General features: G+C 43.0%; 3 protein-coding genes across 3 annotated transcripts; 2 read left to right on the forward strand and 1 right to left on the reverse strand.

Annotated features, from left to right (window-relative positions):
• Positions 1-2,906: 2,906 nt before the first annotated feature.
• Positions 2,907-42,000, forward strand: CMTM8 (CKLF like MARVEL transmembrane domain containing 8). The gene is made up of 4 exons (XM_066631289.1): positions 2,907-3,086; positions 34,296-34,469; positions 37,981-38,097; positions 41,917-42,000. The coding sequence occupies exons 1-4, from the start codon at positions 2,907-2,909 to the stop codon at positions 41,998-42,000; spliced, it is 555 nt and encodes a 184-aa protein (XP_066487386.1).
• A 5,412-nt stretch (positions 42,001-47,412) lies between these two features.
• Positions 47,413-62,353, forward strand: CMTM7 (CKLF like MARVEL transmembrane domain containing 7). Its single transcript, XM_066628999.1, has 5 exons — positions 47,413-47,726; positions 53,846-54,019; positions 56,289-56,387; positions 58,730-58,811; positions 61,299-62,353. The coding sequence occupies exons 1-5, from the start codon at positions 47,589-47,591 to the stop codon at positions 61,310-61,312; spliced, it is 507 nt and encodes a 168-aa protein (XP_066485096.1). The 5' UTR covers positions 47,413-47,588; the 3' UTR covers positions 61,313-62,353.
• A 5,634-nt stretch (positions 62,354-67,987) lies between these two features.
• Positions 67,988-97,800, reverse strand: CMTM6 (CKLF like MARVEL transmembrane domain containing 6). The gene is made up of 4 exons (XM_066631147.1): positions 97,621-97,800; positions 76,477-76,653; positions 74,852-74,950; positions 67,988-72,916 (listed from the first exon to the last, which is right to left on the reverse strand). Exons 1-4 carry the CDS (start codon positions 97,753-97,755, stop codon positions 72,767-72,769), a joined length of 561 nt encoding a protein of 186 aa, XP_066487244.1. The 5' UTR covers positions 97,756-97,800; the 3' UTR covers positions 67,988-72,766.
• Positions 97,801-109,565: the final 11,765 nt, after the last annotated feature.

A 109,565-nucleotide genomic window follows, 5' to 3' on the forward strand; every position in this document is an offset into this window, starting at 1 on the left:
CAACAGAAGACAGAGTGCCTATATAGTACCTTTAACCATTGTATAGAAGAGATAACTTTGGCAGCAGCAGCTTTTGAAACCCTTCAATGTTAAGCTGCACCTCACAAAATGTTCTCCTCTATGCATTGGTCACTGGTATATGTACTCTGTCCTCCATTTTATCTGGTCATCCTGAATACTCTACATTTTCTGGAAGCACACACCCCTTCACATATATGATTTGATGTAAATTTTACAAAAATCCTGTAAGGAAGTATTATTATCCCCACAGTACAGATGAGGCTGAGAGGCTTATGTAAGGCCACTTATGACCCAATCCTATTGGCTGTTTATGTTGGCAGTATGCGCATTCCACCAGCATAAACAGCTATATGACTGTTGCAGATGTGACAGCACCACTATGTGCGGCCTAGCTGCTGCCACAAATGGAGACCTTATGCTAACTTAATGCAAATATGCTTAGCAAATGTTCCCTTATGCTAGCAGTTCCCAAACGCCTTGGGAGTTTGGAAACCAGGATAAGTCTTTGTTGGGGAAGTGGGTCAAATGGAACATAAGAAACGACACTGTATCAAGGCCGTTTTGTCCTTGCACCTTCCACAGGATAAAGTGATGAAGTTAATAATTATTTCTCTATACGCCTAGTACTCCCCACTATAAATATGTGCAGAGTCACCCCAAAACTTATGGTGCCTAATGTGGCATGTCATATACTGCCCCCCAATTACCTGGTGATGTGCCTCCCATTCTCTGGTTTGGAAAAGAGGGACAGAGCAGAAGAGGAAGTGTGCAGGAGAGGAGAATGGTGGGCTTTTGCTCCACTCCCCTCTTCCTTTTCTAATCCAGGGAATGGGAGGAGGACAAAGAGCACTGAAGGCAAGTGGATGGATGGAACTGGGCACCCCCACCAATCTGCTACTTGTGGCAAGTGTCTCAGTAGTCTTCTAGGTGGGCTGCATACATGCATATAAAAAAAAGTAAAATGCCTGCTATACAGAAATAGTAACTAATAGAGAAAAGTTTGAAGTAACAAGGCAGTGAAAAGCAGCTGCATGTTATTTTAAGCCAGTTACTAGAAACAGGTGCTTTTTGTCAATGCACTAAGATGGGGGTGATGTGACTAACCTTTAAACTTTAGGGCTCCTGGACCTTTAACAATTGTGTAGAGGAGACAATTTCAGCAGGTGCAACTTATCATCTGTGACAAGCTGCACCTGCTGAAATTCCCCCCTCTATATCAGTGGTTCTCACGCATTTAGCACCAGGACCCACTTTTTAGAATGACCCACCAGAAGTGATGTCATCAAGCAGGAAAAGTTTTAATAATCCTAGAGTAGCTTCTTAAAAATACAGGTCTGTAACATTTCCCCAAATGCAGTCACATAGCACGGTAGCATCAAGTCTAATATACTAAAAATAAAATATTGCTATGAATGGGGACCCACCTAAAATGGGCTCATGACCCACCAAGTGGGTCCCAACCCACAGTTTGAGAAACACTGATCTACACTATTGTTGAAGATTCAGAAGCCCTAAAGTTGAAAGGTTAGCCACCCCTGCACTAAGACATGTAGAGCTGCCCACTGTGCATACTGAACCCCACAAACTCCTGTGTGGTACTTGCACATCTGAAAATGCCTACAGGCTACCTAAATTTAAAAAGAAAGATTTAATGTTTTGGAAATTTAAATACTTGACATAAAACCTGGATAGTTCAGTCCAGGGGTGGGCAAACTTTCAACTTTAGGAATCTTGGACCTTTAACAATCTGTGAGGTGACAAGCTACACCTGCTGAAATTCCCTCTTCTATACAACTGTTAAAGGTCCAGGATCCCTAAAGTTGAAAGTTTGCCCACCCCTGGTCCAGTCTTATCCACGTCTACTAAGGGCCAAATCCTATCACATTTTCCAGTGTTGGTGCTGCTGTGCCTATGGGGTATGTGCTGCTTCCTGTGATGGGGCGGCAGTCACAGTGAACTCCTCAAGGTATGAGAACATTTGCACCCTACCTCAGGACTGTGTTGCAGCTGCACTGGTGCTGGAAAGTTGGATAGGATAGGATAGGGCCCTAAGGCTACACTCCTATGCACACTTAACTGGAAGTGAGCCTCAACTATAATGGGACTTACTTCTAAGTAGACATGGGTAGGATGTGGGCTGTGAGTCCCATAAATTTCAGCATACATTGGATTGTAGCCTCCCAGCACTATGTGTGTGTGTTTACTCAGAAGCAAGCCCCCTTGTGTTCAAGGGGACATAGGATCCAATCCTATCCAACTTTTCAACATTGGTGCAGCTGCAATGCAGCCCTGAGGTAAGGGAACAAATATTCCCTTACCTTGAGGAGGCCTCTGTGACTGCCTCTCCATCACAGGATGCAGTGCATGCCCCATTGCCACAGCTGCACCTGCACTGGAAAATTGGATAGGATTGGGCCCTTACTACCTACTAAATGCGTGGAGGATTCTAGTCTTACAGCCCAATCCTGTGCATGTCTCCTCAGAAGTCAGTCCCATTAGAGCCAATGGGGCTTACTCCCAGGAAAGTGTGGCTAGGATTGGACTGTGGGTCATTGAGCAAATGTGAGGACTTGGATCGCTTCCACTCAGCTCCAGACGTTGCGAACTGAGGCACAGAGGAGCAAATATGCTCCAGGCAAGGGGGGGGGCACAACAAACTACTGCCACGTGCGTTGAGAAGAAGGCAGCTCCTCCTCCTCCCCACACACTCCGTGCAGGGGGGTGTTTCATCGCAGCTGCCCCCGCCCCCTGACTAGCTCTGCCCCCTGGAGCCGCGCCAAGCTCCTCCGAGGGCAGCCACACAAAGCAGCCTCTTCCCCCGGGGCGTCTCGTGCGTGGGCAGCCCTGCGCCCAGCCAGCCTGCCTGCCTGCTGGGCGAGCTGAAGATGGAGCAGCCCCCGCCGCACGAGCCCCACCAGCCGCCCCCGGATCGCCCGCGTTCCCACACCGTCACCACCACCACCAGCAGCTCCTTCACGGGTCGCTTCTCGTCCGCCTCCAGCACCCTCGCCTACGACCGGGAGTTCCTGAGGACTCTTCCCGGACTCCTGATGGTGGCGGAGATCGTGAGTACCGCAGGCTGCGGTGCCTGTGCGCGCTTCTCGGGGAGGCGGGACCCACTGAACTCCTCGCAGCCGCGCTACGGTCCTCTCCACCCTTACCTGGGAGTAAGCCCCACTGACTATAATGAGACTTACTCCTGAGTAGACAGGCCCAGCACTGGACTCTCAGAGTGCTGATTTACTTCTGAGTGAATCTAAGACTTACTCCTGAGTAGACGTGCACAGCACTGGCCTCAGAATGCTGACCGCTGGTTTACTTTCGAGTAGACATGCACAGCATTGGGCTCTCAGAACGCTGATTTACTTCTGAGTAAATCTGAGATTTCTGAATAGACAGACGCAGCAGGGGCTCTCAGAACACTGAGTTGCTTTTGAGTAACTCACTCTCCTTCCCACACATGCTTACTCGGAAGTAAGTCCCAGTGTGTTCAGTGGGGCTTACCCTCAGGTAAATGTGTGTGGGGTTGCAGCCACAATGTGTTTTCTCTCCACTTTAGTGAGGATCATATTTTTTTAAAGGTATCTAGAATCTCTCTTCTCTTACACAAAACTTACTCACTCAAGGAGAGGGGGTCACAACTTGAACGAAATAGGGCTGCAGTCCCACTACATTCAAGAGGGGGGGGTCACAGCCATAACAAATTAGGGCTGCAATCCTACTACACACACACTTTCCTGGGAGTAAGCCCCATTGACTACAGTGGAACTTACTCCTGAGTAGACATTCATAGGATTGTGCTGTAATACTAATAGATACAGCATTGTGCATGTCTTGAAAGGAACAGATGTACCTGTTCTCTCATTTAGAACTAATGTTCAGTACTTGAAAGGAAGAGTTTTGTCCACCAGGAAGGCTGAACCCTACCTGCTCTCCTCTCTGGCTAGGAACTTGCATTCAGCATATGATGGTTACAAAGTGGTGTAGCAAAGGCACTCTGGCTATGCTCAGATGCACTCTCTTCTTTCATCTTGCTTCATTTGCACCAGGTCTGTGCCTTAGCACTGTAAATTATAAGACTATTTATATACTGCTTTTCAGTTTAAAAAAAGTTTGCAAAGCAGTTTATTCGCAGAATAAATGAAAAATAAAATGGTTCACAAAGGGACTTGCAATATAAACAAAGTGATGCACTAGGAAATGGCCTCTGGAAAAGGTGCTATGCTGGAATGAATAGTTCCAGCATAGCTCTCCCCCTTGCGAAACAAGAGAACCACCACTTAAAAGGTCTCTCTTCACTCAGTTCTGAAAGGTGTGGTCCAAACCCTTGCATGGGTTACATATGTATTTGTAATTGGGCTATGAACTGAACCATGGCCTGAATGATGTATGGATTTATAATGATATATAATGCAACACTTGTGTGGGGATGCCCTACCTGAAAAGGAAGTAGGATACCTTTCCCTGTTGCTGCCCATTTCAGTATCTCCATGTTGTAATTAAAAGATGTAAATCTGTCCTGAGTTTCCAAAGAAAGATAAGAGGCAGACTCATAATCCTAGTAGTTGTTCAAGGAATTGGAATTTCCTTGTCTGTCAGATTTGAAAATACAAGTGTGATCCAGTCTTCATCCCAAGAAAGCTTCTTCAGTCTTTCCTGCTTTTAGAAGTGCTGTTCCTCTTTCTCATCCTGTGTTTTGCTTTGTGTTTGTTCCCCACTGACATCCTTATGGTCTTGCTGTCCCCAATTTGTTGTAAATTCATTCAAGCCCCACTGACTTCTTTGTGTAAAATCTCTGCTGCTCAAGAAGGCACCCTGGACGCTGGAATGTGGGTTCGTTTTTCCCAGCTGTTAGAATGAAAACTTTTAAGAAACATCTTTGGGCTTCTCTTCTGTAGTTTTGTTGAAACAGAGGGGCTAAAGTAACTGGTTCTGTGGGGTGAACGAACTATTGTGAATAATGGAGCACTGAAGGCTATATCTGAATCTGGGTGTCAGTTGAATCCTGAGGAACCTCGAGTGAGTCCATACGTTCAAATCAGATTTTACACACACCACACACCTTAATAACTAGTCAGAAGCCCATCCTCTTAAGCCTTTGATGGTGAAGAAAGCTGCCCAGGAATGCAGTTATCAGCCCAGACATCCATTCCAAGAATGTGTGTTAGAGGCGAACAGTTGGGAGGGAGGTGGGAGTGTAGGGATGTCATGAGTAATTCGTCATCGGGGTGTGTGGTATAGTGTGCAATTCAGGAGTAAGGGACTTGTACTGTAACAGGTGATTATGTAATCTATAACTTTTTCTTTATTTTTAAAAAAATCATACCTTTTCATCATGTGCATCAGATGTCCAAGTTGACTTCAAAACAGTATAATTTAAAATATTCTTTTATTCTTTTTTTAAATTTTAAGGGTTTCCATATGCAGGAATGGGGGATGTGTATTAGCTTGATTGTAGTGTACACATTTATAAAATAAAGTTATTTTAAAAAGCAAAAGTAATAAAATAGCCCAGTTTTCGGCAGGAGGGCCACATCATCTCTCTGACACTGTGTTGGGGGGGCAGGAAAAAGAATTAATTTACATTTAAAATTTGAATAAATTTACATAAGTTTACATAAATTAATATACTAGTGGTGGAACTTATATGAATGAATGAAGGTCTTGCAACAGCTCAAGGCCTATAAAAGGCCTTGCACAAAGCAAGGCTGGCCTTTTCTTTGCTGCCGCTACTGCATCACAGATGTGAAACAGCAAGCAGTGTAGGGAGCCCGCATCCCACAGCTAACTCGAGAGGTCAAATAGTTGCCCTCACGCTGAGAGTAGTTGCATCAGGCCAGTGCAGGCTCCAACAAGTTTCCAGAGGGACAGAAGCTCATTGAAGGCTGGGGTCTCCCTGAGGGCCGCATTGGGAGTCCTCGAGGGCCGCAAGTGGCCCCAGGGCTGGGGTTTGGGCACCCCTGAAATAGCCAATCAGCAGAGAAAAATTTCAAAAGGGAGCACAGAAACCATGTATAGAAATGCCAAAATGGAATTGTCTTTGCTTGGAGTCTGAATGCCAACAGAGGGAGCCATCTGGCAGCCCAATCCTGAGCTGCCCGGGGTGCCCAGGCTTGGTGGCACCGAGAAGGGCTGCCGCCAGATCCTGCATCTCCCAGGTAAGGTAAGCAGCTCCACAATGGGGCTACTCACTTTTCCGCCGACCAGAAGGTCGGCAGTAAAGGCGCTCATGTAGGGCGAAGAACCCTCTATGAACGCCTTGGATCCTGCGGAGCAAAGCTCCGGACCCGCCTCCGTCTCTCTTTTTGGCACGCCTCCCTCCCTTCCCCTGGCATACCTCCCCCCGCCTTCTCTCTGTTCCCTGCCGGCCTCCTCCCTGCCCCTGCTTAACGTACTGCAGCTCCGCGGTCCGGGAGATTGCTGAGCCGCAGAAGCCGGGCAACCGCCCTGTGCTAGCCGTGCTAGAGTTTGGCACTTGGAATGCTAGAGACAAACAAGGAGCAAGCAGTAATAAAATCACACACTTTAATTCAGTGCAATCAAACTGCTACTCTTATTTTAAACAAGCAATAACTCAGGGCCCATTTCTAAACAGGGCATGCCAGCTGGTATCACAGCTGGCGCGCACTGTTGCAAGCGTGCTGTAAAGCATGTTTGCGCGTCCTTGCCAGCCAAGCATCAGAGCTAAACCAGTGCCAGCAGTGCTGGGCTAAAACCAGTGGCTAGCTGGTGCTCCACCACTCAGTGGTCACCTGAACCCTGGGGCGGCACAGAGGTAGGTAGGGTTGTGTGTGTGTGGGGGGGGGAGGCATTCCAGGGCAGGGAGAGGTGGGGAGAGGAGGGCAAGATGGATGCAGCTCCGCTCGCTACACAGCCTGACAGAGAACTCTGATTCTGCAGCAGCTACAGAGCTGCCACGGAATTGAGTAGTCCCATTGCAGGGCTACTTTCCTTATCTGGGGGAGGGGGACAAATGTCCCTTTTCCCCAAGGAGCTACTGGCAGCTGCCTGGTTGTACTTGGGATGCTACAGCAGACCCAGGTCTAGGCAGCTCAGGATTTGCCCAGTGGTCCTATACCAAGAACACTCAGAAGGCAAATAGGGATCTGCAACAGATCAGGAAGGTTTCCAATTCCCATCTTGTCAGTAATACAAGCCTCAAAAAGTGCTTTCCTGCTTATTAGGGATAGTATTGGGGGGGGGGGAAATTCCTTGGCTGAGCATGTGCTTAGACTAGAGGTGCCTTGATACTCAATTCTGTATCAGTTTCCGAGCCAATGTTTTGCAACTAACTCCATAATTTTTGGACCTCTGGATTCCAATATAAAACAGCGTAGATCCCACAAGCCAGAAGCTTGCCTTCCATGGACTCAGCTCTTTACACCAGTCTTTATTACAGGTTGTGCCTCATTATCTACTGATTTGGCATCCACTGATACCAGGGTCCACCTCTGAATGCCTTGTATCAAGGAAAAGAGCTCTGAAATCCTATTTCCTACTTTTGTGCTGTTAAACAGCACTGGTTGCAAGCTTCTCAGGGTTAAAGATAACTTTAAAGACCCACTTATGGGTTTCCTGCTCCTCCACTGTCACCCCAGAATGCACTGGTATAGACGCCATACCACATTCAGCCATAATTTCATTCCATTAGTTTCCATTATTCACCCTATCTAGTAGCTGAATGCGGTATAGCGTCTATACCAGCCATTTTCAACCATTGTGCCATGGCACACTGGTGTGCCGCGGGAGTTTGAGGAAGGGTAATTAGTAGGGCCATTGGGTGATGTAAGCGCCCCATCAATAGCATGGTGTGCCTTGCCACTTGTCAAAAGACTGATGGTGTGCCTTGAAAATTTTAGCACCATGTCAGGGTGTGCTGTGAGTAGAAAAAGGTTGAAAAATCACTGGTCTATATACAGTGCATTCTGGGGCAACATTGGAAGAGCAAGAAACCTGAATGTGGGTCTTTAAAGCTATTTTTCCATTGATTTGGCTTCCACTGTTTTTTTTATCCGCTGATGGTTCCAGAATGGAACCCCAGTGGATAATGAGACATGACCTGAAATCAAGGACTTTTTATAAGATGGTGTTTCATTCCATCTCTATTCAAAACAAGTACAATGTTAGCCAATTAGGGTGAAAACATAGCAGCTTTTATTTCAAAAAGGGGAGACATTGGCAATGAAGGCAGGCAGTGCTCAGCGGAAATCAACGTGAAAATAAACTTTCAGACCTGATCTTCTAGCACTGATAGACTGTATGTGAGTAAACAGCTGAAGCTTCATGCAGACAAGCAGAAGCGTTTTAGGACAGCTGATCCTGGGATAAAGATATCCCCAATGAGGATATTGCTGCATTTCCAACTCCCACAGAAGAATGAGGTTTGGGAATATTCCTGCCAAGTGTCTGTAGAACCATGTGGCAGTGGTGGCCAGGAGTGGTTTTGCTAAGCTTGGACTATTGTGCAAACTAAGCCCATTTCTACAGAAGGAAAGAGGACATGGTCAGGACAGGACTGGCCCAGCCATAAGGGTACTCAAGTGGCTGCTTTGAGCAAAGGGCTGGAGGGGGTGGCAAACTGATGATGGGTGTCCAACATTTCACATCTGTCCATTGGCCAACTGCCCACCAAGCCACTTCAAGTGGTGTTCCACTTCTCGCTTGCTCAGAGCAATTGAAGATTAGGGCAGCAGCAACCCACCTTTTCCTCCAGTGCTGTTGCTGTGAGCAATCATAGTGGTGGTGCTGCCGGAAGACGAGGAAAGGCAAAGATTTTACTATTCTGATCACTTGCTTTCACAAGCAGTGAAATCAGAATTGGTCTACCTTCTTCTTCTCCTCCTTGCTTGCAAAGCATGGAGGCAGAGCTCCACTACTCCTTTTTAGGTCCATGCGCCACCTCCTTCTGCTCAGGTGCATTCAAACAAATTGGCTGGGTGGAGCATGGGAGAAGTACTGCTACTCCCAGTATACTCCACCCACCTTGTTTGTTGAATACAGCCAAGTGGAAGCAAGTCGATGGCAGGGGTGGCAGATCTGCACCAGTTCAGGTAGCAATCTGTGTGGACTGCCCTTGTATTGGCTGGCTTTTGAACAGTCTATGAAATTTGTTCCAAATAGGACATGTTAACAGTAATGTGACCTTGATTCCATGGGTGAGGGTAACAAATGTAATCTGGGTCACATTACTATTAACATGTCCTATATGGAACTAATTTCATAGTGTTCAAAAGCTAGCCAATTCAGAATGAGGCTGCTAGAGCTTTGACTTGAGTCAGTTTTTCAGATTGCTTAACACCATTATTACACCAGTTTCACTGCCTCTGATCTATTGCCAAGCATTTCTGATTACTTAAAAGTTCTAAATCAGGGGTGCCCAAACCCTGGCCCTGGGGCCACTTGCGGCCCTTGAGGACTCCCAATCCAGCCTTCAGGGAGCCCCCAGTCTCCAATTTGGCCCTCTGGACACTTGCTGGAGCCCGCACTGGCCTGATGCAACTGCTCTCAGCAGGACAGCCAACTGTTCAAACTCTCATGTGAGCTGTTGGATGAGGGCTCTTTCCACTGCTTGCTGTTTCACATCTGTGATGCAGCAGTGGCAGCAAAGGAAAGGCTGGCCTTGCTTTGTGCAAGGCCTTTTATAGGCCTTGAGCTATTGCAAGACCTTCATTCATTCATATAAGTTCCATCTCTAATATATTCATTTGTGTAAATTTATCCAAATTTGAAATGTAAATTCATTCTGGCCCCCTGACACAGAGAGATGATGTGGCTCTCCTGCCAAAAAGTTTGGACATCCCTGTTCTAAATGATTAGAACCAGGATATTTAAAGAACCATCTCCTCCCACAAGACCCTGGCCCATCCAAGTCATCAGCAGAGGCCCAGTTCAGCCTACCACCGAATCTCCCACCACTGACAGAAATTCAGCTGGTGGCTATACCAGAAATGGTCTTCTCTTTTGTAGCCCCCAAGCTTTATACCTCCTTGCCCGAGGAAACCCAGAGCCCAATCCTGTGCTCGATGGCACGGCTCCATGCTGCTGAGCACTGTTGCAAACTTGCCGTAAGGCACGTTTACGAGCCTCACCTCCTACTCTGAGAGGCAGGGCTCTTAGAAACTGTGCCTTTATTTGATATTAAAATAGTTGATTCAAAAGCCTGGACAGCATAGCGTCTTTTTTTGAGAGTTGCGTTAAAGGCAGAACACTTGATTTGGTTTTAACATGCCTGAGCCACCGCTCATAAGGAGTAATTGTTGAAAGTGTTGTGTTTTTTCCAGTGAGGTCAAGTGCCTCTTCATGTGAACTCTGTAATGGTAACATTTTTTCTCTTGGGTCTTTCAGCAAGTTACAATATTTACTTATCCAGTCATCTTTATAAATGCTGCTTCACAAATACTATTTTATGGAAAAAAACAGGAGGCAACCCTTTCCTGCCATGTTAATTGGCCATTGCACCTTCAGTGTGGTGTTCTGCCTGAGTTCTTGCAGGTTTTTTTAGGCTGTGGAATGTCGCTGTTACTGTGTAAATGCTTTAATATAGGTTCAGACAGTTCAGAATATTATGCTACATTATTTTCAATGACAAAAGATACTTGCGTTTTCAATCCATAAACTCCTTAAGTTGGAGTACAGTCAGGCTGCCACAAAGATTGTGAATGTCCTTGCCTACATTGCTGCAGAGAGTGTCACTGTGTCTTTTCCCCTGCAAATTAATTTTAAGGTGTTAATGATTAGGAGATCCAAGACAGTTTGTTCTACTTCTTTAGAAGTGTTTCACCCTTGGTTTGTATGAATTGTTCTGCTTGAGTGTTTGGCTTTGAAATAAAGGCATTTGCTTGATCCTGCCTATACTCTGATGTTTTGAGGGTGTAAAGTGACTTTGTTTTTGCAGATAAATTAGGGCAGTGGTGGAGTGGTAATTCCTTTCTCCATTGTTTCAAAACAAAAGCAGCCAGGTGGTATGGGTTTTTCTATAAGAAAAACTTCACAGCAGAGGAATGCTGTAACAAAATGCTAGCTAACATGGGTTGTGAGTAGCAGAGAAATATTCACTGCAAGGGGCTGGTCTGCTTGTATTGTTAAAGTTCTCAGAGTGCTTTCTATGTGTACCTCTAATAGCAATTACAGCTTACATTGAGATGAAACTTTTAAAAGCACTTGCAATGTTAGCGTATTAGCTGATGTTTGCAAATATTGTGATTCTTCTGAAATAGTGTTTTGTCAAATATTTAAAATATCAAGTTTTGTATTTCCCTTCTCCCCAAATATTCTCTTGCACATTACCCTTCCACATCCAGCTCACAGCATGATGCTCAAACTTTCTTTGGTTTGAAAAGATTGACTTGGATTTAAGTCGCTTTTTTCAGGCAGTTCAGTGAAACAGGTTATCTGTACCGTATAAAGGCTACAAAGAACAAAGGTGACAGGGGTGACTGCAACAACTACCGCGGCATCTCTCTCCTTAGCGTTGTAGGAAAGCTGTTTGCCCGAGTTGTACTAAAGAGGCTCCAGGTACTTGCAGAGAGCGTCTATCCAGAATCGCAGTGTGGATTCCGAGCCAACAGGTCCACCACTGATATGGTATTCTCCCTTAGACAACTGCAGGAGAAATGCAGGGAACAACGACAGCCACTCTTTATAGCCTTCATAGATCTCACAAAGGCTTTCGACCTGGTCAGCAGAGACGGCCTCTTCAAGATTCTCCCCAAGATTGGATGTCCACCCAGGCTCCTCAGCATCATCAGATCTTTCCACAAGGACATGAAGGGCACTGTTGTCTTCGATGGCTCCACATCAGACCCTTTTGACATCCGAAGCGGAGTGAAGCAGGGCTGTGTTCTTGCACCAACCTTGTTTGGGATTTTCTTCGCTGTCCTGCTGAAGCAGGCCTTTGGAACTGCAACAGAAGGCATCTATCTCCGGACCAGATCAGACGGAAAGCTCTTCAACCTCTCCAGACTGAGAGCAAAATCCAAAGTCCAGCTGAAATGTCTGCGTGACTTCCTCTTTGCCGACGATGCAGCTGTCACTACCCACTCTGCCAAAGATCTCCAGCAGCTCATGGATCGTTTTAGCAAGGCCTGCCAAGATTTTGGACTGACAATCAGCCTGAAGAAAACACAGGTCATGGTTCAGGATGTGGACTCACCTCCCTGCATTACAATCTCTGAGCATGAACTGGAGGTTGTCCATGACTTTGTGTACCTTGGCTCAACGATCTCCGACACTCATTCTCTCGATACCGAGCTAAACAAGCGCATCGGTAAAGCAGCTACCACGTTTTCCAGACTCACAAAGAGAGTCTGGTCCAACAAGAAGCTGACGGAACATACCAAGATCCAGGTCTACAGAGCTTGCGTCCTGAGTACACTTCTGTACTGCAGCGAGTCATGGACTCTTCGCTCACAACAGGAGAGGAAACTGAGCGCGTTCCACATGCGCTGCCTCCGACGCATCCTCGGCATCACCTGGCAGGACAAAGTTCCAAACAACACAGTCCTGGAACGTGCTGGAATCCCTAGCATGTATTCACTGCTGAAACAGAGACGCCTGCGTTGGCTTGGTCATGTCGTGAGAATGGATGATGGCTGGATCCCAAAGGATCTCCTCTATGGAGAACTCGTGCAAGGAAAGCGCCCTACAGGTAGACCACAGCTGCGATACAAGGACATCTGCAAGAGGGATCTGAAGGCCTTAGGGATGGACCTCAACAAGTGGGAAACCCTGGCCTCTGAGCGGCCCGCTTGGAGGCAGGCTGTGCAGCATGGCCTTTCCCAGTTTGAAGAGACACTTGGCCAACAGTCTGAGGCTAAGAGGCAAAGAAGGAAGGCCCATGGCCAGGGAGACAGACCAGGGACAGACTGCACTTGCTCCCGGTGTGGAAGGGATTGTCACTCCCGGATTGGCCTTTTCAGCCACACTAGACGCTGTGCCAGAACCACCTTTCAGAGCGCGATACCATAGTCTTTCGAGACTGAAGGTTGCCAATACAATAAAGGCTACAATCCATTGAGATATGGATATCTTTGATGAAGGCATCTCTCCTATTCACATTTGTCTGGAGGGTAAACTTGATTGGACACAGTGGTATTTATTTCTGAATAAGCATGTGTCAGATCATGCTATAAGGCTCTGAGACTCATTCCTGCTCATTCTGGAGCAGGAGTTCCTTTTTTAACTGCATGAATATTTTCCATTGTGCTAACAGGCAGCTTGAATAAAATCATTTTAAATTGATTCTTGCTGTTTCTCCATTCTGAACACAGTGAGTTGTACAATAAGAAAAATCTACTTTATTCTTTGAAAGCATCTGATTACTTTTTAAAAGTGGAAAACATTCATAGGCAGTTAAGAAGTAAAATTTCATATCCCATCCCAGTTTGTGGTTATATTCATGATGCCCATTCTTGTCATTGATGGCTGCTTACACACTATAGGAGATACAGGGTTTCTGCAGAGAATGGCATTCCCATGTTGAGTTCTCCCCCACACTTCTGTAACATGTAATATTGCTTACCCCAGGATGCGATGTCTTAGTACTAGCTGTTTCCATGCCTTTGATCAGCATAATTGGCTGACACTCTTGGAGATGGAGAAAATGTACAGCTTGGGGTAAGTGATGCTGCATGTTATGGAATGGGAGAGAGAGGACTTGGTATGAATTGGGATGCCACTTTGGGTGTGAAACCTGTGTGTTTTGTAACATTCAGTTCCACCCCAAACATCTGATGGTTAAGTGCCCAATCCTATCCAACTTTCCAGTGCTGATGCAGTAAATGCCCTGTTGGCAAGAGTGCAGTAATGCTGAAAGTGGGTTAGAATTGGGCCCTAGAAGTATGAACAGAATTTATCGACTTATGGGTGTTAGAATAGAAAACTGTGTACTGGTAGGCCCCAGTATCCCTGGATCTGGTATCCATTTCAATTATCTGTGGATCTGGGGTCCCTAGCGCCCACTAACATTATTTAAATGCATACCAAGCAAAAATGTTCTTGCTTTACAGCAGTGGTTCCCATTGGTGCGTTGTGACCCACCAGCCTGGGATACACTAGGCAATGCCTCTTTAAAGGACAGGGAGGAGGGAAAGCGGCAACTAGATCCCCAGGATTGTGCTGCTGTTGGGGTTGGGAGGAGGTTTTTCTACTTACCTGCAGCCAGCACTGCAGTCCTGTGGGGTCTGGGAGGTGCGGGGAGCCCAACACAGTGTTTCCTGTGCCTGCTAAAGTGTAAAAAAAGAAAGAAAAGGCACTTCTGGTTTCATTGCGAAAACGTCACACCCCCTGGACCCCCCCAGGACTCCAGCGCTGGGTGCAGGTAAGTAGAAAACACCCCAGCCTGGCCCCAGTGCAATCCTGGGGATTGCATTGCTGCCTTCCCCTCCCCCACAACAATTTACAGTGCTCCAATTCCCTTGTAGGAGTTTGGGAAGCACTACCTTACATGATCACTATAAGCATACACACTTATGTATGCTTATAGTGACCATGTAAGGTAGTGCTTCCCAAACTCCTACAAGGGAGTTGAACGCACAGGCTGCCTTCTAGGTTAACCCATTTCTGCCCAGCCCACAGGTGTACACATTTGATCCCTGTTGCATATATGCAATGTTGGGCAGAAATGGCTTAACAGGAAGTTAGCCACTTCCTGTTGCCCTGGATCTAGTTTTTTCAAGTGTTCAAGCTGCTGGGAGGCAGTGTGCTAGTTGCTATGAGCTTGTGTGCTAATAGTGACTCTTTAAAGCAAGAACATTTTTGTTTGATAAGCATTTAAATAACATTAATGTGTGCATGGAGGACCATGGGGGGGGGGGGTTCACTATATCTGCATGTCCATATCTGTGGGAGGGGGATCCCTGGAATGGATCATTTAGCTATAGGGTGTGACTATTTCTTTGAAGAGTAGCTACTGCTTAGAAAGGACAGAATACCCAGTGGAGGAAACTGGGGTGGTTTTGAGTTACTGTTCTTCATAGAAGGTAACACACTGCTCAGAATTGACATGCTGTTGCACCTTCTTGTGTCAAGTATGTTTTGGGGGTATAACCATACAAAAGCAACTAATACAGTGAACTGGTGCCACTTTTTGGTATGAAGGTTCTGTGTTTTTTTTAACAGCTGCATGATGAGCAGGAATCCAGATACAAAGCTTTCCCCATTATGGTGTCTCTTCTCATGCTGGGAAAAGCCTCACTTGTTGTTTTCCCTATTGTGTAGGCAGCAGCCTTAATAATGCATATATTTATCTTTCCAGTAATGTCATTAGTAAATGCTAACAGGCTACCAAGCTGTCACAGATCTGTCTGCAGACTTATCAGGTCACTAAGGACATTATTATCAAAGTGTTTACTTCCTCAACAAGACCTTAGAGAGGATTATTTTAAGTTAGCTGAATTTCCAGACAATACTGAATTCTTAACTACTTGACCCAAGTCTACATTATTATTCCAGAGAAAGCAATGAACAAATGTTCAATTGCTACATTTCCAATGCTGAATTTAAAAGGATCTCTCTTTTTAAAAAATTTAATGACTTGGGATGGGAGTGCATGTCTTTGTAAACCCTGGCCTACCTTATTCCTGATGTGTAAAGCTGCAGGAATTATGGGAGGTGCATATACTTCGTGTCTTGCATAGATGCATGTGGGCAGTTTAGTTGTGTTTGGTTTAATCAGCATTACTTGGCTCAGAAAGGCCAAGAGCTCTCCCACAAGTGAGATCAGCTCTGAGCTACAGTACCATACCAAAGGCATGCATGTGTGTGTTTGTACACACGCCTTTCCTATGTTCAAGGCATTGTACAACTAAATAAAAATACAATAATAAAACATAGGAATAAGAAACATTAAAAATACAGCATTAAACAGTGCCATCAGCATCACAGGGTCAATTTTTTTTCAAATGCTAAACTATAAGCATAAGATCAGTTAAGATCTGTCATGACTATTGATGGAGCCAGTTGTACTATTGGCATTCGCATCAAACTCAGTTTTAACTGGTGAAATCCAACTGGTGAAATCTTCCCAAGTACATTTAACCTTGACATGTTGGAATTAGTAGTCTCTTGATGAGATCTGGCATTTATTCTTCATACAGAAAATTTAGAAATCATTGTTTTATGTACTCTTCAAATAAAAATGTGCTATAGGAATCCTAGATTCATTTATGCTCTTTCCTTCCCGTTGTTCAAAGCTTCAGTTGTAGTCAAAATGCAAGAGTTGGTATATTTCCTAAGGATTTTTTTCTTTTAAAAATGGAATGGTATTTTCAAAGCAATTAATATTTATTTTAAAACATGGATAATCATAAATCTGTATACTATGTGCACATATGTACATGTGCAGAAACATTTTAAGTTGTCTTCAAAGTATAGAATTTTCTAAAACCATTCCGTGTCATTCCTACAGTTCCCTAGACAACAACTGTGTTTCCTTAAGAAAAGCTGTTGTGCTGTGTGTGTATTAAAGGGTGAGGACTGGACATCGAGAATAATGAAAGATGGGATATGGAATGTGCCCTGAGCACAAAAGAATTGGAAAGATTGACAAGGCGTTTACTAACTGTTCACAATCAACTTGAGGGGCCTCAAAAAGCCAAACCGAAAAAGTCATGCACTTTTTTTTACACAGAAGAAATTGAGTCAAAACTCACAGTGAAGCTGCTTGAATCGTGCACTAATGAGGCTATGACATGAAAGTAGACATGACAGGGCAAAACTGATGCCATTTGGAATTGGTAGCCTTAATTCATATAAAACAACCATAAACTTTGAAAAGTTTTTCTGACTCTCAATTTCGCAATCTTGTGTAATTTTCATAATGCTAGAGTTTGGGGTTGCTTTATTGTGTGTTAATGTTGTATGTTCTGTGAATTGAGTAAATTATTCAGACTGTTTATACTTGGCAAGTGACTTGATAGGATTGTATTTCAGGAAACATTACTGAGGAGTCAAATGTTTTCAGATAGTGGTTCTCACACTTTTAGCACAGGGACCCACTTTGTAGAATGAGAATCTGTCAGAACCCACCAGAAGTGATGTCATGGCAGGAAGTGACATCATCAAGCAGGAAATTTTTAACAATCCTAGGCTGCAGTCCTACCCAGGATTAAGTCCCATTGATTATCATTCTTAAAAGAATATGCATAGTAGCTTATTAAAAGTACAGGTCTGTAACAGTTCCCCAAAGGCAGTCACATACCACGGTAGCATCAAGTCTGGTTTTTTGATTTTTTTAAGATTAAAAATAAAATACTGAAATGAATGGGGACCCACCTGAAATTGGTTCGTGACCCACCTAGTGGTCCCAAGCCACAGTTTGAGAAACACTGTTTTAAGAAACAAGATTTGAATTCTCAGGTGCAGTTAAGACTGAACAGTTGCAGTCTGGTTGGTGGCACTTACTCTTGTCCTTAGCCCAGGCACCTAGTTCCGCTTTTCTGTTCTTATTGCCAAACAATCAGAACCACATACCTCAGTGGGAAAAAGCTAATACTTGCATAACTGTTCCATCCTTTGTCTTCTAAAAATGTTTTCCAAGTTAGTTTTAAGTTTGGATCTTGTAGTTTTTAAAGGTGACTGAAACAGTCTCTTCCAGTAATTTGTTGGAGTCAGAGAGAATCTGTACTTAGGTATGCATGATTGATACCATAGAAATAGAAAACAGAAACAAATGGAACTGTCCTATTACACTTTGAATTAAGCTGTGAATCAGCAGCTGTGTTTATTTTTCTTCAATTGAATAGACGTCATATCAGTGTGAATGAATAGTTAAGAAGTAAAGAGCCACAAAGTATGTTACATAGGTCTGTATTGCTTGGTCAAGAGAATCTTACAGTTCCTGCATTACTAAGGGAGACGATGTGCAAGCGTTCAACAAAATATGTTGTGTGGTCACTTTGTGATCTGCAGTTTTTCTCACAGCCTGTATGATAAGTAATATGCACATATTATTTGATAAGAACCTGATTTCAAGTCTTTACAAAAAATGAATTTTTATAAGCTCACAGTGGTGAGTTTTCAAGAATTGTCACTAAATAAGTTTCAGTTTTATATAGGCATCTCTGGTAAACATGCAAGTGAAAAATGTGTTTGGGGGTTCTGTGTGATCAAAAAACCAGAACAAAATATTGATTGCTATGCCCTTTTCACTTGCATATATTGTGACAGTGCTGAAATTTCAACAGCACATGAGGACAATTAACACTGAGAAATCCTTTTGGATCCTGTTAGGCCAGTTGTCTCTACTTGAGCATAAGTACATTTTTAGCATGAGTACATATTTTTAAACTTGAGCGTAAGTACAAATTCTTTCCATCACTGTTTTTCTAAATTGCTAACCTTTAACTCTCTTATCTTTCACACTGAGAAGTTACTTTAGCTCAGGGGTGCCCAAACCCCGGCCCTGGGGCCACTTGTGGCCCTCGAGGCCTCCCAATGTGGCCCTCAGGGAGCCCCCAGTCTCCAATGAGCCTCTGGCCCTCTGGAGATTTGTTGGAGCCTGCACTGGCCTGATGAGGGTTCCCTCCACTGCTTGCTGTTTCACATCTGTGATGCAGCAGCGGCAGCAAAGGAAAGGCCAGTCTTGCTTTGTGCAAGGCCTTTTATAGGCCTTGAGCTATTGCAAGACCTTCATTCTTTCATTTAAGTTCATCTTTAATGTATTCATTTATGTAAACTTATACAAATTTATTCAAATTTTAAATGTAAATTAATTCTCCTGCCCTGCCCCTGACACAGTTTCAGAGGGAAGATGTGGCCCTCCTGCCAAAAACTTTGGACACCCCTGCTTTAGCTGATTATATCAATCCATGTGTGTTTGAGATTTCTCTTTATTTTGACAAAAGCAGAAATGCATAATAAGTCATTGATTCACTATCTATTGGATTAATCCAATTTAACAATTTTAATTGGCATGCATAATACTTTAATGAGTGCTTTTCTTTTCCAGAGTCTGGTTATCAGATGTAACCAGATGCTTTGTGCTAAGCTAACTGGACTGGCTGTTCATTCAACAGAAGAGGTTTTGAGGGGCAAATATTTGCAGAGCAAGATAATCTTTGACAGGTGATGGGCCTGCTTAGAAAGTGTCATTCTTGGAGCCAGTTAGACTTCACTTCACTGCACACAAGCAATGAATTAAATTGAATTCTTTAAGCTAGTTACATATTAGGTGTTTGCATTCTCCAGAGAAACTGTGAAGAAATAAGCATCGTGGAATTTACTTGACTGCGTGTTAGCTTTTATTCCAATACCTGGCAACTTAATAGTCAGAAGAATTGCTTGGTATTGCCAGTAGAAATTTTAGGAGGGCAAGCGCTTCAGCATACATGTGTAAACAGTAACTATATTTCTTTACTGGTCACAGTGGGAACATGAAGGCTTTCTGCATGCTTGCCCTTGGATAGGTAATTTTTGCATACTGTATTTTGTGCCAGTGATGCAAAACTACTTTTTAAAAAAATCTGTGACTGAAGAAATTTGGTTGACTCTCAGGATAGTTGTATCTTTGCTGATCATAGCAATCACAATTGATTTTGTAAAAGTTGTGATTATATCTAGAGCAATGATTCTCAAACTTAAAAAAAAAAAGTCCTAGAGGCTGCTGCTATTTTATTAATGCAGAGAAGTATGACTAATGGTAATAGGGCAGCAGTGCTTCCCTTCCCCAAGTAGCAGCTTGTTTAACCCTTGATGCACATAACCTAATCTGGTCTGTCAGTTTTGTGAACCACCAAGAAAGAATTGGGTCATGACCTACTGGTGGTTCCCAAACCCACAGTTTGAGAACCATCTGATCTGGAGAATTCAAGGTAATTGTTGTTTAAAAAGACTAATTTGAAGGGTGAGTGCATTCACAAATGGTGGTATTGCCCAAAATAAAACAAAGTGAAGAAAGGTGTTATTACTTGAAAGAGATTCTTGGGATTCAGTTATCAAAATTGCTGTTTGGTTATAGGATTGGGCTATTTGTACAAAGTAGTACCAAAGGCTTATCAAGAATCGTCAGCAAAAATTGACACTAGCATTTTTAGAGCAAATAGCAATGCCAAAATTGATAAATGACTACAAACATTTTGTGAAACAGTCAAAACTATGATACAAGCATACCCCGGTTTCTGTGGGGGGATAGGTTCTTTCCCCCCCCCCCCCATGAACACCAGAAACCGTGGATATGTACAGGGTATTGCCACAGGATGTGGTGATGGCATCTGGCCTAGATGCCTTTAAAAGGGGATTGGACAAATTTCTGGAGACAAAATCTGCTATGGGTTACAAGATGTGATGTGTATGTGCAACCTCCTGATTTTAGAAATGGGCTATATCAGATGCAAGGGAGGGCACTAGGATGCAGGTCTCTTGTTATCTGGTGTGCTCCCTGGGGCATTTGGTGGGGCTGCTGTGAGATACAGGAAGCTGGACTAGATGGGCCTATGGCCTGATCCAGTGGGGCTGTTCTTATGTTCTTATGCCGCCTGTCTCAGCAACCCCCCCATGAGCCCATTAGTGTGGTTGCTAGACTTACCCCAGGCAACAATTCTTCCTTAAACGAGGTTGCTATAAGCTTAGAAGCTCATACCATAGTCTTCCGAGACTGAAGGATGCCAACAGGTATATTAAACAACTTCTTAAACCAAAAGAGGCAATATTAAGGCTTTCTCCAGAGTGCCTGTTCAAGGTGGTTGTATGTCTTTAAGGTGGTGAAGGCTCTTTATTAGTTTATCCTAATACATTCAAAACTAGGCAAGACTTGTTCCTGTCTGTTGGTGCCAAGTTCCTGTAGAACATTATTACTGTATTGTTCCAGTACATTTTCTACCCATGTAAGAATATTTGTTTCCTTTGATGGTGCACAATGCAATAAGCTCTCTCAAGTCCATGGTTTGTCTTGTTCAGCCCCCTGTCTCCCTCCAATGTGCTCTTGGCAGAATATCATAAATCCAACTCTTGTTCTGATATTTATTTTGGCATTTTTAATGCCTGTTGCTTTTATTAATGTGAATGTTTTAAACTGTGCCTTATGGATTCAATTGTTTGCCTCCTTGTGGGCTTATTAGAGTGGCAGCATATAAACTGGAAAACTAAATCAGTAAGTAAAAATAAGCTGTATTCATTATGATTTTAAAATAAACATTTTAATATTTGTGTGATGGAATTAATAGTAAACGACAATCTCACTTCCATATTATGTTCTTATCAGCTTTAACTGGTTGTTAAAATACATTGGTGTTGAACTGTTCTCCTTTTCTCAATGGATTCAAATAGGACTGCAAATAATATATTGGACATCAACCAGCTGGAGGGTCTTTTAACTATACATGTCAAAACAGAAGTATATTTTCAAAATGTGTTTTGATTTTATTGCTTTCAATGTGACATCAAAATTACTAACTTTCAATGGATTCTACTCATTATGTTTACCTCATCCTTCACAGAAATGTTTGTCTTGGCAATTGTTTCTCAATATGCATTATTTATCTAAATAAAAGCGATGTTGCTGAGAAGAAAACTTGAAGTAGCTAATAAAAAATAACCAAATACAATAATCTGTGCATACATAATAAACATGAGAGAACATATATTAAAAATTGGGAATTTTTAAATCCATACAGCCCAGTCCTATGCATATCTATTCAGGAACAAGTCCAATTCTGTTTAGGGAGACTTACTCCCAGGAAAGCATGAATAGGATTGCAGCCAATGCAAACCAGAGAATGAAATGTCTAATGTGGAGTGGGGAAACTTTCTTATCTGTCTCCTGATGATCTGGTTGTTGCTTAGTTCAGATGTCACATTCCAAGTCCAACTAACTGGGGCTTATTGGATCAGGAGTGGGTGATATACTTGAGTGCCTCCCTCCCCTTGTTCACATAAATGAGGGAGTCTTCTCTTAAGCCACAGTTAAAACACCCAAACTAGGAAATCGTGGTTTGAGTACTCCCCACAAACCTGGATAACATCATGGTTTGCAGTCCTAATTTATAGGGGTCTACTTGTTGTGAATTCCCAAGAATTCATCTCCTTGGGAGCTTGCATCCAAGCATACATGCTTGGCAACCAAGTTTCACACCTATTCGTGGGACTTACTTCCAAAGTTATAAGACTTGTTGAACATTTCATCTAAACATGAAGAAAAATACTGTAAAATTATAGGGCTGATTGTTTTATTGCTTCAGCTCCAAGGTTTGTCCCTGAATTGAAAAGTTCTTAAAGTAGTCATGTGTAAGCAACACTAATATTCTAGGAACAACTCTAAATAGTATAATTAACAGTAGCTATGCATTTTTTTGAAAGACAGCAAATGTCTCCCATGGTATTTCTGGTTCTGCTTTTGTTTATGCCTAAATAAGGCTTATGTGACCTTTGTTAAGGAATTTCTGGCCGTCACTGTTAATGACTCCTGTCCAGAGGTTTATTTATATAGGCTGGTCTGTTTTGGTGGGTTTTTGTCTGCTGCAAAGGAACAATGCTGTATGCATCTGCTTCATTAATAATGTTGGTCTTTGTTGCTTTTTTAAAATCTCTGCTTTCCTGTTACACCACCTATATATAGCTGGCACCAGTATTGTTTTGTGAATCTTTTTTTAAACATAGGAAAAGCTTTACAAACACGTTAGACAAGAAATGTGCAATCAAAGGAACTTAAGAACCCAAGTCAAAATATTTTCTCACTAAAAAAGGCAATGGGGGGAGGAATCTGTCTGTTGCAATCCAATTCTGTGGGACCATTCACGATTTTTATCAAAGGACTGGGCTTTCTGCATTTAGGCTTCTACAGTACTTTCAGACACTATGTGAAAAGGAGAGCCAGTATGATGTAATATTTGGACTACAATAAAGGAGACCCAGGTTCAAATCTTCACTTAAGTTAGGAAGCTCACTAGGTCATAATCTTCATTCTACTTCACAGTGTTATTGTGAAGGGAGAACCATGTGTGCTGTTCAGAGTTCCTTGGAAGAAGGGTAGAATATAAATGAATCATACAAAAGATAGCTGTGCAACTATCTTTCTTGACATTTTCCAGCATAATACATTCCAGGTGAAACCAGCATCTCCCATAAACTCTTTCTCTAGCTTTATGGTAAATGATGCAGAGACAATGTCCAAGTCTACTGACTGAAATGGATTTTTTTTTTAAAGCCCCAGTTACTGAGAGTCTGAATTTGGAGACAACTAACTGAAATTATTTGCTTTTGGAGAAGATGGGTATGCATTTGAGTTGTAGCTGGCACAGGAAGACATTGATCTGTATTCAGCTCTTACATTTTTCAGGTATTCCTCATAAGCCACATGATTAATGATACTGCTTAACATTTGTGTTGGGAAGCACATGGCACACTCAGAAAGCATATACATTGTGATTGGATCCTTGGAGCATCTTTGTAAGAGAAATAGTATCATCCCCATATTGCAGATGGGAAGACTAAGGTGGAATAGATTGCCTAAGGATCCAATCCAATTTTCCAGTGCTGGTGCAGCTATGCCAGTGCGGAGTGTGCTGCATCTTGTGGTGAGAAGGCAGTCACAAAGGTCTCCTCAAGGGAAGGGAAAATTCTCCAGTGGGATCTCCATGTCCATCTTAGTCCTCCAAGTGGGTAGCTCCTCCCTCTCAGGTAGGCAGGCCAGAGATTTTTGAACTTCCTGAGGGGGAGGGGCTGCCTGGACCTCCCCAGTCTGGCCTAGCCTTTTGGGAAAGCAGGACAGAGTTGTGTTCAGAAGAGCTGAACCCACTGGAGAAAGCAGGGAGGGGAATTTGGATAGGATTGGACCCTAGAGCAGTGTTACCCAAACTGTAGGTTAGAACCCACCAGTGCGTGAGGAGCTAATTTTTGGTGGGTCATGAAACGTTTCTGAAATATTTTTAAAAACTTGGAACCACCTTTGCCCAGTTTGCAGAAAAAAAATGGCAGCAGTGGGCAGTCTGGATGGAGAGACCACTGTTGTGGCTGGAATGCTAATTTGTGGTGTGAGGTAATCTTCATACTCCCAAATTGTCACATTTTCTGATTTTTCTCTAGTAATTGCCTGCCGTACATCAAGTGTGAACCCAGTTTCAGCCTTTGGTCTGACCTGAAAGCCCCTAACTGCACATCTTGCTCTCCAGGTCAGCCTATAAATATTGTTATTGTTATTCTGGTTACCCTGGACCAAGATTTGTGGGAATTGTCTTTGAACTCCCATTTCTAGGGAGAGTCTAGCCAAATGACTACACTCCCATGCTGTATGTAAGGTCTCTAGCAGCTTTGGGAGCACAGGACCCTGCTTATTAATACATAAAATTTCTTTCTCAATCTTTTTTGTCTAGTAAAGCTATGTAGGTCCTGGTGCTAAAAAGTTTGGGAAGCACCAGCCTAAAGTCATCTGGTGAGTTCATGGCAGAGGTGAGGCTGCAACCCGATCCTCCTTTATCTGGGAGTAAGCCCTGTTGACTATTATGGGGCTTACTTCTGAGTAGACACACATAGGATTGGGTATCTTGTCTGCCCTGTCTGCTGACTGGGCAACCAAAAAAGCCTGGAGGAGGTCTCGGCAGAGTGAGAAGGAGGAAGCTAGGGGCAGGCAAGCAGGTAGCCAGCAAGTCTGCTGAGGCTGCCAGCCTAAGAATGGGCTGGCTGAAGTCCCTTTTCCTTGCCACAGTTGCCTGCAGCTCCCCAAATTGACCCTCCCTGCCTCACCTTTGCCTTTCAGAGGAGGGGCGTTAGGCCACAATCCTATCCACACTTTCCTGGGAGTAAGTCCCATTGACTATAATGGGACCTACTTCTGAGTAGACATGCCTGAACTGGGCTGGGCTCTCAAGTTCCTCTCCTAGCCCCACTTTCCTGGGAGTAAGCCCCATTGACTATAATGGATTTACTTCTGAGTAGACATTGGACTTTTTCTGAAATACAGGGGCAGGCAATGGGGGGGGGGAGAATGTGAGGCAAATGATTCTGGACCTTTGGAAGGTGTGGATCAGTGAGGGGAGGGACAGTGGGAGAGGTGCTAATTGCAATTATGAGATAGGGGAAATGTGCCTGTGGGAGGGGGTGGTGTGAGGAGAAGAGAAGTGCCAGTTGCCTGCTCCTGTATTTGAGAAAAAAGAGTGCAACCAAAAGCCCAATCCTAGGCATGTCTACTCAGAAGTAAGTCCCACAGGTACATCCCCCCCATGTCTTTGGCTGCAATCCTGACCACACTTTCCTGAGAGTAAGCCCCATTGAACAAAATAGGACTTACTTCTGAGTAGACCTGGTTAGGATTGTGCCCTTTGTCACATAATGATTTAATTGTATTAATTATATTCATTAAAAATTAATTGTAATGTGGTAATTAAATGTAAGTAAAAAACTGGGAGTGTGCCTTGACAATTTTAGTGCCTTGACAGTGTGCTGTGAGCTAAAAAAGGTTGAAAATGGCTGTTGTATAGTAACTTTCCTGGGAAATTCCAGCCAAGGTTAACCTTTTATTCTCCTCTGTTCCCTTTTGCTGCTGCAACCTGGTTCCTTTTTGCAAATGCATTTGGCAGAAGTCTTTTTTTCAACACCAGGACGGGAGCCTCCTCTCCATCAGAAATTCAATTCAGGCTACAATTCAGTGCACTGTTACTTAAGAATAACACCCATGGAAAGCAGAGGGTCTACTTCTGAGTAAAAAGGGTTGCGAATATATGCAGCTGCATCTCTGCTATGAATTGAATTGCACGTTCTCAGTTATGTGTTATGGGTTGTATGTTATATGCAGAGCTTCTGGCTTAACACACCTGACACCTTAAAGGTAGATTTGATTCCTGGTTCTCCTGCAGTGGTTCCCAACCTCTTTCACTTGCATATCGCTTGGCAGCCTATTTCCATAAATTGTACCCTTCATATTAGCAAAATGTTTGTAATAATACAAGCCCTCATCTCCTCCCAGACTATGAAAGCCCAGACTTCATGTATTTATCACAGTGTTTTCTCTTTTTATCTGTTTGAAGAACAGAAGACTCTGCCTTTGCACTGTTTTGCACCAGAAGTGTGCTGAGAAATTCTGGGTGGTTGATCACTTTCCATATTATGTTTCAGCTTTTTTACTGTGCTGGTTTTCAATCACTGGTTCATACATGAATTGATGACCAAAAACTAGCTATTGGTGGGGCTTTCACAGCCAACTAGCTACCTCCCTTGCTGCCTTGCTGGTCCTTGCAAGGCATTCTGGAGCACAACCTGCCTTTTTCTGCCATTATTCCATTCTTTTTCAAGCACCCCTAAAGGTCCTGTTGAGTGTCCCTGGAGTACATGACTGCCAGGTTGGGAACCACTGTTCTACTGGTATGTTGTTTACAGTGCACTTACTCTGATAGTGTTTACAAAAAGGTGGTGAAAATCAGAATTTAAAAAGAATAAAAATGTATCTTATGATCTTTTACTATGTTTTTAATAAACTATAGACTACAGTTCTTAGGTAACAATTAGTGGTAGGCTATTTTTCAGGATCTGGCCTCAGATAAAATCAGACAAAACTATAGTCAGACACCCCCCTAAGTTTAACCCCCGACGTATCTGAGGGTCATAGAAAATTCCATGATTTTTGGCTCAAAACTTGTCCTCAACTTACCTGTGGGGTTGACCTGTAGGCGAGTATCTGCGGTAGTCGTGACTGGCTTTCTCCAAATGCAATCCATGTTTCTTCATCCAACCCAGTGGTTCCCAAACTTTTTAGCATCAGAACCCACTTAAAAAAAAAATGTTTCACTTTACCAGCCCCTCAAGCCTCTGTGGCTATAGTGGTGGTTGGGCATCAGTGCTCCCCCCAAGTAGTAGGTTGTTTAACCTACTCTGCCTTGTCAAGTTTCACACCTTACCAAAAATTGGCCATGGACCCACAGTCTGGGAACTGCTGATCTAACCCATGCTGGATGCTCCTTTGCTCTACAAAAACTAGTTTTTGCCACTATGAGTACAAATACTATTCAGTTGCCACTTCGAGTTTACAGATATGCCCTGAGCATTTTAGTAGTGGTATAGAATACTTTTCCACCTGCAGCATATTTTAATTGATGTTCTCTTTCATGTTCAACATGACTTGGGGCATATAACAGGTTCCCACATGAAAAGTAAAACATTAACTACTATTAGGTGCACAGTAATAGATAAAATATAAAACACCCACTATTCAGTTGAGGAAAGAGTTTAGTGCATACATGGTTAATGGGGGCGGGGAGGAACCTTTTAGAATCAACCTGTCTGTTTCTATCATCTCATATTTTCTCTTTTTAAAGTGTTTGGGGGAAAAAATGACCCTCTGCTTTCCATGTCAAAAACATGGGATGTATTGTTACAGCCCTCTCTTAAAGCATACCCTAGCCTTTTGTTTCTAATTGCAAAGAATGTGCATGAATGAGAAGAAAAATAGCAGAAAATTTTAAAAAATACAAGTGTACTAAGTCAGCTTAGCATCAGGTAGCAAGGGGCACGGTGGCAAAGTCCTGTGCTGCTCCCCCCCCAGTACATGGTACACTTCCCCTCAACCAAGCACTGCCGTGGGCATGTTCTCTGAAGAATTTGTTGCCGTCATTCCTTTTGCCATACTTGACTAAGAATGGTGAAAGGGAAGGCAGATGGTCACTTTTTAGTTCTCTTCCATTCCCCCTCGTCATGTCCTCCCATTCTCTGCAGCTACCTGTGAATTGTTTTTCTAGAAAACACGCTTGTAGTTTGGAGGGCAGGAGAAGGCAGTAGGCGTGTTAAATGGTGCTCATTATTCCACCACTACCCCACATAAAGATGAGTACTGGGGGACTTTCAAGTTTGGCCTGGTGGGCCCACAGGGCAATCAGCCACCACCTGACTTGGCTGATCTTTGATAATGCCCTAAGGTGTTTTTTTTTTTAACTTTCCTCAACTATGCTAGTTTCCTAGCTATGTTTACAAAGGTGTACTCTAACTTCCGCACTCTGAGTGACCTTCATGTGCACAGTTAGTTTTCTTGAAGTAGGGTGATCCTAAGGGAAAATTCTTCTCCGCATAAATACTGTATTGCACTATTTCATTTGCCGGCATTAGAAGCCATGTGTCTGATGTGCTACATTTCACATTCCACTTTTTACCTGGAAGCCTACCCTACAATCAGTAGCATAACGGGGGGGGGGAGTACTGCAGGTACCACAACATGTCATGTATGTGGCCTCTCACAATCTCCATTTGAGCATTCCAGGCAGCATCAGCAACATGCAGGAGGCACGGTTTGGTCTGGAGAGCACCTGCACATTGCCATTGGTGCCCAGAATGGCTCGGGATTACAAAGGAGAGTGGCTGCTTTCACGGCATGTTTCAGTGTCTGAAGTACTTACCATTTTGCCCCCCTCTAGCTATGCTGTTGGCTACAGTAGTACTTTTCAATATCTTTTCTGCAACCTTGTTCCATAAGACTGAATATTACCTGCTTTGTGATGCCCTTTACTAAAAAGAAAAAAGTTTTTTAAAATCTCCTGCAGCATGATCCTGTACATGTTTATTTGGAAGCAGGTCCCACTATATTCATTGAGACGAATGCCTAGGTAAGTGTGCATAAGTTTGCAGCCCTGGTATATGTTGATTTTTATAGTAAGTATAAAAGCACACATTAAAACCCAGATTTTGAATTCTTCCGTTGGGATAAGATAATTTGCATTCACCTGCTACTTTTTGTTTTTGTTGCATAATATTTTTGCCTGTTTCTAGAATGTTGATTTTGTGTGTGTGTGTGAAAAGAGTCAGAATGCTTAGGAACATTGTGGGAGAGAGGAATAGAAGGAGTGTCTTGGAGCAGTGGGAAAGATAGTGACAGGTAGGCTGAGTTTAGTAGTTCTGTATTGAGTAGTAGAATTCTGACTGTTATTCTCTCTGAATCCACTCGCAGGGTCTAAGCACTGATAACACAGGCCTACAAAACTGAGGGTCAGAAAAGTTTTTCCCAAACTTTATGGCGGTTTGATATGAATTTGGGGTGCCAGTTCAAAAACTGGCATCCGTTTTTGCCCTATCACATCTAGTTTTGGAGATATAGTATAGCCTTATTACTGAATGGTTCAAGCAGCTTCCTCATGAGGAAACCATGGTGTAGGCTTCCTCATGAGAAAGCTGCTTGAAACATTCACTAAAGAGGTTATGCTGTGTTTTCAAAAATAGACATGATAGGGAAAAATGGGTGCCAGTTTTGGAATCGGCACCCCAGATATACCCAGGAACTGGTGTAACGTTTAAGGAAGCAAAATGTGTGTTGGCCTATGTAATTACATAACCAGCAAAACCATGCACTTTAAAGTTCATTGACATTCAGGTTGGGTTGACCAGGTAAAATATAGAGGACAGAATTCTTCCATCTTTAATAGCTGAAGGAGCCATCCAGTGCTGCAGAGGATAAATAAATTGTACCTACCAAATTATCCATTTACACTTATTAAAGATACAGGAGCTCTGTCCTTCTTTGCACCTGGCCACCCCAGTTTAGATTCCCAGGCTTCTGTGAGAGCTACCAGCTGGTGTATTACTTGCCATCTCCATTCTGTGGCTCAGATGGTTGTGGCTTTATGGATTCCTAGTGCTTTCTAGATGTGTGTGTGACTTCTTTGCTAGGAAATTGGTAGGTATGATTACAAAGACAAGAAAGCATGTGGATTCTAAGTACTGAAGGAAAAAATGCTTTTAACAAAAAGGACAATCGGGATATTATGAGACAGTCTTACATAACTTGTGGTTAGTCAACTTCTCAGCATGCCACACTGCATGAGAAAACTAGCTAATAATGCATAGATTGTTCTGTTGTGTGTCCTAGATGTCAACGGTATGGCCTCATATATTTTGTTGCTGGCTGGGTCTGTGAGTATTTAATCATTCTGGAAGAGACATTTAAATCTGTTTGCTGCATTACTTACCTATCTGCAGATATAGATTCATTATCAGTCAAGAGCTGAACTGACCTTTTTAAATGCTAATCAAGAAATGTGTAATATTATTTTGGAGTTTGTCAGGCTTGATAAAATACAGTGTTTGATTTCCCTGAACCGTCTCAGAATGTCAAACACTCCTCAATCCATTATCTCAAACATACAAAGAAAATAAATGGAATGTGCCTCAGAACACACAAAGAGGCTTGTGGCCCAATCCTATTGGCTTGTTGGATGGCCATATGAAAAGGCAGTGCACCATAGAGTATAGTGGTTGCCATCACAAGTGATGGGTGGCCTCACAACAGCAGCCAATGCAAGAGCCTTATTGTCAGTAAATTGGTGGGTGAGGACAGGATATAGACAAGGGTAGGGAGGGGTGTGTGTTGAGGCTGGAAAGGGGTAGTATCTGCAGCAGTAGCACTATCTATAGCCTAACCCTTTTCTGGCCTGTATGCACCTACCTGGATCTGCTCAGATTTGTGCCAAGTAGCTAGTGCAGGTCCAAGTAGGCCCATTGGGAAGTGGAGGCTTGCTCCAGGACAAGGGAGCAAGCATTCTGTTAACTTCAGGGAGGCTTCTGGGACCTAAAACTTGCCTGTAGGGTGCAACACACACCCCACTGGCATGGCTACATCTGCACAGGGGGATTAGGCATTGGGCTTATAGAAAAGCATCAATTGAGCACCTTTCTTAGAAAAAATTGTGTTTTGCAGCTAAATCTCAACAGAGGGTGCTTGGAAAATGAAATGAAATTGCATCAAAGTCATAATAGCCCACAGTATGCAACTTGGTAAAAATAGTGGATTTTAATATTGCTAAAGTAATGCTTCCCAAATTTACTTGGATTGCAATGCCCTTCATGCTGCACCGCTTCCACCCAAAACCTCAAAGTAACAGTGACGCAAAACATGCCATGCAATGACATCTGCCGGTTATGTCCAAATTCATTGGTTGACCATGACCCTGCAAACAGTAAGAGGCACCGTGGTGGGCAGGAGGGCCTTCCTAAGCACATGAAAACCACATGCAGCAGTTATGCCGCTGTGCCAAGCCCCCTGCTGCAGCTTTCAGGGTCTTGCTGCCAGGCAGTGGGCACCCCATGACACCCCAGTGAGTGCCTCATGATCCCCAGGGCATCACAACACACACTTTAAGAATTTCAGTATTAAAGGTTAACACTTGTTGACAGTCAACAAAAAACTAGTTCTGTGTTTGACCAGTTTTCCATACCAAACAAGGAAGAAATTTAGGAGTAAATTTGATTAATGTAACTGATGTTTACAGAAAGCATTTTTTAAAATGATGCACAAGGGCTTCAGCTTTTCCTGCACTGCTTAAATCATTGTTCAGGCAAATAAAGGAGGGAAGAGGAGAATTTGTGCAAGAGAAGCCCCTGAAGTGCCAGTGTTGCATCTTCATTGAACGAATAGAAACAAAGCTACCATATGCAATGACAGAACTCTAGGTAGCTGAGCCCATACATACATTTAATGCATAGACGCTGAAACCTGACTTGATTGTTAGAACTGCCATTATTACAGGTGAATTGGAGGTTATGAAAAGCATTTACTGTAAGTCTGATTAGATGTGATCAACTTGGAATGTGTGAAGTATTAGACAAATTGCTGTCGCTTGTATTTCTCAGAGCTGTAGGCTTGACCAGGCCTAAAACTACTGCCTGATTTCACCAAATGCTGTTTTAAAAACTGCCTTGTTAAGAGTGCTGCTGAAATTTTTTCTGTGGAACAAGGGTGACCTCCAGTGGCAAGAGCCAAATTTGTATTTTGCTTATTGTTGAAGTTATAGTTGGCAACTTGATATCTCATGAAAATAATGATGAATGGTTGGCATCCTTCAGTTTTGGAAGACTATGGTATCACGCTCTGAATAGTGGTTCTGGAACAGAGAGTCCTCTCCAGTGTGTGAAGCCTGGGTAAAGTAGATATGGAGGATAGACTGTTACCCATGCAGCAAATCCCCCCTCTCCACGTGGCTGGAATGGTCCAATGGAAAGGCAGAAGCCAATACGGTTGGTTCCAGCAGCGTTGCAGGAGTTGCCAGAATGTGACTGTGTTCAGCCATGAACTGCTTCAGGGACTCTGGCTCCGGATTTTGCCTCGAGGTTGACTCCTGAAGCCTTTTCCACAACTGGATGTAGCCACAAGGCAGTGGAGTTTGGGATCAGAGTTTTCCTTCTCTCAGATGAGCTGCCTTCCCAGGTTAACGAGTCCCATCTACCCGGTGGCTGTTTAGTTGCCTTTTACGACAAGTACAGCCAAACTGAGGGCTTCTTCTTATCCCCAGCCCCCAGGGGAATGAATGATGAATATGATGAATATGTCTACTCTTATTAATCAAATTATGCACATAGAAATTTGTCATGTGTGCTTGCAGTTATGTAAAACACTGGGTGCTAGCCAGACCTTTGGAACAGCAGTGTGCCATAAGCTCCTTCCATTACTGGAGGGAGCTTCTAGTGAAGGCTGGTGCAACACCAGTGGTATGGGCACTGCCATATTTGTATAAATGGTTGGTTTTATTCGCATAACAAATGAAGATTATATTTGGATATGTGTGTCAGAAAATGATTCTTCCTGGTTCTTTTTCTTTAGAATTGCATGGAACTAAGAAAAGATAAAATATACTGTATACACTCTGGGTTTTGGAATCCACATTTTGCATAGGTTAGCATTTGGTTGAAATTTAGATAATCTAAAATGTTGATTTGGATATTTAAAATGTGGAATGTGCTCTGAAAAATGTTCAGAACATTTCAAAGCACTCTGGTAAATGATATTCTGGTAATATAGTTAATAACATTTTGGTTAAAACGGTTGCATTCTTCATCTTGCAGTATTTTGAAGGTGTATGTAAATAGTTTTGTAGGCCTGTGGTTGAAACTAAGCTAAGTGTAGTGGTTCAGAGGAAAGCTAGTCAGACTTTAATTTTATCCAGGATTGTACCAGAGAGGGAGTTTGCCTCCCTTGTTCTCTCATTATGGGAATGAGTGAACAACTGTACCACTCATGTTTGACCACAGAGTCTCATGTTTGACCACAGAGTGTCCCCTGATCTCATGGAACTAAACTCTAGACTCTAAAGACTTTCCTCCCCCCTGCTAAAGAGCTGTTTATCTGGTGTATCTTTTTTGCCTAGCTCTATTTTCAGCATTCTGTTGAATTACCCACTTCTTTAACTCTTTCAGACCCCAAGTTCCAAAGTTATTCTTCCCTCTTATTTAGTAATATCTCACATCTCATATCATGCCCATCATAAAAAACACATTAAAACCAAATTTCTTGGACTGGCATTAACGCACAACCTGTTCTCATTGAAATATCACTTGATTCACCTTTTAGATGGGGTTATATCCTGATTCCAGTGAAGTCAGAGCTAGTTCTGATTGACTTTAAGAGTTGTATCTTAATGCTTCAACAAAGTTTAATACTTTTTGTGGTATAAATTTTGAGTGAAAGGGAAGTATGAATGGATTTTCTGTTTTGGTAACCCAGTTTTATAAAACAGGATGATATTCTAGGGATTAGGTCTGGGAACACATGTTGTGTTATAGTTACATGTCACATAGCCTTCATGTGGCAGAATGGCTCTCTCAAGGCCCACCCATCCATCTGAGCTGATTACCTGAGAGATCCAAATAAACAAGAACACTCAGCTATTTAATATCAAGTCAAACCATTGGTCTATCTCAGTATTGTCTATGTTGCAGATCTTCAGGGCTTTAGATAGCAATTTGTTCCAGCCCTGCCTGGAAATACCAGGGACTGAACCTGAGACCTTGTGCATACAAAGCAGGTGCTGTACCACTAAGCTGTATCTCCTAAAAAGAAGTGGGATCATGGAGAAGTCACTGCCAATCTTTCTGTTCCGATGAGCCCATGCATTAAATTTCTTCCTTCCCTCTGCCCCCTGCAATGGCACTGTGTAATCGCTGTCCTCTCCCTTAGCACTTTAAATTGCTACCGTCTTCGGCATGCAGCATTTGGAAGGGCTTCTACTTAACACTGCCTCCATGAGGCAAGATATCCTCACCAGTTGTAGCTGTAACATTTGCACATACTTCCCACTGACTCTTCTCTCCCCCAACCCCCAGCCCTATCACATCTTCATTAGGGATCTCTTAAATGACTACCATTGTTGGCTGCATCTCCACAGTATCCATGCTCCAGTATGTGCACAGATCTTGTGGTGTACTGCAGGCCAGTGCAATAGCATAGATATTTAGAATCAGATTTCTTATTTAAAAACAAACATGAAGATAATTCACATTATAGTAGTAGACTTCTTCTTTGTGCTTGTTTCTGTGCTACCTTCAGTCTGCATAACAATATCTTCTTTCCTTTCCTCTTTTTTTTTTTTTTTTGCTTGCAGGTGTTTGGATTGCTGGTATGGACGTTGATTGCTGGAACAGAATATTTCCTATATCCTGTCTTTGGCTGGGTGATGTTTGTGGCTGTATTTTACTGGGTTCTTACACTCTTCTTTTTAATTATCTACATGACGATGACATATACAAGGATTTCCCAAGTTCCATGGACCACAGTTGTGAGTATACCAGCTTTTCTCCATTCTTGAGTGTGTATGTGATTTTGTCCTGTATTTCATGTGCTTACAGAACTGCCCCTGTTCAAAAAAGCTTCCTCATTCCCATCAATGAAAGCCTGGGGTCAGGCATGGTCCTCCCCCTTCCCCATCACTAGTTTTCCCGAGCAGTAGAAATTTTTGTCACCAGTATGACCTCTGCTCTTAGTGTTGCATACATTTCCAAGCAAGACTTATGAGAAACAACAGCTAGTTTTATCTGTAAAATCTCTATTATGCTCCAGTCCTACCCTTCCCTAGCTCACAGTGTGCACTGCTGCCCTTGCAGCATCTGCTGCATGCTGTGGGCCAGCTGGAGACCAGGCCAATAAATACTTTTTCATGCCTCCTGTGTTACTCCAAGGTCCCCAATGGGTCTACTCATATCTACACCAGCTATTTTGCTGGCATCAATCTCTTGAGCCTGGGGATGGGGGAATAGGATCATTTGGAGCCACCCCTGGCCCAGCCTGATCCCACCGCTACCTTACCTGCACTGACAGCTGGTCTGCAGCATGCTGCTGCTAGCATGGATCTAACTGGGCTGTTAAACTCCTGAACTGGCCTGATAGGTAGAGGGGATAGTTCTGGGGGTTGGTTCAATTGGTATTGGATGTGGTTATCACGGCCAGCCTTAGGAGCTGCAGGACCCAGTGCAAAACATTTTTGTGGGGGCCCCCAATCACCAGAATGAGTGGTAGTTGAGAGGCATCCAGCATCTGCATCACTGCCAGCTTCTTCTGGGAGTTAGGCCAATCTGACTTGGGGGCAGGCGGGAGGGAGGGCTGTCCAGCAGCAATGCTCCACTCACCACACTTTCTTCACTACACTTCAGCATGGAAGATCCCATGCCGGAGCTGGAATCAGCCACAGAGCGAGGTGCCAGCTGCAGGTGCTCTGCTTGCTGCTCTAGTGCAGGGCCCCTCCGGGCAGGGGGTCCTAAGTCCGGCCCTGGTGCTCAAGCAATGCCAAGCCTCTAAGAACCAATTGGAGAAGCTGGCTTCACTTAGGTCTTTGTTCCTCAAAGAAAGTTTGTAAAGAAAAGGAGATGTGAACAAAGGACTCTCCATTTTTGAGTTAGACACAAGAAAACTATAAAGTGATGCTTCACAACCCAGTGTTTACAGGAATTGGGAAACTTTTCTAAAGCATAGGACACTGAAAGCTGATTTGGTGGACTTTGGCTAACAGAATGAAACGAAGTAGAGCAGAAAGAGATCCTGAAGCTGATATAAGACAGAAAAACTGAAGACATACACATCAGACAGACTGCTTGAGAATTGTGATGGTAGGCCCTGGAAAATACGTAGTCAGTTAGGTGAAGTTGACCAAGCTGTAAAAATCTGTAGGGCACCTCCATCACAGAGATCTTGGTGCATGCAAATGGGTGTGCATGGAAAGCTGGCCCCTCCATCAAAATGAATGGGGAAACTAACTTGCAAAAATACTGTTTGTGCATATACATTGTCCCCTACCTTCCGTAGATACTCACATATAGTAATGAAATTTTTGCCAAGTAATCAAGTTCCAATTATCACTTCACCTTATAAATAATAATAATAATAATAACAGGAATTTATATACTGCCTTTCTTGGTCTTTATTCAAGACTTTATTCAAGGCGGTTTACATAGGCAGGCTGATTAAATCCCCGTAGGGATTTTTACAATTGAAAGAAGGTTCTGTCTTTCAAGAACCACAACAGTCCAGGTGTTTCACTCTGATCTGGTTTCACATTCTGGCCTCCATCCTCCCACGCTCAGAGCAGATGGAATCGCTCGGCTTCAGCTTGTCAGCTGCTTCAAGGTCGCACGGTGCTGGTGGCCTTGAACTGGCGACCTTGTGGATGTTATCTTCAGGCAGACGGAGGCTCTACCCTCTAGACCAGACCTCCTGCCCTTATCTCCCGGTCAGTCAGAGGGCAGAGCCTTTCAACTCTGAACAGTTTCCTTTCTCAGCTCTGAAAAGTTTAGTTTCTCCTCTAACCTCAGGCAGGCACCTCCTAAGTTGCTATAGGAATTTTCCTGGGACATTCCAGCCAAAGTTAACCTTTTATTCTCCTTCCTTCTGCTGCAGCCTGGTTCTCCTTTGCAAATGCTTGCAAAGCAGGTCTGTTTTTTGAAACACCAGGATGGGAGCCTCCTTCCCAGGTTACAGTTCAATGCACCATGACTTAAGAATAACACCCATGGAAAGCAGTGGGTCTACTTCGGAGTAAAAAGGGCTGCAAATATATGTAGCTGCATCTGTCTGCTGTGAATTGAATTGCACATTCCCAATTATGTGTTATGGGTTGTATGTTGTATGTAGAGCTTCTGGCTTAACACACCAGACACCTTAAAGGTGGATTTGATTCATGGTTCAATCTTTTTCACTTGCATATCCCTTGGCAGCCCATTTCTATAAATTGTACCCTTCATATTAGCAAAATGTTTGTAATTAATAATACAAGCCCTCATCTCCTCCATATGAAAGCCCAGACTTCATGTATTCATCAAAATGTATCTTATGATCTTTTATTATGTTTTTAATAAATTAGAGACTACAGTTCTTAGGTAACAATTAGTGGTAGGTTATTTTTCAGGATCTGGCCTCAGGTACAATCAGACAAAACTATAGTCAGACACCTCCCCCCCCCCCCAAGTTTAACCCTGACTTATCCGAGGGTCATAGAAAATTCCATGATTGCTGGCTCAAAACCTGCCCTTGACTTATCTGTGGGGTCAACTTATAGGCGAGTGTCTGCGGTATATGCCAATTGGGATCCAGGCATGCCCCCTGCTGCTGGAATGGCTCCATTTGGGAAGCAAAGAAAAGTGGATTGGGCTAATTTGTGGTGCTTAACTGCTTGCAGTGACAACTACCCTGTGCTTGTCCAACCGCACCCCCCCATCCCCACAATGAGCCCAGGAAACACCTGGAGCCCCACAGAGGGGGAGTGCATTGCCCCAGTTGCCCCCTGCACACTACCACCTATTTTTATTCTAAAAATAAGATAAATTTAGACCGCTGTTAGCCTGAGTAGATCCAAATGCCTTGTGAATTTTTTAAAAAAGCCTTAATCTTCTAAAATAGTTAAGAAGGGGGCATCATTGGGTGCCACCACTGGAAAAGGCTCAGTCTCTGGTACCCACCAATCAAAATCAAGCCTCTGTCAGTGGTGGCCCAGAGAGCAGGAAATGGAGCATTAATCAGTTGCTTTACTGTGGGTTGGGTGTGAACTGCAGCTGCAGTTCCTGGGGCCAAATCTTAAGACGAAGTTGGTTTGCCAACAGTAGCTTCAGCTGATTGTGAACAAAACAAGAAACTTTTCCAGCAGCAGGGGGGCTGTATGAATGACAGCAGGTTCTGTAGCCACAGGAGTAAGTCCTCTTACTTAAAACCTGTATTGTACAAATGGTTTCCAGTCGAGTGAGAAGTGTGCATGAAGAAATGTCCATGGAAAAATTACCATCTTATTTTTCTTTACCCTACAGGGTCTATGTTTCAATGGGAGTGCCTTTCTTTTGTACCTCATTGCTGCCATTGTAGATGCATGTGCAGTCACCAAAGAACTGAACAGCCACAATTACAACAGCTGGGCAGCTTCTTCAGTAAGTTGCTTTTAATTAAGATCAGTGGTAGCATTTAGGATATGTTTCTGGGAGGGCATGGGGATTGTTGGCTTTTGTTTCAACAAAAGCCATACCCAGGGCCAAGCTACATGTATCAGTTGCATGAGTTGACCCTTTAGCTTTTAGCTAAAGGTTAGCTTTTCTCAAAAAATAGCATGCAGGGGGTGCTGAAATGCAGAGTGAAACCATGGTGGAAGGGGCTAGAGCAGGGGTGTCAAACTTGTTTCATACAGAGGACCGAATAGCATTCATGATACCTGCTAAGGGCAGGAAGTGATGTCATTAAACAGGTTGTAACCAAAAATAAGCACTTTTTCCTCACTTAGGAACACATTAGCTGCAAATGACAGAAGAGAAAAATATGCAAATCTTGATCATATTTCAAGATATTGGAGAGTCCAATTTTCATGTGGGCTGCCCTTTCAGCAGTAACACCTTAGTGCTACTCAGCAGCTGAGGGCCGGATGAAAAGCTTCCACGGGCTGCATCCGGCCCCCAGGGCTTATGTTTGACACCCCTGGGCTAGCGGGCTTTAACATTTTGCCCTGCTGCAGTTTTGATTTGGATTACACTTACACACACAAGTACGTTAGTTTCAATTGAAGCTTTTTTGTATGTTGGCAAACTTCAGTCTCGAAAGACTATGGTATAGCGCTCTGAAAGGTGGATCTGGAACAGCATCTAGTGTGGCTGAAAAGGCCGATTCGGGAGTGACAATCCCTTCCACACTGGGAGCAAGTGCAGTCTGTCCCTGGTCTGTCTCCCTGGCTATGGGCCTTCCTTCTTTGCCTCTTTGCCTCAGTCTGTTGGCCAAATGTCTCTTCAAACTGGGATAGGCCATGCTGCACAGCCTGCCTCCAAGCGGGCCGCTCAGAGTCCAGGGTTTCCCACTTGTTGAGGTCCACTCCTAAGGCCTTCAGATCCCTCTTGCAGATGTCCTTGTATCGCAGCTGTGGTCTACCTGTAGGGCACTTTCCTTGCACGAGTTCTCCATAGAGGAGATCCTTTGGGATCCGGCCATCATCCATTCTCCCGACATGACCGAGCCAACGCAGGCTTTTTTACTACTATCAATAGTGTGGGAAGGGGGCATTTCTTTACCACTACCACAGCATATATTGGATTAGATGGATGAATAGTCTTACTCAGTATAAGGTAGCTTCCTATGTTTGATATGCTAAATATGCATGTCTTTGGAATTAAGATGGATACTTTAATCTTAATTCCATCATGTCTTGATGGGAGGTGTTCACATGATATTAAAATAGCAAGTATATTATGTATGAGTCTTCATTGCTCTGGGGGAGTCTTGCATACATGTAATTAAAAGCTATTATCACATTGGTGTGACTGATATTGGTGACTTCTCTTATCTGATGTTGCCATTCCAGCCCAAAAAAACTCTATTATTTCAGTCAAGGATTGCCAACTAGAATACTGCCAAGACCAGATATGTATTCTGTGATTCCATGTAGGCACCATACCAGTAGACAATCTGGTACTGAGTGGGGAATTCAGCACCTCAAGAATCTTAAGGGCCTAATCCTTTTGAGCCACTGTCCTGCTGGAACATGCATTCTGGCAGTGCAATGTGTTTTATAGGGTTGCAGAATGTGACCCACTAGTCTGTGCAGCCGGGCTCTCACTGTAAGGGGTGAATAGCCATGCACCAACAGCCTCTGGAGGAGCCCTGGTACCAGTAAGTTGGCACAGGGGGTGGGAGGAATGGACTGGAGATCAGAGTGGGAATTATTATTATTATTATTATTATTAACAGTATTTATATACCGCTTTTCAACTAAAAGTTCACAAAGCGGTTACAGAGAAAAATCAAATAACTAATGGCTCCCTGTCCCAAAAGGGCTCACAATCTAAAAAGATGCAAAAAGAACACCAGCAGGCAGCCACTAGAAAAGACACTGCTGGGGTGAGGAGGGCGAATTACTCTCCCCCTGCTAAAAAGAGGAGCACCCACTTGAAAAAGTGGGAAGGGGAGTTTATTTGAGTCTGGGAAAGGGGTGGTATTGACAGTGGCAGGTCTGCCTATATCCTATCTCCTTCCTTAGCCTTGATCCACCTACCTTGGTCCATTTGGACTTTCACCAGCAGAATCACTGCTACAGGTCCAAGTAGACCCATCAGGGCAGTGGAGGCTTATCCCAGGGCAAAGGAGCAAATGTTCCCTTACCTGGAGGAGATCTCCAGGACACCCCCCCCCCCCCGAGGATGTACCATGTGATCCTGTGCACAGCTATTTCAGTTGGGGGGGGTTCAATAGGATTGGGATGTACATCCCATATTTAAACAAAAGCATGTTTCCCTGGGCAAGGAAGCATTGGCATTGTTCACTCCTGGGATGGCCCTTCCCCTCAGGAGGTAGAGTTGGTCTTAAGGCAAAGGCTCTGTCCCTACTGGTCATAAGGCAAATGAGGTGTCCCTACTTCTCTCAGACCACCTTCCCCTTCCGAGGAGAAGGGTCATTCCCCTGGTCGCACCAGAGCATAACCCCTAAAAAGAGAGGGGGAAGGGGGTCACTCTCTTCCCTCTCTGCACTGTCTTCAGCAGCCGGTGGCAGCAGCAGCTCCGCTCCGTCAAGCCCAACCAGATAAAATGGGTTTGTAAGAAGGGAACACTGTTTTACATAAGCATCCTGTTTTCATTGTGGCTAATGCTCATAGAAACAGTTTCTTTTCACATCTTCAGACATGGAAACTTCATTCTTGAATGATGTTGAGCTAGACTTAACTATTTTTGTAGACAGATGTAAACAGCTAATCTTATAATGACTTGATCCAGCGTATCATACACACACTTCCCTGAATTAGCGTTAATGCTTAGATTGTCACAGACACCTCAGAGCATGGAAAGAGAATTTGTCCATTGGACAAGAAGAGTAATAGCGTTCAAGATTTAAAAATGTACTGCCTTTGTAAATTTTGTGTGTTTCTCTAAAGCGCTAACTCCTGCTAAAATTACCTTATTTCATGGAAGTTGGAATAAAAGGTTTCATTGTGATGAATTAGGCATTGTGGGTGCTAGCTTGCAGATATCTGAATACCCCGATGCAGCATTAAATGCAAAATGCAATTATTATTGTTCAGAATAATTATACACTACTTTAAAAAAAACTCACCAAATGGTTATTTTATTTATAAAACCCAAACAAGAAAACAGATGGTGATAATGTAGCAGCCTTGAGTGCCCTTTGTTGGGATAGAAAGGCAGGGTGTAAATTCTTTACATAAATAATACCAAAACTAAGACAAACCCTGAAAACAGAACTTCACACCAGTTCAGATGGGTTCAAGAAGCATCATTCAAGGTTCAAAGGTTTTGCAAAAAAAGTCTCAAAGATGTGGTGAAGAGCAAGCAAGGAGAGGAGCCAACCTTATTCTGCAGGCCAGGAATTGCATATGGCAGAATGAGAATATTGGTTTCCTATCTCAGAGTGCATAGGTACAAATAACAGTCTCTCTGCCAATCATAGTGAGTCCCCCATCTTCTCTTTGCCCCAGTTAGTAGGGGGTCAAATCAGATTAACAGGACTCACACACCATTGTTTATTTTCACTTAGGTTAATGGGGCTGTGCTTTTTCTGCATAGAAGCAAGATTACTGATATAGCTAGTTGAACAGTTTGAAACTTGGCAGTGGGGCTGATGTACTTCAGGTCCTATGAGAGGTGAAGGAGGATTTTGCAGTTTTGTTTTATTGCGTTGATTCTTTGAATGCAAATAAAACTACGATAAATTACTTCTACTGTTCACTAATAGATTTTTTTTTCCTCTTTCCTCTACAGTTTTTTGCTTTTGTTGTCACTTGCTGCTATGGTGGAAATGCCTATTTCAGTTTTGTATCTTGGAGATCACGGACCTTGCAATAAATGTTCCCAAAATAAAATGTGTTTGTATAAGGGTGGACAAAAGATTTCTACTTAAGAGAAGTGCTTGCAGTGCATCCTGATGCTATGTGTTTAAATATCAGAAATGAATCTCAGTGATTGAATTCAGGCATCATAGCTGAACTACTGGGTTTGCCTAAGGATGGCTTTTAGTAATATGTTGTGGGCTCCTAGAAAGGAATATGCTTTCTCCTTTCTTGTACTTATTGATTGCCTCCTCCATTGTGGTAGTAATAGTTTGTTGTCACAACCAGATTGTGTACACTATGATTAACATGAACCAGAAAGTGGAGGACAGAATTCATATTTTAGAAGGGGCAGAGAAGGAAGTCTGTATGTGCCCCAACCCACAGCATATTTCTGATGGTTCAGAGGTTTGGCCATAACCTCTGAATTGAGTCAGTGATGTCAATGGGGACAAGGCATTATTCATAGGATTGCTACTTTAGTTAAATTTGATGGACAGTATTTTGGAAATGTGATTGAAACATGGATTTATTTAAAGTATGATTTTTTTGTAGCAGGGATTAGTTGTCTCAGTCTGAAAGTATTATGAGTAGATTTTTATACTATGTATCTGTGACAACAAACATGTTTCAATAGGCAGTATGTATGTCATTGTAACGGAATTGTTGATATGCCTTGTGTTTTTTGTACTTTGTAACTATTAAAACTTCTGAAAAGTGCCACAGAAATCAGGATAACTGGTTACATACAAACAAAAATAATTTATAATATTTTTATACCTATTAGAAAACATTCTGTATTTGAGAACATGTTCCTGCTTAAGAGTCTCTGTACACAATTCTGAAGATTTAGAGATCTGCACGAGATTTCTGCAGAGCACTTTAATGTATTTTGTAAATCATCATCAATAAATGTGTTCCACCCTGATTATCAAAACAGAAAACAATCCCACAAATCTTCACAGAACTGATCTACCTAAATTTGCCCAAAAGTCAACATAAGCTCTTCTAATGCTGCTACAGAAGAAGCTTATCATGATTGGGGAAGTCTAAATCGAAAATATTGCAGAATGAAAGAGAATAAATTTTCAAGATCTTACTTAATGTGAATCTTCCCCCCTTCCCCAATATAACATGAGTAGCTTCATGAGGGATTTTTCATGAATTATAAATATGAATGTGGTTATGCCTAAACAGGGGAACAAAGTTGGTTTAAAAAATATTCTAAGTGACTGTTTCATGTTAGTAAAGTAGCTCTCTGGAAGAAATGGGGGATATCCTCAAAATATAGTATTTTTGCACATTTATTTCCAACATGTTGGGTTTCTTCTTTACGCTTGCTAATAAGCAAATTTTTCCTTTGAAAAGAATGTGACTGTGATATTGGTGCTATGATATTTAACAGAATGCATGTTACAAAGAGGTTCTTAAAATCCATGTATTGTCCTAAAATCAGCATGCCAAACTTAAAAGGGGAGAGGGGGTATTGGCTTCTATGTAAAACTTGGTACCCTCTTCTCCACTAGATAAGTACATTCCCTGTAACTCTTCTATGTATATGAAAATGAAAACATTTGTATTATAATTCCATCATAGCAGTGGTGCTCTTTATTAGACTTGCTAATTTTGAAGTGGTGAAGTGCTATTTGAAGGAGTTTTCACCCATCTAGCAACCCAATCCTAAACTGCACTGGTGCAGCCGAGCTGCATGGCCTATATTGCATTCCAGCGCAGCTCAGAAGGTGGTTGGAGGCTTCCTCAGGGGTAAAGGGATATTTCCCCACACCCTAAATAAAGCCCTAGCCACCCCTATGGGGCTTTTTGGATCTGCACCAGCTATATAGCTGGCGCAAATCTGGAAAACCCTGTGTAGGGTTGCTCAGCTGGGAGGTTTAGGATGTGTTATATGCCACTGCCACGGATCCCAGCCTCTCCCTGGCCCAATCCCTCCCTGTTCCACCCTCCCCCATCCAGAAATGCCCCCTACCCACCTGCAATATGCCCTCCTGCCACCCTCTCCCACCCCTGTACTGTCTGGTACACACTTACCTGTGCCAGCTCAGGGCTGGGATGCTGAGCTGGTGCGGGCCTCCACACCGGCCCAATTGGCATTCAAGTAGGTGCAAATGTGCCTTATGGCATGTTTGCAACTCTCTCAGCTGGCATGGAGACCATCATGCCAGCTTAACTTCAAGTTAGGATTGCATTGTTAGATGCACTACAGTTCGTAAGTACATACAGCATATGCAGAGACCTTAACAAATGGGGGGGGGGAAACTCTGCAGAAACTGAACATGCAGCAAAAGATCTCTAAAGCATGTGCAGCTGAGTCTTAGGCTGCCCCTCTCCCTCCCCAGAAATTTATATACGTGCACACTGAACTGAAAAGGGGGCCTATCAGCTAAAAAAAAAATTGTGTCCCAGAAAAGCAATATATATGCTAGTAGTGCATAGGAAGGTCATTCATTCACTGTTAATAAGATGCCAGGCAGTGCCACGATCTTTTGTATAATTAAAAAGTGGAGGAAAGGAATTGAAATTATGCATCATGTGGGGCAGGGGCGCAAATTATAGTTGCTGGTAATTTTATTTGCTATGGTCCTTAACTTTTATGTTGAAAAGTTTTCAAACATTTAAAGGAAACCATATTGAGGAAGTGTTACTTCCTGCCTTCTGGGGTTTCATTTGAGCCATGGTCTCCAGACTTGCAACTTGTGTTAAATGTCAAGACTTGACCCTATAATATATGAAGTCACAGTAAGGAACAAAGTGCCTCAATAATCCTTTTGGTATGGCTTGCTGGATTAATGACTAGATCTGCCTACCAGTAAACTTATTTGATGAAATGCAACTTCTGTTCTGAATATGTATGTTGTAAACCAACCTTCTGTTAATGTTTCTCATCATTATCTTATGTACTGCTGAGTTTTTTCAATAAAATATTTAAAAAGGATGGGGCTTCCATATGAAACACTCTGCTGAATCAGACCAAGTGTCCATCTATCCCACAATCCTGTTTCCATTAGTCACTAAGGCAGATGATTATGGAAACTCACAAGCAGGGCCTAAACAAAAACCATCACTCAAAAGCGAATGCCCAGCAAATAATCTTTAGTATCACACTGCTTTATCATGGTTTATTGTTGCTGTTAGACCTGTCTGCTATGAATTTGTCTAATCCCTATTTCAGGTCGCCTAAGCCTGTGCTCATCATGGAGTCTTATGGCAGCAAATTCCATAAATTAATCATGCATTCTCTGGAGAAGTACTTCCTTTTGAAGAGACTGAATCCACCTTCAGTCAATTTCATGGAGGGAACCCCTCACTACATACAAAAGCAATTTAGTGCAGAATTCTCTGTACCTAGCAGTATTGTATCTGCAAAGTTAATATAAAGTGAACCTGACCTGGGAATAAAAGTTATGAATAAGACAACTTAATGTAGCATGGGCAAGATTCTTGGAAAGAATCTTCAGGGAGATTCTGGGCTGTACTAGTATTCCAAATTTAGAAGGCCAATTTGCTATAAAAAGATCTCACACAGTGAAATAGTCTGCTTTGACTACTATGGTGAGAGTAAAATTGCTGTTAGAACACAAACACACTCGTCTGCCAATGGCCCATCTAGTCTAGCACCCAGTTTCTCACAGTGGCCTGGTAGCTCCCTCTGGGAAGCCCACAAGCAGAAGAGAAAGATTGTTACTGCTTCTGTACAATGGGGTGCATTGCACAGGAGCATAAAAGCTCAGATATTTGCATGGTTTTTTAAAAATAATGTTCCAATTCTACTTTCAGTATTTAACTTGCATTTTGTTGCATAGAAAAAATAAAATCTATATGGGGCAGTTTATGAACACTTTTAAAACATTTATGACGGGGAAGTTAGTATCTTTAAGTGTGTTTATACACTACATGACCTTTAAATGAGGCTCATGGTAATATTCAAGCCAGAGATGGTCCATTTGTGAGGTTGTCTGAACAGTTGCCTTAGGCAGAAATTTGCCCAAGAACGTCAGCGCTCTTCCACCCTCTGAATTGAAAAAGGAAAGCGGATGGAGCAGAAGTATGGAGGAGAGAGCAGTGCAGGCTAGACTAGAGCATCTCTCTTCACCCAGCGTGCGTAAGAGGCTGGTTCATCACCAGGTAGGAGGGACAGTATTTGGCACAAGACCTCAGCTACCTGCAGGTATTGAGCTGGCCCTGATCTGAGACATTTTACATTGTCAACCCAACCTTTATCAATCAACATTGCCTTTAAAAATTCGCACGTGTGATGTGCATTAAAACTTTCTCGTGTTGGTGCTGCTGCACTAGAAGCTCTAGTCTAAAATATCTAGTCTAGATCTCTAAACAGATCTAAATTTTTTTTTCTTTTCAAAAACCGCATCAAAGCGATCAAATCTGGCGCAAAAACAGCAGCACAATCCAGTGCGTGTCTACTCAGAAGTAAATCCCATTGTGTCCAATAGGGCTTACTCCCAGGAAAACGTGCATGGGGATTGCAGCCCCAATGAGGAAGATAATCCAAAAGGCTGATCGCCAAAATCTGCCAGGTATCCACTGCAAAACAACCCGGAACCTTTTAAGGTCACCATTCAAAGGGGAAATGGAAAAAGAAGCGCTTACTTGGACACCCTCCTCCGGATGGGCTGGAGGAGAACACGCGGTTTTGCAAGGGCTCCGAAGCGTCGCCTTTCCTGAACTGCTGAAGGGACTGGCTCTCGTTTGTCTTTGGAAGGGAGAGGAGGGCTGTGTGTGCTTCTAGGCAGTGGCGTAGCCAGAGGGGGTGCAAAGCACTACGTTTTACAGGGAGCCTCAGGCTGCAATCCTATCCACACTTACCTGGGAGTAAGCCCAACTGATTATAACGGGACTGACTTCTGAGTAGACCTGCATAGGATTGGGCTCTGTGGCTGCAATCCTATTCACTGTCCTGGGAGTAAGCCCCACTGATTATAACGGAACTGACTTCTGAGTAGACGTGCATACGATTGGACTCTGGCTGCAATCCTATCCACACTTTCCTGGGAGTAAGCCCCATTGGCTCTAATGGGACTGACTTCTGAGTAGGCAGGCATGGGCTCGGGCTCTCCCCCCAGCGTGCCAGGGGCCCCTCCCCTTGGTGGCCCTTCCGTTTTGCTCCCCCCGCCCAGAATGGCTCCGAAAGTGAGGGGGGGCCCTGGCACACTGGGGTGAGGCTCCCTGCGTGACTTAGTGCATTGCACCCGCTCTGGCCACGCCGCTGCTTCCAGGCGGGGAGCGTGTCCAGCTCTGAGGCCGCTCGCACGTCGCCCGAAGCTCTCGTGGAGGAAGCGCGCGCCTTCCGTCCCCTCCCCAAACTTTGTGGGGCGGCGGCTGCAGCGGCCACTCTGGAGGCGCAGCCCCTTGGGCGGGCGGGCAGGCTGCTGGCTCCCTGGCTTCCAGGACAGGCTGCCTGGGAAGGGGGCAGCGCGCCGGAGCCTTCCCCGCCCCGCTCCAGCTGTGCATAGCGGCGCTGCAGCCGGGCCCGCCCCGCCCCACCGCAGCCCGCCTCCGGAGCTGCCAGCGCTGGCCGCGCGGAGGAAGGAAGGGTCCACGCAGCCAGCTGCCCGAAAGGCGCGCGCCATGTCCCACGGGGTGCGGGTGGTCCGCACCGACGTCAGCAGCGCGGGGGTCTCCGCCGCCACCTCGGGGCCCAGCGCGGGGCCGGTGGACAGAGGCTACGCGGGCTCCTGCCCGGCCGTGCTGAAGGTGGCCCAGATGGTAAGGCGGGTCGCGGGGAGGGGCCGCTGCAGCACCTGGACCCACCAGGTGGCGCCTGCCAGGGGGGGCTTCGCTCACCAGCCCAGGGCTGCATCTGCTGGGACCCCAGAGAAACCTCCGGGCCCCACAAGCCGCTCTGGCCCACACTGCTTACAAATTGGGGCTCCGCTGTGTGAGAAGGGTTAACACATATCTACGGTAGAGTGGGATAGTCTCGCCACTCACATTGATTCATGTCTTGTTGTGTTCAACACGTTTCAACAATCCCAAAGCTGCTTGCAAAGGAGCCCCCATAACAGTTTGTTAGTCTGCGGAACTCCTCGCCACAGGAAGTGATGATGGCACCTGGCCTAGATGCCTTTAAGAAAGGCTTGGACAAATTTCTGGAGGAAAAGTCCATCATGGGTCACAAGTCATTATAGGTATGTGTAAGCTCCTGGTTTTAGAGGTGGGTCACCTCTGATGCAGGGGAGGGCACCAGGGCACAGTTTGTGTCTTGCTGTCTCTTGTGCTCCCTGAAGCATTTGGCAGGTGCCTGTGAGGTACAGGAAGCTGGACTAGATGGGCCTTTGGCCTGATCCAGTGGCGATGTTCTTGTGTTTGTGTTCAGCTCAAGCTTCAGTGCCCCAAAAATGTATGTCCACCGCTGCATCAGGGCCCCCCGCATTGGCACAGAAAAAAAAACAGAGGCTGTGATAACTCTGGACAGTTTCTCTGCAGGTGGGGGGGGGGGGTTCATATCTTTTGAACCCTTCCCTGGGCAAAAAAGGCAACACAAAAATTAGTCCTGGTTTCATTCAACCCCATCAAACAGGTTGGGGGAGGGGAACTTGTTCTTGAGGTAAATCCAGGAAGAGAGATTTGCTGATCTCATCTCTATACAGTGAGGTTGGTTTGTTTCTTCCATGTTTGTTTTTCTGCAAGGGAGAACGTTGTAAAACAGCAATTTTCCACCTTTTCCATCTCACTACACACTGACAAGGTGCTTGTTTTGCCAGATTCCCAGTCCAAGCTCTGCCTGGAGAACCAATGCCCACTTTTAGCTAATTAGCTCCCCTTTTTTTCACTCAACCATGACTCTGTTTCTGCCTTGCAGTCCTGCTGGACCCCACCAGCTCGTCTGTTCAATCTACAGAGATCCTCTCTCCTACCAGCAGCCTCCCATCACTACAGCACCCCCTTGGTCCTCAGCAGGTCTTGGGCATGGCAGCCACACACCAAGCTCCAGTGTCTCCAGCAGTCTCCAAAGTCCATCAGCAGTTCCATTAATCCAGTCTGTCCTTCCTCAAACTTTTCTCCTTCTGCTACCCACACCAAAATCTCCCTTCATCAGGTGCTTTTATGCCTGAGGGCCCTATTGCCTTCAAGAGACTGCAGATGTGCAGCACACCCTCTGCTGAATGCCCAGGCCCTAACCCTTAAAGGGGCCACTGCTGACACCACATCCTACCTCCTCGCCAGATCTTCCTCAATTCCAGTACAGCCTAAAAGTTGTCAAGGTGCACCATCAGTTATTTGACCATTGACAAGGCACATCATACTGCTGGGATTGGGCTAATATCCCCCATACTAATAAATGACCCTCCTCAAAGTCTTGTGGCACACCTGCAGACCATCCATGGAACACCAGTGTGCCATGGCACAGTGATGGCTGTCCTAAAATATTTCTCTTCACCTGCAGTACGAAATGGAACACCCTGAACCCTACCACCTCAGTTTTTACCACATCTGCTTAAAGTGTAGATTGGGGGCCCAATCCTATCCAACTTTCCAGTACTGATGTACCTGCAATGCAGCTCCAAGGTAGTGGAACAAGCATTCGATTACCTTGAGGAGGCCTCATAACTAGCCTTCCAAGGATGCAGCCCACACCCTGTTGGACCAGCCGCATTACTGCTAGGAAGTTGGATAGGATTGGGCCCTGAGTCTCTGCCTTCTAGCAGACAAACTGCTGTTGTGTTACTGCGACCACCAGTCTTCTCCCTCCAGGAATGAATGCGTTGATGCCCAGGTCCATGGAGGACCAAAGGATTTCTTGACACACACACTCCTTGCAATCTCTTGACAATCCATTCTTCAGCTAAAATACTTTCAGGGAATTGGAAACACTTTAATATTATTCCAGCTTTTGGGTGACCACGGGGCTGTAGCCACAGTGCTGCCACTTGGCACCCTGACCCATCTAGGATTTGAAGGGTAAATTAACTTTTAAATTTGTGATGTGATCGTGCCCATATAAAGAATAAGATCCGGTTTTACAAACAAGAACAACTGTCTTTTAAATTTTTTTAAAAATTGTTGTTGCCCCTGAAAGTTCAGTAGTGTTTCAAACGCCTGCCTGCCCAGCTCAGCTCTTCTTACTTAAGATTTCCCTACGTAAGAGTGTCTTTTTCATGATGATAACCACTCATATTCTTCCTTAAGTGATCCTGCAAACACCTGGAAAAAATGTTAGCCATTATGATAGTGAGTAGTCCAGTGATTGCTGTGGCCAAGAGCTTCTGCCAGTTCATCAGCAACAGCCTACCTATGGGATAATTCCCTGACTTTCATTAGTCATGCATTCATTATGCTGACTTTCATTAGCCATGCATTACATCTAGATAGGACTATTGCCGTTAATCTTTGCAGGGGTGCTCCTGAAGGTGGTTTGAAACCTTTTGTTGATGCAGGTTGTCCTGGCTAGAGCTGCACACAGCACATTTCACCAATTCTTTGTCTGCTCCGTTGACTGCCAAAATGCTTCCAGGTCTGATTCAGAGTGATAGCTTTGGCTTTTAAAGTCCTAAAGGCCTGGGACCTGATTACCATAAAGATCATCTACTCTCATTCATCATCAGGAAAGGTACTTCTCTCTGACCTGCCACTGTAGAAATCAGGCAGACCTCAAAAGGAGAGAAGTCCTTCTTAGTGGTGGCACCTCATCTGTTCAGTGCCTTCCCAACAGATATTGGACAGGCTCCCTCCATGCTGGTTTTTTTATTTTTCTAAAAATCCTGGCTAAAAGATTTCTGTTCCATTAAGCTTTCAGTTCACTCCTGGCTTGTTATATTTTAAGGTTGTTGGTTTTCTAAGAAATTTAGGCTGTAGTCCTGTGCATGCTTACCTGGGATTAAGCCCCACTGACTGTAATGGAGCTTACTTTTGAGGAAACATGCCTAGGATTGGGCTTGTTAATTATTTTATTTTAGATTTTGTATTGTGTCATTTGTGAGCTGTTATATTTAATGAAATTAAATAAATAAATGAGGTAAATAAATACCCACACATGGGGCAAGGAGAAGAATAGGAACACAGTGAACATTTTGATTAGCTGGGCAACCAGGCCTTATTCATATGACGGTTTCAAGCATCCCAGAGTTGCACTGCTGGACATATCAACATTTATATAGTTCAGTATGTAAATTTGCAGAGGTTCTGAGGAAATAACAGATTCATGTATTGAAGAATCAACCTACTTGCAGGGTGGGTTCTGAGATTATTTGGGCAATGGAGGAAGGTTGCAGAAGCAGCAGGGGAAACAGTTGTGGTTTTGAATTTGAGTCAGACACAGTATTCGTTTCTTTGAGTCTTGTCAGGGTGGTGGTCTCATTATATCCTCTTAAAAGGATGAGTGGAGAAATGTGGGGAGGAGAATGTGACTGCTTCCATAACATCTAGTTTGGTTCTCAAGTATCCATGTAAACATACAATGTGTGTAGACTTTTGTTACTAGGCAACAGTAGGGATGAAATCAGCTTGGTTTCCTTGGCATTTCGATTTGCCTTTCTTAAACATGAGGAAGCTTCGATCGTTGGTTTCTTGATTTGGTGAGGCTTGCTCTGTAACATTTGAAAAACTCGGAGTTAAAAAGTCATCGCTCAGCAGCCAGAGAAGATGCAATAATCTTTTTCCATGTTGGGAGGTATTATTTATGCTGCCCTGGATTTGTCTTTTATTGCTCAAAATGTAAAACCAATTTTATGTCTTTGTTAAAAGACTTCAGTTCTGCACTTTTCTCTCTCATCAGGGAGTTGCTCAAGTTGGCTTACAACAAAATGAAATAAGTGCATTAAAAACAAGCGAAATACATTAAGAGCAACAAAAGCAACAAACCCAATAATAGAAAATTCCAACAACCATCGAAACAGCAGGAATTTTTCTTTAAAAAGTAGCAGAGAATGAGAAAGTATTTCTCTGGGACTGCTATTGACATAGGTGTAGTACTGGCTTACCTATTTGGGGGAAAGAGTGCCACGTCTTGGGTGTCACGACAGTGAAAACCCTTTGCTACATCACTACTGGATGTACTTCTGTCCCTTTCACAGAAGGGCCCTCTCAGATTACTTCAGAGTGGGCAATTTCATGTGGAGAATTGCACTTCTTCAGATACTGTGGTTCCCAAGTCATTTGGGCCTTAAAGGATAAAACCAGCATCTTGAATTGTGCTCAGAAACATTCTAGCAACCAATGCAGGTGGCAAAGCACAGGCTTGAAATGCTCTTTATACTTTGTTCTGGTCAGCAATAGAGCAGCAACAGTCTGTAGATTCCAGGTGGTCTTCAAGGTCAGTCTGTTGTAGAGAATGTTACTGTAATCCTGAGAACATGTAACCAATGCACATACAACTGTGGTCAGGTCTGACTGGCCCAAGAAAGGATGAAGTTGGCATACTAGCATAAGTGGGCCCAGTGTTCATATTTGTCATGTCTTTTTTCCACCATTGTTCAAAACGGGTCCAGACACTTAACAGTCAGCTTCTCCCCTGTGAACCAAGCTGTTGCCTCTATAAATAGAAGAGATTGCTCGGGTATAATTGTGTCAATAGCCTTGGTCATGCCCTTGTTCCAGAAGAGACCAGATCCATCAGAAATCAATTCAGATGCATAAATCTCTGAGGATGGGTCTTTATAATAGGCTCCTCTGTGGAGGAAAGGAACCAAAATGAGCCTAAAGTTACCAGGTACTGGTAGTCTGTCCACTGCTGGTCCAACCATGAAGCCACTTGATGTGGCTTGCATCAGGGCAGGTGGCCAGAGGAGCTTCAGACTGAAATACCTTTTGCCCCAGGTCTGCTGCTGCCTCTCTCCAGCCCACTGTGGACAAGAGTTACATTGTTCCCCCAGCTCACTTGAGCAAGAAGCAGATAATCCTCACTATGCTCCTTATGCAGTTTTTGCAAACCTTGAAGTTCAGGGTTTGCAGCTATATTTACATGGACTGTGTGAACACGGAGCTTCTTCATGTGTGTGGTCCCTTTAAAGACATAAAACCAAGAATTACACTTCAAGGATTGCAAAAACCATACCATGTAGCATGTTAAGGGTCTTGCTTCTCTCTCCAGAGTTCCACGGCAGAGGCAGTGGTGGCACCGGTGCCAGGTAGTGTGCCAGGTTGTGCCCCGGGCCTGTCCATGACAAGGGGGAGATGTTAATCCCCTCCACATCCAGTTTACACTGTTAGAATACATTAGTTATTTCCATTGGGATATTGAAAGCAGTCCTGTGCTTGGCAAAGTGAGTATCTATTATTCACTCTTATTAACAAAAGGTTTAGGAGCCACTGGTAAACTAATCATTTGTTGCTGTGGACAAAGAGTGTCTTGTAACAATGCTTGTCATCCCTTTATGTAGACTTGCAGGCTGGTGCATGATATTTTCGCATTATGAAATGACATTTGTCTGGTCCCTAGGGGGTAATCCATGCATAAACTATTTTTTAATGTAAGGTCTCATTTTTTTTTGTTGGCAATAAGAGACAGCAGTGGGGTTCAGCTTCTGATATGAGATGCACTTAATGATGTAATAATCATGCACTTAGGGGGAAAAAATTGTTGTAACCACTTTCATCTTTTTTTCAAAAATCCTTTCTTGACAAGTCTAAACGATTTGTCCTCAGAAGTCCCATTAGTTTCAAAGGGACTGATCCTGTTATATGTTTGGAATTGCAGACAATACATTTTCTCTTCAAGAGGGTTTCTTTATCCTACGTCTGGGTTTTGTTTCATTTTTTTCAGTTGAAATGTTTTTTCTTTTAATCTAACTTTAAAATATTAGACCATTTTTCTCACACTTGTTGAACTTTTCATGCATCTTCCACCCCCCCCCCCCAATTCCATCTTATTTCTTCTTCTCTTTCAGCTCACGCTGCTGATTGGATTCATCTGTGTCAGATGCTCACGTTGGACAGATTACAGAGCTTACAACTTCTTTGAAATAATCACCATGTGTGACTTTGTTATGATTCTCATCTTCTACATTGTCTACATCTTCAGAGCTTACCGGATGCTGTCCTGCATCAACTGGCCACTTGCTGTGAGTTGTTCCTAACTGTAGTCAATTTTGTTGCAAAACATTTTTACGTATGACAAAAGAGCTTCCTACAAGAAACCAGCTTTGTGGAATGTTAAAGGTAACATATTTACTGCTTAAAAGAAAAAGTAAACTTTGGGACCAAAAGGCGACAATGTGTGACAGACATCACATTTCTTTGGCATTACCCAAATGTGTATAAGAATAAAGCAGTCATCTGCTTCTAACACCCAACTCATAATGGTATATTTGTATAGCAGAGGCACCTTTTAAAGTAGGTTTATCTTATCAATTGCAGGGGGAGAGCAATTGCCCTTCACCCCAGCATGTTGCCTTTTCTACCAGCTGTTGCTGGTGTCATTCTTGTGAATTGTCTTTTAGATTGTGAGCCCCTTGGGGACAGGAAACCATTTATTTGTTTAGCTATGGAAACTGTTTTATGAAGTACTTTTTGTTGAAAAGCAGTATGCAAATATTCTTAATAATAATAATACCTTTTACAATACAATAATACAATGTAAGGTATTTCTGTGAATCACTAGTTACATTACTCCTGTTATTCCTCTTGTCTGCTCAGTCTTCTAACTTTTGTAGCAATGGGATCCCCCATAACTCCAGGCTGTCTCAGTATAATCAGTGACTTTCCTATAATACTTTTTCAGTTACTGATGGTACTGTAAAGTCCCATGGGGCTTCAGTCAGAAGTAATGTTTTCAGGAACTGGACATAGCGGAATCCTCCTGGGACTGTATCACTTCAGAAAGCAGATGGAGGATGAGAATATTTGTAAACATTTAAAAAAATCCTTCCTTGTACATAGCAAAATAACATGGTGGAGAAAAGGCTAGTCTTGGACCCTTCCCTCTGAATTGCTAGCTTTCTACAATAGCATTCAGACATTTGATTTTATGCCTGCATTCTGAAGCAGAGTAGTCCCATAAAGGTCGATAAGGGCTCTCTCACATGCTACTTCTGTTGTTCAGCTCTGTTACCCCTAGCCTCTCATTGGCAAACTGTGTGTGTGCGACCCCTTTTGCAACAGATCCAATAGATTTCACAGCTAACTGGTTGGCCACATTGGGAGACAAAATGCTGAAGTACGTTTTTAAATTTCATCCATCAGGGCTTGTCTTGCATTCTCAGGGATCCTTCAGGTTGATTATTTGTAACCTGAGCTTGTTTAGAAAAATGGTTTCTAGTCCCTATGTTTGTGTAGAAAAGTATGGAAAGAAAAGCCCTGGTATTTCTGTAAACATCAGAAATCGAAAAGGACTACATTTTCAATGTAGCCAGCATGTCGTATAGCTTCTCATTACTTCTTGTACTTGAAACCATGTTTATGTTCTCCCACCCATTCAGTAAATAAATAGCAGTCGGAATGAATTGGGGCATGTCTAGATGGCCACTTCCTGAGCTGAGTGAATGGGTGTTGAATTAGCAACTTGTAGGGACATAAGAAGCGGCTCCCTCTGAATCCCACCTATCTTGTCTGTGTTGCTCAGTATTATCTGTGGTGACTGGTAGTGGCTCTCCAGGGTTTTAGACAGTCTTTCCCAGTCTTGCCTTGAACTGCCAGGCAAGCAGTGGCATGTTGTGCATATGAAGCAGTTGCTCTGCTACTAAGCTATAGCCTTTTCCTCATATTCAACAGAGAATGCAGACATAATCCTTGGGAAGGATGAGTATTTAGTCCCTAGACATATGTGTGACAACCATATACAGCCAGCCATATTGAGTGCATCTCCTTTAGGCAGCGGTTCCCAAACTTTTTCACCTGGTGGCTTCCTTGATCTACCATTGGCCATGGCTCCTCATTAAGACTACACTCCTATATATTGTGGGACGGGGGGTTGCAAGGATTCTACAGCTCCCTGGCTGGTTTCTGCAGCTTCCTAGGGAGCCACAGCTCACAGTTTGTGAACCACTGCCTTTAGGGAACTGCCTTTAGCCTTTGTCGGATATGTAGGGAACCAACAAGGGTCATGAGTTTGATATGTAGCAAGCTCTGACAATGTGCATGGTTCCCAGAACGAACTTTTGGAAAAAGTGAGTTGTAGCCAGATCAGTTTTAGCGGACCAGCATCTCAGTTTGTTTTTTTTTTAATTTGGCCAAGAAATGCGAACTAAGCCAGAAAGAATTAACAGCTCAGTTTTCAGGTTTCCTTCTTTGCATTCATTCCCCAGTGCACGAATTCATTGGCATGGTGAGACACACTGAAATGTTCTCTTGACATATTTCTCTTCTAAATTGGGTTGTTTTTTTTCTTTTCAGGAGTTTCTCCATTACCTGATAGGCACCCTCCTCCTCCTTATTGCATCTATTGTGGCAGTAGCAAAAAGTTATGGAACCGCAGGACTTGTAGCTGGATCGGTGAGGCGGATCATAGACATACCCTTTAATATATGCAATGATTTTACTGCTTGAATTTTTAGTTTGTCTCTGGTGTGATCTGGTCATGGGTTGTGTCCCCAGTTTTCCGTATAATGTGCTTCTGATATACAGCATAAGGAAGTATAGTCAATACCACCCCTTGGGATTTATCACTGTTTGTGCTGTGTGCTCTTGGATGAGGGTGGTAGAAGGAAGCAGTGGTTGAGCAGTGAAGTGGCTGAGGGTTGAGCAGTGAAGTGGCTAAGTTTGCAGATGACACCAAACTTTTCCGAGTGGTAAAGACCAGAAGTGATTGTGAGGAGCTCCAGAAGGATCTCTCCAGACTGGCAGAATGGGCAGCAAAATGGCAGATGCGCTTCAATGTCAGTAAGTGTAAAGTCATGCACATTGGGGCAAAAAATCAAAACTTCACATATAGGCTGATGGGTTCTGAGCTGTCTGTGACAGATCAGGAGAGAGATCTTGGGGTGGTGGTGGACAGGTCGATGAAAGTGTCGACCCAATGTGCGGCAGCAGTGAAGAAGGCCAATTCTATGCTTGGGATCATTAGGAAGGGTATTGAGAACAAAACGGTTAGTATTATAATGCCGTTGTACAAATCGATGGTAAGGCCACACCTGGAGTATTGTGTCCAGTTCTGGTTGCCGCATCTCAAAAAAGACATAGTGGAAATGGAAAAGGTGCAAAAGAGAGCGACTAAGATGATTACGGGGCTGGGGCACCTTCCTTATGAGGAAAGGCTACGGCGTTTGGGCCTCTTCAGCCTAGAAAAGAGACGCTTGAGGGGGGACATGATTGAGACATACAAAATTATGCAGGGGACGGACAGAGTGGATAGGGAGATGCTCTTTACACTCTCACATAATACCAGAACCAGGGGACATCCACTAAAATTGAGTGTTGGGCGGGTTAGGACAGACAAAAGAAAATATTTCTTTACTCAGCATGTGGTCGGTCTGTGGAACTCCTTGCCACAGGATGTGGTGCTGGCATCTAGCCTAGACGCCTTTAAAAGGGGATTGGACGAGTTTCTGGAGGAAAAATCCATTATGGGGTACAAGCCATGATGTGTATGCGCAACCTCCTGATTTTAGGAATGGGTTAAGTCAGAATGCCAGATGTAGGGGAGAGCACCAGGATGAGGTCTCTTGTTATCTGGTGTGCTCCCTGGGGCATTTGGTGGGCCGCTGTGAGATACAGGAAGCTGGACTAGATGGGCCTATGGCCTGATCCAGTGGGGCTGTTCTTATGTTCTTATGAAGGGAGATCTTACATAAACCCTTGTATTTATTCAAAGGCAGAAACTGTTGCAGATTTGGCCATTTTCAAAGACTTGTGCTTTGCACCATTCCAATCTATCTTCCTCATCGAAGCCTTTCTCAGATTAGTCGTGCCTTCCTGGAATCCCTGCGGATGCCAAAACCTACGGATAATCAAGTCTGCGGGTTAGGGCATGCTAACCCTCTGAACATGACCAGAGCTGTGCTTCGGTCACATTCAGATGGCCTTCTGAGGGCCGGGAAGGCTGTGTGCTTCCGGTTTTCAACTGAAAGAGCCTCCAAATGTGACTGGAGCACTATTCGGCAGATTGCAGGTGGGGCAAATCCACAGTAAGGTAAAACCATGGGTACCAAATCTGTGGATATGCAATCACAACCTGTAGTACTGTTTATATTACATTTTCTCCATCGTAGACATGCATAGGCTAGCTTTCTAACCTTTTATATTTATCTGGGCTATTTTTAAAATCTGTATTTCATTTGTTATACATTTATTTTATAACTATTGCAACCAATTTCAACAGTTTACGATGAGATGAGCCAGATCTCTAACTGAAGGATAAGTTTCAAAGTAGAAATAAGGGTCTGGAGAAGGAAACACCCAAATTAGAAACTTGGGGCCCAATCCTATGGTCCTCACTGCGCCTCCGCAGCGCAGACCACAGTCGCAAATGTGCCATTAGGCAAGTTTGCGGGGCTTACCGCCGGGCTCCCACCAGAAGTGGCTCAGCTCCGGCCGGCACTGAGCCACCGCCCGGTGGGCGCCCATGTTCTGCAGCTTGGCGGTGCCTGTGACCGCCAGGCTGCAGAACGGCAAATGGAGCGGGGACGGGGGTGTTCCAGGGGGGAGGCCAGCATGATGCAGGGAGCGGGTGGGGAGGCTGGAGTGACCTGGGGAAGGGTGTGTGTGCCAGAGGCGTGCCTGGGGGCGGGCAGGAGGAGGATCCGTGGAGCTCCGCTCTGCAGGATCCTAGGCGCCTAGGACCACTTGTACCTCCAAACTAGATAGATTACTAAATATATGGCTCTTTTTTTAAACAGATCTTTGGCTTCTTTGCTACAGTTCTGTGTATTATGAGTATATGGCTGTCCTACAAAGTCTCATGTGTCACTCAGTCAACAGGTAAGAATTCAGTAACCTGTACTGCATTAATCTAGGGCAGGGGTACTCAATAGGTGGATCGCGATCTACCGGTAGATCGCGAGGCAAAATGAGTAGATCGCGGAGTGCTGACCCCCCCCTTCAGGTGCCTCTGGGAGGAAATGCCGGGAGTAAGGCCCATTGTACTCAATGGGGCTTACTCCCAGGTAAGTGTGGCTAGGATTGTAGCCTCACAGCCTAATCCTAGGCATGTCTACTCAGGAGTAAGTCCTGTTATACTCAGTGGGGCTCAAGGTACACCAACATACATTGTACACATAAATGTTATATGTTATGATGGCGCGGACATTGTAAAAAAAACTCTGGTAGATCTCCGGGCCTTGCTGGGTTTCAAAGTAGCTCTCGAGCCAAAAAAGTGTGAGCACCCCTGATCTAGGGTCATGCTGTATGCTTTAACTCCCATGCAGCTTACTTGCATCGTAACACAGGATGATAACTTGGTAGACCTGAGTACAATGAAGCCGAAAAACCATGACCTCCTGGCGGTGTCTGAACCATTTTGAGTACACCAGGGCAGAATGACATGATTCATTCATTGTGTTCCCTGTGACATCAGCCCTCTGCCACATAATCATGTGTGGGGGGGTCAGTATGTCAGAATTTCCCTACACACACAATCTGAATGTTATTTTAAATTGCACAATGAGGGGCAGTTTAAACATGTTTATGCAATGGTGGAACAGTGCACCAAAGGGGTGGGATATGCATACCAGTGCTCCTCCCCACTTGATTTGATGGGTTGGTCGTATCATCCAAACAAGCCCTCTCATTTTTTGAATACTTCCTACCCTTTAAGAAACAACTTTTTAATATTACAATACTCTTAGGAAAGAGTTAATTAAATCGAGCATGGATTTGCTCATTAGCAACACATTAGCCTCTGTGAGGACAAGGAAAGTACAATAAAAGTATTTTAAATGACTTAATACTTGGGTTTTAATCAATACTGTATTTTAGTGAATGGACTTTTAGCATCTATCAGCTAAAAAGAAGATTTTTCTGAACACACTTGGGGTTGTTTGTTTTTGAACTCATGTCTCAATTTTCCTTGCATTATTTATTAGAGAAGTGTGCTTGATGGGCACTAGCCTAAATGGCTGCAAAGGGGATTATTCATGAAAGAAAGATTGGTCAATGGCCACTAGTTATGACGGCTGCAAGCTGCCTCCAGGTGCAAAGGCTGGAGGGCCCGGGCTGCCAGTTGCCAGAGGAAAATGGCAGGAGAGGGCTAGGACTACATGACCTGGTTGTGGGCTTCCCAGAGGCATCTGTTTGGCCATAGTGAGGAACAGGATCTTGTTTCGTGTCAGGTGGTGTGATGCAGTAGGGCTCTTCTCATGTTCTTAGATTCTTTTGTTATCTATTAAATTAGTTATTTTAAAGAATATTTATATGGGTTTAATCTTCAGTGTATCAAATATTATAAAGATAGATATTATTATTATTATTATTAATGTTTGTAAGCCTGTAGTAGAGATAAGTGGAAGTCTTTTAAAATTTTGTGTTAGTTCAAAAATGTAATGAAAATAATAAATAAGTTCTTAACAAAAAGAATATTTATATGGTATGGTGCTTTAACTTTTCTGCAGCAGTTAAAAATATTGTCCCCCAAAAGTGTTTGGCTCACTGTTGTTTGTACAGGTGCCCCCCATATCCATGGTTCTTCCCCACTCCTTACCCATTACTTATATGTAAAAGGGGACTCTATACTTACTGTGGCACCAAGTACTCAGGTCTCTTTCTTTGCAGCCTGTTATAGAATGCTAGAGGAGCGACGTGAGAAGCAGTCAGCCGGACTGCTAAGTGGAAGCTTTCTACTTTCTGTTAGCTTTCTCTTAGTGTCCCTCCTCTAGCATTCTGGCTGACTGCTTCTTATATTTCTCCTTTAGTGTTCTATAACAGGCTGCAAAAGAAGAGACATGAGTGCTTGGTGCTACTGTAAGTACAGGGTCCCCTTTTATCTGTTGTGTTGGGAGTGCTTGGATGTATCCTCAGTAGATACAGGGGGATGCCTGTATGTAAATGATGATTTAAGCCCAACATCTAATATTTCTAGCAGCATTTATGTGGGGCTGGTGGTGACAGCAGCTCAGTACTGACAAAATGAATGATAGATCAAGGCAACTATCAGCCTGAGCCTTCTCAGTCTCTACTTCTATAATGAAAGAATTCTAACATGCCATGAAATGTTGGTCTTTTCACTTGGAACCAATTACAGGGTCAGGGGGACACTCTTCCTGGCTGGAAGTTTGAAAGTGGATAGCCATCTTTTGGGAATAATCTAGCACTGGATTTTCTTCATTGAGCAGGGGGTCAAGATGCTGTATAAGGCCTCCTACAACTCTTTGTTTCTGTGACTTAAAGTCTCCCTTGTAATCAGATAAGTTTGTTTGTGGCAACTCAATTGATTCTAGCCTTATCTTTTTATTTTCTTGTTAAAATATGAAGGTGCTGCTGTGTGAGAGTTGCACCTCTGCAAGATATGAAGACCAAAGAGAGGAATTGCATCCTGCCAAGAGACCGCAAATGTATGCAAAATGGAACTGGGACCTGGTGCTCCTTAAGAATGTGCTTTAGGTTTCCAAACCCTTTTAGTAAGTGGATTGGTCACCAGAATCTTCTGAGTCTCCTCCCATGTTCCTTTGCCTAAAAAGGAAATGGCTCCAGCAATGTTTACACTGCATTATTTCACTGCTTTGTCTCAACGCCTGCTTTCTACAGTCTGTGGACCATTTTCCTAGATACTTAGGTCCCGCAATTTGGAAATCACTATAAGAGAGCACTCTGGATTTGTGTGTTTCTTTAACCAAAGAGAGAAACCAGCTTCTTTGGAATCAAAGTGCCTTTGTCAAAAGTTGTGTTTCTCGGACTTCAGACCTTTTATGAGGAGCTAGCTTCTCCCTTTTTACACTGACAGTGTTCAGACTACCTGGGAAGAGGAGTTGAATTATGACTTTCAAGGTGAGAAATATAGTCTGCTTGCTTTCATGTATTGCTAACAGATGTGGAGCTGGTGTAGCATAGCAATTAAGAGACTAGGCAGCAAATTGAGACCACCACCACACCCAACCTCAGATCCTCAGCTACTAAAGGGGAATACTTACATACCTTGCAGCTTGTTAGAAGGACAACATGGATCATAATACATGTGAAGTGCTTTGCACATGCCAAGAGCACTGTACAAATGCTTAATAATATTCAGTACTTCAAATCCAGTCTGAACTGGAAGCTGTGACATAACAAATTGTGCTTATGTCTTACCTCTGTTTTCCCTGGCTTTTTGTGCCTTTTGTGAGAAAGGGCATTTTATCAATTGTGTTTTGACCAGCTTACTGTGAATACTTGTTTAGAAATGAACTAGAATTTACTTTACATGGCAGTGTTCCTGTTGTTTCATTTAAGTATCTTATGCCTGATCAAATACTTTTAATTCACTTCATAGTGCATGTAGGATCATTACATGTATACCCTTCTTAAACTAATATCTGTCTACAACATCCCTTTCTCACCTGGTACTGAAATGATAAAATTTATTCATATAATGTTGATCTAGATGTGGTGCCAATAGGGCTATAACCACTTTGAGTGCCCAGCAGGGAGAGAAAGCTGCGTAAAAACCTTGTAAATAAATGAGGCCACCTCCAGACAGATGTACCTGTATGTAGCATTTTAAAACATTCTAAATGCACACCACTTATGGTACCTTTAATGGGCAAAATCCCTCTCAAAACAGTTTGACAACTGCATATTCATCACTCCCTTCACTTACTCAAATCATTCTGCCTGCTGCCCAGGGAACGAACGTGGGGGCTAACAAGAGAGAAGTTTCTTAGATGGGCTATAAACAAGCTAGCACAGTAATTTCCTTTTGGGAAGTGAGAGATGTGTTTTTTTCACAAAGTAGCACAATTCATTTGAAGTCCACGGAGGGAAGGGGAGAGAGCCATGGAGACTGAAGACACATGGAGTGAGTGCTTACAGTGTGATTGAGCATGATTTTCTGAAGAAACCTTGTAAGTCTAGTGGAACTTACACGCAGGAAGATATGGACGATAGGCAAGAAAAAAGGGAATGAGAAAAGGCTCAAAACCACATCCACGCAAACTAATCACTTGATTAGAAGGCACGTTTACAATGAAGTCAGCCCTACATAGTTCAGTGAAAAGCTGCAATCCTATATACACATATGTGAGAAACTCAAACTCAATGGGGCTTACTTCTGAGTAGACATGCTTAGGATTTCACTGTTGGTCTCAGAACAATGTGGACAAAAGCTAAAAATCTGGGGGAGGTGGGATAAAGGGCTCCTACCAAGCATCATCAATCTGTTACTTTGATCCAGGGCATGCTTACTCTGAAAAGACGATTGTGAACAATAAAGGCTTGAATAGGGATGGGTGGGAAAGGCACAGACAAAGAGGTAATGGGGAAACATTGGGGTGGATACAAAAAGACAGAAAAGGCAAAGAAAGAGAAAATGCAGGCAATACACAGAATGGTAGGGTATATACCAGCTTTAGCCTATGTGCCCAGTTAAAAGCAAAGGACTTCATTTTGGAGGCTGCAGCATTTTGTGGTGGGCTTCTTATATTGCTTTTCAATAAAATGTCTGTTAAATGGCCTACAGAGCTAAAGGGAAAAGGTGGCTCCTTGTCTGCAAAGGACACACTATCTAAAATAGTTGGATTCGAATGTAGCTTTGTTGTCCTCATGTACATATGGAGGGACTTCCTGGTTAATTTGCTTCTTCATTATGCTTGAGTTACTTGTTGAGGGGACTTTCCAAAACTGCTTTGTCCTTTAACATTTTGGGGCCAGAGTACATGGCTGCTAGAGCCATTTAGGGCTAGAGCACAGAGAAAGGTGCGGGTGGCAAGCAACAGCTTCCAGGAAAGACAAAGATTTATTTCAGTATTAAGATTTGTGGACTATAACCCACTTCATTAGGTGCATGAAGCTTTACTCTTTTTGGACAGATTCATACATACATACGAAGGGGGGAAATGGAAATCAAACATTTGAACCTTGTACACATCTGACACACATGCCAATTGAGGATTACCAATTCTAGCGCAAACACTTGTGCTAACAAATGTACAGCCTAACATGGCTACCCCAGCAGTTTGAGTTGACGTCTTTAAAAAACCACTCACTTAAAAGTATGCCAGTAATTTCCATGACAATTGTTGAATGTACCCTATAAACCGCTAAGGTGACAGTCCTATACACATCTACCTGAGAGTAAGTCAATTGAACTTAGTGAAAGTTACTTCTGAGTAGGCAGGCGAGGCTTGGGCTCTTAGTGCACTTACGTAATTGATTAACCCCACCACACAGCAGTTTAAATATTTTTGGATGTTGGAGATATTTCTGAGATACTCATAGAGCACATAAAATTAGTATGGTATACTTTTAAAGTTTTGCTTACTAATCTAGAAAGCCAACATTTGCTAAAGCAAGTCCTAGTAGATTAGGACAATGCAACATTTTCCAGAAAATCCCTGTACCCAAACAATGGATGCACATGGATCTAGTGCTGCAGCTCAATGTTTTGCTTGGTGGGAATGCTCAAATGCGTTTTTCAGCTGCTTCAGCTGCATCCTTGACTGATCAAAGAGGTCTTGACCATGGTTATCTGTGGAGCTACTTTGAGAAAGGGTTGAAATTACCAAGTACACTGGCTCATACTTCCCAGGCCCAACTAAACCATTACAGCCCTAAGCTGTTTCAAAGCTGGCTGCTGTATGACACTACACATGCTCACATCACCTTCAGAGACCCTGCTTCATGTTACCAACCATCTTATTTCACAGGTAGGTGGCTTACATGGGACAGAGCCTTCAATGTGGTGGCACTGAGGATATAGCTTCCCTTTTCCAGTAAGTTTACTTATTTTTCCAGATCTCCACTTTTTTGTGCTTTTTAAATTGAAGTTGGGGAAGGGGTCATGTTTGTATCTTTTGCTTTATTCTAAAGTAGTATCAGTCATATCATACATCCATGTGATCAACAATGACATAGAGATACTTTACTTACTTAAACCAATTTACAATAGGTCACAGAGCCTTACTCAGTGTCACCTCTCAGTGTGGCTCAGCAGCAATTAATATTGCAGTTTCTGAATCATGTGGAAAAGCAGACCAGTTAGATTAACAAAGCTTGAACTTGCACACATCAGACTCCTCTTAGCACTGCTGGTCAGCAAAACTGAATGTTGCTGAAAAAGAAATGCTCCAAGGAAAGTTCAGAAAGGCTCTAAGTAACCTGAGAGGGTTCACGTGATGTGCTACTGGTTGGCAACTTGATTTTGCATGATCGGTGGCCGAGCCAAGAGCTATTAAGACTACAGGCTCAGAGAAAGCCTCCATCAATATTACATACTCCGCAGTTGCTCATGCATGACAGTTAAGCAATTAATGCTCTTGGCAGACGTGGACTACACAAGCAGCAGGCAAACAGAAGCTTAAAGAAAAACAAGAGCAACTGCTCCAAACCCAATTCTTTTTCAAAGCAGGGATTCACTACATGTTTTTCCATGTATTAAGATTTTATACAGATTTTATATAAAATCTTTATAAGATTTGGTCATTAAAGGTTCACATACAGAAGGAAAAAAGTCTAAAAAGCAATAAGCTAACAGAAGACATGGCCAGATACAGTAAGAGATAAGAACATGCTGAACAGGAAAGAAAAGGAAAATGTGGTACAGAAGGAGGTAAAGGGGAAGCACAGAATAAAGGAACCAGGTAATGCATGGAACTACTGCTCAGAGATGGAGAGTGAATTGTGCCTTATACAGGTAAGGAGATCAGGAACATCTTGTTGATTATGTGTTTTTCCTTAGCACAAAGATCCAGCATATTGTTAACTCAGATTCCTTGATGGAGAAAAATACGACACTAGCAAGCCCATATGAAACATAAGCACCGCATTTTTGACCACTCCTAAGCAAATGTTACTGAAGGGGGTGTACAGTTGGCATTTTCATTTACCAGGTCGTTAATGTCAAGAAGAATGTTCCACAAAGTATATGTATCTGAAACAACGGCATATGCTTCTATTCACCTCTTTCCACTGTTTCCCTCAAGTCAGTAACTAAACTGCAAGCCCCTTGGGATCAGCCTTGTCACTCCAGTTGAAAACACCGACATTGATGACACTATAAATTATTTAGTAATGATAATATTTATAACTCTGACTTCTAGTAAATGAACATTTTCACTGGGAGTAAGTTTTTTTAGCCAGACAAATTGAACATGGGAAGATATGTAGTGTAGTTCTCTATATCAATACTTACAAAGAAGACCCCCCAAAAACATTAAACAGTATCATATGATTTTTCAGTGATGGCAATGGGTATCTTTTACCCACCTGAGGACATCTATACTGCAAGACACTGGATGGCTGTTTGTTTACATTAAAAATAAAGATTGTAGCAAAATAGAAAATGTTTTTGATCAGTCTGTATACAGATCTGCTGTGTAGATAGGGGTCTAGGTCCTAGGTCCTATAAATAATTTCCATGTATGTTAATTATCCTTTTCAAATTTTAAAAAGCGCTCAAAGCAGCTAACAAAATATATAGACACAATTTAGAACATCATAAGCATTTATAAAATTATGTTGACACAGCACCATTAAAAATACAATCCAAATATTGAAAAATACATCACAAAAGTAGACAGACTGAAAATACTGTTTCCAGTGCCCACCAAAAGGTGAGCAGGGAGGGAACCAGAGTGACCTTTAAGAGCACGTTCCAAAATCTTGGTGTCACAACAAAAATACCCTGGCCCTTCATACCCACCAGTCATAGTTCCAGGAATGGAAAAATGCAGAGTGAGGTCTCCAATGATGATCCCCACATTTGATCAGATGCATATGTGATGCAATAGTTCTTATGGTATCCTTACACATGGCTCAGTTCCCGTATTTACTCAGACAACACAATGCAAGTGCTCAATTGGCCTGGTTCTTGCCACTTGGTAGAGGGTGAAGATTGTGCAAATTGAGCTTGCACACGTATAGGCCTCCACATCCCATACCATATTAGTCATATAGAAAGGAGAAGCAAAACTTGTATTCATTCATGTAACCAATTATGCCCCATTCACAGCTTATCACTGGACAACAACCTTTCCATTACTGCTGCTATGATATTTGCATGAACTCAACAACCGAAACTGTTGTGCATGTTTGGTAGAGGAGTATAAAAAGAATATCAGGCAATAAAATTGAGAAGCAACACATTAAGAACTGCAGCAAAGGATGATTCAGCAGCTGATGTTTAGTAGTGTTTACCTAGAAGGAGAAAAAAATCTACATTGTCCATGCCTGGACATTTTAATGCCTAATTGCTTATTTGTCAAGCATCCAGTTTTCCATTCAGTGAAGTTGCTTGGAAATCACACACATTTTCCTCTGTACATGAGACATCAGAGATAACCTATTATGCTTCCGAGGCCCTGAAGAAATGATCTAATACATTGGTTCCCAACCTGGGGTACGTGTACCCCCCGGGGGTACTTGCCAGGACCTTTAGGGGTATTTGAAAAAGAATTTAATAATGGCAGAAAAAGAAAGGTCTGTATTAGAAAGCTTAGTGGGGCTGGCAAGGCAGGAAGGAAGGCAGCTAGCTGGTTGTGAAAGCCTCAGCAACTGCTAGTTTCTGCATCAATTCATGTATTATTAGATATGGAGCAGTAGTTGAAAACATAAATTTGAAGTAACAGCAGCTATATTAATTTCAAACATTTAGCTAATATGAGGGGTACAATTTATGGAAATAGGCTGCCAAGGGGTACCCAAGTGAAAAAAAATGTTGGGAACCACTGATCTAATATACAGGTCCTCTTGCACAGCAATTGGTAGGTCCATTTCTTCAGGAATACTTCAGACCAATATGGAATATTCTGAAGGATGTTTAAAAAGGCACTTCCATGACAAGGCACACTGAAATGAAAGGCAGAGGCTCTTGATTTGGTTGTAAGTATTGCAATATCTTCCTATGTGACAAGTCAATAGTTCAGTCCTGACGGAGAACGAACAAGGATGTCATGTCTTTTCATACCCTTAAGATTAAGTGAATTCTTGCAACCAAATTAGCAATAGCAAAAATGAGAAGTACTGCAAAGCACTAGCATTTTCTACAGCTTTTATTAAAAACATAATTACAAAATGATTATGTTAATCCAAGAGACAGTAAAAACAGAGCGAGGCCACAAAATGCAGAATGGAGACATCCTGCAGTACATAATACGATAAAAGCAAGCAGTTTATAGAAGAGTTTTTCCATAAGAAATAGACAAATCTCCTAACTTATGTCTAGTACAAGATGGGCAAACACTTTTTACAAAGCAAACCCAAAGAATAATTTTTATTCCATAGATTATCTATAGATGGCTTTAAAAACCCTATTATAAATACATACATATACAACATATTTTAAACCACAGGAGTGTCTTCTTACCTTCAAACCAATCTATTTTTCAAATGCTTTCTCATATTACAGACTCACAAAATGACTACTGGGATTATGATCCAAAGGACAGTAGTAGCAATTCCATAACCCCAAAGTGGCCTTCAAGCTGTTGTTCCTCAAACAGCAGCCTTCTGTGGCATATGGCAAACCATTTTTGAAATCAGGGACTTTTGAAAGTGGTTTCTGATATGGCATCGGACGGACAGAGATCTGCTGTTCAAAGGAACAATGTCAACCCACCGACTGGGTATGCCCAAACCTTGGATCATAACCGGTGTTAAGCAATTCCCTCTTCTCCCATCTAGTACACACAATATGTTCAATGGCTTGCCTTAGGATTTCAAATTGTCTATAAAAATAATCTAGATGGTATGATAATGTCTGAGTCATCAATGTTTACCTCAGCTACACTTTCACGCATGTGTTTTTTTTGGAGGGATAGGAGCTTTGAAAAAAGCCATGTGTTCCAAATCAATACAGGCTTTATAATCCAAGGAGGAAGAGCTGGTAATCCTGTTTTTATTCCAAACTTGTTGTGTGCAATAGTCTAAACCAGGGGTGTCAAACATAAGGATGCAGCACACAGAAGCTTTTTAACTAGTCCTCAGTCTCTCAGCTGCTGAGCAGTGCTGAGGTGTTGTTACTGAAAGGGGAGCCCACGTGAAAATTGGGCTCTCCCATATCTTGCATTATGATAAAGAGTTGCATATTTTGTCTACTGTTATTCACAGCTAATGAGTTCCTAAGTGAGAAAAAGTGCTTATTTTTTGTTATGACCTGTTTAATGGCATCACTTCCTGCCTAATAACATCACTTCTGGCCCTCAGCAGGCATCATGAATGCTATTCAGCCCTCTGTATGAAATGAGTTTGACATCCCTGGTCTAAATTAGCATGTGCCAAACTGGCCCACAGCCCAGATTCATTGCCTGCAGAAAGCCTTCCCCATTGTGATCAGAGCTTACTGTTCTGTGCTGCCCCATCTTATCTTGCCAGCCAATTTTCTCATAAAGTCATGCCGGGCAGTCACTTCTGCTGCCTGTTGCTCCAGCAGACTTTGCCCTTGTATTTCCAGGTGGAAGTGGCTGCACAGAGTGACTCTGTCAGAAGATCAGCTCCGCCCACAACGGGGAAGGTTTTTTTTTATATGCGCATGGTCCATAGCTTGGAGATCCAAACAGCCAAGTTGTCATCCTTTCAGAACAATCCACAGGAAATGGTCCAGCAGTACTATACTCATGGTTTACTTAGAAGTCAGTCTCACTAGTTCCATTATGGCCAACCAGATCTCTCCAGGTTCAGTGGTACAGTGGCCAGATTCTTCTTCACAAGCTGAATGAGTGCAATTTAACACAACAGGCACAAAACTGAGAACGAATTTGAAAAATAGGTGGTTTACAGATCAAACTGACTATTAAAATGTGTGGCAATACAAATGAAGACAACCTTGCAAATAAATAGCCCACAAAAGCTTTTACTAACTCACTTCTTCACACACTCTATGTTAAGCACAGATAGTTTTAAAATAAAGAGAAAAAAACCCAACATGCTTTAAGTTTATAAACCTTCAATGCCACAGTGAGCATTGTGAGCAAAGATCACAGTGAGCAGCCAAGCAAGTGACCATTTACAATTCTGCACTGTGAAGCAATCAGCACTGTACCTTTTCTTCTATGTGAATGCATTTATTTAAATTGAACAAGCCATCTAAGCAACAGTATTTTCTATTATCGCCCAACTGCGCAAAAGTGTTAAGACACTACTAGCTTACCGTGGTGCCCAATTAGAGCACCCCACCATATTTTAGTTAACCAGATGCTTAATCTGGCAATAGACTGAGATTTACTCTTCCTCTCTAGGCTGTATATACAAACAACCTCCCAGCAGCTTTCATAACCCTGCAAAATGTAGTTTTGGGATTGAAATCCTTCATTTGTAGATTCAGGCCAACACCCCAGAAAATACAATAGAAGGACCACAGCCTTGCACTCCAGTCTTCAAGTCAAACAACATGCAAATGTGAAAGGCATCTGTGGAATATTTGACAAATAACACTTCAGTACAATCTCCTGAAATATTCTGCCCAAAAGCAATTCCAATGAATTAACAGGAGAATCCACAATCACATGGTTTTCAGTCTGTGGTAGGAGTTGCATTTCTTAGAAAGCAATCAGTTCTGAGATAAGCACCCTAATTTTATCCAAAATGCTGTAACTGCAACGCAACTTCCTTCACCGGTTCTAAAACAGTTTTGGGTGAAGTTACTTCTGTTCAGAAAATGGAAGTGCAAAGAGTTCTTGGGGAATATAAGCCTGCCCTGGGAAATACAGGGCAAGCTGTGATAGCATTTCACAGTGAGGAGATGTCATGAAAGTCTGACAACCATTACTTTAATTTTGCCTAACTCGGTTTCTCAACCAGTGGAACGCAAATCACCAGTGTCTGATAGTACACACGGGACCCCCAGGCCCACCACTCAGTAGTGAAACCAGCAATGCAAACAGAGGTAGGAGGCTCAGCTCAGTGGGCACAGCTTCAGTGGGTGCTTTCTGCATACTTGAAAAAGCCTTCCTACCCACCCTGAACCTCTTACTGGTGTTTGTCGCATCGCATCTGGCCCCCCAACCTGGAAGTAACTGGTGATTACATCAGATCTAACTGGTTACTAGATGGATACATTTCACCCTGTCTGAGATTTGCAGCAATGTCCCGGGATACCCAAACGTTTTACCACAGACCTATTCTTATTTGAATGTTATATATGATCTTTTCTTCAATTCTCAGAATGGAATTAACAATTCCAACCCTGGGCATCAATGCACAAGTTTGGTCATGCTTCCTTCTACTCACCAACAGCATCTCTTGAAAGTCATATCAGCTTCTATGCCAAGAAGCCTGAGCAGTCAATGGGTTGTATCCCAAGAATTTCAATCATGATTAAGCATCATTGAAATCAATGAGAAAAGTTCATTGCAACTTATTTTCACCCACAGCACACAATCATAAAGTCTTACCACAGAACCCTACAGGAATCATTCATAAGAAACCACATATCAATCAATTACATAAGATTACATAATAGTGCAAGGAAGTCACAATTTCAAAACATTTAACTAATAAAACAGTCACTTGCTCACAAAATTCACTTTTTTTTTGTCTTTTCAATGTTAAGAATTTTTGTTTTATGTTTTCAGGTAGTTTTGTCAACATTTTAAGTTGTTTTCCCCTTTTAAATAAAAATGTTTAGTTCTGCACCTTTTTTTAAGCAGGCTCATTTTGTTATTGCTGTGTCCACTTCCTACAATTTGTAATAACTCTTTTAGCATCTCAGATATATTGCAAGATTTCTACATTGTACTGAAAAGATTCTAAAAAAGAAATTACTTCACTGTGCATCATTCACTGTGCACTGAATTTTGAACATTAGTACGTTGTATCTCAGTTGTGTAGCTGGGGGGGGAGGTTCACAGGACCCCAGACCGCAGTGAGTCCTGGTGTGGTTAGTGATGTTAGTGAACTCAAGAGTGATGTTAATTGCTTCAGAAGAAGAAGTGGGTGGCATCATTCCAAGTGACCTGAAAGTAACTGCGGTGATGTCATCACATCACCACAATTACTTCCAGGGCAGAGGGGGCAGTAGGCTGACTGGCATGCCAATGTCAATTCTTAGAAAATATTATAAAACACTTATTGCTCAAGATAAAGCCAAGTAAAACTCCAAGGTTTTATCTAAGTTTGCAGAAGTGAGATGGCTGGTGCAACAGAAGAAAGAAGTCAGGACAAAGTTGTCCCTCGCCCAAATGTTTGGAATGTGTCACTGTTTTATTTTCCCATGTCTGGCAACTTCACAAGTCCATCTCAAAGTTCCCTTGTATTTTCGCCTATTGCATCTATTTATTGGTGATAAAAACAAAAGAAATCACCTGCTAGATCAGGCCAATGGTCCATCTAGTCCAGCTTCCTGCATCTAACAGTGGCCCCCGACATGCCTCAGGGAGCACTCAGGACAACAAAATACCTGTATCCTGTTTCCACTTCCATCTGGCATTCAGAGATAGGCTACCTCTAAAATCCAAAGGCTGCATACAGTCATCATGACTTGTAACCTGTGATGAACTTTTCCTCCATAAGTCTGTCCATTCCCCATTAAAGGCATCTATGTCAGGTGCCATCATCTCATCCTGTGGCAAGGGGTTCAACAAATTACTTATGTGTAATGTACAGGTTCAAGGTTAAACAGGAGCAGTTGTGTGGATCCAATGTTATTAATGGAGAAAACGGGCCCACAATGCAGGAAGTGCACACAAACGGGAACTGTACAAAGACTAAGTACTGGGACAGATAGAAATGAATTTTCACAATCTGAACAAACCTTCAAAAGCAGAACCATTTCAGTTTCACTCAGCATCTAAAACAATGATGGGCATTTTCAGAGTTTAGACTTGGGGGTTATTCAGTGGCTGGTTCTCTGTTTGATTCACAGTGTTGGCTGCAATTTCTGGTTTTTCCTTTTTCACTACGTATTTCTTCCGAATCATCATGACAGCATCCACGGTAAACGCAATAGTTGCCAAAAATCCAAACACCTGTTAAATAATGGGGAAGGTTAAAGCACAGGTTAATGCACCTTGAAGTTTGCATTCCACTGTCCTGCTGCTCATCACTGGTGTAACAACAGCTCTGAAAATCTCATACAGACTGAGCTGCTCCAAAAGCTCTTTCTTTTGGCTACAGCAAAGCTGGTTACTCACACATACTAAGTCTGCACAGCTCCCTATTTCCTCTGGTTTATTGCTGTGCAGCAACAACCAAGGACTTGTGTGTTGCATCCTGCTGGTGCACTCACAGGGGCAGGGGAGATGGAGTGAGGGTGGGGAGGAGACATGCCAGGGGAGGGAGGGGGACGGGAGTGAGGCGGGACCGGTGGAGCTTTGCTCCTCTGGATCCCGAGTCTCCATGTTGGGCCGTCCACCCAGCATGGAGGCTCTAAATTCTACGCTGACCCTTGGGTCACTGTAGAATCGTAGCTCCATTGCAGGGCTTGTCGCCTAACCCAGGGGAAGGGGATGAAAGTCCCCTTCTTCTGAGGAGGCAGCAGTGGTGGTGGCTGCCTGGGGCATGCCGGATGCAGTGGCAGCCATTTTCGGTGCCACTGCAACCCCGCGCAGCTCAGGATTGGGCTGTAAAGCTTCATTCCTATAATACTTTACTGAGAGTAAGCCCACTGAACACAATGGGAATTACCTCCAAGTAGATATGCACAGAATGTGCATGCGACATGTCTCTACCAATCTCAAGATGCTTCAATCTTCAAGATTCACTTTCCTTAGAAGCAACTCGTTCAGTCATTGACCGTGAAAACCTGACATTTAAAGGAAACTATCTGAACCAAGAATCTTTTGCTTGTTACTAGACAGCCACAGAAAGAAATTCTACAACTTTTTCAGGTTGCTCTGTATAAACTTGGGCCATGCTGCAGTTGCAAGACCATGCAGAAGAAGAAAGACTGAAGAAAGGTGCTTACTCTTAGAAGGCTGGTAGGCAATGAGCACTGGAAGAAAGATGAGACCAAGACTTCAAGGATGGACAGGGCAGTGCCGTGCCTGGAGGGGGGCAAGTGGGGCTAATGCCCCAGCCGCTGACCCTCCGGGGGTGCCTCCTAAGCCTCATGCCCCCTGCCGCCTGATTGCCTTTTTCTTTAAAGAGAGAGAAGCCAGCAGCTCTGCTGGCTTCTCTCCCTTTTAAAAAAAAAAAAAGCCTTCTCCCAAGGGAGGAGGGACACCCAGAGTCGCTGTGGAGAGGCAGCTTTCGGGCAGCCACTCAGCACAGGACTGTGCCACCCCACGCTGTCCTCCTCCTTTATAGAAGGAGAGGAAAGGGGCGGCCTAGAGAGGCAGCATGATGGGAGCTGTACTCCCGTTGCACTGACACTCTAAGGCACCTGTTTCCTATCCTCCAGAGGAGGGGAGATGGTGCCCTAGAGAGGCAGTGCAATAGCAGTCACACTCTCATCACGCTGACGGTCTAGGACATCCTTTTCCTCTCCTCCTATAAAGGAGGAGGGCAGGGGGGACTGCCCACTTCCTGGGCCCTAATAGAGCCATCTGTGCCGCTTAGGTCTCCTTTGGAGAGATGTGGGGCTGCTGGAAGCAGTGCCGAAGATAGGCGAACTTCCAGCAGCCCCAAACTGCTCCAAAGGAGACCTCCGTGCTGCTGGGGCCTGGGCTACCTCCTTTGTTCCCCCTTTTTCTTAAAGGGGGGAAAGGAGGAGGTAGCCGCACGGAAGTAATTGACGTCACCGCAATTACTTCCAGGTCAGAGGTGGGGGGCGCAGTGGAAAAGGGGGTGTGGGGGTGGAAAATTGCATGCTGGGACACCCAAGAACACCACTGGGACAGGGTAGACTAAAATACCTTCTTTGCATCTTCCTGCAGGGCCAGAGGGTCAGGGCTACACACTGAAAGTGACACCACACTCACAGCACAGAAAGCAAGTGCTGGGGAGAAAAGTAATTAACTTACAATTGCAGCTGTTTCAGCAGATGTCTTGCCATTTATTATGGAAAACACAATTGATGCAAGTAGGAGAAGGACTGCCAGTGCTAAAATGACGTAGAAATCCTACAACAAATGAAAATTCAAATATAGTTTCAAAATGTTTAGTTTAAAAAATGACTCTTCCTTCCTAGGGCATAGTAAACAATAATGATAAATATATTTTTATCATCTATAATTATATGGGGGCTCTGACTCACTAAATACTTTTGCCTTTATCTCACAGCAAAACCACCAGAGGAGATCACTGCATTCCCATTTTACACATGGGAATATGAATATGAAGCAATATATTCCCTCAGGCTTCCCAAGTAGTGCGGCCGAACCTGAAACCCAGTTCTCTCAGCAAAAAGTGCACCAGGCTACTTCACATGCTGGCTTCAACCTGACAGGAAACCTTTGCTTCCTGTGGGAGCTACAGGCTTGAACATTCCCCTCATCCCTCTCCTCTTTGCATATTGAGAGAGTCGGAAAACATGTGTGTTCCACTGTGATGAACACAGTTCTGCATTACATACAAACTTGTGGTTTCATTCAACTAAACCACAGTTGCTAAGTTTTGTAGGAAAGCATGTGACCCATGGCTTCCTTTGGCCAGTTCTCAAAGTGGGAAACCCCAGCTTCACATTAGCTTTGAACCTGGCCAGAGGGATGGGGAAGGGGGAAGAATTGTTATTAAAAAACTGCCTGTGGAACTCTGAATTTGAAAAATGTTTTTTAGGGACAGGAGGCAAGTATAATATACTGTTAGCTACAACTATTTCAAATGCAGCTCAACAGATAAATGCTATAAACAAAATAGAAATGCATTTGTAAATGCATGCAAACAACAAAACATTACCCAATATGGCACCCCTCATTTTTCCCATCCCCATTATTCCTTGTCCTCCCACATGTGCAGCTGCCTTCTATAGGGTTTTAGACCATTGGTCCATCTAGTATTGGTCCATCTAGTATTGGACCATACTGTCTGCATCCTCCAGGGTTTCAGAAAAGACAAGAATCTTTTCCAGCCCTACCTGGAGACCTCAGGGACTGAACCTAAGACTGTCTCCATGCAAAACAGGTACTCTACCATTGAACTATAGCCCCGACCAGACAGTGGTCACTGGCAGACAACAGCTTGACATTTACAGTTAAAGAGGAAGAGGTGTGGCAAGAGGAAGAAGGAGCACTGCTGAGGGGGTAAGGCCAAAGACAGCCCAACATCACTCTATGCCCTAGGAACCACAGGAACTTTGAGCTGCCCATTGGCTGTAGTAGGATTTTATAGTTCATAACCTCAGATGCAGTACACACAGGCTCCCCTCCCCAGTTAAAAAAGTGCTTCTTTAAAATAAACTACCAGGTTTATTGGACAGCCCCCAGCTAAAATTTACCTTCCTATTGTAATCAACATGAAATGTTTCTTAAGATGCCAGTACATGTTTTGAACTGATCAAACTGCAAACCCCTCTGGCTTTTATCCAGAAAAATACCAAGGCCAGGCCCCATATAGTACTCCTGAGCATGCACAAACAGAGTTGGACTGAACGGCTGTAAGTAGAACAATGCTGTAAGTAGCACCAATGCTGAAAAAGGGCTCGCTTTACCAGTTTTTGGACGTTCTCCTTCCCGGTTTTCTCATAGAGGGAAGTGCAATACACAAGGAGGACCAGGATGCTCACGAGGAAGGCACTGCAGCTGACAAACTCAAAGAAGTAAAGGCTGCTGCAACTGGTGCACACTGCCACAACTTCTTCACATATAAAAGCCAAGAAGGACAGCACCTAAGGGAAAAGAAAAAGGCCACCTGTCATTGGAGAATCTCTTCCACAGGTGGGCTGCACAGCATCATCCTTATTCAATGTATGGAAACATTTTTAGTATACAGAGTGCATTACAATCCTTAACGTCACCAATGTTGTAAGGCATGTTCTCAGGTTTCCAGTTATCAGATATGAAAGCCTAGGTGCATAGTGACTGAGGGTCTGAGTTTTGAACGAGAATGTCCCCCTTTCGAATTTTACCTCTGCCATGAACTCCCTAGGTGGCCTCAGGAAAGACACTCCCTCTCAGCGTCAGCTTTATAGGTGCAATATGGGGGAGAATAATACATTCTTTGCAGGGTTATTGCAAGTATTACATCCAAGTAATACATGCGAAGTGCTTGTACACTCAAGTGTGCTGTCCAGTGATTTCCAGCCAGAGTGCTGCAGGAGGGTCATTTACTAGTAGGGTCATTGGGGAACGTGCGCTCCCTCTGCCAGCAGCATGGTGTGCCCTGCCAATTAGTCAAAAAAAGCAATGGTACGCCTTGACAATTTTAGCACCTTGTCAGTGTGCCAGAGGATGAAAAAGGCTGGGCTATTCAGACGCTAAATATTATTATTGATTGTGGAACTTGGATAGAGAGATAGGAACATGCCCACCAAGAAAATTCAAGACATACTTGAGACTTGCCAAGTGCATGTGTCAAAATCTTACTTGTCGAATCACACTTGTTGTGAATGAGAGACATTCCCTCCTCAACAATGGGTAACAGGTTATAGCCATATTTGTTTTCCCCTCTCAAGCAAACACATTTAGAATATGGGGGAGGGGGAAAGAATACAAAATTACCCTCTGCCTGCCTGCCTCTTTCATTCACACACCTAAGACAGATGAATATGAGAGTCAAACAGTAATCAACAAGATAGGCCACCATAGCAATTAAATGAAAATGAAATTAAGATCAAACTGAAAAGGGTGTCCCATATCTGGACTGAATCACACATGGATATATAGGGAGTACTCACCTCCATTATCTATTTCCCTGCAATTACAGGTGTAATTTTTTTTTTGGGGGGGGGGGGAATTGTAAACATTCTTAGCTATTAAAAGATCCTATGAAGAGGCAAACAGCAGCAATGGAAGCCACATGGGGCAGACAACCCAAGCAGCTCTGCATTAAAACCATAGTACAGTACCAACATGTTGGATTTAAGCTCTCTGCTGCCACCTAGTGACTGGCATGTTTACCTTCTTCCAAGCACTGCTCTGCTTATCCTACCATTTGTAATGAGAAAATGCATAAAGCAAGTTGTTGGCATCCTTCAGTCTCGAAAGACCATGGTGTCACGCTCTGAATGGTGGTTCTGGAATAGAGTGTCCTCTCCAGTGCGCGAAGCCTGGGTAAAGTAGGTATGGAGGATAGGCTGTTACCCATGCAGCAAATCCCCCCTCTCCACATCGCTGAAATGGTCCAATGGAAAGGCAGAGGCCAATACAGTTGGTTCCAGCGACGTCGCAGGAGTTGCCAGAACATGACTGTGTTCAGCCATGAACTGCCTCAGGGACTCCGGCTCCTGATTTTGCCTCGAGGTTGACTCCTGAAGCCTTTTCCATAACTGGATGTAGCCACAAGGAAGTGGAGGTTTCGAACCAGAGTTTTCCTTCTCTCAGATGAGCTGCCCTCCCAGGCTGACGAGTCCCATCTACCCGGTGGCTGTTTAGTTGCCTCTTACAACAAGTACAGCCAAACTGAGGGTCTATTCTTATCCCCAGCCCCCAGGGAAGGAAAGCAAACGACACTTGATTCAAACAAGTCAGGGAATCACAATCCTGGACAAATGTTCCTACTGTAGACGAAAGTGTCCAGATGACAAAATCTGAGCCTGTACAGTAAAGTGACGACAAGACGGCAGATGAACCTTCCCCTCTGGTTCTGTCACTCCCTATCTTTCTACTTAAATCTCATTACCATGAATGACTTTAACATGTCCTACCTCGAGAATGGCCTACCAAAACATTTTTCTTAAGGTTTGTGTGGTAACAAGAATTCATAGTCATTTATATTTTTTTTAAAGTATTCAAAATAAGTTTTTAGGGGAGCTTGATTCAAATGTTCTGGTTTCAACCAGAACCTTTTTCCTAAGGAAAAAAAGTCCCTGCTAACCATGGATCACTATCCAAATAAATTTTATGGTCCCCATAACCCTCCATTAAGAGGACCTCCTGTAGATGGGAGCTTTCAGACATCAGCCTCCGCAAATGCAAGCTAGGAGGAACTCAAAAGAGCAGAAAACCAGGTGTGGCTGTGAGTCACTTTCTAGCTAGCTTATTACGCAGTGCAGTTACTGCAAGCCTTACACAAATGAAACCAAGTCCTGCTCTCCTGGAACTGTTAATATTACTAAGGCCCCAGTTCTATCAAATTTTCCGGTGCTGGTGCAGCTGTGCTGATGGGGCAAGTGCTGCATCCTTTGCTGGGGATACAGTCACAGAGGCCTCCTCAAGGTAAGGAAGCATTTGTTCCCTTACGTTGGGGCTGCATTGCGGCTGCACCGGTGCTGGAAAGTTGGATAGAACTGGGCCCTAAATCAAGGAATCATGCCTATAATTCATTTGTTTCTAGAAACAAAAAGTAAAAATGATTCTGCATGTGTATATCCAAACACATCAGTATTGCTGAACTGCTCCAGATTCTCAACATTTCCTTACCAGAAGTTACATATACATTCTTCACTTCAACTTATTGCCAATCTCACTGGACATGCTTTGTCTCCTGACTGAATCTTGCCTTCACCTGTTTACATGTGTAGGACAATGTGACTTATACTTTCTTTTGCTTTCAGTTTTTGTGAGTTTCAGTATTAGACTTGTTAAACAGTTGTCACTAAATCCAAAACTATACAGAAGCAACATCCGCTGACTTTTGTGATGAAAACAATGGCTACGTTTCATTGATGAATTCATTAGATTAACTGATTTTTTAAAAGATGTACTTTAACTAGAGCACTTTTTAGTTGATTAAAAAGTTATTTTTGATTACTTTTGAAATAAAAAGTTATTTTTGACTACTTTTGATGCAGAAAACAGAGCATCATCTTAAAGCAACACCCCCCCTTTTTGAACAAAAAGTTCACTATTAGATTCATATAACAAAACAAATGACACCATCCCACAAACCAACTACTGCTGGGGGTGTTTACATACCCGAGTACCTCAAATATTAGTGACAACCCAGTGTGGTACAATAGAAAGTATCTATATAACTAATAGTGTTTGTATATCACCAGTTTATTATTATATCATATACAATGTGATCAACTATTTTTATTTTTTTGTCACCAGTACTTTGAACTCTTTTCACTGAAAAATGGAAGCTATTCCTTGGGGAACCCTCCAAAACAGGAAATGCTGGTTGGCAGGTACAAAACAACCAACCACAAATATGCCACTAGAGATCCTCAGGGGTTTTGCTTTCGCAGCACAGAGCCAACCAAATACATATGCTTTTGTTCACTACCACCCAGTTGATCTCCTTAGGTGGTCTGGTTTTTTAATGCACAGCTTCATCTCCAACAGACACAACTATGGGAAATATAACAAGGTGGAGCCAGGACCAAACAAAAGGCTCAACACGGAAAACAAAAAGACTGATGTGCATTTTCTGTCACAGACACCTGGCTACTGCAGAATCCAATGGCTCATCTCCCACAGAAAGCAGTTTGGCTAGATGATCCTACCCAGCCATAAGACTCTCACAAGTAATCCACCCATGGCTATGTCTGGCAGCAGTAATGAAAAACCTGCCTGCTGAGGGTGGCCTGTATGGAAACACTTGCTACTGTCTTACATTAGCAGTTCCTCCTAAGAAACTTGTATGCATTGCTGTGCACCAGCATGACCTGCTTTTTCCATACAAACAAGCCCCCAAATGCAGAATCTACAGCATCTCTAAATCACCTGCTATGTATATGCTTGAGTAGATGTATTACGCTGTCATAATCTGTAAGACTATGACAATGAAGACATAACCCATAACAAATCAGTCAACTATAACACTATATAAATCAAATCTTTTATTTAAAAAAATCAATCCATTTATTCAAGTCAACATAGCAATGAAAATGGTGGGACAACAGTGTCATTAGACATGCTCAGATCCTGCAAGGTCTGCCACTCCCTATTTCTGCCCTGTGAGTACAGTACAGAAAGATGAAAATGCTCCCTTGCCAACATATCTTTTAAAAACAAAGCATCATGCAAGATGCTACAATGGGAAGCATTTCTCTATGCTTTTCTGTGTTAAACAGAAAGCAGCCTGTCATTCTGCCAGCAGTTATTCCTGCACATGATTCCTATGATAGATAAAACAGTTCTGCTGTTATCTTAACATGGACAGCAATAGTGGTGGCTTCTGCACTGGTTCCTAGGTCAAAGATCCTGACCTATCTAGTTGATGATTAGAACAAGACAAGATATTCCTTGTCTGAGAAATCCTCACCCCTGCATCTCCCATTCAGAGAAGTTCCAGAATTCAACTCATTTGGGTTGTGGGAAAGAAACATCTTCACATTAAGATTCAACTTCCTTCCCTTACAAACAATGTATTTCCTCAACGGCTGGTATGCCTATCATCCATCGCTTTACTAGGAACATTGGTCTATTTTAATTGAGGTCCCAACATCCTGCCTATAACAATCATGAGTTCATTTCCTAATATATTCAGGCTAGGATGTTCATCAGGAAGTGCCCTACTTTGAGATTATGTTCGAACACTGAAATTCAGTTTAATATATGGGTCTCTCCATCACATACCAAGAGACACTTTCAGAGGGAGTCTAGACAATTAAGTACAAAGATGAATGCATGCACAGTAATGAGGGAATACCATGAATGCACAGCCGGTAGTTTGAAATTTTGAGTGAAACCACTATGGCTTTCCTTCTAGCATTTAGGCTGCAATCCTAGACATATTTACCTAGTAGTCAATCCCACTGACCACAATGGAACTTTCTCAGTAGACATACCTAGGACTGTGCTGGCAGAAAAGCAGTATGAAAATATATTTTAAATCTGAATTTTTATTTATTTTTCATATTTTTATATCACCCTTCCTCCAAGGAGCTCAGTGTGGTGTGTGTGATGTTCCTTCCCTCATTTTGTCCTCACAAAAACCCTGTGAGGTAGGGAGATTGTGATTTGCCCAAGGTCACCCAGGAAGCTTTATGGCTGAGTGGGGATCTGAACCAGGGCTAAGTCCAACTTACACTATTTACCACTGTATCAGTGGAATTTTAATCTGTTCCTTTTTAAAAAAGCCATTTTGGTTCAAGGGAATAACCCACCCTCTCCAATGTGATGAAAAAAGGAAATATTACAGGTGGCTTTCCTGTTCAACAATCTGATCACTTTTGTTATTATGGTGCATACAAAAATAATCCAAAAGCCACATTCTAGATCCCAGTACTGGGATCAACCAAAATGACACCAAATATTGAGTAGTAAGCTTTTGAATCCATTGGACTCCCTTATCAGGTTGGATGTTAAGAAAAGCAAGAACCACAATAATAAATGGGAGTAGACAGTTATGCCTGGTGAAGGCCCCAAACGACGGCATTTTATAATAGTCTTAGCACCAAATCCTATGCATGACTACTCAGAAGTAAGTTTCATTATAATCAATGGGCTTACTCCCAGGTAAGCATGGATAGGACTGTAGCCTGAAAGTGGAATCAGCAGGAGTAATGTAAAGCCATACAGATCAGTCTCACTAGGTGCTAGCCATGATCTCAAGTTACACTCAGGGTCTTGGAGATAAAGAGGAATCAGTGTTGGCCGTACCCACATTTTTAGGACTGAACCCATATTCTGAGGACATACAAAATCTAGCAATTTACTCTGTTCTATCTCTAGCATTAATCGAAACATGCAAACACTTGAAGCACACAGGCTGGTGAAGAGTTCTGCCAAACTAAAAAGCCCGCTTCTCAAGGCTGTTATTTTGGATGATCTTAATAAAGGTATTACTAAAATGGGGCTTCTGTTTATTATATTCTCATACCTGGAAGATACTATCCAACCTCCAATGTTCTCAAAGAGACACCTACCTATATTGGGATTTGGTACTTTGCAAATCTGTTTAGAACACAATCCAAACCTCCAAGTAAGCTGGCAAAGTACCATGCACTGTCCAACAATTTTCATGAATGTGCCATAAAGCACATTTGAGACAACTTGTGAGCTGGGTACACCAGCACAAGGATGCATGCCAGCCTCCCAGTGCCAGATCCACTGCCGAACCTGGTGAGTTCGTGCTGGCACGGGGCTTGGAGGGAGTGGCAGGAGGACAGGGCAGGAGCATTTTTGGGCAGGCCAGGGTGGATCAGGCTGCATTCCTTAGACTGGATCCTAACGCCCCTCCCAGCCACGCTGGTATTACACTGGGCTGCTTGGATTTGTGCCAGCGACTTTACTGGTGCAGATCCGAGTAGCCCCATAGGACTGACTGGCGCAAAACACGGTGTACAGGGATAAATATCCCCTTCTTCTGAGTTGTGCTCCAGTCACCTTCTAACCTGTGCTGGATACGGCGGAGATCACTTGGCCTGCTTGTTCCTGCGAAGGTTAAGATTGGGCTGCCCATCTATTAAAACATAGCAATTGGCTGAGAATTCTATAGTAACAGAGATGAGAAATAATTAGCTGGGTAAACAGTGCTATCATCTGCTTGCTAGTGTCAGCGTGTCTTTGGTTATGGGAACTCTCTTCCATGAACCAAAGAAGTACTAACCACTAATAACTACAAAGGAACTTGCTGACACACATTCCTGGTAGGAATGAACAGTTGAATACAATCAGTGTTGTAATTACTGCAAAAAGATGGTTGTTCACAAATCTAACAGAGCGACAAGCAAATGCAGAAGCACCACAACACTTCTGTCACCATGTTGCTAAGCAATACCAGGAAATGAGGTGGGGCAGGATGTATTGTGTAAGTTCATAGGTTAAAACTTACATACAAAAGGGAATTCTGTCTTAAGCAGCCTGATAAAGAACCACACAGCGAAGTTAATCAAGTGCCATTGTTGTTTACCAACAAATCACCAATGGTGAACAAAGAGGGTCTGGAAATGTATTTAATACTGCTTGGTGCTGCATAGTTTATAAGCCAATGCACAACTGTTGGATACCAACACTGCACAAAGATGAATAATAATTAGGAATGCAAGATTTTAATGCACTGTGGTCTCAAAACCTGAGCAATTTTAATTTTAAACATAACCATAGTGACCATGAAAGCCTTAGGACAGTGATTTTCAATCTTTTTCATCTCACAGCACACCAGCAAGGCACTAAAATAGTCAAGGCACACCATCCATTTTTTGACAACAGACGAAGCACACTGTGCTGGCACATCCCCCAATGGCTCTACGAATAAATGACCCTCTCCTAAATTCCCGCGGAAAACCTAGGGACCATTCGCGGCACACCAGTGTGCCACAGTGTGCACAGTGGTTGACAATGGCTGCCTTAGGAAGTAGGAATAAGTTCAAACTCTTTAGACACAGTATTTGAGATGCCTGGTGTCAAGGATGTGTTCTCTTTGCCCTAATATTTCTTCTCATATAATCTCTTTGCCAAATATTCAAAAGAAAGGGGTGGTCTCACATTGTTATACAGAATATATGCACGTCTTCTGCACATAATATGCGCTAGTGCTATCCAAATCTGCTTTTCACTACAAAACTGGCATCAGGAGAGCAAGGCAGTTGATGGCTCAAACACAAAGTATAAACTGCAAGGAGTGGGAAGGATAGAAGCGCTTGCAACCTGGAGGTTACAGCAAAAGTGAAAGCTGTTTTAAAATCTCATCTCAAATGTTTTAGGCCAGGAAGAATTTACAGAGATCTTGTAGCCATGTATGTCTCTGTTGTTAAGTCACACCAGTTTTCACAGCTGTCTCTAACAAGAGTTCCCCATGGCCATTTGCATCACGCTGGGCATCATTTGCATATGCCTGTGTGGTAGTAATTTAGAATTAGGGACTTTCTTCTACACTGGCATGTCAACTGTGTGGCACGCAAGCCTGCCACACATATTTTACAAGCTTGTTTTGTGCATTTTCATGGAGGGAGGGGGAAATCAGAGCAATAAATCTGAAGTAGGACTAAACAGGATATAAACACTGTGGCAATAAGCAGAAAAACACAGATGCAAGTACAGAGTAGAGCATATGGATTTTTTGAAAAGTTCCTATGCAGAGTTTTAGTTGTATATGTTATAGAGCAGCTTGTATATGTTATAGCTGCAGCCAACATGGTTCCTGGACTTGAACCAAGAACACATGGGTTCAAATTCCCATTTAGCTATGAAGTAAACTAGGCAATCTTTGCCCAGTCAATCTCTCAGCCTAACCTACTTCACAGGACTGTCCTGAGGATAAAAGAGATACACCCTAAACTCCTTGGCAGAAGAACAGTACAGGCGGGCCCTCATATATGCAGATTCAGTTATTTGCAGATCTCCACCCTGTGCGCCCATTAGTTAAAAAGTTTACTGGGGCAAAGTGTTCTCGCTTACACAGGTCACTGTAAGCATTTAAGCTTATAGCACTGCAGAAAGCCTCAATGCTGGATGAAACTAACTCTAATGCTAAACAGAAAGCAGATGGTAACAGCTTCCTGCTTAGTGTTAAGTTAGTTTCATTCAGAATTCAGGCTTTCAGCAGCCTGCACTATTGCGCTTATAAGTTGAAATGCTTAGAGCAGCGTTTCTCAAACTTTGAGGGAGCTTTACTCCCTCAGTAAGTTCTTGTGTGGGAGGGGCTAGGGCAGCAACGTGATCCCCAGGATTGCGCTGCAAAGGGGGGCGCTTGTGCCTTACTTTGCATGATGCTGGGTTGCAGGCAGCCCTTCACAGCACTCCCCGATGCTTGGAACCTGCAAAAGAAGTGGGCGCAAAGCACCTCCTGCAAAACGGAAAGTCGGGGAGCGCTGTGCAGGGCTGTCTGCACCTCCTGCAGCCCAGCATCATGCAAAGTAAGGCACAAGCACCCCCCATGCCCCCCTTAGTAACGCAATCCTGGGGAACATGTTGCTGCCTCCCTTCCCTTCCCCCGCCCCTTAAAGGGACAGGGGAAGTGTTACACGAACTGGTGGGTCATGACCCACCAGTTCGAGAACCACTGGCTTAGAGCAATCTGTGCAAACAAGAACTCTGCCCCAGTAAGATTCATAACAATGTTAAGATGTTAATGGGCATGCTGGGAGGGAATGGGGCTTCCATTTTTATAGCTTCCTCAATATCCACGGTTTCCAGATTGGGGGTCCATGGAATGGATTCTCTATGGATATGGGGCTCGCCTGTATATGAATGCTAAACAAATCAAATAACACACTTGAAGGACTATTAAAAAGCCAAAGACCACACATTGGGAAATGGCTAAAGCTGTTGACCCTTTTCAGTTCAAGCATAGATAAAAGGTTCATTCATATCACCTTTTAAGCCTGTAGCAGCAGGACTTGAATCAGCCTGCACAGTGGCAGGATGAGCAAACTCACACAAAGGTGAGCCTAAATCAGCTTTAGGAGAGATTACAGTGGAATGCAAACTGCTCAAACTGAAGCAATGAAACTGAACATTGACTACTGCAGTTTTGTGAGTATGTCCTAATCTAGGTCTTGAAGAGATCATATTTAAGGAGGTTAATTTGCCTTCTGGTTTGTCTGGTTTTACCATAGATGGCAGTGTATTAAAAGGCAACCTTTAAGAAATAAGTAGATGCCTTTTAGAAAACATCGAAAGTCTCCAAAGTCAGCATTGTCTACTGGTTTCATCTACATTGCAAATGGGAATGAAATCTAATCTGCCAAAAGACAAGAGGAAAACATACTAAACCATGGTACTCATCTTTAGGACCTTAGCAGGAGAAGAATTCCCAGAGTAGGATATCTAAGCCAATGCTCTCCCAGCAATGGTTAGGGAAGTTGGTCTTCTTGGAGGGGAGGGCAACGACAATGTTGTGGGAACAACAGATATTTTCAGATTTTGGGTAAATTAGTTAAAAATATTTATTCCACAATGCTTTCCATGTGTCAAATACAGTCAGGTTCATGAAATTGCATTTTTATCTCTTTTAAAGTATGTTCTCCTAAATTTAAAAAGAAACTTCATGGAATCAGCAGTAAACTTTAAGATTGCAGGAGCTCATCATGTCATTCCCCTATCTTCTCTACCTCCTCCTCCCTGGGGACTGAGGAGTTTTGGGTAGGGTCACAAAGGCCAGTGAAACACTATTCCAGATATCAAATAGTTCATTTAGTCCAGGGGTGTCCAAACTTTTTGACAGGAGGGCCACATCATCTCTCTGACACTGTGCCGGGGGCCGGGAATAAAAAAGAATTAATTTACATTTCAAATTTGAATCAATTTATATAATTTGCATAAATGAATGTATTAGAGATGGAACATATAGATGAATGAAGGTCTTGCTATAGTTCAAGGCCTATGAAAGACCTTACACAAAGCAAGACTGGTTTTTCTTTTGCTGCTGCTGCTGCATCACAGACGTGAAATAGCAAGCAGTGGAGGGAGCCTTTGTCCCACAGCTCATGCGAGAGTTCAAACATTTGCCCTCACACTGAGAGCAGTTGCATCGGGCCAGCACGGGCTCCAGCAGGTCTCTGGAGGGCCAGAGGCTCATTGGAGACTGGAGGCTCCCTGGGGGCCGGATTGGGAGTTCTCGAGGGCCACAAGTGGCCCCCGGGCCGGGGTTTGGGCACCCCTGATTTAGTCCAACAAGCAGTTAAGAAAAACAAGTAAGTTTTTCTTTTTTCTCCAGCTCAACTTCACCATTCTGCACCGCCCTTCTTTGGAGGAGCTTTCACAGCAGCTTAGTTGAAGGCTCTTTTGCAGTCATGAAGGCCAGGATAAGGGCTTTCATGGTATCAGAGACTCCAAGCCATTTTTTGGCTCACTGTAGTTCCCAAGGCCCTGACTGGAATCCTGTGAATCTGGCCCTGACTCTTACCTGGGTAAATGCAGGCCAGAGCTGACACCTGCTTCTTACTCCCCAGGCTTCCCACCTAGAGATGTGAAGGCCCGGAAAAAAAACTGGAAAAATTCAGAAAAATATCGGGGGGTTTTCCATTTTTTCCTGAAGACTTTTTTTTGTTTTTTCTGAAAAATTGGAAAAATTGAAAAAAGAAAAATAAATTGATTATGGTATGTTTTATTTTAACATGATGAATAAAATATTTTAAGACAAGCTGTTCAAATATTTTCCAAATCATTTCTAAAAAATATGGTATCAGATTATTCTAATTTCTGTGCACTGAACAAGTCCTAGGTTACAAATGGAACTCTCCAATGCAAGAACAAGATACATTTCTTCCTTTAGGAGGTTCTGCTATTGTCACAAGAAAAGAAAAAGGTTCCAGTTTTGTTTTTGCATGTGGGTGGTTTGGTTCTGTTCTGTCCTCTTCACTAGGCCTCAAAGCATTGGAAGAAAATACAGAGCAACAAAAGGTCCTGAAAGTATATACCTAATTTAAAAAGATAAGAGTTTACATTTATCTGATTCCAGAAAACTGAATCATTTAGCTACATTAGTTCATCTTTATAACCTTTGTGTAAATAATGATTTAATTACTACTAATCTGGTTCTTTACTTCCCCTACCCACAACCATAGATTAGTGTATTCTTGCAAACTAGCCATTAAATTATTTTTCTTTCCAACTCCATTCAGGAAAATGGTGAGATCAACATCCAGCATTTGGAGACATTTTCACATTACAAGTTCTTCTGAGAAGAAAAATGTGATTTGCAAATATTGTCAGATGAAATATGCATTTTCCAAATGCTACCAGGATGACAAAACACATTCTTGTATATAACAAGTGTCCTGTAGATATTAAAAATTCCTTCATGGATCTGAAGAGGACCACAATGAATAAAATGCACACAGTTTCTCAGTGTTCAAGAAGTCCTCTTTCTACTCCATCTGTAACACCAGCAGCAACACAAAGTGTTGTCCCATCAGCAGCATCTTCAAGTAAACAGATACTGAAGACAGTTGCATCCAAAAATTATTCAATAACTTCATTTGTAGACAAGATGACACCTGACGATCAGGCAAAAATTGATCAAGCTCTTGCAAAAGTAGTATATTCTTCTGGAACATCATTTTCAATAATTGAAAATATGTACTGGCAAGAAGTTTTGAAATTACTAAGACCATCATACCATTTGCCCAGCAGACATTCTTTGAGGAAGCCTCTTTTGGAGTCGGAATATGAATGTGTCATGGAATCTGTGCAAGGAAAAATTAATGAAGCACTGTGTCTTGCACTACTTACAGATAGATGGACAAATGTGAGAGAAGGAATTATAAATTTTGTTATAACGACACCTCAACCTGTTTTTTACAAAAGCATTGAAACAGGAGAGAACAGACATACTGCAGAGTATATCAGCTGTAAAATATGTTAAGTCCTAAAAAAAACTGGGAGTGGCAAAGTATTTGCTTTGCTGACTGACAATGCCAGCAATATGAAAGCAGCATGGAAGATCATAATGGAGAAGTATCCACATATTACTGCAATAGGATGTGCATCTCATGGGCTCAACTTGCTTCTTAATGATATCATGAAACTGGACACCCTTCAAATGATCTATAGATGAGCAAAAGAAGTTATAAAACATGTAAAAGGTACTCATATTGTAGCTGCAGTTTTCAAGAAGAAGCAAGTAGAAAAAAATGCAAAGAATAAAATAGTAACACTGAAGCTCTGTAGTCAAACTTGGTGGGCTGGAGCGGTGATCTCCTTTGAAAGTTTACTATAAAACGAAGAAGCTCTTCAAGAAACAGTAATAGCTGAAGATCTTAAAGTACCCAGGAGTGTGAGAAACAATGTTCTTGATCAGGATGTCTTCTGGGTTCAGCTGCAAAGTTCCCTGAAGATTCTAAAGCCAATTGCTACAGCAATCACTGGATCTGAATCATTTTTGTCAGCAATTCCTTATTTAATGACCAAGATAAAAACAACTGTTTTTGCAAATCTCAGTATATCTCCACTTACAACTACAGAAGAAAGTGAAAATTTTATTTAAAAAAGGGAAGAATTTTGTTGCCATCCAATACATGCTGCTGCAAATCTGCTGGATCCAAGATTCAAAGGTGGAAATAGAAGTGATGATAGCACTGTTACTGCATTTGACTGGATTATAAAACAAGCATCACATTTAAGACTTGAGGTTGGGAAGGTACTTTCAAATGTTGCAGAATTTAGAACATCTTCAGGGATTTGGTCCAGGAATGCAATCTGGGATTCCGCCAAACATATTCTCCTGCAACATGGTGGCAAGGTCTTTGCACAACACAGCCTCTGACTCCTCTTGCTTCTCGCCTTCTTCAGATTCCTCCATCTTCTGCAGCATGTGAAAGAATCTGGTCTATGTTTGGAAACACTAACACTAAATCAAGAAATAAGCTGACATGTGAAAGGGTAGAGAAGCTTGCTTCAATCCAGGCAAACCTTCAGTTTTTAGAAGTCCATAATAACTGTGATAATAATGACAGACACAACAGAGGAGCTGCAGAAGCAGAGACTGAAACTGATAATTACAGCTCAGAAAATGATTCTGATTAAATTTCATGCCCATTCATTGAAACTTAGTCCCACTCCCTTCTATACACTTCCCCCTCTTCAATTCTTTTTATGAGAATTGGTTTTCTTTTTATTTAATACTGTGGAGAGGAAATATGACTAATTGTTACTTCTGGATTTTTAAAAATTGTTTTGTGGAGGTTTCCTTGTCTGTTCCACATAAACTAGTAAACAGTTCAGGAGATTGTTGCTCCATTTGTTACAATTACAAATAAATATTATTTAAAAAGTAAATTATGTTTGTAATAATTGTTTGGATACACTATATTTTTAATATGCTAGTTGTGATAATTTTATGTCAAGTCAAATTGTCCATAGCCATATTTTATGTTTCTAAAATGACTTTCTATCTGGAAAAGAGAAAAAAAGTGCTAATGTAGCCATTTTTTCAATTTTTCTGAAAATTTCCATTTTTTTCCAAGCTTCAAAATTTCCGGAAATTTTACATCTCTACTCCCACCAGGTATTTATTTTTTATTTATTTGAGAAATTAATGCCCCACCTTTCCTATGCCGAAGCAGCACAAAGTATCATACAAGAAGCATTTAAAACATTTTTACATTAAACAATGAAACACACACGAAAAAAACCTAACACATATTGTTGAGCCATTGGGGGAACAAATAAGTCCAGGGAGGCAAGTCCCAGTAGTATTTCAGAGGTGAAGAAGGCCAATACCTACTCAGCAACCAAATGCCAGATGAAACAAATATGTTTTCAGCCTTCGCTTGAAAGCCATGAGGAAGGGAGTAGTTCTCCATTCCCCTGGAAGGAAACTCCACAGTTGTGGCACCACTACAGAAAAGGCTTGCCCCCCAGCTATCACCACTCTCACTTGGGACAGAGGTAGCACTTTTAGAAGAGTCCCCTAAGATGACCTAAGAGGACCTAAGAAGGTACTCGAAACTGCCTTCCCAGGCTCCACCTCTCTATCTTGTTTCCCTCAGGTCGGGTTTGCCCCCATCTTATCTCTTCTTGCTCCCCTTTCAGGCGTAGCTTCCCCACTGTTCTCTGTCCTCTTCTCCTTGCTCACTAGCCTTCCATGGCCAGTGGCTAGCTCTTTCCTGTCTTTCCCTACCTGTCTCACGCTTGTCCCCTTTTTCATCTGCCTTTGGCTCAGGGGTCTCCAAACCCAGGCCCGGGGGTCAGATGCAGCCCACGGCAAGCCTCTATCCGGCCCACAACCAACTTCTTGTCCCCTGAAAGCCTCTGGCCCACTCAACTGAACATGACCAGAATTGTGCTCTGATTTTGTCTGGAGGGTGTTCTGAGGGCCAGAGAGGTTGAATGAATGAGCCCATTCATTCATTTATTCACTTATCTTAAGTTCCATCTCTAATTTATTTATATATTTAAATTTTATATTTAAAATTTTTTTCCGGCCCTCAAAACCATAGCAGATATTTGATGCGGCCCTCTGGCCAAAAAGTTTGGATACCCCTGCTCTGGCTCCTTTAGGCCCTCCTCATTACCCCTTTTCTCTTCATCTGTCCCCTCACTTCCTGCTCTCACCTCTGCTCCCTCCCCCCCATTCCGCCCCTCTAGAGCAGTGTTTCTCAAACTGTGCATCAGGACCCACTAGGTGGGTCACGAGCCAATTTCAGGTGGGTCCCCATTCATTTCAATATTTTATTTTTATAGCATATTGACTTGATGCTACCATGGTATGTGACTGCATTTGGGGAAATATTACAGGCCTGGACTTTTAATAAGTTACAATGTATATGCTTTTAACAATGCTAGTCAATGGGACTTACTCCTGGGTAAGTGTGGGTAGGATTGCAGCCTAGGATCGCTAAAAATTTTCCTGCTTGATGATGTCACTTCCAGTCATGACATCACTTCTGGTGGGTCCTGACAGATTCTCATTCTAAAAAGTGCATCCTGGTGCTAAATGTGTGAGAACCACTGTTCTAGAGGACTTTTAAAGGGCTGGAACTGCCTCCTCCTGGAACCAGCACTGCCTCATAAGGGGCTGTCCATCAAGCCTTTCAGCTAGCAAAGGAGAGCAAGTGGTACAGTATATTTATTTATTTATTTATACAAGAATTTATTAACCTTTCTTTGGTTGTCAGATTTCTCCTCAGACTTTAATCCAAGGCAGTTTACATAGGCAGGCTGTTCTAAACCCCCGTAGGGATTTTTACAATTAAATAGTTCTAGTCTTTCATAGAACTCCTCGTTCCAGCTGGATTCCTTCCTGGTCTGGCCTCTCTCTGGCCCTTCGCCTCCCACGCTCCACTTGACGGCAACTCCTCTCTGCCACCGAGGGTCAGCTCATCAGTATAGCAGTGTGTCAGTTCTCGGGTACTTCCAGTTGTTTCGAACTGGCAGCCTCAGATCTTCAGGCATACAAGGTGGCAGCTCTACCAACTGAGCCAGACCTCCTGCCCAGGAGGTCTTTATATATTTATTCTGACAATATTGCCAGCTGTTGCTCCACCATCCAGCTGATCAGAGAGGCAGCAGATTGTACTGATTGTTCTGTCACACTGACACCCCATTCTACTGCTATGCCCCATTAAGGATATAAGAAAAAAATCACATTTAAACTTCTTTATTAGAGATTTTTCTTCCCTTGTTATTCTAAATCTTATTATACTTCTGTTAAAGATCTAGCTCATTTCATCCTGAGCTCCTGGAGCAAGCAGTAGTTTTAGAACTACTATTTTTTATATGTATACAACTAGAAAACAGGATTGAAAAATATACCAAATAAATTTAAAAGATAGAGTTGTAACCTACTCAGAAATAAATCCTACTGTGTTCAGTAGTACTTATTCCCAGGTAAATTTGTATAAGTCCAAAGCAATAATATGTAATTTGAACTATACAGTGTGTCTCAGGTAGCCCCATGTCATCCTTGCAGCACTGAGGACCAGAGCTGGCGCTTTTTCCTCGGTGGGTGCTACGAACATGCTTTACGGCACTTTTGCAACACCCAGTGCCGGCAGTATGCACATACCACTGGCACAGAAGAAGATAGTATTGGGGCCTCAGGGAGTAATGTTGCTTACCAACAGCAATGACTCGCGTAGTACCTAATACTTGCTACAGTGCATGTAGAAAATGCCTTTGCAATTGCTGTGACAGATAGAACTGCATTTTTCCTATGACACAATAGTACATGTTGTGCACAGGGAAATCATATTTTCTTGCTCCAGAAGAACCTTTTCAAAAACATCAGGACCATACACAATTTATGTCAGAGTGCATGGTCCTGATGTTTTGGAAACGGTTCTACTGGAGCAAGAAAATGTGTCATAGGAAAAATGCTGTTTTCTGTAGTTGAAAAATCAAGGGGTCCTGAAGCACCTTATGGCTTTTATTTTGGTTTTCCTAGGTCTTGCTACATATTATGAAAGTTATCTACAAAATATTATACCATAATAAACCCAACCTATTTTTAATTTTACATTTATATTTTGTCTTCTGCATAGTCCCACCCTATTCTCTGGATTGAACACTGGCAGACCCTTATAGAGAATTGGGTCTGCTACCAAATCCATTTAAAGCAGGGGTTTCCAAACCCCGGCCCGGGGCCAGATGTGGCCTGCAGCAAACCTCTTTCTGGCCCGCGACCAACTTCTTGTCCCCTGAAAGCCTCTGGCCCACTCAACTGAACATGACCAGAACTGTGCTCTGATTGTGTCTGGAGGGTGTTCTGAGGGCCAGAGAGGTGGAATGAATGAGCCCATTCACTCATTTATTCACTCATCTAAGTTCCATCTTGAATTTATTTATTTAAATTTTATATTAAAATTTTTTTCCGGCCCTCCACACCACGTCAGATATTTGATGTGGCCCTCTGGCCAAGAAGTTTGGAGACCCCTGATATAAAGCAACAGGGATGGAAAACAAAACACTGTGTAGGTGGGTGGAAAGAGCTGAACCTTGCCCCCATTTTACCCATTTGTTTTTGGTGAGACACAGCGATAGGGGCTCAACATGTGTCAGAGAAATTGTTATTCTGCTAATTAAAAAAAGTAAAAATTTAACTTTGCTAGTCAAATATGGTTAATAAAAACATACCTAACTGAACTGGTTAACTAACAGGCTGAAATCCCATCAACCTGTACATTTCTATAAACTGATTCAGGTACATAGGAACCATTGCATTATATTGCTAATATGCATGATTAGCAAGAACTCCCTATGTCCAAGAACTCCATCTGATGGACTTGCTGGATGAGCAACAAAAAGAGAAAGAGAAACAGAAAGGACAAAATTGGGGGGAAATGCAGGAATGTGGATCTGGATTTATTTTGTTTAGACACACATACACACTGTATTTTATATCAAAGGCCAAATGTTTCTAGTCTTGGTTACAAGATGTTAGAAGTTTCTGTCAAACTGTATTGTTTAGTCAAACAGCCCGTTGATTAAGAGATTGTAATTTTTTTGAATCTTTTCCATCTGCCACTGACCTAGCTACTGATAAGAGTAAATAAGAATTTTTAGAAAATAGGCTTTTGTCTTAACTTTGGAACTGCAATGGCAACTAAATTAAAAATGATTTGCTCAACACAAGATACATTTCTTGCTTAAGAAAACAATCATGCCAGAGATGTAAACAAACTGAAACTCTGAAGATAATGGGGTCTGACTCATTTGTTCTAGGTTAAGATTAAGGAGTTAAGCTCTGTATCTTTGTTTTAAAGCTGGGAAACAATGGGGGGAACAGTTTAAACAGGAGTTTGGAATGGGGAAAAAAGTGCAGGGGGGAATCTCCTGCAGCTCTACCCTCTCGTTGCCCATGCTGTGCTTTAAAATAAACCTCAAACAAAGTGGATAAGTAGTACACCAAACTCCAATGCCCTTTGGTACATATATAATTTATTCTGCCAATCTACTAATGGAGTACAATGCAAAGATGCTTGGAACAAAGCTGAAAACACAGAAGAACACACTGGACACAATCTTCCCAACCCATCTAAGACAAGAGAAATGATTCATGATGCAACATTCCTTCATTCCAATTAAGAGTCTCTCCCCACGCTAAACTTGAGACTTGTGCATTGATGAAGCTGGCAACCAGCATTGGAAACAACAGTTCTATGTTCATTAGATCAACATCACATGTTCCGTGTTTCTTACTCCAGACCTGCACAGCTCTTAAGAGGCTGAACAATCTATTGTGCAGCTGTTATTTCAAAATTCATCTGATCATTTTATTATACCCAAACATTGAAAGAGGCCCCCACCCCTCCTATTCAAACTGCCTCTTATTTCATTCCTTATTAAAGAGAAGCTTGCATCACATTTAAAGCCACCCTGGTCTCCCTCTAGTCCACTAATTGTCACACCCCTCTTATCTACTCCAGTGAGTTTACTGTATAACTAATGGAACCCGCCACCACATGGGACAAACTCTAAAGAAGTGTATAATTTTAAGAAGAAGTACTTCTGAATGGAGCAGAAACAGGAGCACAAAGTGACAGATGTGATTACTGGGGAATTATGCAGGACGGGTAAGATATTCCCTTCAAATTCATCATCAGGCCTAACATATAACTTCCGGAGGGGTAGCAATCTCATTCTGTGGCTACAAAAAGCACAACTAAATTTTGTAGCATCTTAATTTCTCAGTATAAGAGTTTGTGGGCCACTGCATCAAAGCTTGCATGGAAATAAGTTAACCAGTCTTTGAAGTGCTACAAGACCTTTTGTTTGTTTTTCCTTAGAATACTAGTACAAGTTGGACATCCCTTATCTGAAGTGCTTGGGACCAGAAGCATTTTGGATATCACATTTTTCCATATTTTAGAATACTCGAATATGAGAGATCATGGGGATGGGGGCCCAAGTCTAAACACAAAATTCATTTATGTTTCATATACCCCTTATACACACAGCCTGATAGTAATTCTATATAATACTTTTCATAATTTTGTGCATGAAACAAGGTTTGTGCATGACAGTTTGCAAATTTATTACTTTAGGCAAAAAATGTCTCTTGAAAAAGTCTTGTTGGTGCTTAAAATGTTTCCATATTTTGGGATTCTGGTTAAGGTAGCCATCTCAACCACTGGGCCGTGGCACACTGGTGTGCCGTGAATGATTGGCAGGTGTGCTGTGGGAGTTGGGGGGAGGGTCACTTATGAGTAGGACCATTGGGGGATGTATGCTCCCCCAACAACAGCATGATGTGCCTTGCCAATTGTCAAAAAACTGACGGTTTGCCTTGACAATTTTAGTACCTTAGTATGCTGTAAGACAGAAAAGGTTGAAAATCACTGGAATAAGGGATAACCTGTATAAATTTGTTAGCGCTTCAGCAACACATGTAATCCACTAATTCAGTGGTTCTCCAACTTTTAGCACTGGAACCCACTTTTTAGAATGAGAATCTATAAGTGATGTCATGACTAGAAGTGACATCATCAAGCTGGAAGTTTTGTTCTTGTTTTTACAAACCTAGGCTGTAATCCTACCCACACTTACCCAGGAGTAAGTGTAAGGAGTATCAATGTTAAAAGAATATACATAGTAAGGAGTATCATTGTTAAAAGAATATACATAGCAGCCTGTTAACAGTACACATCCGTAACATTTCTCCAAATGCAGTCACATACCATGGGAGCATCAAGTCTACTATATTAAAAATAAAATGTTGAAATGAATGGGGACTCACCTGAAATTGGCTCGCAACCCACCTAGTGGGTCCTGACCCACAGTTTGAGAAACACTGCACTAATTTATTTTTGTTTCCTCCATATAAGCCAGCAACTTATTAGTTCAGGAAGTGTACCCAGGAACCCAACAGGGGATATAAAAAGCGACCCACACTTTTCAACTTCTCTTCCTCTATGGAAGCCACACACCTAGCAGGGGTTCTCCATGAGACTCACTGTACAAAGCCTCTTGACCACGGGTGAAACTGCTTCCAAGGGGACTTTTCCTGTGTTTGGTTCTAGTTCTGAAACTCTAATGAGATGTCACTGAGGGTGCAATCCTATGCGTACTTTCCTGGGAGCAAGCCCCACTGAACTCAATGGGACTTACTTCAGAGTAAACATGCATAGGATTGGGCTCGGAGGCTGGCATCCTACCCACACTTACCCAGGAGTAAGCCCACTGACTATAATGGGACTTGCTTCTGAGTAGACATGCAGAGGCTTGGGCTGCGAACCCGGAAACAGAGAGGAAGAGCCCGGCTTCTGCAGGAGGAGGCAGGCACGCTCTGGGCAGGAACCAGAGTCCCAGAGGGAGCCTCTTGCCCGCCCCTGGCGCAGGCGCTGGAGTTCCGGGGGGTGCATAACACTGTGGCCAGGTCCAGAACCGCGCGCGCTGGCCAGGCGAGCCTCCCGGGGACTCACCAGTTCCAGAGCCTTGAGGAGGAGGCGCCGGGGCCCCAGGTGGACGGCGGTGAACACGCTGCAGCTGGCCCGCTTGCCCGGCGGCTCGTTGGCGGGCACGGTGGTCTCGGCGTAGACCGGGGCGCCGTTCTCCATGGCCACGAAGAAGGGGAGCGGAGCAGTCGCCCTCGCCGCCGCCACACCAGCGCCTGCGAGAAAGCGAAAGGAAAAGGCAGCCCCGCCCTGCAGAGGCGGAGTTGCCCCGAGGAGGCTGGCGCCGGCTGGAGCCCCCACCCCACCCCCCAGGCGGCTCCCCCGAGGCAGGCTCGGAAGCAGCAAGCCAAGCGGAGCTTCCAGCAAACTTCCAGACCAGTCCTGTGCACGCTTTCCTGGGAGTAAGCCCCACTGACTCTAATGGGACTTACTTCTGAGTAGACATACCTAGGCTGGGGCTCTGTGGCTGCAATCCTCTCCACACTTTCCTGGGAGTAAGCCCCATTGACTCTAATGAGACTTACTTCTGAGTAGACATGCATAGGCTGGGGCTCTGTGGCTGCAATCCTCTCCACACTTTCCTGGGAGTAAGCCCCACTGACTCTAATGGGACTTACTTCTGAGTAGACATGCCTAGGCTGGGGCTCTGTGGCTGCAATCCTCTCCACACTTTCCTGGGAGTAAGCCCCACTGACTCTAATGGGACTTACTTCTGAGTAGACATGCCTAGGCTGGGGCTCTGTGGCTGCAATCCTCTCCACACTTTCCTGGGAGTAAGCCCCACTGACTCTAATGGGACTTACTTCTGAGTAGACATGCCTAGGCTGGGGCTCTGTGGCTGCAATCCTCTCCACACTTTCCTGGGAGTAAGCCCCACTGACTCTAATGGGACTTACTTCTGAGTAGACATGCCTAGGCTGGGGCTCTGTGGCTGCAATCCTCTCCACACTTTCCTGGGAGTAAGCCCCATTGACTCTAATGAGACTTACTTCTGAGTAGACATGCATAGGCTGGGGCTGCAATCCTCTCCACACTTTTCTGGGATTAAGCCCCATTGACTGACTTCTGAGTAGGCATGCATAGGATTGGGTTCTTCCTCATCTCAGAGGTGTTGCTTACCAAATCCCTGCGTGTCTACTTGGAAGTAAGCTCCATGGAGTTCAAAGGGATTGACACCTTAGTAAGTGTGGAAGCTCCCCTTGGAACAAGCATGGAGCTTAGGTTTGAGCAAGCCTGAACAGTCACACCTTCATTCTGTTCAGAAGTGAACCTCAAATTTTTTTTTTTTGAATGAGCCAGGAACACAAGTGCACTAAGAGGAGACAGTGCTTCTGAGCGTGCACAGAATGCAAACTAGGGTGTGGCATGCGAACAGAGCAGCCCTGTCCTTATACAAATTAAGCTCGACCACCCTGGCCTCAGCAAGAAAGTCACAACCACCAAAGTCTCAGTGACAAAGAAAAAAAAGGATTTCTATATTTCTCCATATAAAAGAGAGGTCACTAATAGTTTTGGTGTATTCACTGCTGAAACAGAGACGCCTGCGTTGGCTCGGTCATGTCGTGAGAATGGATGATGGCCGGATCCCAAAGGATCTCCTCTATGGAGAACTCGTGCAGGGAAAGCGCCCTACAGGTAGACCACAGCTGCGATACAAGGACATCTGCAAGAGGGATATGAAGGCCTTAGGGATGGACCTCAACAAGTGGGAAACCCTGGCCTCTGAGCGGCCCGCTTGGAGGCAGGCTGTGCAGCATGGCCTTTCCCAGTTTGAAGAGACACTTTGCCAACAGTCTGAGGCTAAGAGGCAGGGAGGGAGGGCCCATGGCCAGGGAGACAGACCAGGGACGGACTGCACTTGCTCCCGGTGTGGAAGGGATTGTCACTCCCGGATTGGCCTTTTCAGCCACACTAGACGCTGTGCCAGAACCACCTTTCAGAGTGCGATACCATAGTCTTTCGAGACTGAAGGTTGCCAATACATGTTTGTCTTGCATTTCCCACAGCTGGGAAGCTTGTACATAATACCAGTAACTGTGCTTCAAAATGGCTTTTCTGCTCTCTATTCCCCCCCCCCCTTAAGATATAGATAGAGCTACAGGCCGAAGATGTACTTCAGGGGGAAAAAATACATTCATGTTTACATTTGAAATGCAGCCATGGAAAATGCAATGTAAGCATGACAAGTGTTAAGAGGCAGGATGGGTAAGCATTTGTGGCAGCTGTTAAAGATAAAAAGCAGAAGCCTGTATTTGCAATACCCAGTGAGCATTTCTTGGGAAAGTGGCACCTAGTGGAAAGCACATTTGACTCAATGTTTTAGGTATTTTCCCAAGCAACACTAAGAATACTCTGGGGATCATTTTTTTTAAGACTGGATGAATGAAATCACTTATCAGGTAATAATCAACTTATGAAAGACAGTTAAGGTGAGGAATTGTAAAGTTATTGTTTTATTATGTGTTTTATGTGATGTAAAGTTACTGTTTTATGATAAACTAGCATGAGGCTAGGAAAGGCCCTCTGTAAATATTTTTTTGTATTTCAACTACTGTGTACACTGGCTATCTGCTTTATCCACACAGTTCCTCCTTCCCCTGGATTTGTGATCACTTGGAGAGCCATGCTAAGGTTCTCCATAACACTTGGCATGACAAGACAGTCTTAAAGGGCCTTTGCTTTTCAAACATATTATAAAAACAAAAAGCATAAAAATAAAACTGACAAATCTGTCTGCACCTCCCACCCCTGGCTGATAAGTCTTTGGAAGAATTCAAAATTAACTATGGAAATTTCATTTTCAATCCCACATTAACATTCACTTATTACACCTTCCACAAACAGTTTTCTTAGTAGGACTGTGTGCCCATGTACAATCACAGACAGAATGCTGTACTCTTGAAACAGAAACCTGGGTTCAAGTCTCTTGATCTTGGGGAAGGTACTCTTACAGCATTTCTCCTAAACACTTTTACATGGAGCAATAAGACTATCTATATACAACACACAGAGTTAGGTGGTAAGCTAAAATGGTAGAATTCCAGACTGCTCCACTTCAGATTGAGGTGGGGACTCATATTTTTAATGCTTCCCCAGGCAAGAAAAAAAAATCACACATAAAACTGCATGTAGCAAGTCAGGGAAAAGTCTACACCAGGGGTGCTCACACTTTTTTGGCTTGAGAGCTACTTTGAAACCCAGCAAGGCCCAGAGATCTACCAGACAAGTTTACAATGTTCACGCCATCATAACATATAACATTTATGTGTACAATGTATGTTGGTGTACCTTGAGCCCCACTGAGTATAATAGGACTTACTCCTGAGTAGACATGCCTAGGATTAGGCTGTGAGGCTGCAATCCTAGCCACACTTACCTGGGAGTAAGCCCCATTGAGTACAATGGGCCTTACTCCCGGCGTTTCCTCCCAGAGGCACCTGAAGGGGGGGGTCAGCACTCCGCGATCTACTCATTTTGCCTCACGATCTACCAGTAGATCGCGATCCACCTATTGAGCACCCCTGGTCTACACTAAACCTTTCCTCCAATGTGTTCTCTTACCACATGCAATGAATGAGTTTGATGAAGAAGCATTGCAAAGTGTGACCCAACAGCTGCAGCCTGAAGTGGAGCTTTCCAGAATTTTACACCACCAACAACCACCCCCACTCAGTGTAATGTGTGAGTAAGGCCTGGAGTTGCTTCCAGACCAAATATGAATACAGTCAGTTCTTGTTACCCGCTAGGGTTAGGTTCCTGAAAACCCTAGTGGATAGTGACTTCACAGATAATGAACCACTGATCCTATGGGATCAGTGGGGTTAGGTACAAAGGGTACCTTCCCTGTCATCAGAGGAATTTTGCAGAGACCCTCAGGAAACCAGCACTGGGGTCTGCACTGGTCTGCACTGGTCACAGGCATCATTCTGAAGGTCCCTGGAAGGTCTCTACATAGTGGATAACAAGAACAGAGGTGTTGATAAAGAGCAAAAGTAGCAATTCTGTTCCTTGCAGATAAGTGAATTTGCATATAAAGATAACTGTAAAATAATAAAACTTTAAATTCAGTGACCTACTTCATAGAGATATGCAGGAGCAGATAAAATAAAGATTGTATTCAATCCATCTAACTCGCTTTAAACACAATGCTTATGCACGCCTGAAAACTGATCTGCAACATTGAAGTTTTTATGCTTGTTAGGTTATACCAGTTCTTCAAGTTATTCCTTAGTTAAGTAGTGTATATTCTGCAGTCTCCCTCTTGTGGACATCAGTAAAAGTACAAACACATTTTTCCTCTAGAGTAGTGTTTCTCAAACTGTGGGTCGGGACCCACTAGATGGGTTGCGAGCCAATTTCAGGTGGGTCCCCATTCATTTCAATATTTTATTTTTAATATATTAGACTTGATGCTACCATGGTATGTGACTGTATTTGGGGAAATGTTACAGACCTGTATTTTTAACAAGTATGTATATGCTTTTAACAATGATAGTAAATAGGACTAACTTCTGGGTAAGTGTTGGTAGGATTGCAGCCTAGGATGGCTAAAAATTTCTCTGCTCGATGATGTCATTTCCAGTCATGACATCACTTCCGGTGGGTCCCAACAAGATTTTCATTCTAAAATGTGGGTCCTGGTACTAAATGTGTGAGAACCACTGCTCTAGAGGAGTTTTTAATAATCTTTACAAACACAATCAACCTATAAAATCAGATGCTCAAGCTCTTTGGGATATGTCTGATCTTTTAATGCAGAGGTTGCCAACTTGTGGCACGGGTGCCACTTAGTGGTATATGGAGGTGTGTGGAGTGGCACACAGGATACCCATGACATTTATTATTATTATTAACAGTATTTATATACTGCTTTTCAACTAAAAGTTCACAGATTTAAAAGATCTTTAAAAAGTTTTGCCCCCAAACTGCACCATTGCACACTCTTTGAAGGTGCAGTGAGCCTAGGCCCTAGGAGGACGTGCATTGCTGTGTGTTGCTGCTCTGGGCTTCTTCTCTTTCAGAATGTGCCTCTCTGCTATTTCATGGCCTCATTTCAGGCCGCTGATCAGCTGCTGAGGCAGGGCATATTGACAGTGCTGTTGGATCATCCAGGGCCTGCTGCATCTCCCAGTGAGAGCCTCACCTGACTCAGAGAGCTTGCTGCTCAGTTTGGGGGGGGGGGGAAGAAGAGTGTGTGTTAGGGGGAGAGAGCTCCCAATCATCTCACTGCAGTTTGGGGGAGAGAGAAAGAGTCGTTCCCCATTAGTTCATTGAAAGACTGGGGCCTGATACAGGGCCAATAAGTGTTAGAAGAAAGGATGGCTTAAGTAGCACACCCCAAGATACAAAAAGCCTAAAGGTGGCTCATTCCATAAAACATTTGTCCACCACTGTTTTAAAGGATATCTTAGTACTGGAAGTCTGTTGTGTAAGCAACAGAGAAAGAGACAAACACAAAACGGAAATACAGAAAAATGGATCTGAATTTATAGCCTGTCAACATATAGTTGGCAACCTTCAGTCTCGAAAGACTATGGTATCGCGTTCTGAAAGGTGGTTCTGGAGCAGCGTCTAGTGTGGCTGAAAAGGCCGATTCGGGAGTGACAATCCCTTCCACACTGGGAGCAAGTGCAGTCTGCCCCTGGCCTGTCTCCCTGGCTATGGGCCTTCCTTCTTTGCCTCTTAGCCTCAGACTGTTGGCCAAGTGTCTCTTCAAACTGGGAAAGGCCATGTTGCACAGCCTGCCTCCAAGCGGGCCGCTCAGAGGCCAGGGTTTCCCACTTGTTGAGGTCCACTCCTAAGGCCTTCAGATCCCTCTTGCAGATGTCCTTGTATTGCAGCTGTGGTCTACCTGTAGGGCGCTTTCCTTGCACGAGTTCTCCATAGAGGAGATCCTTTGGGATCCGGCCATCATCCATTCTCACGACATGACCGAGCCAACGCAGGCGTCTCTGTTTCAGTAGTGCATACATGCTAGGGATTCCAGCACGTTCCAGGACTGTGTTGTTTGAAACTTTGTCCTGCCAGGTGATGCCGAGAATACGTCGGAGGCAGCGCATGTGGAAAGCATTCAGTTTCCTCTCCTGTTGTGAGTGAAGAGTCCATGACTCGCTGCAGTACAGAAGTGTACTCAGGACGCAAGCTCTGTAGACCTGGATCTTGGTATGTTCCGTCAGCTTCTTGTTGGACCAGACTCTCTTTGTGAGTCTGGAAAACGTGGTAGCTGCTTTACCGATGCGTTTGTTTAGCTCGGTATCGAGAGAAAGAGTGTCGGAGATCGTTGAGCCAAGGTACACAAAGTCATGGACAACCTCCAGTTCATGCGCAGAGATTGTAATGCAGGGAGGTAAGTCCACATCCTGAACCATGACCTGTGTTTTCTTCAGGCTGATTGTCAGTCCAAAATCTTGGCAGGCCTTGCTAAAACGATCCATGAGCTGCTGGAGATCTTTGGCAGAGTGGGTAGTGATAGCTGCATCGTCGGCAAAGAGGAAGTCACGCAGACATTTCAGCTGGACTTTGGACTTTGCTCTCAGTCTGGAGAGGTTGAAGAGCTTTCCATCTGATCTGGTCCGGAGATAGATGCCTTCTGTTGTAGTTCCAAAGGCCTGCTTCAGCAGGACAGCGAAGAAGATCCCAAACAAGGTTGGTGCAAGAACACAGCCCTGCTTCACGCCGCTTCGGATGTCAAAGGGGTGTGATGTGGAGCCATCAAAGACAACAGTGCCCTTCATGTCCTTGTGGAAGGATCTGATGATGCTGAGGAGCCTGGGTGGACATCCAATCTTGGGGAGAATCTTGAAGAGGCCATCCCTGCTGACCAGGTCGAAAGCCTTCGTGAGATCTATGAAGGCTATAAAGAGTGGCTGTCGTTGTTCCCTGCATTTCTCCTGCAGTTGTCTAAGGGAGAATACCATATCAGTGGTGGACCTGCTGGCTCGGAATCCACACTGTGATTCTGGATAAACGCTCTCTGCAAGTACCTGGAGCCTCTTTAGTGCAACTCGGGCAAACAACTTTCCTACAACGCTAAGGAGAGAGATGCCACGGTAGTTGTTGCAGTCAGTCAGTTGTGAGTCAGTCACAAGCCTTCTATGTCAAATATAATGTGTGTATATGTCAACATATACACACATTATATTTGACATAGAAGGCTTGTGACTGACTCACATACACACATTATTTGCCAACCTAAGTCAGATTTTTCTAGTCTTGCATAAAGGGTGCTAGACTTTTCTGTAAAAGTCTATTGTTTTATCAAAACTGACAATTGCATTTCATAGACAAAGTTTTACTACCTGCTTAAGATGGATTGTTTAAATTGCTACTGATGAGATTAATCAAGGCTGTAAGATTTGTGTCTTAATATTGGAACTGTGATTTAATTTAAAAGACTTGAGCAACACTAGGTACATTTCTTAGTTTAGGAAATACAAGAGAAAATGCAACTAAATTGTGAAACCTCATGTCTTTCCAAATTTTCTTTTAACTCAGGAGGAGAGAAAGAGTATAAGTAATTGCATCACATGAAGTCTGTCCAAGACCCAAATGGCCATTATGGTTCTTCCCTGACCTGACTCCCGTCAGCTGCTTCTCTGTATGTAAACCTTGCTTAACTACCTCAATAAATCCAGAGTTGCTTGTATCCATAGAGAACTGCCCAAACATGTTTGCTTACCTTCACAAACTACTAAAGCTGGAAGAACTCAGGCTCCAGGCAACAGTTATCAATTTCTCTAGGCCTTGCTGGAACAAAAACATGTACTTTGCTAATCTGCTGTGGGGGTCATATTTGCTGCAAAGGAAGTCATTTAGATAAAATGATAGTCTAGAGCAGGGGTGTCCAAAGTTTTTGGCAGGAGGGCCATATCGTCTCTCTGACACTGTGTCGGGGGGCTGGGGAAAAAAAGAATTTACATTTAAAACTTGAATAAATTTACATTAATATATTCATTTATGTAAACTTAAGATGAACTTTTATGAATGAATGAAGGTCTTGCAATAACTCAAGGCCTATAAAAGGCCTTGCACAAAGCAAGGCTGGCCTTTCCTATGCTGCTGCTACTGCATCACAGACATGAAACAGCAAACAGTGGAGGAAGCCCTCATTCTACAGCTCACGTGAGAGGTCAAATAGTCGCCCTCACACTGAAAGCAGTTGTGTTGGGTCAGTGTGGGCTCCAGCAAGTCCCCAGAGGTTCATTGGAGACTGGAGGCTCTCCAAAGGCTGTATTGGGAGTTCTGAAGGGCTGCAAGTGGCCCCAGGGCCGGGGTTTGGGCGCCCCTGGTCTAGAGCAGGGGTTTTCCAAGTTTTTGGCAGGAAGGCCATGCTATCTCTCTGACACTATGTCAGGGGCCAGGAAAAGAAAGTTAATTTACATTTTAAATTTGAATAAATTTAAATAAACGAACACATTAGGGATGGAACTTATATGAATGAATGAAGGTCTTGCAATAGCTCATGGCCTATAAAAGGCCTTGCACAAAGCAAGGCCAGCTTTTCCTTGGCTGCTGCTGCTGTATCACCGAAATGAAACAACAAGCAGTGGAGGGAGCCCACAGCTCACATAAGAGGTCAAACAGCTGGCCATCATGCTGAGAGCAGTTGCTTCAAGCTAGCAAGAGCTCCAGCAAGTCTACAGAGGGCCAGAGCTCATTGGAGACTGGGGGCTCCCAGTGGACCAGATTGGGAGACCTCGAGGGCCACAAGTGGCCCCAGGGCCAGGGTTTGGGCACCCCAGGTCTAGAGTGATACTAGTAAAAAAAAAAAAGTGCAAGGCCCCATTAAGTATACCCTTGGACAGTAAAGTAATAGCAAAGGCAGTGCTCACTCAAAAATGGGTCGGTAATAGTGGTATTTTTGTATGTACTGGCTGAGTGCTGGTCATGTTTTATTTCCTTCTCCTTGCATTTTCAGTTTCACATTCCCAAAATGATCCCAACACTATCAGAACACATACTGCAATTTACAAAAATGTACAAGGGGCAGGGGATGAGTAAACATGAAACCCCTTGTCCTGTTCCCTAAAGTTCCTCTGTTTCATCACTTCCTGTGCAGCCATCCTTCAAACAAACATCCCACAGGGATCACTGACTCTTACCTTCCCTATCACTTGAGGCCTCTTCCTAGACCTTAAATCTGTCCTCACAAAAGCTATTGCTGCTCCTAGAGCTTGTGGAAGGTTGTACACTGTAATAATTTTCTTGATAGTTTCTCTACCTCCTTATAACCTGAACCTCAAGCAGCTTTTGATTCCTAATAGCTGGATTGCTTATGTCAATACACCAAACAAGCACCAGAAGCTGCACGATCACAAGCAAGGATACAGCAAGAACATCTCAAGTACAGTAATATTTAGGGTGCATAACCACAACACCAAACTTTTTAACACATGATATGCTGCATCAACCTATCTATGGAACATACAGAAACTTAGCCAAATTGCTTTATTTGACAATAATATCTGTCTATAGTCCTGCTCAGACAATTGTTTCACATACTGTACAATCAAAACATGAGAGGGAGGACTAGAAACATGCTTGCTGACTCCATTCCCGATTCCCATGCATCAATAGTGTCATATCTATGTAAACTTAATATAGACAAGATGTACATATGTAGGTTCTTTCTGCCTGTACATTTGTACCCTGCATTTAGGTGGGAGAGGATATGTATTTGTTTACTAGACTAGGGTATTTTAGGCTACTTCCAATTACGTTGTTTTCTTAAAGGTACCATGAAACATGCTGGAAGATAAGAATGTTGCTCAGTTTCAAGAGATCTTATGTCTATTGTTTGCGTGGCTGCCCCCACTGTTCATACCCCATTCTCAGAAACAGATGCTCAGAAGGGCAGGTATCAGCTGTCTAAAGGTGCTTGTCTCCAACTGATCTGGGCTAAGCGGTTCCTCCTAGCTTATCTCAGTCATGTTTCCATGACCAAAACAGCCCCTGTGCAAATGATGCAATCAACACACAGAGGGTGAGGCCAGCAAATGCAATGCCACTCTCCATCTGCATGCATCAATTTTACAAGCCATTGTCATCTGAACAGAACTAGTAAAGTTGCCATACCATTACACACAGAAGCCAAACTTATTTGTAAACTGTCTTAGTATTTAAAATTCTTAAAAAGATCTGATTTCAGTATTTTTCTAGCTTTCAGGACCACGAAGACATTGTGTGTTGTTTTCATGCAGAAACAAACCTAGGCCCTCATATTACAGATCAGGTTGTCACAGATGAGTCTACATTACAGATAACATTCATATAGGTATAGAATCCAAAAGTATTGATTAGTAAATTCCTTTTGGTTTGTTTTTCCCCCCCAAAGGTTCCTTTACCCTTACAATCTAAAACCATGGTGTCTGAAGTGAGCACAGTCAATTGCGTGAACCATTTCCATGCAAATCTGTGTGGAGACTTCTGGGTCCAGAAAAGCAAATTGTTACTGTAGTACTACAATCAGGAAACACTTGGAATTTTAACAAGCATCTCCTTAAATATGAACATTAAAGATGTTTTGGAAATGGGTAATGCAAAGGTATTAGTTTTGTTTTTTAAAAGTTGATTTTTCTACTATTTTAAATAGTTTTTAAACTATTTAAAAACTATTTTTAAATAGTTTCATCTGGACACAGGAAAAATAAATTTCAATGTACGGGGGGAAAAAACATTTAACATTGCATATTCTTTTTTTAGAGAGGCCAAGTGACTGAATAGCAGCTGAATTCAGGTAAGCTGAAGGATATTCAGAGTATATTTGGTCTGTGTACAGTATCTGGCAAAGGTGTAAATCTCCAATCCTTAAGTTTTCCATTCTTAACAGAACAGGGTTGTTAAAGCAGGTCTGAATATAAAATGAATGCTTCCTAGTATGACATAATAACTTCGCCCTTAGTTCTCATAGGCCCAGTCATATTTTAAGGGAAAACAGCTCATTATTTAAAGCATCTTTCTGGCAGAATTAAAGTTCCATACACATGAGAAGGTCTTGTATACATCCAAGCATTTTCTTTTATAAGCTGCAGAAAACAAACTTTCCTTATATAATATGTTTAACAAGTATTGAGGAGCACACATCTTAAGCATTCAAAACCTCTGCTTTCTTTGCAGGTGGACCTGTTTTGGCTCCAGTCTGATTAGTTTTGCTATTATAGGGAGAGATGTGAGACCCATATTAATGAACTTGAGAGGTCTGTAACTTTTGAAAAAAAACATCTCCAGAGGCAGCAAGTCCAAAAATGCTTTCCTTTGCAGAGAAACTAAGGGTTAAAGAAAAAGAATCTTGATTCCTAGAGAAATTTCAGTGTTTGGTATAAACATTTCTTACCCAGAGGAAACATTCCAGGTGAGAGAAGAATGGAAATACATTAGGAATGCTGGCTGAAAGGTGCTATCATGATGCTAGGTTTAATCAAGATAGCAATTTTGTTTCCATAAGCTGATAAATACAGAGAATAAGAGCTCAGAATGAGCAAGCAAAACATCTTTAAGATATTAAATACTGTAGTACCTAGATTCTTTGTGCAGATAATGAAGAATCAGCAGTATCAGCTATTATTCCAGATCTTATATTGTTCTACTCTGAAAATTTTAGTCCAGTAAATGAGGATTTTCTCTAGTAATTTCAAAAAGATGGGTCCACATTTCTGCCCTGGAAACTCCCACCCATAGGTCGAGATCTGAGAAAAACTATTGCAACAAATCAGTAGTAGAGGACGGTAATCCTGTACATGCTCATATAGATTTTATTTCACTTGTTCCAAAGGTGGAACTCTGGCTCAAAACGAGCTCTTCCAAATGCCACTATTTTGAAAGTCACTTTCATGATAAAATATGTACATGTCAAGTCCTGATGTATGTCAAACAGCTGAAATTAAAATAAATGGCATCACAGTACCTTTTTCTAGTCATAACTCACTTATCTGTGATTTAGGAACAGACTTTCTTGCATGACTTGCTTGTTGACA

The sequence above is a fragment of the Tiliqua scincoides genome, chromosome 5 (assembly GCF_035046505.1).
Source record: "Tiliqua scincoides isolate rTilSci1 chromosome 5, rTilSci1.hap2, whole genome shotgun sequence".
In the NCBI taxonomy this organism is placed as follows: Eukaryota; Metazoa; Chordata; class Lepidosauria; order Squamata; family Scincidae; genus Tiliqua; species Tiliqua scincoides.

Coding starts and splice junctions, on each gene's coding strand:
- CMTM8 (XM_066631289.1), top strand. CDS start 2,907: ATGGAGCAGCCCCCGCCGCACGAGCCCCACCAGCCGCCCCCGGATCGC. Junction 3,087..34,295: donor TCCTGATGGTGGCGGAGATC/GTGAGTACCGCA, acceptor TTTTGCTTGCAG/GTGTTTGGATTGCTGGTATG. Junction 38,098..41,916: donor ACAGCTGGGCAGCTTCTTCA/GTAAGTTGCTTT, acceptor TTTCCTCTACAG/TTTTTTGCTTTTGTTGTCAC.
- CMTM7 (XM_066628999.1), top strand. CDS start 47,589: ATGTCCCACGGGGTGCGGGTGGTCCGCACCGACGTCAGCAGCGCGGGG. Junction 54,020..56,288: donor GCATCAACTGGCCACTTGCT/GTGAGTTGTTCC, acceptor TTTTCTTTTCAG/GAGTTTCTCCATTACCTGAT. Junction 56,388..58,729: donor CAGGACTTGTAGCTGGATCG/GTGAGGCGGATC, acceptor TTTTTTAAACAG/ATCTTTGGCTTCTTTGCTAC.
- CMTM6 (XM_066631147.1), bottom strand. CDS start 97,755: ATGGAGAACGGCGCCCCGGTCTACGCCGAGACCACCGTGCCCGCCAAC. Junction 76,654..97,620: donor TCCTCAAGGCTCTGGAACTG/GTGAGTCCCCGG, acceptor CTTTTCCCTTAG/GTGCTGTCCTTCTTGGCTTT. Junction 74,951..76,476: donor AGGAGAACGTCCAAAAACTG/GTAAAGCGAGCC, acceptor CATTTGTTGTAG/GATTTCTACGTCATTTTAGC.